Below are 144179 nucleotides of genomic sequence, written 5' to 3' on the forward strand. Positions count from 1 at the left end.
GTGTGCTGCTTGGGATAGTTTTTCCAGCAGGGACTGTGCTACTCTGATTGCCTCTCAATTTTCAATTAATTTTTAAATAATTTTTTTGTATAAATACAGAAAGCAGATACATCTATTGCTGGACTAGAAAGTTGAAAACTTCTAGTTTTCCATTTAGATCCACAAACAATTTATTTCTTGTTTTTTTCTGTATAACTTTTTGTTCTGAGTATTGAATTTTTTAGTTTTTCCTTAACCTCATAAGGAAGTTTTTTTAATATTTATGATGTATTTTCTCAACTGAAAGAGAGAAAATGGATTACTGATCTAAATATAAAGGATTTAATTGTTTTATCCCCCAGAAATAAGCATGAGAAGGAACTCATTTAGAAATATTTTTTCCCAATTGTGAAAAATGCATATTTTATGATGTGGCGTTGCGTGTTTTAAAAGATTGTTGATGTTGGTGATGTTAATTGCTTTCTGTTTGGAAATGGTTTGGTTCTCGGTTCCCCCTATGTGATCCCCTCATGATGGTTCCTTCCAAGTTGTTTTTCACCGACCTTTGCCGCCAGTGGCCTGTCCCTCAGAGTGATTGCTCCTCTGCTCCTCCCCCTTCTGCCCTTATAAGTCTCTTCCCCTCCCTATGGTGCTGCCCACTCCCCCTCCTTGTAATTGTAACCACGCCCCTGTATTTACCAGAAGTATCTGTCATCTGTATCAGTCATCCCTAGCCTGTTATATGATTTGCCTCCAGGGCTTCTCCCCTCCTCTGTACAATCCTCATAGGTTCAGCTGTGTTTTACATTCCTCCCCTGCCCTTAGCTTATTGGTTGTTTTGTATCTCCTTTCTTCACTCCCGCTCCCTTTATCAGTGCCTCCCAAAGCCCTCCTCCTGTGACACTTGTCCCTGGACCCTTCTGGGAACAAAGCTTCCTTGACACCCACACAAGTGTCCACTCTTTCCTTCCTTTACCTTGGGGCTTTGTAGCCTCGCTTTCGCCTGCGCCATCCACGCCGCAGATGGCACCACTACCAGGAGTCCACGAGGAGGACCCCGGAGTGGCCACCTCCGGTCAAGCTCCAGGAGCAGCTAGCCGGCACTGTCCAGCTCCTCTGGCCACAGAGAAGGCTACAATGATAAGTATAGTTTTTAGGCTGTAGCATAATATTAAAATAGAAACTATGTGATGTAAGATACTTTTTGTAACTAGCTCAAGGAATGGATAAGATAATAAAAAAATTCTTTGCTTAGAGATAACAGCAACAAGACACCAAGATCTCAAGAGAAGTATTGCCTCCTTTTCGGGAAAACCCAGACTTTTGGGGGACCAAGACAATTGATTTACAAGATGAGGGGGAGAAGCAGACATTAAACAGAAGCACCCTTAGGTTGAAAGGAATGTTGAATCATGTATGAGATATATGAATATGCAGTAGGCTATTGCTTTTAAGGGTTAATCCTTTGTTAGCAAAACATGCTTTGTGGCAGAGCAAAGCACCCAGATGTCCATAATTCTTTGCTTTTTATTGTCTTTTATTGCTCTAACTTTGATTGTCCAATTTCTTATTGTCCTAATTTTTATTACTATTTTATTACTATTAAACTTCTAAAATTTTAACACAAGTGGTTGGTGTTTTTCACACCCATCTTTTTTCCAGGGTAGCCAGACAATGTCCCTTGTAGCTGAAATGGGGAATTTCCTTCCAAAACTCTCATTCAGATCTCGCAGAACTCTAAGCTGGCCTCTGCCCATCCAAAGGCTGCTATGAGTTTTGGAGCAGCTGTTGGATTCTTTGCAGTTCAGTTCAGGCCCTGCTGAAACCAGTGGTGATACAAGGGCACAAGTTGAGGTCAGGCAGTGATGGGGGGTGAACCAGCCCGGTCTTGTCTTTCACTGTCTACAGATGTGGGTTCTCAGTTGAGTGAACTCAAAGGAGTTCAGAGAAGGCCATTCCAGTTTCTGAAGCACAACGGAAGTCAGTCACATGATTTACTTTGTGGAAGAATGCTGGTCAAGCCTTTCAGGACGAGGTGTGCTATGGGCTTCAGGAATGCCATGGCATCCTTTATATAGCTGGTAAATAAAGCTAGCTAAAGCAAACCAGTTTCCTCTTTCTTGCAGTAGAACCACTCCCAAACTGGGGGCAGCCTGGGTTGTGACCATGATGCACCTAGAGCACTTCAGAGCTCTAGGGCCCCATCTCTGCATGTTCCAGCTGTACGGTGGGTTTGAACAGGCACATTCTGAGCTGTGTCTGTCTGAAAAAAGACTGAGGAATCTGAAACAGACCAATGCTGATAATGCTTTAACCGTGGGATTGTTTGTTGTAAGACTCCATGTCTGGGCGGGCTGTTCAGGTCTAACCTAGCTAGCTATGGACCCCAGCCCACACAGTCTTACATGGATGAAAGCAAAAGACCAGAAGCGCTCTTCTACACGTGGGGATGAATGTCCTCTGTTTATTGACTTGTGAGGCGACAGGTCAGACTCAGGCAACCCCCCAGGTAGAAAAGAGGGCGTTGTCTCATGGCGGGAGACATTTATCCCAGGGGAATGGGGGGCGGAAGAAGAGGACCACAGCCAAGGATACCAGTGAGGAGGGGCGAGGGGAGGGGTAACCCAGGAAGAGACTATGGACACTGACACTTGGTGGGGGGGAAGACCATGTGGTCATAGGATACAAATCATGTGAACAGTGCAAATTACCAAACACACAGTGCAAACAGCAAAATAACTATTTAGTGCAATACAACAGTTTGTAACCTGCTTTGAGCACCAAATGCCTTATTTTGCTTAACAAGCTTATTCATCAGAAAATAAGTTTGTACCCCTCCTTAATGAGATGAATTGTATCTGTGGCAGATATAATTCATCTTACTATGGAAGGGCCCAAATAATTTATAAACAACAAAAAAAGGGAAAATGTTGTTCAAGAGCAGCCTTTGTAAACAGCTCAGTCTTGCCAATTCCTGTGGTACTGGAAGAATTAGTTTCCTTCTGGTTGTCTAGGTAACAAAATCTTTGGGGCCAGTTTTCAGGCAGTATAAATCAGCAGAGCTTTTATGCTGACTTGTTATCAGTTTATATCCTCCTGCAGCTTGTGCAGCACTGTGAGCAGTGCCAGCTCCTTAAAAATGCAGCATGTTTTAGTATTCACCAGGTATCTCAGAAGGCAGGTTCTGGCTATAAAGTCCTGTGTTCTGCACCAATTCTAGTTGTCACATCTTTCCTGCCTCTAGACAGGCCTTGTCAGCTAGACACCCTTCTGGTGGGTATAAAGGATCTCAGTGAACAGAGATGTATGTCTGCTCCATGCCATGAGATGTGTGGTTGCTTTCGCCTCCCAACTCACTGCTCAGGCCCCTTTTATCCTTACTCTGGTGTAGGCAAGGTCAAGGGAGTGACATATCTTTGAGAAATAAGAGTTTTTCCTCTTTTGTGTTGTGGAGTGTGTCCTCCCAATGTCTTACTGTGGAAGGTAATGGGCTTACTGATGTGATTTGGTTTAGAAACTATGAATCTGTTATGCAAATGAGACATGAAAAAAATATGCTTGGGGTTTTGATTTGGGCTTGATTTTTTTCCCCTTAAAACACAGAGCATATTGTTGCCTCAATGACAAGAGGGAGAGAGGGAAGTGGTATGAAATATTCTTGCTGGATGGGTTTTCATCCTCCTTCTTGTAGCTGGTTTGTTCTCTGAGGTACTTAATCTTTCATGGAAGCTGTTAAGCAACAGCAGAAGAGGAGATGCTAAGATGTTCTGTTCTAGGCAGCAGTGGAGTGGCTTTTAGTCTTAGAACTCAGTGCTGTGGTCATTTAGATGACTGCAGAATTTGACAGCCTTGTTTGCAAAAGCTGCATTCTTCCTGTTTGCTCATTATATGGAGAGAAAGTGGGAATCCCTGGGAAAATAGTAATGGATGAAAGGAAGACTCCTGAGCTACCTTGCTGTTATGGCAAAATCCTCTTAGGCCCTGCATGCAGTGTGGGATGAGCTGGGATCAGAGCTCAGGTGGAAAGCCCTGGGGCTGCCCTGGGACCTCATGAGCAGTGCCAGGGAGCAGCAGGGGCAGGGGAGGAGCAGCACAAGGCTGTGATGTGCAAGGATCCTGCCCAGCAAAGCCAGACATCCCTTCCTCAGCTACCCACAAAAGAAATACAGGCAAGCAGTAGTAGCAAGGCTCCAGGAGAGCTTCTGATTTCTTACCCAGCTCCTGAAAATAGTGTTGTGTTTGAGTACAAATGCAAAATCTTGTGCCAGTAAAGACTGCACATTTAAAATAGCTAAAGGTCTGGAAGCACAGAATTGGGATTCCAGTTGCAGTTCTGACTTACAGTCTTGTTGCACATCGCAGAGTTCAATGTTTTCCCTTCCTGTGCAAGTGTATAAATGGATGGTACAGCACATGCCTACTTTGGGATTTCTTTGTTCAGTTCCCAGCAGAAGCCAGAGAAGTGAATTAGAAATAATTTTATTAAAATTAGAATGAATAATGTTGTTTTTTCTATGTCTAAACTTTGGCATATTTGGAGTCCAAGTCTGCAGCTGAGTTTGGCTGTGATTCAACATGAATGAATATGAACCTCTTTTACATTACTTTTTTTTACCATTAAAAAGTACTCCTTATCATTATAAAGAACTCATATAAAAACGCAATTTGAGTTGCTATTTGGGCTCACTTCTGATAAGCTGTCCAAAAAAAAAAAAAAAGACATTGCTCCTGTAAAAACATTTCGTTTTGTTTTTTCTCATTTTTCCATGTCTTTTTCATCACCAGCAACTGAGTTGTTGTTTATCCTTGTCACTGATGTTTCAGAGGGGTTAATCCTATATTTCCTGTTATGTCCTATGATAATAAGAAACTTATGTGAAAGTAAAACACAAAAAGCATTGCTATACACTTATTCTATACATTTTATGTATTTGTGCATATCCATTTTTTGTTGCAGAGACAAGCCTGTTGTTAAACTTCCAAATCAGAATTTCAGTTGAGGGCACTTAGCTGCAGCTGTAGAGGGTTGGTTTTATTCTTGATGGGAAGAGTAAATTTCCTTAAAGGATGCCTTTGCTTTTATCAGAAACTAATTTTGTCACACAATTGCCAAAGTACTGGAATGTCAGAGCAGATGTCAGAAAACAAAAGAGAGTAGACATCATCAGGTGCTTTAAAGCAAAGAAATTTTTCTCTGTCAAAAAAACAAACCACAAAAAATCCCCCAACTCAACATATTGGACAGCATGAATTTTTTAAAAACTGTTTACCTGACAGGAGGCATTATCTTTTTAGATGTCACAATTTCTGCTACTCTTTTTGAAGTAGTTTGCACTGCAGGAAAGCAACACTTAGAAAAGGAACACTTTTGGTCAGAGGGATGTTCTTTGTGAGGTTCTTTAGTTGTTGCTTCAAAGAGTTTGAACTCTGCACCCTTTTATAGTGATATTACAGTGGAAATTTTGCAGATCTACAGCAGAAGATGACCGACCATTTCTGCAACCTGAACTGTTCACAGAAGAGATGTTTGACAGTCTGAAAAACAGTTTAAACTGATTTGTAGTTTGATAGGGGACTTTAAAGGGTATAAGTCTAAATCTCAACTTTTTGCACTTTGAACACTTCTGAAATAGCCTTCCATAAAATTGAACTACTCTAACTTTAAAAAAACACTGTTATAAATAATCAGTGAGAAATCCAAATTAATAATAATAGTGAAAGTTTTATTTTTGTGACTGAAAATACAGTCCTCGATAGCCACTGTCAAAGAGACAGCATTGAGCCCGGGACTGGTGCTGGGTGAACCTAGATCCGACCTCTATCACATCAGAACTCCCTCTGTTCACCAAATGGTGTCTCCAGGGGGGCTGTTTTATACAGTTTTTTCTGCCCGAGGCAGAGGTGCCCCCATTCCTTTTGTCACCCCGCATATGCATGAAGTTTCTTTTCTCTGTAGGGGCTGGAAAATGCTGTTTCTTGGTAGGTGGCGGATGTTGATCATGTTATGGGAAGTCAGGTATGGTTCTGGGAGAAGCCCATCTCCGTACTGGCCACGTTCTTTTGCTTGCTAACAACTCACTCTTTCCTTCTGCCATCAGGAGTTTTGCAACTTCTATGTGGTAATCTGTCTCTGAACTGTCTGTGGTCTTAGGCTGTTTGGATGTTTGTTTCATGTTTAACTTATTTTACAGTTTTCATTGTATACATTTTCACATAAGCATGAATTCCCTTACATCACATATTACCACCACCAACAGTTATTTTTCTTACAGAATGATTTAAACTCAAAAACAAGAAATAAAATGGAAGAAACAAACTAGTGACAGAGAATTTGCATATTTGCATATGGAGAATAGATTTTAAAACTTCAAATGTTTAATTTATGTTTGAATATTAAAAAATAAGAAAAATATTCTGTGGAATGCTGTATTGTATAAAAGCTTACATAATTTGCTCAATTAGATCTTCATAATCACAGCAGATTTGATTGTACATACTTGTCAGGGAAATCCACAAATGCCAGATGTTTATGTCCAAAAAGGAGGCAGAGGAGTCCTGCAACTTTATTCGAATAAAGCCAAAAGAAAGCCAGTGGGGTTTTCTCTCTTCAGATTTCTCTTCAGGGTGTAGCCTCCTGTTATCCTAAACTCCTGACCGCATGTTGCCCCCTTCCTTTCCCCACTGGCCAATGTACTAGGAAGGGACAGCCTTCCCTAAATGTCTACCACATATTCCCCTCTTGAACCTACTGTTTAACCCCAAAGCTCAGAAGTTCAGGCTTGTCTGGGCTCTGTCACCAACATGTTTTATGAAAAATCCTTTCCTTAGGATTTTTCCCCTCCTGAGAAGCTGAGAGGCCTCAGGAACAAATTGTAAACAATTCTTATCTGCTGCTGTGGAATGCAACAGGGGGAATCTGATTGGCCTCATCAGGCTGTTTCCAATTAAGGGCCAATCACAGATCACCTGTCCGGCCGGTCTCGGTCTGAGACAAGACTTTGTTATTCATTCCTTTTCTATTCTTAGCTTAGCCTTCTAGTGAAATCCTTTCTTCTATTCTTTTAGTATAGTTTTAATATATTATCTATCATATAATAATAAATCAAGCCTTCTGAAACACAGAGTCAACTTTCTCGTCTCTTCCCTCATCCTGGAACCCTTGTGGACGACGCCACAGGGCTCTGCAAGGAACCTGCTGCCCCAAGGTAGTAGAGACATTAAGCCCCATTTCAAAGACATTAACACTTTCACCCATCAAATTGTTTGTAAGGACATGAGCTTTCCTCTCATACTGTACCCTCAATCAAAGAAGAGTGTCTCTGTGGAAGAGATGCTTGCTAGTGCAGACAGTCATCTATATGGACTGGACATTGAAAACTTCTCTGTTCCTCAGGATCTGTTTTCAGAGCCAGTGAGGGAAGAAGCTACGCAACAGAGAGGACTGTGCATGGTAATTTACCAGATCAATAAGGCAAAATACAGCTGTTGGAAGGAATGCAGTACAGGGCAAATAGTTACCTGCAGGTTCACAGCCAATTCTGATGCTATTATGTATGCTGTAGAAGTATCTGGCCTTTCAATCTGAGCTAGGACTCCTTTGAATGATCTGTGTAAAGCAGAAGAAAATATTTGGTTTCAAAGAGCAGAAAGAACTATTTTTTGTTTCAAAACACATTCATATTTTATCTATCTCCTACAGAAGAAAAGGGTTTCAATACTGGGAATAGTTTATCATGTTAAGTTAGATTGTTTGGTCTCAAGATAAAGATGAAATTTAGAATGTGTCTTTCTGGCCTGAGGCCCATTACAGGAATGAACAAGGCATTGGTGGATGAGAGGAGAGCAGGACCTTGCCCTTTCAGACCTGTGTGCCCACCTGTACATTTGCTTTTTGGACCTCCCTGAGAGCTGTGTGGATGTGCTGATGGGCTGTACGTGCCTGCTGTGCTCCTGGGATTTCTGCCTGCTTTTGCTGCTCTGGAGCAGCTCATTGACTGTTTGCTAGGAGCACACCATGAAACATTCCTATCCCTGGTGAATGCAGCTCTGAGAGTAATGGGATCTCTCAGAAGGATAACTATGACCTTTAGACTGAGTTTGGCTGGATTTGCAAGTGCAGAGGTGCCCCTGTGTAGCACTGAGATGTGCTCCAGATCAGTCCTGTTCCCTGTCTTTTTCAGCCTAGCACTATGTCAGAGCATTGCAGCTTTGGCTGCAATTATTGAGCCAATTTATTAAAATTTTAAAAAGAGCTGTTGACTGTGGAAGAGCCAGGGAGTGTCTAGAAAACATCTCACGAAGAGCCATTACAGCTCCCACTGTGTGCATAGCGTATGAGCAAGCACTTAACTGCTCTCAGCCAGGCACATGGCTGAGCCTCCAGAGCTGTTCTGCCCTCACTGGAAGAGGGGAGTGTTTTGTAACTCACTCCCTGTGCCTGGCCTTGCCCTGAATTCCACAGATCTGCCCTAACTGTCCATCTGATGATGACCCTGAGCTTTTGCATAATTCTTACAGACCATCTTGCTCTCTACTCCAAGAGGCATTTCCTTAACTTATCCATATCCATGGCAGCAAACAAGACCACAAGCCCTACCAACACACACCACAGGAGGGAGAAGTGACCAGAATTTTTCTAGTGCTTAGGAAAACGTACTCTCCTTTCATTGCAGTGTTCTCAGAAGGCAGAACATTTAATGTTGTCAGTGTAGCAACAACCTGGAGACTCTCTCTACCTATTTTAACAAAGTTTTCTTCCCTCTAGTTCTACCTAGCTGGAGTGGGAAATTACATCAGTGGTAACAGCAGTGGAAGGTTGAAATGGGCAACGTACAACATCATTGTGGAAAAGGACCATGTGATTAATTAGAAATGCAAATGTAATGTTTAGTAGGGGAATGAACACCTCCTAGAAGTGTTGCTGGAAACATTGTGATAAATCAAACTCTCTGACACTATTTTTTGGCATTAGAAAGTAAAGATTGCTTCATTCGCAGCACCATGGTGATAGCTCCCCCTGGATGAACACCCACTTACAAAACTTTTTCATTATTTGTATGTCTTTAGCAAACAAAGAAATCAATGTTCATTGGTTCCAAAGTACATAATTCTCTTAGTTAGTATTCTGTCTTCTCTTGGTTATTGATTTGGCACTTCTTATGATAATTAATACACATCTTCAGCCTTTTTACTATCTTTTTCCCTGATAGAGTTTTCAGTACAAATGCTGAACTGCCTTCTTTGGTCTCTCCTTTATCTCTGGTTTTCGCACCATGTCCTTGTGGTCTATAACTTCTGCATCCCTGGTGTCCAGTTTTCAGCCATACATTTCTCCCTCAGGCTTTGTTCATGAAAGCATATCATGGTTGATTTAACAAAACTTAAAAGTTTCAGTGCTTTTCCCAAACTGTTCTAACCACAGCAGTCTGAAAAAAACTTTGCTACATGCTGGCTAAAGTGGAAGATTACACAGCTTATTATTATAATTAATTAAAACAATTAATTAGAAGAGTTAATTGAAAGAAATTATTAATAAAGTTAATGAGGAAAGTCATATCATTTCCAAAAGAAGCATGTTCTGAGAATGGTTTTTAGGAGTAATGAAATGAGACAAAGGAAACACAAATTTCGGCTGAGCAACTAGAAAATGTGCATAGCTGTGAAATTATACCAATAGATACTCTCCCAGGATGGGAGGTAGAAGAATACATCTCTTGAGTAATTGGAAACTGATGGGTGGAAAAGCCTAGGGAAATGATCCTTCTTGTTAGGCTGGGAGATGTCTTGGACTTTCCCATCTCTCATTTCTGTATGTTGAGTGAAGTGAGCCCAGGATTCCCTTTCTTGGTGCCAGAAGGTCTTGGCTGCCTGCTGTGGTTCTCACACCCACAAAATATCAGGCCCTTGCTTGTGGTGAAGGTACCTTGGTGGCTGCTGTAACTTTTCTCTAAGTATTTAAAAAACTTTTAGGATAGTTATAAATAATCTATGTGTGGGTGCTTACATGGAATATTTAAAGTAAGTTTAGAAGTTGCTCCAAGGACCCAAGATACTGAAGATGATAAGATTTTCCATGCATACTGAGAAGTCTTATCTCACATGGCTGTTTGGGGAATTATTTAGACTTTTCAGCAGTTTTTCTTGTGTGAATTATGACATATCTTACAGGGCAGAGAGATGGAACATTTTTATTTGCAAATCTGTTGAATATGAGATGGGTAACAAGGGATTCTGGTCTCAGTTGCTATCTCAGATGGTGCCTTAAGGCTGTAACCAGGCAGAACATGGTGAATTCTGATGATTTTCAGTGCAGGATGTGTATGTGTGTGTATGTGCAGAGAAAAAGATTTTTAGCATGAGTCAGTCTGAGACTGGTGATTTCAGATCAGAAGGTTTGAGGTGTCCCAAGCAGCATACAATGTCTTTAGTGTCAGGAAACATAGGAAAAAACTTCAGGAGGAAAATGAAAATAGTTTAGGGAGATGGTGACCAAAGTGTCTAGTAATGTGCACTTGCCTCTGTGAAATGTTTGTTATTTCTTACTTCTCCTTTTTTATGCTGAAGGTTAGAATGGCAAATTTGAGGTCTAGAGCAAATCTTGTTTTTCCTATGATTTCTGACCCAGGATAACAGTTCAGACAATTTGAGAAGCAAGAAGGAATAGAGGGCTTTCCAGCAAGCTTGGCTTTTATATTTAGCACCCAAAGAGAAAATGAGTAGTTCCTAAAGTACTGTGTAATGGGTGCAAGGGCCATGGCCTGGGTTCCAGGAGTGAAGTGTTATTCTAGTCCATGGATACTGTTTGACATTCCCATCTGAGGGGCAGGAATGACACTGAAGACAAATTGACAAAACAAATACAAATCCCGCAAGTTCATCTTTTTTTTTTTGAAACAAAGTGTTCACAAACACACTTTGTCTAATGTACTCTGTGCACTTTCTCCTACCTAAATTTGTCATGCATGACTGTAACTTTTCCTGACAAGAGGCAAGATTTCATGCTTGTATTTAGGTACCATTAGCTTGAGCTGTCATTGTCTGGGCAGCTGCATACAAGTGGAGCTGTTTTAATGGCATAGCTGCAGAATGGGGAGAACTGCTATAAACTTGAGCTGTCTGGCTTTGCTGCAGATCCAGCCTGGAGCCGGAACTGCTCAGACATGGCAGTTATATTTCAGTGGAGATATATTATTTATGAATTCCTGGCTGTCACCATATTTAAAAACATGTGAAATCTGTTGGTTTGCAGAAAATACGTCTGGAAGAGGTCAGCCAAGATAGCAAAGTGTGCGAAAATCATGGCAGACATCCACTTAAGGTTTTAAATCAAGCACTTTCCCTGGGTTTCAGACAGATGCTTGATTTTGCTGGATTTGTCATATGATGATCTCTTAATCAAATAGGAATTTGAGGCTCAGTCTTATTAGAACCACATGTGCTGTATTTTTGTTGTTGTTGTTGTTGGTTTTGTGATTTACCATTATTAGGGGAAACAAATACTTCTTATGGGGTGGTGAGGCACTGGAGCAGGTTGCCCAGAGAAGTTGTGGATGTCCCATCCCTGGAAGTGTTCAAGGCCAGATTGGATGGGGCTTTGAGCGACCTGGCCTAGTGGAAAGTGTCCCTGCCCATGGCAGTGGAATGTAACTAGATAGTCCTTAAGGTCCCTTGCAACCCAAACCATTTTATAATTCTGTGAATTGCTGAGGCAATTTGGGTTGCTATGTGCAATGCAGGAATCTTGGATCTCTGTAAATGAGTGGAGGTTGAGAGTTTACTCTGTTGAACAAACAGGCAAATTTGTCTCAGGCTATTAAATTTAAATCACAGTTTATTACATTTCTTAATGTAATAAACTGATCATGCTGTGAACTTTTTGTATGTGGTCATGTACTCACTGGAGGGTTACAATTACTTGGCCAAATACAGGCTCAGATAAAAACAGTCCCAGAGTTCAGAGGTGTTTAGATGAAGGGGATTGATTTGACTCACTGTATTAGCAGAGAAACAGTTGAGTAGTTGTCTGTAGTTTTGGTGAAGGAATCTGGCCCCCAGCTAAATGTAATATTTTGCATGTGTTTATTTTTAACACACTCTGAGGAGCTCTGATGCAATTTTGAAAGTATTTCAGTAAATATTAGTTTTTAATATGGAACATCTGTGCATGATTATGACAAGGCATGTGACAGACTTTATCTCACTCAGTTCTCTTTCACCCCATGCAAAAATGTTGTCCAAGCTGAACTGTGCAGTTCCCCATCAGTTTGTATATGCACAGGAGAGAGGAAATGAGGGAGACCTGGATTCATCCTGTCTGAGTTTAGGCAATACATGGACATGAGGTCTGTCAGCACAATGGAAGGTATAGCATGGGACTGAGGATGGTGAAGAGGGCACAGGGCTGTAAATATTCCAGCTTAAAACTGGAGGATTACTTTTCAGCTCTCCCTGTAAGTCAACAGACTTATTCCTACTATCTTCCATATTACTTTTTAATTAGGATTGGTCCTCACAAACTGAGAAACCACTGGGGCTAACTAGGTACTAGCTAAGCTGAATCCCATTTCATGTGGATAAGACCATAGGGAAAAGTTCAAGATAAATATGCTCAAAACTAGCACTATTGATCCAGCACCTTCCAACAGTACTGCACTTCACTGAAATTAAATGCAAACACAAACCACCCTTAAACAATTAACGACTTCAGCTAGTATATTATCCTCCAAAGTGTTAGCAGCCTGAACTTCAAATGGCCAAGAAATTTAAAGTGTGCGCAATGTGACCCCACCCCTAAAATAGGTCTCAGTGTAAAGGCTATATATTACTTTGACTGATCAGGAATTTATTTACACTTCTTTTTGTTTGTGAGACAGAATTGATTAATAAATTGTCACATTAAGGTTTCCACTTAGCCAATTGCTGGCAACACCTGCCTTTGAACAGGATTATAAATGTTAACTCTGTAATGACATTGAACAGACAGACAAAAAGTACTGTGTGTAAATCAGGCTTTTTATAACTTTCTGTTTATGTAGGATGGACTGGAGGTGAGCGTATTATAGCCAGGCAGATTTTTAAAACCTTTTTCTTTCTCTGAACCAAGTCACATAAAATTAAAGCTATTTAAAAGATGGAATATTGAACATCCCAAAGAAAATTTTTATCAGTATGACACATGCTAGGAATAAAGAACAAATGGTCTCTTAGATGAAGAATATACTAAAGTGAAGGAATAAATAAAAGGAACTGGAGGTTTTGATACATGATTAACAGTAAGACTTACCGGCCTATCTAAAACCTCTTTGGAGAGCTATGTGTGAATCGCGATAAAAGGGAACATCACTTGCTCAGAGAAGTGAGAGATAAATAAAGAAGTAGGGTTTCTCCTTTTTATCAACATATGCTTACTTGCTTTGGAATCCAAAATATTAGTTAGACTCACGGGTATGGAAAGGGAGACAACTTTGTGATGAGGACCTTCTCCAGCTTGGCATACAACCAAGATGAGATAGCTGAATATTTGTGGAGCTTGTTGAAAAATGAGGAGAATTGGTTGAAGCATGAGGTTGGTGGTAAGGAAATTTGAGGGAATATGAGCTATCCAGACATCTGTTGAGAAAGGGATGAAGGGGGAGTATGAGCCATCCATGTAATGAGGAAATAATGGCACTCTTAAAAGAAAAAGGGAATAATCTCTTCTCTAGATGAGTGGGTTTAATTGGCAACAAGAAAGATTTAGGACAGATACTGAATAATCAAGGTAATGGAGCAAACTGAGATGTTGCATGAGAAGGCAGTGGGGCCATTGGAATACAATAAAGACCTACTAGACTTTGTAAAAAAGAATAAAGGTACAGCTGATGCCTCCAAGGGGCAGAATATGGATTATATAATCTTTTGAAGATGTTTTCTACTGCATTTTTTTTTTTGGTCATTCTGTTACTTGTGTAGGAATATGCTATAAAATGAATGCATATTAGCCTGCATCAGCTGTTTTGCAAACAATGCTTTTTCCTTCCTACACTTTGAGGACTCTGCGTGGTCCTTCCTGTTAGGAATGGAAGGACAAAAAACCTCAGCATGTGATAATAACCATCATGCCTGAATATAATTCAAGCAGTGAATTCACACCTGAATCTGCATACAGGTATTTTCAGCCCATCTGCCATGAAGAAATAAAATGTTGATGCATAAATGTAGACAGCTTCAAAGCTCTCATGCCTCCATGAGATACATCTTGAAATCTCTTTACTATGGCCATACTCTGAAGAAAGCAGAAAGCTTATTTCCCCTGCAGGATATTAGAGAAGAAGATAAAAACAGATCTGTAGAATTCCCTGCTTGAGGGGTTAGTAGAGTTAGATGAGAAAATTATTTTGAGTATCATCTTGTCTGTCTCCTTTGATCTAGTTCTTGTATATAACCCTGAGAGCAGTCAGTCTACCCATGTAGAATAAATTTTTTTCATAGGCAGGTTGCATGGGCAGTTTAGGCTTTCAATATGTTTTTTTTTAATATGTTTATCTTTGAAATGTTGGGAGCATTCAGTGATTCAGAATTCCAAACCCAGTAAGAAACTCCAAATTCAGAAATACTGAGTAAGAAATGGAGTAAGCAATTAATTGTTACTGAGTTTAAAATCGTGAAAACATTTAGTTAAACTTCAGTATTAAAATGTTATGAGTGTATGTGGCCAAGGACCACGTTGGAGTGAAAAGTTTATAGCTATCACTTAGTCCAGTGCAAGGTGAGGGAATGTAAAGCCTTGGAGGAACAGCTTTCTAAGTACTTGGTGTAGCAAAATGTTGAAGATATGTATGTGATGAAACACTTAGTTGACTTGAGCTGGTGATTACCATATGCCCTTTTGGATAACTGAGTGATGATCTTTCTCATAACTGTCTAATTTTTTTTTTTTAACTCTTGGTTATTTTAATAATATCTTTGTGGTTTTAGTAGTGTCATGAGCTGATAGGCTTTAAAGCTTCATTTTTTGTAAAACAAAGGGAGTGGGGGAAACCTCCTAAATCTCACCAGAAGATTTCTATCTTAGTGTTGTCGGGAATAACCTTTAAGAATGCAATAGAATACTCTGCAATCAGTCAGTCGTGTGTACTGATAGAAACCATTTATAAAACCATGATCAAATAGAAAAGTCCACATCAATACCAAAGGTCAACAAAAAACTCCTCTTAAAAACATCACATTCATCATAGGATCAATTCAAACTTCATTTTTAATTTCTTGTCTTTACTTAGTGATTTTAACTTTCTCTGATGATGCGGTTGCGTGTGTTTCTGGATTCTCAGGCATTTTGAAGTTGTTCAGGATGAGACTGGGGTGCAGAGACTGGTCTGGACTCTCAGTGGCCTTTGTGGAGGCAGCTGTGTGACCAGGGAAAAGGTGACTGGGTTCAGATCCTTAATCTACTGAGGTTTTATTCTCAGGAGTGATGCTGTGGTCAAAGCTGCTAAGTTTTAAGAGTAGTTTCAGACTGTTACACATAATGTCAATACATGGTCTGGAGTGCAGGGGTGATTGAGTCATAAAAGAAAGAAAAATGTTTCAAATCTTGTTTGTTTCTGGGTTAGTGCCTTTTGGTTGTGCAGAACCGCTGTTTCTTGGACACATCTCCATCTTCTCTACAGGTTTCTGTTGAGCTGTACTCACAGGATGATGTGAATGGGTTTTTCTGTCACGCTGACTTTCTGAGCAAGTCCCATAGTTGTCTGCTCTTTCCCCCTCTTTTTCTTTTATACTCACATGTAGGCAAAAAGTAACATATTTCATAGTGAGATTTCTTCTCTCACAGACCTTCCTCTGCACTCATCTTCTGTCTAAACTGCAGTTTGGTCACCCAGGGAAACAAGGCATTAAGCCGAGCCTTGTTTTTGGGGAGCTTCTAATTTTCCTCTGCAAGCCCTTCAGTTTGTATCCCACTTTGGGTTTGATCCCTCTGCAGGGCGCTGCCTTTTTGTCTATCAGTGGGATTTGTGAGCAGAATTGCTTCTGCTCAGACAGGGTGTGACCAAACACTTTGGGAAGTAGCAATATTAAGAGAATTGTTTTGGTTGTTACCCTGCAAATTCTGTGACTTTTCAGGAGCAAGTCCCTTTATGCCTTTGTTCAGTCTTTCAGTGATGAAAATCCAATGGAAACCAGTAAGACTGTGTAAGGACTGCATAACAACTCCAGTTTCTTCCTTTGTGTCTATTTGTTTTACTGTCATTTTTCTGCACTCTCTGGAGTGCTAAGCAACCTCAGTTCCTGTAGATTTAGCATTTTAAAGATTCTTTTCCCTCCTTCCAGCCTGACCTCATGATCATTTAGAACAAGGGAAAACAGCACCAGAATGAAATATGAAATGCAAAGTCTTTGTATTATAATAGGACAACAAATCATACTGTTTATTTTAGCAAGGCTAAGAATCAGTAGAGTTTTTCTTATAATTATTTAGGTAATTTCTCCTATTTGATGTTTAGAGTGCTGAAATGCTGTATTAGTGCTAGGCACTAATGATAACTCTGCTCTGGTTCCTTGGACCTGGGAAATCATTTGGAGGCTAATTGGTAAGGGTATGGTGATGCTACAATCTCCTAATCCGAAAAGTCACTGCAGGCTCTGCATTTGCAGAAACAAGATGGGAATGTGCATTTTCTTTTTTTTTTTTTTTTTCCAGAGAGGATGACTAACAATGCAGTTTTCTCTTTTAACACTCATTACTAATCCAGAATGATTGTCCCATAGGAAAGAGGGTTTCTTGCCACTTCCCTGCTTCCCTTTCCTTCCTTTACACCAGCAATTATTTGTCTTTCAAGCAACTGGACTACATGGACTCATGAACTTGAGTGGCTCACAAATGCCTTTAAGGTTATGGAACTGTTGGCTTGTTAGGAGCAAAATGTTGGACAGCAACAGCGAGATCTGTAAAATCCTTAATGGCAGGAATGTGTTTTGATACCACTCCCTGGCATCTCAGACTGTACTAAAGCCTGTTTACTATGCCTGAAGGAGGAGACTTACTGCCTTGGACACTCTTTGGGTCTGGCAGTCTGCACTGTGCTACCATTCTCAGGCCCTAATCCCACAAACTGTGTTCCTCATCTCTTTCACTGGCTATTCCCAGGCAACTGAAGTTTGCAGAGATGTTCAGCGCCTAGCAGCCTAGGATGCATAATGTAGGTACGTACACAGTTTGTGGTCATTGAGAGTGGGGCTGTGGCCGAGCCTCGTTCCTAATGGGCCACAGCTGTGAAAAACAGGTAAAAAGCATTGAAAGCAATGAGACATGGAGTACCTAGGTGCACTGACTAATCATCAAAGGGAACAGAGAGCACACTGGTGCAATGCATGAACATGAGGTGAAATAAATAGGGCAGGAGATATTTCTCCTTTTTTAATGCCTTTATTAAAAATCAGCTGAGGGAAGAATAAATGGGTCACACTCATGCCACTGCTGCTTCCAGGACTGACATTGAGGAGGAGGTAAAGTGCAGCTTTGGCTGTGCAGCTTTGGCTATCAGTTGGCAGGCAGAACTGGGGTTTCTGTTCTCATGACAGCACCAGGAGATTCTCCACTTTTTCTGCTTGACATTCAGGGTCCTCACCCCAGCCTATGTGCTCTCAGGTTAGGGTGAGGAGTAAAAACGGTCCCAGCAGACTCCAGACTCCATTACTCACGTCCAGACATCACCCTGATCTCTCAATTCTGTGTTGGCTCATTGTTTTAGGGGTCTTTTTCCTGGGTTTGGTGGGGGGGACCTCTCTTGTTGCATTCTGGGTCTGAGGTTATTTGCATGTCAACTCCAATGTCCTCTCCTTTCACCATCTGGGGGGATGCCATCTTCCTGGCAGCAGGCATGGTGATACTGACAAAAAGGGGAATTCTCAACAATAGGGAGTTAATGACCGACTCTTAACAGGTGATTACAACATGAAGCTAACAAGGAACACTCTTCTGCCAGAACTGGCTCAAGTGGTAAATCTGCAACCTTTAAAAAAATGAGAAACCTTTTTTTACTCATAAGATGAGGAGTATAAAAGGCTGGGCTAAAGAACAAGAAGGGCAGATGCTTGCAGCCTTCTGAAGCGATTTTACTCTGTATGGGCAGATGCCTGAAGCTTTCTGATGTGGTATGGTGTTGCTTCATATGTTTGGGGATGGGTAAAGCTTTCTGAAATTGTGTGGTGATACTTGATACTCTGTGCATTGTGGCCATCTAACTGTGACATGTGCTGAGACAAAAAGAAAAAAAAAAAACAACAAACTGTAAAACTCCAGGGAATTTGAGTTTTGGCAATTAACATGACTTAACTTCTTCCATAATTTCCATGCTAAGCATCAATGTTTGTTTTGTTTCAGTGGGTGTCCCAAATACTTGTCTATATCTTTTTGTTGTTCAGATCAATCTAGTCAGAGCTGAATGTCTTTAAAGTAAGCAAGGAAAAAGGCATATGTGCTTACTTCTATTTCTGTTTTCCTTCGTCAGCAAGTGGATTATGAAAGCCTCATCTATACCAAAGAAGGGGTTGTTTGTATGGATAAGAGAGAGGCTGTAGAGGACAGGGCAGGGTGAAATAATTTTTCAGGAAAAGACACAGATGTGATGAGAGAGGAAGGCTTGCAAGATTCATTCAGTTTTTCTAGAACTGTGCCCACTTATTGCTGGAGAGGTTGTCAAGAGACACTTGCATGTTGTAGCACAGGATTTTGGAGGTTCTGTCTTTTGGAAGGTGTGAATCTGGGGACACTTTCACAGCAGTAACCAGCAGATGTGTTGTGTGACATCAGCTCTGGAAGTAAAGGCTGATAAAGTGCCTATAGAAGCTAGAAATGGACATGACAGCTGGAGCTGCTAGGGACTTAGGTTTGATTATTAAAGAAATTGTATTCACATGCTGCTTGTATGTCATTGAAGATCTGTGTGGATTTTGTTTCCTTGGGAGGTAGCTTGAGAGCCAGGCCTCATAACTGAGGTGTCTGTAAGCAGTACATAAATCTTTAGGATTTATCTGGAGAACTGCAGGCTGAGTGCAGTTCCCTGTGTATGTATGTGTGTATATATATATATATATATATATATATATATATAATGAGTAAAAAAAGGGTTACCCATTTTTTTTAAAGGTTGCAGAGTTGAGCTAGTTGGTGGTAGAGGAGACTTCTTTGTTAACTTCATGTTGTAATCACCTGTTAAGGGTCGGTCGTTAATTCTCTATTGTTGAGAATTCCCCTTTTTGTCAGTACCACCCTACCTGTGGCCAGGTGGATGGCTCTTTTCCGACAGTGAAAGGAGGGGACATTGGAGGACATGCAAATAACCTCGGACCCAGAATGCAACAAGAGAGGACCCCCCACCACACTTACCGAAAGGACCCCCAAAGCAATGTGCCAACCCAAAATTAAGATATCAAAGTGATGTCTAGACTTAAGAAAGAAAGATCAGAGCCTGCAGAGACACTAAGACCCTTTTTTGCCCCTCGCCCTGGCCAGGAGGACATCAGCTAGAGCCAGGACCTTAAATGTCAAACCAAAGTAGTGAACAAGGGGTGTGTCCCTATTGCTCTAGTGAGGACAGGACTTTCAGCTCTGCCTCCTAGTGGACAGAGCTGCGCTTTCCTCCTCCTTTAAGCTCTCCTGGAAGCGGTGGTTGCGTGACTGCAGACCTGGTGGGCCTTCCCACCTGAGCTGATCGCTTTTAATAAAGGCATTAAAAAGAAGATCCTCTGCCCTCTTTATTTCACTTATATATATATTTCCCTATAACCTATATCTTGATCTCTGCTTTTCTTTTTTATTATTTGAATAATTTCAACTTGTGATTCATTTCATGGAAGAATTCCTCACCTCCTACTGACCTGGGGTATTTTGTTCCAACTCCAGACAAGATGTCAGCGAATGCTGATATTTTTGCTTTCAACCCAAAATGATGATGAAACTGAGAACAGGGCTGTCAGCTGAGGACATTTGTATTCCCAGCAGCTGTGGTCAATGAACCAAGCTTGTGCAAACCCAGTGGTTAATCAGTTGGGGGGAATCTGCAGATCTTATTTATTTGAGTCAGCTACCTAAATGATTTGCTAATGGGTAAAAGTTTGCCTGAATCCTTTGGCTGCTGGGTGCAGTAAGCATCTGTTCACATTCTGCCTGCTGTAATTAAAGAGACAGGAATGCACTACTTAAAAAACAGAAGAGATGGCAGTGCATGGCTGGACTGAGGGCAATTTTTTTTCCCCAATGTTGTTAGTGTTGTGTCGTTAGTTCTAGTGTCAAGGCCATTAGCTGTTACTGTCCATGATGTCTAGAGCCATATTTGGGGCTTTTTAGCTCTCCATACTTCTTCCTCAGTTCTTAGTGAACGGAGGACTAATAAACTGGTGGATAATGGTTCTGTCAGCAGTGCTGGAACAGGGCCATCCGAATTGAACCTGAAGGGTAACAGTCATCCCCCAGGAGGGACTGCTCTGAACTGTGAACCATCAGCTTGGGGTACAGGTTAATGAAGTTCAAATTACAGCAATTTGTAGACCTCTGGTGTCTTTAGACTGATCAGTCATGTCATGTTGCCCAAGTGCCTGCTTGTAAACTAAGAATGATAGAATATCCCCAGTCTCAAGGAGAGGAGTTCTATTGTGAGATTTCTGAGATGCTGGGATATTGCAGTCCAGGAACTACAGCTCGACAGATGGAAGCTGCAGGATAAAGTGGCCTCTTCTCTGAGTGTAGGTATAATATGCAGTTATTTGGGTGTTAATGGAAGTTTCTGCTGCTCATAAACTCAGCAGATGGACTATTTATCTGTTGGGGGAAAAACAGTTAAACTGGACACATTGTGTGTTGTCTTATTTGAAAGCTCTAAAAAGACAATTGATTCATAAACTTAAAACCAATGGATAGTTCTGAGTTCCCATGGAAAGCATATATCTTTTCTGAGGTATAAATAGCACAGTGGGTCTTCTAGAGTGTGGTTCTATCTGTTGTCTCCTTTCTAATATGAAACATGCTCATGAAGTCAGATTTTCAGTGTTGGTAAAACACTAAGTTAATAAGAAGATAGTGTTTTTGTAGCTTTGATAGCCTAAGGATATTAGGCAGATAAAGTTTAATTAGGTCCAATTATCCTGCTAGAACAAAATAGATCCTGTAGAAGGTCTAAAGCTTTTCTGGGTTTTCCTGACTGCTATTTGGCCTTATGTAAGCCTTTAAATCTCCCTACTCTGAGCTATTCAGAATAACCATTGTCAGTGCTGAATAAAAGCTTTAATTAGCATCAAAACTTTTTAAAATCCACTTGAGAATATTCTTATGATACTTCTAATCGCTTCTTTCATACTGAGATATGAAAAATCACAATGAATTGGGGCCTGTGGTTGTGTGGTGCCTTTCCAATGCTTTGCCGTGGCTGCACATGGAGCAGCCCTGACAAACACCCAGATGCTGTGACAGCCCCAGACTGGGGCCCGATCCAGTTGTTCTCAGTAGAGAAACCCATCCACAGGCTGCAGTGCCTTTTGGATGAAGGCAATTTGCTTTCTTTTGAACTGACTCCAGAGCATGTGTGGGGAGTTAATTGAGACTAAGGGATGACACATGACCTAATCCAGTTACCATGTGGGTGTCCTGAGAGAGGTGGCTCTTACTTGGAAATGATCTGCAGATTCTACTTTGTCTCAGCATAGCCATAACCTATCTGTCTGTGTCTTAGGCAAAGAAGTAGCCTGAATTGTGAGCACACACAGCTGGCAGATAGCTGGTCTGTATGTGAGTGTCTGAAACTGAACTTTTGAACTTTGAAGAAGCAGCTTGCTGGCTGCAGTTGGTATTACTCAGTTGTAAATTCTGTTAGTATGCAGGGTAAAATGTAGTGGCACATACCAAATCCTACAATTAATAATCAGGCCTGAGAAAGGACTAAGGAGGCTGATCAGATGTTGTGCTTCTGCCTTAGCCTGTGTCCTGGTTTAGACTGGGAGGAACACAGGCTTTGGTGCTGGAAGGAAGAGGAAGCCAGGAAGATGGCTTCCCAAAAAGTGATCTTGAAAAGAAGATTACATGAAAAGGCAGCAGGGGAGATTCTGGCTGGAGCACAGATCCTAGACATGTACGCAGATCCTGGAAATCAGTGAGCTTCATGAAGACAAATGCTTGGGGATGTGCAGGGACCCTGGCCACTCCTGCCTGAGGCTAGTGGCTGCAAGCAGCTGCATAGGAAGAAACAAAAGAACTTTCTGCCTACTATGCTCAGGCTAGCAAGGTTTTTCCTTTGGGGAGGGGGCAGTCAGGTCTTAGTGAACCTGTAAAGCTTGGAGGAGAGCACGTAAACGCATGAGAGATAGGCTGGGTAAAAGCTCTTAAATAAACCCCAGTGTCCACTGCTTGTTCTTGTTTACTGTTGTGCCAAGGACAATCTGCTTTGTTCCATGTGTAGTGGAAAAGAAGTGGTCCCCTCACGGAATGAGGACAGGCACCATTCAGGTTTGGCATTTGTTCTTGTCACTGTAATGTTTTTAAGAAACAAATGTATGCAGTGAATTTTAATGTCTGGGTAATGTGCTTGACAGTTCAAAGGGAACAGCCTCTGTTTTTCAAACAGTTACCATTGTAATTGTGAAAACCTAGCAAAATCCATGGAATTAACTTTAGGATGGTTAACAAGGTGTTAATCAGTATAAATGGTGTTCTTTGCAATGAAAAACTCTTTTCTCAAAATAAGCAGGACAGAGCTCTCAAAGTTTTTGGAGAGACATTCAGTATGACTCACCTGGTAGGAATTTGAAGTGAGAAGCTGGAGAAGAGAGAAAGCAAGAGAATGTGTTGAGGTAGTTTGTTCAAACCCTTTCAGTTTTTAGGGTAGGATTCTAATTTGCGAAATGCTGGGGATCTTTAGAAATGCTGAGATGTACCCCTGTATGTGGGGGAAAAATCCAACTCTTCCTGTACATAGTCAGTCTTCTTAGCAACCTGGAATTCTTTTACTTCACAACTCTTAAATACCATTTTTTTGTATCTAAGCATGGCATTAAGGCTGAAGCCAGAGCCCAGCTCAGCTGTATTGGATCTGATCAGAAGACCAGGATTCATTAAGCCACTTAGGTCAGTGGGAGCACTGGGAACCAGGGAATAACATTGGCAGTTCACTGCTCCCTTGGCTCAGCTTCAGCCTGGTTTGACTTCTCCTTGCCTCTGTCACAATAGAATATTTCTTGCAGGTGGCAGCTTTTGCTGGACTCACCTTTTTCAAGCACAAGCAATTCTTCATCCATAGGTGTGTATTTTGAACAGTAATATGGGCATGTATTCAGGGCTATTGACTGTTGGAATAAAGTTATCAAACACAGCTTTAAGAGCTTCTAATTAGAGTTTAGATGCAGATGAAAATCCCTTTTGGAACCTATGCAAGTTTGGATATTGAAGCGTAACTCACTGCTGGCAACCATCCCTCAGGCTTTGGCCTTTGTTGAAGGTCAGAGTGAAATAGGTTTGCTGGTGCAGAAGATGAATATTGCTTTAAAATGGCTTGCAGCACATTCATTGGAAAATTTCAAAATCTTTATAGATGTGAGCTTGCCATATGTTTTCCACTCTCCCCTCACCACTGAAAAAGGGGGCAGAGATGAAGTTCACTGGATTGCCCACATTTCTGCAGTTGACCAGCAAGAAAACCAGCAAGGTAATCAAAGAGTGTTAGATTTTAATGGGGTGTTTGCTTCACATATAATTTAAGAAATGCAAGCCATTTTTATGGGCTATTTAACAGCATTACTGTTTCGATGGGACCTTCTTCAAATTTCTCCCTCAGACCTCAGTGGTAAAAACTTCATTCCTTGTGCACAAGAAGAAACGGTAGACATTCTTTTTTTGTTTCTTTCCTGTTATCCTGGTCTTTGACTTTCTAGACAAAATAATTAAAGAAGCACTAACCCATCTGGGTTTCAAAGGAATATTTCATTTCCTGCCTCTCTACAAACTGATAGCGAACAGTGAAAATGAAAAGAAAAATAGAAAAATCTCCAAAGTGGGCAAGCAGTTGGATGAAGAACATGCACAAAATGTGACATTTGAAAGAGAAACATCTAGCTGGAGTTTGTTGGGGGAGTACATCAATCATTAGTTTATTTCTGATCTTGTTTATCACTTTCATTAGCAACCTTGGCCTAAAAAATAGATTGTGCTAATGAAGTTTCCTGATGATGCTCCACCGGGACACAAGTCAGAATTCCAGCCCACTTTGTGGTGTAATTTAAAACTCACCTGTCCTTTCTGAATATGTATTTGTATCTGCTTTTAAAAATTTCAATGGGAAAAAAACCAATCCTTGTGTATCTCTTTTTTCTTTCTATCCCTAGACTTATTGAAGGTTTAGTTTGGCCCAACTACTTGAAAAATTTATAATTTTTAAAGTTTTCTGTCAAGCTGGAGTTCATTAATTTCTCCTGCCAAATGAATAATGTAACTTGATGCAAGAGCTCTGAGTGAGGGTTACAGATAATTATTTATTCTCAACATTTTGGCTATGAATCATTTCTACTGTGCAGTCTATCTGCTTATGTAGCGCCACCACCCTTATATTTCTTCGTTTCTGATGTAAATAATTTTCAATGATATAAAATCTAAGAGGGAATATATTTGTGTTGAACACAGGTAACTATGACCAAAAGACATGATAGTGTAGTATATGATGTAGATAATTCATGCTTTGGAGATTGTATAAAAATTATAAAGATCCAACCATGCCTCTGACCCCCATGGGCAGAAGCAGGGCTTTTCATTTCCAAAAGATTTCTGGGACTCGCCCAAATAAAATCATGGCCATTAACGAGTGAATGAGTCTTTCCTGGGTGATCAGTGACCATCTCCCAAGAATGCCCAGAGCATTCACTGAACAACACCTGGGAGTTGATCTCAGCTACAGCTGAAAGGAAGACCATTTTGAGGACCCCAGACAGCCTACGGACTGACTTTTGTATGGGACTGAATCTGTATAGTTCCCGTTATACATATGTAGGAACTTACAGAAATCTTAGGTCATTTCTGCTCCAGGCAGAATAAACTGTATATAAGCTGGCTGCATGGAGCAGTTAGTGTGACATTCTGGGGAGATGCTGACACTATGTCGGTTCGACCCAAGTTCACACAGCGTCAAAGTCTGGGGTTGACATCGTCTTGGCTGTGGCGGTTTTATAATATTCTATTTTTTGGTTGTCGATCTAATAAATTTATAAAAATTTTTTATAAATTTGGCTGCCAATTTGATAATTTATAACAATAGTCTTTAAAATGAGAGTTAGAGAGGCATCTAAGTGGTAATTAGAATCCTTTAAAAATTCATTCAGATTTAGTGAAACATTGCTGATAGTCATTCATAAAAGTAATTGCCCTGTGCACATGAAAAATTTAAATGTGGTAATTTAGTAATGAATCTGAGCTGTCAGAAGGCGTTTTATCGTTAATCAGACATTCCTGAAGGCAGACAGTGACTGAAAAAAATTGTAAAATAACTTTGTGGAGGCAAGGTTATCTAAAATAAGTGTTTTTTCTGGAAGCAAACAAAGAAACCTATGACTTCTAGAAATGTACACTGTAAGTCGATAAGGGCAACCGCTGGAAGCAAAGAAAGAATCGGTTGTGAAGTTACACTGGTTCAGAATAGTAATTTAAAGTAGCAGTCTTTGAGAGGGGGATACTTCTAGATTACTAGATAGTCCCCCAATTATGCAGATGCATTATTCAGCCCCCAGGAAGGGGAAACAAGAACTCTCTATTACAGTTTGCAAATGACTTTGTCAATTTTGAAAGAGAAAGCTCAGTTCTCCTTTCATTTTACTTGGATGAAACTGCTGACTGTACTGCATTTAAATTCTGTTTCCTCCGGAATAAAGGAGAGCGTAGCTGGCTGTGTGTTTTTGCAGGGCACATTGGAGACATTTTGGAAATTTAGTGGGAGCTGCTGATGCATAAGGAATGCAAACCTGTGCCTTTGATTGTGGTAACAGTTCACTCCCACCCTGCAGGTGTTAATGGCCTGAAAATGGAGAAGAGCACCTTTAAAGTCTCTTACAGACGGGTTTCTAAATCACTCTGGGTCGAAGATCTGGTGGTGTTCATCTCAGTTGTGTTACTGCTGTTGTTTTTGATCTTATCTAGGTATTTCTGGCGGATTTCGAGGTTGGGAAGAAAACTTTTCCAAAGATCAGATCTGGTTGGGATTGCTGCACTGTTCAAATATCCATTTGTCAGAAATGATTTGCCAGCTTAACAAAAAGAAACATAATTGTATTCTAGTTCATAGAGTGATTGTTTAACAATGCTGATCTCAGACGCTATTCCAAGTATTGAAATAAATACCGTTAGATGTCAATTTTACTTTATGTTGTTTATGCATCTGGTGTTCCTTTTCCTAATTTCTGCTGTTTACTGAGTTTATTGAATGCTAAATGGGGCTAGCTCAACTTATATTTCTGCTCTGCTTTAATTTATGATTTAAAAGAAAGGAAGTTTTCAAACAAAACAAGAATTTGTGTTTTTTTCAGAACAGAAAATAAAGCGTATTTCTGTGAAAGTATGGATTTTTTAACCACAACCTGGTTCTGTGCTCTTTATTTGCTACAAAGGTTAAATATGGGCTTAGATCAACATGACAGTTTCTTTTTAGTGCTGTGAGAATGAATATAAAATCTTTTGGAAAATTTATACCATAAAAAAAATCATTAGACATAATTAGCAAAATAATATCTCTCATGAGAAATGATATGGTGAAATATATCATTTGGCAAGAAGTAGCTCACTTGAGTGTTAAAACTTTTCAATACTGTCTCCTTTTCCCATAGATCATTTAGAAGACTGATCACCACTTGGAAGGAGCTGTGATATCGAGTCTGTTATTCTGCACTCTGGAATGGGGCCCTGCGCTTTCATCCTGGCTCTCTGGTAAGTCTCCCCACCCCAGGCAAGAAAATGAGGATACTGCTGAAAGAAAGCACCTTGAAGATAATTTCCTTTCATCTACGACTGCAGTGTTTGGCTGTTCCAAGGTTTGCAGAGCTATAAAACATTTGATAATCCCAAGGGTGGGGGAGAAACTGAAGGACATCTCTTGAATTTGATGAAGCACTGAGGAAAAACAACAGTGAAACAAAGATTATTTGTACAGGATGCTTGCCAAACCGAAGCTCAGGTTTTAATTACATCTGTATGCACTCTAGCCATGTTTAATAAAGACTTAAATGCAGTATTATTTAGCTATTTGACTTGTTATCATTTTGCCTTTTTTGTGCAAAACCTGGCTCGTGTTGATATGATCAGCTATGAGTAAGAGGATGATTTGAGGCTAAAAATCACTCAAGGACATTTTCTCATCTAACAGAGCCCTTTTAAATTTGTTGTGGTTCTGTCTGCTTGTAAGGCATTCTCTGATGGTCACAGACTGTTTTGTGTCCTCTGACTGCCATGGTCAGAGAGGAAGACCTGGTATTTAAAGGGAGTAAGGAGTGGGCAGAAGCTCTTTGATGTGTATGGGAATTGAGGGGGTGCTCTTGGTGTGTTTTGTTGTGCTTGGGGTTTGATTTCTGTCCATTTAGGCAGGATGATCAATACTAGCGCTTTACCAATCCAGTTGAACCTCATCAGTCATCTTGTCATTTCAACAGAGACTCTGTGGCAATGTCTGCAGGGGTCCCACGGCTAGGGAAGAGACAAGAATCTTGACTCCATGTTTCAGAAGGCTGATTTATTATTTTATGATATATATTATTTTAAAAGAAAATGATGTATTAAAACTATACTAAAAGAATAGAAGAAAGAATTTCATCAGAAGGCTAGCAAGGAATAGAAAGAAATGATAATAAAGTCTTGTGACTGACCAGAGAGTCTGTGACAACTGGACTGTGATTGATTGGCCATTAATTAAAAACAACCACGAGACCAATCAAAGATGCACCAGTTGCATTCCTCAGCAGCAGATAATTATTGTTTACATTTTGTTTCTGAGGCCTCTCAGCTTCTCAGGAGAAAAGATCCTAACAAAAGGATTTTTTCATAAAATATGTCTGTGACAAGACTCCAAGGAAATCCTGCTGGGCTTGAATTCCTGTCTCTTTTAGATGCTCTTTATCTAGGTCAGGATTGAAGTTCTTGTTCAGAGCACTGTACTTCCCTCTCATTGCTGGTGGATTGACAGTTTTCAGTTTCTAGCCCTCAAATGCTTCAAAACAGTGGTGCCCTTTAGGATTTCTCTAACGTTTGGCAGGAGCCTCTAGTCCTGCTTTCAGTCCCTGTACAGGAAGTTCAATAGGCAAGTTCTTTCCACAGACTTAGGCCTTTCATTTTCACACTCCTTTCTGTCAACATTGCAGTACTTCAATAGGTTTCTCTTTGACCTCATGTCTCCTCTCCACCCCTACAATTCATTTTGGTAGTTTGAAATCCTGTGCCAGCTGGTGCATTGCTGTGCTGAGAATGACTTGTGGTTCCCTTAATGGCAGTCCTCACATCTGTGCTTATTGAACAAACAGCTGCTGCAGGTGTTCAGGTAAGGAGGATGGGATGAGAGACATACATTTTTGTTCTCCCTTGGACACTGGTGGCTAAATAGGAACCAAAGGGAGTTAGAGCCCTGAAAATAATCAACCTTTCCACCAGCAAGTGGAGTCATTGTCTGAATTTGAATGGTCTGCAAATTCCCTTTCTTTTCTGTGTTGGCTGATTGCAGCATGTTTTAGAGTAGAAGGACATTCTACTCTCATTTTAGAGTAGAAGGACATTCTGTCCTATGGCTGTTTGCTCTTCCGTCACTGTCGTCTGGAAAACGGCCAGGGTATTGACAGGGGTGCTGCTTTCCTAAAGTTCACCAAGGTCTGTACCCTGGTTTCTGGGAGCAAATAGTCAATGCTGTTTTCAAACTCAAGTAGGAATTACAGCCTTTATTCTACAATGAGGGCCAAATGAATGCTGTTTAAAAATGGAGCTGCACTGTGTTGCTTTCCTCAGAGAAATACATCTGCTCTGGGTTGGGGTTTTTTTCTGCCATTGGCACGTTTGTTTGTGTTGCACAGGGAAGTGGGTATGTTTTGAAGCTAAATCTTCCCTACCAAGCAGCAGCTCTGGCTCAGCTTTGATGGTTATTTAGAATCTCAGAAGACAATGATCAGCTGCTCCAATTGTGCATTGAAACACACAAGGTGATATGCTAATTGGGCTTTCATTAGTGCCTCGCTGATGTCACCAACAGAGTAGAAAGGGGCTAAGCAGATGAAGTACTTTTCCACTCTTGAGCCAGTACTGATGCAGCTATGTACTATAGCTTCTTTAATTTTATTTTTTTTAATTTGGAGAGTTCTAATTTTCTGTGTAAATGCATCTGTGCACTGTGGCACTCAAATATTGCCCTGGTGTATTACAGTCAGAGCTGAGCTTTATATGAAAAAAAGAACAGAGTCTGTGAAATTCCTTTTTTGTCTTTAGTGTTATTACTGTCTCGGGTACCTTCAATTAAGTTAGACAAGTAAAATTTCATAATTTGACTTATCACTACTGTTCACATATGAGTTCATATTTTCATAGTTAGGCAGTTTGTGTCCTCTGAGAAACACAGATACTGTGGATAATAAACAGCTGGGTGCCATTTAATGAGCAAGTGAGAGGCACAGCCCTGTTTTTCCAGGAGGGTGTCCACCATGTGAGCTCAAGCAGAAATTGTAGCTGAATTTAAACAGAATCTGTTCTTTTTTTTCAGAGCTGCCAGTAGAAACCTTTGCAAAATGAGAAGCTTTTACATAGCAAGCAGCTTTAGCAATAGAATACATGATGGATCTATATTCACCATGTGATCTTTGTGGGGTATGGTACAGCATCAGAGTCCATCAGAAGGGCTGTTCCTATTTTCACCTCCAGGGGTGAAATACTGCGTCTCTTTGTGCCTCTGCTACCCCATCACCTGTACAATAAGGACAGTATGTGTAGCTCCCTTTGTAAAATGATTTGCTATGACAAGTCTAAGATAAGCTAAGTCGACATCTTCAGGAATTGAAAAATTGCATTTTGGTCATGATAGCTACTACAGGTAACTTAATGAGGAGTAGATTTGCATCATAGGAAGCCATTTTTACTCAGCTCTAAATGAAATAAGTTGATATTATTAAATGTAATCAAATACAGTTGCTGTTGAAAGTGGATGCTTGTGAGTTGGAGAAATATTTTTGTCTTGTAATTAACTCAAATGTAATAAAAAATATAAGGACAGAAGGGAACTCTGATGTTGGAAAGGCCATAGCAATACTGTTAGGACTGTTGTTTTTATTTTAAACCAGAAATTGAGAGTGCAGAACTATTTATTGCTTTAACTTCAGCAAAAAAAAAAAAATAGTGACAGCAGGGATCTTGTTAAACTGGGACACATATTTCAGTGACTAGAAACCTATAATCATAATTACAGAGATGTGATCTTAGGCTTTGGTCCATATGTCTGTCTTGAAGCGGGATATTAATGCTGTTGGTTTGCATCCAGCTTGCAGACAAAGATACTTAACTAAATATTTTCTTTTTGCTTCTGTCATTAGCTGAGGTGCATTAATGAAATAGCTGGGGCTGTCTTGCTTAGTTCAATTATTAGACCTGTATTGTTTCTCAAGTGTAAAAAAATCTGACAACAGAGGATGAAAATTATTCTAAAGCCGGTCACTGGGATGAACATAGGAAATCCATCATGAATTTAAATGCAGCCATGTATTATAATCTCCTGCTTTTCTCTGGGCCTTTTTCCTATGTAAATGCTGTATTTTTTTGAAAGGTGCGGGCAAGGGCAAATTCAAGGAGTTGCTGAATTCTTTGTCATGAGCTCCTATTGTAGGTCATTTACTTCTCATCCATCTCTCTGGGGAAGAGCTAGGTAAGGTCTTTATTGAGGAAGCATGCACAGTGGGAGGGCAATTCATAACTCCTTCCACTCTTCCAAACAGAGCCATGTCCCTGGGTAATGAATGCAGGGAGTGAACCCAGTGACTGCTGTGGTTGTGCTCAGCAGTAACAGCAGAGAGTTCTCTTGAAGGTGTTATGTTTTCTCTGATTCTGCCTAGGAGCTGTTCAGGAATTGCTTCGTGATTGCTGTCACTGGGTACTCAGGGTCTCAGGAGAAGTGACTGTTCTTTGGGACTGTAGTTTCCAATTGTCTGGGACCTGTGAAAGTACAGGTCTGTAGCTGAAACATTAATAGAAAGAGATCATAGGAGATTACTCCAGCCAGCAGTGATGTGTTTTAATCTTTATAAATGGAATTATTCCCAGGAGAAGCAAGAATTGCTGTTAATGAGGACGGTCTTCCTTAATAATCTCTTCTTATAAAAATCACTGACAATTAAAGGGGGAATGGCTGTTTGTGAGCCAGAAGCAGCTTGCTTGCCCACCAGATGAAGCTAAGAAATTCTCTCCAGGTTGGCCCGGAGCTAGTGAGTGGTCCAAGATTTCCTACCTGCAGTGTGCTTAATGCCAGGGTTTATTGCCCCCTTTGTAACCCCCTCCCCCCCTGCAGCTCCCTGCTCAGGGGTGAGGGCAGCCATGCCGGGCTCTGCCAGTAGCTGCTGCAGGGACACACAGGCTCTGCTGTGCTTTAGTCCATCAGTGTTTCCATGTCAGTTCATGCTGGTTTTTTTCTTCATAATGCTGGTATTAGCTGTACAATTTGCTGAGGGGATGGGCATGGGAGGTTCACTTAATACAGCAGAGGAGAGGTGCTGTGTCAAGGGTTTTGGAGGTTTATGAGTCCTTGGTGGTCCTTGGAGGTGTGCCATGTCTCCTCTGAGGTGTCAGCAAACCTCACTGGTTGTCTTTGATGGGAGTTAAAGGCCTTCCCCCACCCCAAGATGAGCACCACCTTTTTCTTTCTCAAATGAATGTGCTACCAATGGTTATAGCCAAGGATTAGTAACTGTGGGAGTCCTTGTGTCCTCTTCTGGCTGAGTGCTCCTAAAAGCTGACAGCCAGGTATGAAGTTATGTAAAGAGGAGTTAATTTAAAGTAAGACTAAATAATTGTGGGGAAGGAGGGCAAAGGTAATTACACCAAGTGGCCAGGTATTTAACTTCTTTAGCTCTTTTCTGCTTTAAAATCTACTGGCCATTTGCATAGTTAGTCTCAAGAATTTTATTTTTATTTTTGGTCAGTGGTGTTGTGATTGTTGGTTACATGAGGTGTTTATGACAATGATGCTTTTAAAGATTTTGGTTCTCACATTTGAAGGGTTAAAATGAAGTGAAGAGAAAGGTTTAATTAAAAAATGTCTAATTAAAATTACTTGTCAACATATTTTTGACAAATCTGCTTATTAGTGAAAAAATAATATAAATTACTTAAACTACAGATAAGGAAACATATAACAAGGAAGAAAGCTTATGTACTATTTTATAGGGAATTTCACTGAGCATATCTTCAGTGGAATAATAGGAGGACTTAATTCACTTGAGGTAAATTAAAGCAGTTGTATTAGGTTCTGTCTCCTAAAAATCCTCCTTTAGACTCCTGGAGTAGATGGCTTGTTCAGAGATTATGTTCTAGATTTTTTTTTCTAGAATTTTATTTTCTTCTCTCAATAAAGATATTTGTCTCTAGCAGGATGACCTGAGCATTTTTATGTGCAGTCAGAAAGATGGCTTAATTAGCCATAGCAGAGGCTGAGTGGGATAAATCGCACGGCTGAATGATGCTGTGCGGGTGGAGAAGGTGGAGGCTTCAGGAGCCTGTGGGGTTGTTCACACAGCCACAGTGTGGTGGGAGCTGGGCCAGCAGGAAGTTTCAGGGTAAACAAGAAAGGTCATGTTGTGCTCTCTAGAGCTGGCTGGCAAATCAGCACAAGCCTTCTGTCTGAACAACAAGCTGATATCAGGGACAACCAATTAATGCTTTTGAAGGTTTTTTTATCTCTTTTGATTTCTTTAAAAAAAAAATTAGCAATGATCATGCAGGTGCTACAGCCATCCTTTGCGAGAATGGGTAACAGCTCAGGTTAAAATAGGGGAATAAGATGGGGAAGTTTGAACTGAAAGGAGAATGGCTGACTCACTTAAAATCCATCAAAGGTTGCTTTTTAGTGCTGGTGAAGGATGGATAAGGTTCTAGAGAGAGTCAGCATTTGAAACAACTTTGAAAATGGAAGCAGTGTGGTGGGTGGCACAAGCAGACATCTGCAGTTTTTAGAACAGTGGGATGACAAATTTAAAACAAACCACCTTGCATATGATGAGGTGTGAATACAGCCAAATGTGTTAAACCATGACAACAATCTCAATTTCCTTCCTCATTAGAATAGCAGACAGTGTCAATAAGGAAGTGGCAACTTGTATTTTCTCTGCAGGAGAGCTTCTTGATACTATTTAGAGTAGTTTTTGCTTTCCTAAGCAAAATAAATATACGTAATGAGAGAAGTCTTTTGAGAAGAGAGTCTAAGTGTAGTTATCTGTGAGTTTCTGCAGAATGGGGGGGATGCGGTGTGTTGGATTCCTCAGGAGGGCGTGGTGGGTCTGATGCCTGTCAGTTCATAGAGCAATAATTTTTTTGAGGAACTAGAAAATGTGTACTGCATTTCTAGACCATGAACAGCTGGAAAGACCGCAAGCACTTGGATGAAAGGATTACCAGTTAAAACAAACCTGACAATTAGAAGAATTCATTTGAATTAAATGGGATTCAGTTCAAGGACAGGCACAGAGTCCCACGATGGGGTATAAATTATGTGTGTGATGAGCAGATGAATGAAGAGCTAGGGGAGTCTGTCAAGGAACGACATGGGGTTATGGTGAATGACAAACTGAGCAGCAGCTGAGGACATCGTAGTGGTGCAAGGTAATGTGAACAAGAACAAAACACCAGAAACAACTTTGCTGCTGTGATTGGCGCTGGTACAGCCACAGCATTCCAGAGCCCACATGGAGGTGTGGAGTGCGTGGAGGTCAGAGACCTGGAGAGCACAGGCAGTGAGGAAAGGCTGGAAGAATTAATACATTTAATCTAGAGATAAGACAGCTGCAGAGCTGTGAGTTCTTAAAATAAAATAAAATGGCTGCCTCAGAGAAGTGTGCGGCACACATAGCACAAGAAGTGGTAGGCTTAAACTCCCCTGGAGGAATATTGTATTAGTAGGAAAAGCTTCCTATCAACAGGGCTGCATAAACTACTGACACAGGGCTTTTTTTATGTTCAGGGTAAATAAATTTCTGAGAAAAAAATTATGTGTACCATTGCTATTGGAATGGGGTAGAGAATGAGTAAAACTGCCCTTGATGCTTTTCATGAACTTGTTTTCTTTAGGTATTCCAAAAAGGAGCCACAAGCACCAGTCTGGGCACCATAGGCATGTGAAAATACCCAGTTCTTGTGGTTTTGGTCAAAAAAAGCAGTAGCAACAAGAAAAGGGGAAGCTCCTGCTGTCCCTAAGCTGGTGGGAGACATTCAGCCACCCTGTGAAAATTATTTTAGTAAAGGGGTGATAAGAAAAACAAGAGAACGAGATTTTTCTCCTGCTGATAGTTGGCCTATGCAAGCACCAAGTGATTCTGCCAGTCTTTTGCTGCTCCAGTCATGGTGGTTGCTTGTTTTTTCAAAAGAGGATCTTAAATCCAGGTGCTGCTTTGCAGGATCAGCTCCAAAGTTCTGCAGGGTACTGTGCATGGCATATGACAAAGCAAGCCAAAAACAAATGTCCAACATGCAAGTTGTGATACTTCAAATCAAAACATGCCCCTGTGCTGGATTTCTAGATATTGAAAAGGTAGGATCTTCTGCTTGAAATCACAGAAAATCCCAAACAGACCAAAATTCACTATTGTTTTCGAAAGTACAAGGTATTCAGTAGTTATGTGATAGAGGTCACCTTGATTGTAATTACACGAATCAAAATTAGACTAATCAAATAGTTCCTTATGATCTTTGTAGGTAAGATGCAGTCACAAAGCTCTAACAAATGGAAATAGTAATTTAGCTGATTATAATGGCATATTCTAGTGTGACTATACCTTTTTAGAGATGATACATTATACTTTGCTGCTGTGTTGAAAGAGTCCAAAAAGCTCAGAGAGAGCAGTTGAGAGTGCCAGCCCGGTGTGTTGCTGGACTCTATCTGTAGCTCATTATCCTGCCTGCTTTGGAAAGCAATCTGTCTTTTTTTTCTTTTTTCTTTTGGAAAATGAGGTACAAACAGTACAAATGGAAGTTGAGTATATTTAGTAATTGGAGTAGTCTTAAAATCTTGGATTAAAAATGCTATGGAAGCTATGGAAGCCAGTTTTCTTCCTACTGGTTTGTGGGCAGTATCATTCTATATCACTTTTTCTATATTCTCTGTCTGAAGAGGGAAAAAATGATATGTGGGTATCTCAGGTAGATGGTCTGGTAAAATGGAGGATGATTTCCACTTAAAAGAACTGACTAAAGATGTCTCTAAAGGTGGGACCATCATGTTGGATTAGTCTTTTGTACTTCATAGTGGCTTGCTAGAGAAAACAACCCTTGTGCAGTGTAAGGTAAAGAAAATAATGGTGGACATGTTGTTTTAATCTCTGAGTTTATGAAAACTCATTACTCCAGTGTTAAAAATATTGCCAAGTAGCCCTGTTAAATGTAATCAAATCCCTCTTCTTCTGGTACCAGTCCATTAGTCTAAAGAATTATATTGTTTTTGATGATGATGAGAAAAAGAGTATGGAAGCAGAGGACTGTTTTGTTTTGAAGGATGACTCTGTAATTACAGAGTGAAGCTGTAAGTTACAAAAATCAAGGAGACAAGGGGACATTTCATGTTTGGTTCCCACTAGAACAGTTTGTAGATTGTTAGTATTTCTCTGGCTATGGAGGATGTACTGTAAGAGATGATTTTCTTGCAGTATTTCAGGAAGTTGGCTTCTGGCATGGTAAGTCAATGGGAGTTGTACCATGGACTTTATCAGAGTGCTCTTGTGATCAGGATATGAAAGGTGTACAAGTGATGGGGAAAAGGGCAGCGTGAAAATATGAAAAATTCTATCAAGTTTTACAAACCCCCAAACTGTCATGTTTAGTTTGCTCTGTTATGCCTATATGCACCCACAGTTTTCAGTGCTATTTTGAATGTCCATATGACACAAATGGAACAGTGTCAGGAAACACAGAGCTGTCTTTATAATGTACTATTTGCAAGTACTACTATGTCTCCCTCACAAAGGAATAAGAAGCAGAACTTTCTGTACCTTTCTATGGGTCTTCCTTTTTCTTTAAACTGTGCTAGAGTGAGACAACATCGTTGCTAATTAATTATATGTGTGTTCAAGTGTGGCTTGGAAATCAAGTCCAGTTAAGTAAATGGGACTATTTAAAATTAAATGCAATAAAGGATTAGAAATTTAAATTACAACATGGCAAGAATGTGATGGGGTCTATTCCAAAAGGAATTGTTTAAATGAGGAATTGGTTAGAAGCTGGGACTGGAGAGCCAGATTTGGGTCCTGGCTTTGCTGCACTTTGGCTTTGTGGCAAATCACTTCTGAACTCACCATGGATTTCACCCTTCATTGTGACTTTATGCTCCTTGGTGTAGACAGCAAGTGCCACTGTAAGGGTTTTGGTGTGGGGCCTCTTCTCATCTGAGGTCTCTGAATGCACACATAATTTGGACGATAAATGATGGGAATAATCAATGTGCCTGAAATTCATTCAAGAACTCATCCAACTGAGTGTTTTGGACTATCTGGAAGGATGGCATGCAAAATAATTTTCCAGTGAATGAGACTTTTGTTTACCCTGTACCATCCAACTAAACAGCCAGAAGTTAGTGCTGTCTGAAAGGAAAGGGGCAAAATTGGACTGATTGGTAGTAATGGCTAAAGTAAATGCCACTCCCATTCCAGAATACTGCGAAACTTTGGAGGACAGTGATAAATGAGTCCAATTTCAATGCTTTGTTATTTCTGTTTCCCATCCCTATTCAAGATCTTGAATGTGAATGTCCAACAGATGCAGTCATTTTAATGTAAATATTCTGGCTTGACTGCATGGATAACCTCAATCTGCCTTCACACTGTCACTGCTCATAGTGGATTAAATAATCAGGCCAAGGCCAAGCTATTCCAGCACCAGTAATTAAAGATGATTAGGAAGAGTTTGCTGTAGTTTTAACTACAGGAGGTACATGATTGTGTAGGAACATGATTGTGTTCTCTGGCCAACAAGACACTTTCTTGATTACAAGTATCAAGTAGTCTAAGAAAGAGAAGCATTTCTCATTACAAGGCTTGTAGTAGCTTAATCTCTGTCCATGAATCAGCTGTACTCTCACTCAAATAATTGTCTTTTTCAAATATTAGTTGCTATTAGTCTTGAAACAGTACTTCTTTCTTTATGGATTAATAAATTATTTATGTTACTTTGCAACTCTGCCTTGGTTAGCTTGAAGTTGTCATGCCCGATTTATCAAGAAGAGGCATTGGATAAATCCAGCGATATTATATAGATACATGCCTGACCCAATCCAACATGGCTGGGTAATAATTGATAACTTTTTTCATTTTTTCAGTGTCTTGTGCTTGTTTGGATTCAGTTTTATGACTTGGTATTAACTAGTCAAATTTATGGATAAAGTTAATGAATTTATTTAAATGAGAGTGTGGAAGATTAGCTACTGTAGGGGTTCTCATTGCTCATTATTCTTATGTTTAAAGAAAAAAACCCTTGATAAAGTGAGTTGTTTTGACAGGCTCAGCCTCTGATGCTTTGAAATGTTGATGACCCTGTTGATCCTACATTATTGAGGAAGTATAGTAGCCTACTCTGGATGGATAATTGAAATTTAAAAAGTGATGCTTTTGCATACTTGGGCCATAATGGGTTGCTATTTCACAGAGAGATTAGTGAAAGCACTAATCCAAGCTGCCCAAAACAGACTGAGGCTTTGTAGCAAATCTGTGGCTTGTGAGGTTTCCTGCCTCCCCAGTTTCTGTTTTTGTGGGACCAAACAATAAATGATGTTGTGATCACAGTCTCTTCTGCTGCCACTTGCACCAAAATGTTGTAGTCTTCTAAATGTGGATGAATTTACAGCATGCCCATATTTTCATCTTTCAGGTTAATGGGTGAGGTTTGTATGGATTTATAGATTTATCACAAGCTTAGTGGTATGTTATGAGCTCCTATGTGAAATCTATCCACAGTTTCATATTTAAAAAGTTGTGTTGGCAGCAGTTGGGTTCTTCTATGAATTGTATTGCTGAATGGTTTGCTCCTTAAAAATCTGTCCGTGTTTAGGCATCTAGGTAGGAATTTGAGTCGGCAGTTGGGCACACAATTATGAAAATAAACAGTCAAAATTTAGGAAAATTAAGAAAGGGTCTGCAGTTGCGCACACAATTATGAAAATAGTAAAAATCTAAGAAAATTAAGAAAGGTTAATTATGAAGGAAAAATAATCAAGCTTGAGGTTAAAGAAGGCTCAAGAATATAGGTAAAAATGAGACAGAAATTGCTAAGTAATCCAGGAGTGACTAGTGCTTTTAAAAAGACTAGATTTTAAATCAAGATCTCTGAAATAGAAATGAGGAGCAATGCTTGCAAGTTCTATTCATGTTTTCTGATATTTTTTTCTTCTGTGATAAAAGATGTGTACTATTGATTAAATTGTTTTAATCCCATCTGGGGTTAAAGTGACTACTCCAGTGAAACCCTATTTTATTTTTATCATCTGTGTGGTTGGTTGAGTTGGTTCAGAGCTTATTTCTCCTCCTTGTCCCTGGAGAGCTGTCTATTTTAATATGCTTGTTTTTCCTCCCAAATATGCTCTGGGGTTTTTTCAGCATGGGCACCTTTTTCACAGTGTTGCTTTGATCTCTTGATAAGATCAGTTTCACTGGTTAATCAGGTTGGGGAAAGTCATGATGTAGAGAAATGAAGCAATAGAAAACAGATCTGCCATAAGATTAAGGGCTTGGGAAGCACTGCTGTTTACTGTACTGGTAACCAAAAAGCTTTTTGTTCCCAGATTTAAAGAAGATCAGTGTTACAGCCACACCTGCCTCATAAGATTATTTTTGCCACCATGTGAACTAGAAAAACAGTTTTGTAGGAGTGAAAAGTATTCTTATTATCAGTATTTTTTGTTTTGTTATTGCATATTTATACTTTGACCCAGTTTGCTATCTTATCAGAACAGCTGAATGGCTAGTGCGAGGCAAGAGCATTTAATCTGAAAATATGGCTGAAGATGTTTTTAGCTTTATGAATTGATTGTCAGAAAATCAGTCTGGTCACTGATGTACTCTGGAGTATCAGAAAAGCTCTGTTGGATGTGGCTGTGGCTGAGGGAGGTGGCGCTACTGATGGTGCTTTCAGTTGTTCACACAATTTTTACACCCCAGGTGTGTTCTTGACTACTGCTGAGTGGACAGGTAGCTTAAATGGGAATTGCAAATACCTGACTATTTGAGATTTTGTTCATGGTAAAATCTGGGAAAACATTTCTTCACTGTCTTCATTTTTCATTCTCAGCTTGAGGCACCTCAGTTCTGTGGGCCTCTGAGAGTATGGCTCAAGATTTAATGCATGCCCTTCTCTTGTGCTTCTCCAAACTGTGTTCTTATGTTTTAATTAAATACCTAATCTATAACATTGAAAAATAACTATATCAAAAGAAAATAGCTTCCCTGGGTGTTCTTTCTGCTGCCGCCCAATGTTCTATAAGCTATCACTAGGAGAGCAGTGCCAGAATGATGTATGGATGTAAGAGATCAGCATGATGAGGTGGAGCTGGAAGAAAGAGGGTTGGGTTTTTAACATTGTCTTCCTACATTCTGGTTTCTAGGTTAATTCCTTTGTGAAATTAACCTGGCCAGTATGGTCAGATTTATACTGGGCAATTAGGAGAAAAAAAAATTCAGTTGCTTGAGTTTATTAACATGGTAGGTTTCTGTGTAATTTTTTCCATAGCTATTGAGATGCCTTAGGATCCTTTAGATCCATTCTCAGCACAGGTAAAGGAACTTAGTTTTATGGACTTACATCAATGCACAGCATTTTAAAATAGTAATAGTTTGACTCCTGAAAATGCAGTCCTAAGTGCTTAAGAAAATATGATGACAATTCTCACTGAAAGTCAACAGGATTTAGAATTTCAAAAGGCAAAGTACCTTCTGAAAATGACCCAATACTACTTCCTGTATTCAGGAAGCTGTGGCTTACTTGTCAACCTGGTTTTGCTCTACGAAGATCAGAAGTCATACCAGCCCTCATCTGTTACCAGGTTTCACACAAGAGGATGAAATGTGAACAACCAGTTAAAATTTGATTTTCATTTTAGTGAAGTCTTATTTTAGTCAAAGTGAGAGAGGCCAGTTTGACCATGCATTTTCTCAGATCAGTGGGCCTTTGTCCACCATCAGAAGTTCCCAAGAACCACAGCAACCCTTATATCATGACTATTGTAATAAAATTGTAAGTCATGTAAGTCATAACTAGTGATTACTTGCATGAGGGGATCGAGGGTACCCTCAGTAAGTTCATGGACAGCACCGATTTGGGTGGGAGTGTTAATATGCTTGGAGGGCAGGAAGGCTCTTTAGAAAGAGTTGGATCAATGGGCTTAGGGCAGGGGGGATGAGGTTCAACAAGGCCAAGTACCAGGTCCTACACTTTGGCCACAACCCTGTGCAGAGCTATGGGCTGGGGACAGAATGGCCTGCGGGAGTTGGGCAACAGTGGTTGAACATGAGCTAACATGTGGCCAGTGGCATCCTGGCCTGTGTCAGCAATAGTGTGGTCAGCAGGACCGGGGCAGTGATTGTTCTGCTGTGCTTGTCACTGCTGAGGCCACACCTTGCATGATGTGTCCAGTTCTGGGTCCCTCGCTTCAGAAGGGATATTGAGATACTGAAGAGAGTCCAGAAAAGGGCAACAGAACGGTGAAGGGTCTGAAGCACAGGTCTGTCCTATGAGGAGCAGCTGAGGGAGCTGGGGTTTTTCAGCCCGGAAAACAGGAGACTTAGGGGTGACCTTATCACTCTCTACAACTGCCTGAAAGGAGCTTGTAGCCACGTGGGGGTTCGTCTCTTCTCCCAGGCAGCCAGCTACAGGACAAGAGGACAAAGCCTCAAGCTGCACCATGGGACATAAGAAAGAATTTTTTCACAGAAATGGTTGTTGAGCTCTGGAACAGACTGCCCAGGGAGGTGGTGGAATCACCATCCCTGGATGAGTTAAAGAAATTACTGGATATGGCACTTAGTGCTATGGTCTAGTTGCCATGTGGTGCTCAGTCATAGGCTGGATCCTGTGATCTCAGAGAGCTTTCCCAATGCTAAATTATTCTGTTATTATGACTTTAGGGATGAGCTACAGACCAGTTCTCATTACTTCCTGCAATCCAGTCTCAATTACTTTGGTTGGGATATGGTGGCCGTTTGTTAAAGACAAACTTTCTTTGTGTCTTTATACATCAAAGAGTGTCAAATGGAAGATACAGATTACAGGAGGAGAGTCTGTATGTGCACATACATGGAGAAGATCTTCTGAGCAAATGCTCCTGATGCTGACACTATGGTATGATGTCATGGGCAGAGGACTTCCAATAAGCAAATACCTTAAAATGCTTCTTGTCATTTATAGTGGGATTAATCAGATAAGAGGCTTTTCAAATTGAGGATGCCCTTTTCATGAGCTTTGAACCCAAATCCTGGAGCCTTAACAAATCTCACTGCAAGCAGGAGCAGCTTTGGAACACAAACACATCTCCACAGTACATAAGATTATCTGATTAATTTAAGCTTATGAAACAAAGGTCCTGTTACTGTAAAAACTTATCAACTCATGGTTGATTTTTGAAGGTCACTTTCTGCTATGGCAACAGAGAAACTGCTTGTGAAAGGAAGAATCTTGTTTGAATGAGGAGGCTACACAGAGGCATAAAAAGAGTCATAAAAAGCTGCTCTGGCATTTGCTGAAGGTACCAGCAGTCCCTTTAGAGAACATTCATAATGGACCCTTCTTCCCCATCTGATCTGACTTGTTTCTCTCTCTTGTTATGTTTAGACTTCTTTTTTTTCTGATGAAGTTGTGCTGTTGCTCAAGTTAAGCACAAAAAAACTGGTTAACCTGAAGGAGTTCAAGTATTTCCAAAGCATTTACTATTCCTGATGAAATACATAGGCAATCAGAAACCACAGTGCTTTGTCACATCACATTAGGCTGGATTGCATGGAAGGGAGAGAGATGCCCACTGATGCACTGGGACTGCTGCTGGTAGTATGTGTGGATGGGACTTTCAAACAGGGGTTTTGTTCAGATATATTTCCCAGATTTTTGCATAAGAGGAAAGCAATCGTATCTTGAAAGGTATGGAAAAAAGGAAAATATGCTAGATGATCTGATGCACTCATTGGGTCAGATCACAGACGTAACCCATGAAGAGCTGGGACACAGATGCAGATGAAACAATATTGGGATTCTCTGTTATAGAATAATTTCTCTTTACAGTGATCATATTCATGTCCAGAACTGGTTAAAAACTGAAGGTTATAGCAAAATGATTGCTATATATAATTTAAAAACACATTTTACTTTATATTTGCCATCTGATCTGACTGCTCAGTTAAGGCCAAGTCACACTCTTGCATTGGTTAGGTGGAATTTCATATGTCAAAGCCCAGAGCTAATCCATAACCTCAACCCTGTATTAAAGTTCCCTGCTAAAAGCATCATTCCTCTGATGATTTACATCACCTGATGGCTTCACAGTTTAGTGGCTCTATTTACTGTGTGTTACTCTGTATTAGGTACTGCCAGCCATCTGTAAAGTGCAGTGCAGCTTGTTACCACCTGCTTATGGGCATTACAAAGACTGATGGACCAGATTCTTCTTTACAGAAAAGCTCCTTTTTGTCACTCTGTCTGGTTTAAAGGGACTCTGAGCTGCAATTACTATGATCTATTTCTGCTTTATGGTCCATCTGTACTTCTGCATTGTGTAAGGGATCCCAGCATAAATGAAAATGAGGTCACTGGGAATCTGCTCATGTTCAGCTGCAAGGTGGACAAAAGATCTCTGTAGAATATTAATAGTAATGCACTGGACTACTGTGAACACCAGCCCTTAAATTTGTAATCTATCTTGCTTGCCTTGCAGATGAGGAACTCAGAACCCAAAGGGAATAGGTGTTGTGCCTGCAGTGTGGAGCAGAACCTGAGTCCTGTCACTAGAAACAAGCAGAAATACTTATATAATTGAGGATGAAGATGTACATACAGAATTAAGGATTTTTTTGAGCAGAAAGCACGGGTTTTTTTCCACTGAATTCCCTTCAGAGGGAAGTAAATCTGATCAGGGGACCATCAGAGGACACAGTTGTGATAGGACAACCCTCTTGCTGATTCCCTGGCACTGCAGCCCTTGATGTCCTGGGAATGAGGGGCATTCTGCATGGCTGTTTGCTCTGGAAATGCTGGGGTTCTGAAGCCTGAACTCCCAGACAGCAGGGACTGTAGGTGCTGCCAGAAATTTGCTAACAAACCAAGTTTTTGAATGATGGAATGGAAATTACCTGTTAGCTATAGTTGCATTGGCAAAACATCAATTTCTTCAAAAGATTCATTAATTTGCTGAAATCTGATAAAATGAGAAGTTTCTCAAATTATCCTATTGGTGTTGCTCTCAGCACTCACTTCTTGGATTTAATCACCCAAGAGTCCTCTTCTTTCTGTCTTTCTTCCTTTTGCCTCTTACATGCACTGAGCGGAAATGCTTCAGCAGATAACTGATTTCTTTTTTCCTCCTGTCAGATGGTTCTTTATCTCCTTTATTAGGTTGTTGGAGGAAAATTGCCAAAGTTTAGCACTCACTGATCATTACTCCAGAGTATCCCTCAGCTGCAGGAGACCAAATCCCTGCTGTACTGAGTCAGGAAGGTTGTAAATGAAATGCTGAAATGCTTTGACATAGCATTGGTGTGTCTGGAAATTGTCACATGCCTTGGTAACTGTGATTCTTGGGAGATGACAGCAGTGGTGTAGAAACATTTACAGTTACTTGTGCACCCATATGGAGAATTCCCTGTGATGCTGCTGATGGACCACTGTGTGTCATGTCTGCAGTGCTTCACACAGCGGAGAACAGTCAGGGGACCTGGGAACAGTAGTGTGAGCATTTTTGTTGTTTGTTTACAAGAAGTTGGATGCCTGATCTGAAACATCTCAGGTCGGAGCCAGCTCACCCTGGCTGGGGAGTGCCTCCATACCCACGCTGCCTGTATGCCGCAGTGCTGCTCTGCCCTGCCTGGAGTGCAAGGGACCTGAAAGGGACTGGGGGTGTGGGCACAGAGAAGGGAAAAGGACAGGGCAAACAAGTGGAATGCACACAATAAAGCCCCCCTGTGCCTCATATTTTTGCTTTCACTTTTGCTAGTGGTACAAGTTAAAGCTGCCTATTCACACCACCCCTCTGTCCTCACAATTTTTAACTTAGGGCAGGGCTGGAGAGCAGAGTGTGATCTGGTATTTTTCCTTGTTGCTCTTTGAATGCTCTAATTATTATGTTTATTGTCTCTTAATACACAAAACCAAAGAGAGGCAGGGGATTCTCTGTCTGGAAATGCCTATTTTGAAATAATAACATTCTTCTTCTGCAGTTGCCTGAGGTGCACTCTGTTAAGGGCAGCATAGAATAAAACTTTTCAGGACACTCATTTGGGGATACTTTTGTCTCAGCAGCGCTTGAAGAGGCGAATCAAATGTTTGCAGTGATTGAGAAAGGCAGAGAGAGCAAAATTGAAAATGTCACTATGCCATTGTATATATCTGTTATGAACAAAAAAATGGTTACACATTTTTTTGGTAAAGGTTGTAGAATTACAGGTTTAACCAGTTCTGGCAGAGAGGAATGCTTTTGTTGGCTGCACGTTATAATCACCTGTTAAGTATCGGGTCGTTAACCATCTATGGTTGAGAATTCACTCTATTGTATCAGCATCACCCTGCTTGTGGCCAGGTGGGAGGATGGCATCCCCCCCAAGACGGTAGAGGGGAGGGCACCAGGAGTTGGTATGCAAAATAAGTTTAGAGCCAAGATGCAATGGGGCAAGCCCCCCCATCAAACTCAAGTAATAAACCCCTAAACCGGCGAGCCAATATGGAATTTAGGGATGAAAATAGTGTCTGGACATTAGGAGCAAAGTCCGGAGCCAGCAGAGACTCTGAAAACCTTAATGGCCCCTCACCACAACTTAGGAAGATGTTGGTTAGAGCCAGGACCCGAGACTGCCATCTTAGAATCAGGATCGAGGGGGGTGCCATCTTACAATCGGGATCGAGGGGGGTGTATACCCCCGCCTGCTCTGGTGAGGTCAGACCCCCAGCTCTGTCCCCTGGTGGACAAGTCTGCATTTGCCTCCTCCTCCGAGTCACTCCAGGGAGCTGCAATGGTGGAATCATGGTCCAGTCGGGCCTCCCAAACTTGAGCTGATCACCTTTAATAAAGTCATCAAAAAGGTGAAATATCTCCTGCCCTGTTAATTTCATATCCATGATTCACATACACTTTGATTACAGTGTGCTGTTCTCCTCATTTCTAAAGGGTATATGAAAGGTAGAAAAAGTTCAGAGAAAGGCAGCAGGTATGAAAGTGTTACCATAGATATGGAATGGCTTCTGTGCAATGAGGAACTCAGAACACTGTGTCTTTTCAGCGTGGAAGAGAGAAGAGATGGGTACATAATGTCTGGGTAACTGGCTAGGTTGCCTGGTTCTGCTGGTGATACATAAAACCAGAATCTGCCAGCCCTGGCTGAAGTAGGGAGTTAGTTAATTGATTGATTGATTCCTTCTCTGTACTGAGGTGCCACAGGAAACCCTGAAGTACTGCTTAGGTGCTGTAGCAGCTGGAATCCTTCCTGTGTTTGCAGAACTCCTGTATAAGTGCAAGGCCTCCTGCTGTTACAGCTTGTTCTCTGGCTGCTTGAACAGGGAGGTTGTGGATATGAATTGTAGACACATCTGGAGGCAACATGACCATTTGTTTTTTCCCCTGACAGTTCTTTTTCTTTTTTGGTATTAAATTGTGCTGATAAGTCCCTGCAGGCAATTACACCTGTATATGGCCAGTGTAAGCAAAGTGGAAGGTCACTGAGATGGAACATAAGGTCAGTTGAGACAGAGGTATTTTTTCTGCATTTTACAGAAATGATTGCTTCTGGTTCACAAGGGAGATTGGTTTGTGCAGTAATCAGCAATGAGCTTCTCCTTGCATTCTATTACCAGTCCTTCAGAGCAATGATTTTCTTGCTTATTTCTCTTTTTGTTATTACTATCTGCATTTTTCAGCTTCTGACTTGAAATTTTGGAATCTTCAAAGGTTCCGTGATTGCTTTTGGTGCATGGCCTGCCTCTCAGAAGTGCAGAGACTTAGAAGCTGCTCTTGAGCCCAGTGGGATGTTTTGTTGCCCATCATTTCTGAAATGATATTGCTTCCCAGAAGTTGTGATGCCTTCTGCCACTACAGTATGCCCTGTTTTTTAAAGAGCATTTTTCCCACAGGAAATGTAAGTGGTAGTTACCCACAGTAGTTCTATCTCATGGTGTAGCAGATGACATTTATAGCTTCAGTGGTCTGGTTGAAGGGTGCTGCACTCACATCTACTCACATCAACTCATATCTACTCTCATTTCCCATGTTACAAACCGGGGAAATGTCTTGATTTTCCCTCAGTTTGAATGGTACGTCTGTATTTTGGAGAAAGTATGGGAAAATGGCTCGGTAAAAATAAATGTCACAGGAAAGGATGCGTAATGTACAGGTAGGGTAAATCCAGCTCTCTTACCCCACAGCACTTGGGACAGTTCTAAATGTCACTATCAGGATCCAGGGTCAATGCTATGCTTAGATCCTGCAGGGTCAATGCTATGCTTAGATCCTGCTCCATCCTGCCATGGCCAAATAACAAGGGAAGTATCTCAGAGAATAGTGTCCAACAATACTGAAAGGTACCTGGTCCCAGTGCTGCCCATTTGATCCCTGAGTAGCAGCACAGCTTAGGGGTACCACATGCCTGCCATCAGGCACAAACAGCAGTGTCCTGTTTGTCCCTTATTTTGCTTTTGATAGAGCAGCTGTCTCTTCTCCTGGCTGAAAAAAATAGCTCTTGCCCTGATTGATAAATATGCAGTGAAGCCACCTGAACATTTAGGGGGAATATCTTTTTTGCACTTCCCCACCTAGGTACCTGCTGCTTAGCAGCATCACTGAGCTGCATTCTGTCCTTCCCCTTCCCTGTGCATCTGAAACAGCTCACCCTGGGTAGCTGCAAACTCCTCTCTTTTCAGCATATGAATAAAACACCATGGCCTTATGTCACTGTAAAACCTGCCTGCCTGTGCTTTTTTTAATCCTCTGCTTATTTATTTACTTATCTGTGACATGTGTCACTAATAGAATTTAAATGTTATGTTAAAGACTGATGTTAGGAAGGTTTGGTTTTTTCCCTCCTTATTGACTGGCTTCTGGATATCACAGGGAAATATTACAGCATATATTTTATTATTCAAGATGATGCTGACATAGAAGTTCCCTGATTCATCTTCCACCATTCCTCTCACGCTTAAGAAATTGCCTGCAGCCAATGTGATAAACCTTTAAAGAGTTACTGTTACAATGTATGAGATTATAGAAATACATTCTTATAAACCAGTGATGTTTTTTTGGTTAGATTATGTAACTCATGTTCTCTGTCAGAGTAAATGCGTCTGTGCTCCTCGGCTTTGAAATGCTGAACACTGTAATTCAGGAGAGAGTTTTTAATCACCATTTTATTACCATTGTATCTCAGATGAGATGAATGAATCACAATGAGTTTCTTAGGAAGTGCTTGTTCTTGTCAACAAAGCAAAACATGGTTCATTATGGCAAAGGCTGACTGAACCAAAGGCCTTAATCCCTGTTTGAGAGCAGGATGATGAATCTGGTAAATAGTTGATGTATGTTTTAATGAGGGGGAGTATGGCTAATGTCAGATGGAATCTCCTCTGGTTCCTGAATGCAGGAAGTATATATGTTGTTAATGGTTTGGGTTAGAGTATTTTAGTTTTTGGCTGAAGCTTTGTAAATTTTTGGTGGAAATTTTCTCTCTTGTGCTGTCCAAATTTTATCACCAGGTTCACTTGACTTCTCTTTGCTTGTGCCTAAGTCATGACAAAATTCAGAGAATGAGCTTCTAATCTTATGGAAATCAGTTGTTGCCTGCAGAGATACAGATGTTTCACTTGTATGTATCTCTGTATCTTACACCAAGTAATCACAGGTTTTGTTCAGCTATTTTCTTTAGTTTTCTTGTCCCTGGATTTTTGCTGTTTCTTTGTCATTCTGTTCATTTGGTGAGTCTTAAAAGTAGGTTTATATATTTTATGGCACATCCTGTGTCTTTTCAGGGATGTTCTAGTCCAGCTTTGTCCAAGATAGCAGAAAATTTAGGTAGGAGATCCAGTTTCAAAACCAACCTCAATTAGTAAAAGTACAGGTTATACATGTTCCAATATGCAGGGAGGAAAAATCTTACTGAAACACATAAAGCTGAAAAAAAGTAATGACCTTGTCCAGGTTTGGGTCTGACCCCTCAAGACCTTCAAAAGCATAGTTTGTGTTGTTTTTGACACTGTAAAAAATGCCATATATATACACATACACACACATACATAGATAGAGCTATAGATGATAGATATAGCTATAGATATTGCAAAAGTCAGGTTTTGGCCCTAAATATGTAAAGGTAATTTACCAAAAGGATGGTGTTAACTTCTTTTGGAAATGCAGGCATGAGCCAACACAGGAGGGAAAAAGCAGAGCAGCTGGTGGCTAGGCTGAGGGATCTTGCCTTGCTTTCAAAGTCATTTGGACATGGAAGAAGATTCCCAAATCCCTGTACCAATATTATGGCAGAGGCAATTGAAGCACAGCCCTTTTTGCTGGGTGCAGGCACTGTTCTTTGTGTATGTATCTAGTTGTGGGGTTTATTAATGTTAGACTTTGAAAACACTTGGCCTGGAAATGTGCTTTTGTAAGCTCTGGAGATGTTTAAACTGAGGCCAAGCAAGCAAGTGAAGTGCAATGAGAGTTTTGTTGGACCAGGTCCAATTTGATAAGAAGAATGAGATGACTAAGCATGTGCTAAGCTTTAATACTACTCAGTGCATCATCATTTCAGTTGTGTCAATGTTTCCACTATAAATATCTCTTCTCAGGGGAACTCAGCTGCACATCTTGTTTGGGGCTGGAAAATTCTATTTAGAGAATGCTATTAATTATTTTAAAATACACATTTGCTTTTTAGGTCAAGATTTTGAAGTAGTGATATGCAGTACTTAGCAGGAGACAATTTAGAGGCCTGGTTTTCACGTAGTCACTAATGAGAAAAATAATTCTCCCTCTCTGCCCATCCCATTTTCAGATGCAAGTGCTCTGGTTAAATTTCTCAAGTATTCATAACTGTGTTCTGTTTCTTCTTCCTCTCTTACTTCTTGATGATGACCAGAAGCTCGAGATGGGTTGATGGATTGATTTACTTCTCATTAAGAAATAAAAAGCCTAAGATCAGAATGTGAGTACTCCTTGGAATAATATTTGAACTTTTTGTATAAAATAAATGGCGATCACATTTATGTCCCTTCTGCTGCCATTTGCCACTTCTGCCTGACTGTCCTAAGGCAGTGCCATGTGTTTTGTTAGCTGTGTCCACTTGGCATGAGTTGTGCCAAAGTCTAGGTTCACCCAAGCCTCGTGCAGGTTGGCCAAGGCTTGTGTTGTTCATCCAGAACTGTGTATATGTCCATGTGCTCCCTCACAAATGGATGACTGCCTGCACACAGCACTGCCAGTGCTGAGATTTTGTACCTTCTCACCTCATTGTCTTCCAGACCAAAAGGACAAGCCCAAGAAGAGAGGGGAATTGTGTAAGCACTTGCTTCTGGCAGCACAGCAAGTAGCTGGGCACATGGCAGTGTTGGTAAATACCAGTGTCTGGTCAAACCATTACAGCTGGTTAGGTCACCGTGCTGTATGTAACTGGAGAACCATTTCAGTGGCTGTGGATGAGCAGGAAACCCCCTGGCAGACAGTGGCACTGTGGGATAAGCTACAAAAAACTCAGTGGAACTGATTTTATGACATGCATCACGTATTTTTCCCAAGCAGCACTGAAAGGCTGTAACCCCAAACCATCAGAAACAAACCAGGCAGTGGTTTTTTGTGCGCAGCAGAAGCAGATTAGCAGATGGCATTTTCTGTCCTTAATCTACAAAGCGCATTGAAAATTCAGAAACAGATCTATGTGCCTTTAAAAAGACAATATTTTGCCTGGTAAAGCATCTGTCTCTTTGCTCAAGGACATTTACTTAAAAGAAAGTGCTAGAAGAAGTCATTGGCCAATATTTTCAGGAGCAGCCCTATCCAAAAGTTCACTACACTAGAAAAAGTTCAGAGGTAGCTATTAAAGAAATATTTGTAACTTGGCAGATAAGTCTGTAGGATGCTATTTTGCAGTGAGCTTTTGATCAGAATAGCATTGTGCTTCCTTGCAGATCCCATACTGTGAACTGTGCCCAAGTACTGACAAACCCTGTTGGTTTATTTTTTTTTTTTTTTTATGGCTTTAACAGTCTACTATAAAACTAGCAGTGAGATTTTATCAATTCTTAAAATAAAAATAACACATAGGTCTGCAGTGTGCTTATCTTGTCCCCATTGTGCATTCTGGGAATCTGTCTGTAGCAGCATCCTTTGAGAACTGTGGTCAGGGAGAATTTTGAGGCTACTGAAAGTAAAAGATGGATAGTGTATGACTTGTTTCTTGGGCAGTAGGTGAATTAGACTGATATATTTTCCAAATCTAGAGATTTCCTGTATTTCAAGTTAATAACTAACAGAAAATACAATCTACTGATCATCACGGGCAGCATGTTATGTTAAAAGCACTATGCCAGGGAAGTGCAGGATGTTACTCCTGGGAATGGCAAGGGGCTGATAGGCAAGACCTGTCTCAGCTTAGGAGCCAAGAGGAAGTTTGAGTCAAGACAGTTGAGGGTAATCCCATGCACAAGGACAGAGATGTAAAGTCAGCTCTGGGGAGGTGGGAAACATTGCTATTCTTTGTCATTGGGAACAGGTCAATGTGCTGAGAAGTCCTGAGATCAAAAACTCCTTTCTTCCTTCTTGGTACCGTTGGCTCTCAGTCACACATAATGGTGAAGAACACAATGTAAATTGCTGTTGCAGTTTTTTATGTTGTTAATATGTAGACTAGAATCATTTGTCTCAACCAGCAAAAAAACATTTGAAGCAGAATAATGAAGCTAATGCTATCTACACCCTTATGAGCTTGTCTCTCCTAAATTTGAAATAGCATTTCTCATTTTAACCTGGAGGCCACTTCTTTAGTTATTCCTGAGAATAATTATCTATATTTAGGAGGCAAGTCTCTGAATTTATGAAATAGGAGCTGGTTTTGGGATTGGAATGGCGAGTCTGAGATTTTACTTCAAGGACATTCCAGTCTCAGTTTTTCCAGATGTAACCCAGATGCACTCAGAGTTGGAGAAAATTTATTTTTATCTTTAGTACCAGAGGTTTAGCTAGTCAATGCAGGTTTCAAATTGCTTTATTGTTACAAATGTTCAGCAGGACTTGATGGCTTGAACTCTCCTCATTTTGATTTTGGTGGGTTGTTCTTTAACTCAGCAACATAACAAAAATGGTCAGCTCCTTCATGATTTTTCTTCAGATGACCAGCTTGGGATTAGTCCTATAAAATGTTGTTAAGAGAGTATTCTTATGCTATAAATCATATAAAGAAAAGATGTCTTTGTGGTGCTAGGCCCATGTTTGCATTGAAAATTGTCAACATATTTTATATGCTTTATTGCTTAGATAAATGCATTATTTAAGATTGTAACGTAGTTCTTGTGATTTGAGAGTGCATTTATATAAGTGATGCATGTAGAGCTATAACTCCTGACAGAGACTTTTGCCTAAGCAAGGCATCAGGGGAAGTAATTGCTGGACTGAGCAGTGAGCCAACCATACAAATCAAAATGAAGAACTAGACATGAAGTTCCTTTTATTCTCTTTATCATAAATTTTTTTTTTTACCTTTATCAGAGGTAATACTGTGTGAGATTGATGTCTGAAGCAGTGGAGCAGGTGCTGAAATTCAACAGAGGCAAATTCAGGGTCCTGCACCTGTGGAGGAACAAACCCAGGCATCCCAGCACAAGCTGGGGGCTGACTTGCTTGGGAGCAGCTCTGTGGAGAAGGACCTAGCAGTCCTGGTGGACAAGAACCAGCAGTGCCCAGGTGGCCAAGAAAGACAAAGGTGTCCTGGGGTGCATTAGGAAGAGCATTGCCAGGAGGTCGAGGGAGGTGATTCTGCCTCTGCTCAGCCCAGGTGAGGTACATTTGGAGTGCTGTGTCCAATTCTGGGCTCCTCAGTACAAGAGAGATGTGGAGCTGCTGAAGCAGGTCCAGTGAAGGGCTATGAAGATGATCAAGGGATTGAAGCTTCTTCTTTCTGAGGAAAGGCTGAGGGAGCTGGGCCTGTTCTGCCTCAAAAAAAGATGATGGAGAAGGGACCTCATAAATGTCTGTCAGTATCTGAAGGGAGGGTGCCAAGAGGAAGGATCCAGGGTGTTCTCTAACCAAGCAACAAAACAGGAGGCAAAAGGCAGAAATTGATGCACAGGAAGTTCCACTTGAACATGAGGAAGAGCTTCTTTACTGAGCTGGTGACCATGCTCTGGAACGGTTTGTCCAGAGAGGCTATGGAGTCTCCCTAATTGAAGATATTCAAAATCCTGGACACAATCCTGTGCCATGTGCTCTGGGATGACCCTGCTTGGGCAGGGAAGTTTGGCTAGATGACCCCACTCTGGTCCTTTCCAACCTGACCCCTTCTGTGATTCTGTGTGATTTTTGTGACCCTGACCAAAACAAGACTCTGTACATATAAGGTGGTGTTCCTGTCATTTTGACTTGGCTGCTGAAGTAAATAACTAGCTTCCCTAGAAAGCTGGGAGCTCTGGGGTTGCTTCTGATGGGCTTACAACACTGGAGAGGATTTAGGAAAAGAAAAAGGTGACCCTAAGGAATTGTCTCCAGAGAACAAGGTGGTCACAGTACCCCAAGAAAGGCTAAAATAACCACATATGCAATTATCGAATGATCAAGTCTAAGTAAACTTAATCTAAGAGACAAGTGGGAATGGTGGAGTCCTGATCTTGTCATTCAATAGTAAATACATCACAATGGGTATGCAGAAAAATACCCAAACTGTGGGCAGCAGAGTGAGAGGTGTGGGAAATGAATGTGTTTTACTTCAGATGCAAGGAGAATGCTCCAGGGAGGGTTAGCAGAGAGCACCAGGATCTCTTCCAGTGCTGTGTGGCCCCAGCAGCCCTAATAAACAGTGACAATGGGTTGGTAAGGTGTGATCAAGGACAGAACCACCCTTCAGGATGGAGAAGCAGCAGTGCTACACAGACCACCTCCTGCAAAGACCCTCGTAGAGAACATCCATAGGATTGGAACATCCATAGGATAGGAGGAAAGGCTTTTGGAAAGAGCTTAGAAAATCTCCAATTTGCTAAGTTTTGCAAATTACTGGATCTATTCAGTGTCTTATTTCCCTGCTGTTGAATGAAAGGAAATATGCACATTGTTTTGGTATACTCTTGTGACATGTTTTTGATTGATATAATTTGAATCTTGAAAGATTACAAGACCCCAAATGAATAATTTTGTATCTAATTTCCATAAAAATAAGTAGAAGTCAGACCCTTATTGCTCAGGGTTAATGTGAGAATAATGTGGTCCTTCCACACTATTTACCTAAGTCATGCCTCAGTGCATGTTATGAATAAAAAGAGCTGCCCATTTAAAAAAAAAAAAAAAAAAAAAGGTTGTAGAATTACCAGTTTAACCAGTTCTGGCAGAGGAGGGTTCTTTGTTAGCTTCATATTGTAATCACCTGTTAAAAGTCGGTCGTTAAGTCCCTATTGTTGGGAATTCCCCTCTTTGTTCCACCCTGCCTGCGGCCAGGAGGATGGCGTCCCCCCCCCACCCCACGATGGTGAAAGGAGGGGACCTTGGAGTTGACATGCAAATAACCACAGAGCCAGGATGCAAGGGGGTAAACCCCCCACCAAACTAATCAAAGGAACCCCCAAAACAGTGAGCCAATACGGAATTAAGAGATCAAAGTAGTATCTGGACTTCAGGGGTGGGGTCCAGAGCCTGCACAGATGCTGAGACCTTTTTTTTTGCCTCTCACCATGACCTCAAAAGATGTTGGCTGGACAGCAGACCTCAAATGTCAAACCCGGAAATTGGGAGTAAGGCGTATATACCGACCTGCTCTTGTGAGGAGAGGACCCCCCAGCTCTGCCCCCTAGTGGACAAAGCTGAATTTTCATCCTCCCCCAGGCCACTCCTGGGAGCCACGGTGGTGAGCCCCACCGTGGAGCTGTCGGGCCTCTATCTTGAGCTGATCATTTTTAATAAAGGCATTAAAAGGAGAAAGATCTCCTGCCCTGTTTATTTCAGCGCAGGCAGGGACCATCTCAAAGAACATGTTTGTCAAGGCTACTCTTATGTATTTTTAGTGACCTGAATGTGGTGTGGAGGCTGGAGAACATGCTGCAATAAAAATAAACCTTTATTAATAATAGAAAGGAATTCTGCTAAAACCAAAGAATTCATTAAAGATTAAGCTGGTATTAGTGGAGAGGGTGTGTCTGTGTTTTATGTGTATTATTCATGGAGACCCTCATCCCAGAAGTATACGTAATTATTCCTAACTTTTCTCAGAGTTTTTTTTTTGCTGTCTTATGATGAAATCTCAAGGTCAGGAAGGAGGCATTTTAGTGAAGTTCACACAATTGGCATTGTAAAATTTTATTTTTAAGTGAGGCGGTGCTAGTAGAAAGGGTGATAAATTTTAATTCTGGTGCACTGGCTGTAACTATCTAGGAGCACCTGCACAGCACTGTTGACAGGCTTGCTAATGGATTAAAGAGAACTGAAGTCATGCTAGTGTTATATATGTTATTAAGTAATTCATGCTTAAGGGGAGAATGTATACTATAAAAATTGTAAAATCCAACGAGTCTCTGACCAGGAGCAGCCCAGGGACAGATAACTACTCTGGAATTTCGAAGTCCTGAAGGCAGCAGGAGAATAATGCCTCATTTACTAATGAAAAGATGTGGCCAGCACGGAGATGGGCTTCCTCTGGGGCCATCAGGAAACACCCAAGGGTGATCATCGCTTGGTGGAAATCATCAATCAAGGTAATCGAAGTCTGCCACTTCCCCTGACATGATCAGTGCTTGCCACTACTCAGGAAACAGCAACTGTCCAGTCCTGCACAGTGAAAGAAACATTCATACATATGCGGGGATACGAAAGAAATCGGGGCACCTCTGCCTCAGGCATAAAAAGCTGTATAAAACAGTCCTGCTGGAAATGGCATTCTTGAATAGAGGGAGATCCAATGTGATAGAGGTCAGATCTAGGTTCACCCAGCACCGATCCCGGGTTCAACACTGTCTCTTTGGCTATGGCTTTTTGATGACCGTATTTTGGTCACGAAAATAAAAACTTTTGAATTTATTAATTTGGCTTTCTGATTGATCATTTATAACACTAGCTAAGGAGTGAAGATGTAAGCAGAAAATGTAGTTTTTTTGCCCAGTACATTGGGGAGTGCAGACCCATTACCAAAAATTGTGGAAAAATCTGAACAGTTCATCAGTGTGATCATGTTTCACTCACACATTTTTCAGCTCCAGAACTACAGGGCTTGATCCAGCAGAGAACAAAAGGAGTGTGAGAGCTGATGGCTGCATCAGAGGTGCCCAGGCAGGTGTGTAAAGGTAAACTCAGAGGAAACAGCCATGGATAACAAAAGCAAATAAGATTTCAAGGAAAGAAGTGCAGCTGGAGGTGTGTTAGGAGGTGGGCAGCTTGAGGAAAGTAAAAATGAACTTCAAGTTGTGAGCTTTGAGACAGGGAGTGAGCAACTTCCATGAGCTGTTTCAGCCCAAGTGCTGGGAGCTGCCAGGGGACACATCCAGGACCGAAACTCCAGGGAGCTGCAAGTGTATGTGCTGTGTCTTTCTTAACAACGAAAAAAATGTCCAGGTTTTTTTTGTGGGTTTGCTTTGGTTTATGTTGTGTGTCCTACTCACCTTTTAAAATCTTTTTTCCTCCTGAATTCAGTAATGCATAGAAAGTGATTAAACTCTCTTGCAAAGAAGGACAGAGTAAGAGCCTAAATGAGATGCAAGACTCCAGGCGGCTCTCCAAAATGCAGTTTATTCCATCCAAGATGTTGCAGCAGCCCAGGGTCATGGGTGACAGAGCCTGTGCCTACAGCTGTCAGCTCTAGCTGCAGGCAGGCCTGGAGAGCCTTTGGTTTTGGTTACAATGCATTATATACTTTGCTGAGTATCTTCATACAGTAGAACCAATCTATCCCTTAACTATTGTCCATAGCCTATCATAACGACTCTAATTACCATAATCATGTTACTATTCTCCACTCACTAAAAGTCAGTACATTACAGTTTAAGCTAGAAGATGTTTCTCAGTTTTCTTGCAGTGAAAAATTCGCAGACCTTTTTTCTACTTGCCACATTGGCAGACTTGTTTGCCTGTGCTATCTTCCTGCTTGGTAAAAACATCTTCTTCTTTGGGGTGGGTTTATCCTTTGCTCTAAGTCATAAAAGCCCCTTCTAACTAACATACCCTTTGCCTCCTTGGTTATCCAGTAAGACTGGCTCAGCAATTCTTTTCTTCTAGATCAAAACTTGCTTTCATTTCTATTCCTTCTTCAGATTCTACATTTAAAAATCCTTCTACTAAGCATATGTATCTGTCAAACTTTCATCCTTCCCAACAGCACAGGACTTGGAGATGCAGGATGTTGGTTTGTGGCTATTATAAACTCTTTTCAGGGTGAACTGGGCCAAGTGATTTTTTGGGATGTGTGCCCTGTTTTGCATATGGGGATAGCAACATGACTTAGATTTCTGGAGCAGGTTAAACACTGGTATTTGGGACATACTGTACTAGTGATGAATGAGTTCTTCCCAACAAACTTTAATTCTCTTAGATTTCAACTATCCATTTTTTAATGGCTAAGAAGCTGTCTGAGAAGCATTATGATGCTGATTTGGGTCCTTTGCTGTTCATCAGCGCAGTGTTATAATTAGTCTTTTGCATTTTTCTTGTTTAATTCATCCCTCACTGCATGCATCTTATCATGCACTAGAAGTAAGTTGAAACATTAATTAATTTGAGCCATTTCAAAGAGATGAAGGACTCATTTAACTATCTCTTCCCTTTGAATTCAGAGACCAAGCAGATAGTACCTCCTTGCTACCTTCATGTGAGAGAAGCCCCTGGCAAAATTCTTCACCTCAGGTGAACTTGTAGATGTGTAATTTCTTGACTGGGACCTGCCATTTAGTACCTAAATTCTCCATCTAGAAATGCAGAAGTATTTACTATGTATCCTTAACAGTTTATGGATTAGCATCTCTGTCTCTGGATTCTACTTACGCTCCCTAAACGTGTTTCATACTTTCAGATATGAATACAGTGTTTTTAAAAACTACCATCAACCCCCTACATAGTGTATTTTATTGTAATTTCTTTATTTGGTGCTGAGTATCTTCTTAAAAGTATTTCCATGGACATGCAAAGAGTACCTGCTGTTCCTTGCAAAGTCAGTTTTTAATCCTGATTAATGCATTATGGATAAAATCCCAATCAATGCTTTATGGATAAAATCCTTGTTTCAGTCAAATTCCTTGTTTCCTTAATGAATCCTTGTTTCATTCAGGAAAGCATCCTGCTGCAGATATTGGCCTCTGTGCCAAATACTGGGTTACAAGCAATCAATACAGTATGGGAAAGAGAGGTGTAATATGATTTTTCAAACCAAGGCAAAATTGACACTCTGTAATCTGACATGTTAAGGCAGAAAGCAGGCTGAGTCATCAGGATTTATTGAAAATCTAAAAATGAGGAGGGGAAACTTTGAACAACATTCAAATACATCGCAGAAAATCCAGATACCAATTCTTCTGTCTTCCTGTTTAGATCTGAAGGCACACTCCAGCTCACTTGGCCTTCATCCTGGTCTAAAACAAGTGTACTCACAGCTGGCTATCAAAGCCATGCTGGTCCCAATGTAACCTTTTCTCCTGTTTTTACACAATCAATAAGAGATGCAAGGTAAGAGGCACTGGACACTTTCCCCATTTAATGTTAATTTGGTTGTCCACTTCTGTTTTCATCTGTGGCCAGTTTCTTATGGCTGTTATATTCAACTCAACAAGTGTTGACATTGTTCTCCCATTCTTCAGACAATGCTGTGAATAGATTTATGTAACTGTCTCTCCTGCTTTGTGTCTTAATTTATAGCTTGATGGATGGGTCAGTTTTTGGAATTATGGGACCCGCAGTGATGCTGGTTTTAGTTGCCATTTTTTTCAGGTCTCCCTGACAAAATACAGGTGAGTGTTTTGTAGTCAAAAGGGTTTGGAAATTCTGCTGACTGATTGCTTTTAAACAGTTTGATTATTGCTAAATTCTGTGGGACTCCAGTGAAGTTAAAGGCAATGAAGAGTGTATTGTTATTGGAGTAGCTTTGTGTTTAGCATGAATTGCTTCACACTTGACTGCTTTTCAAATATGGTTGATATACTCCAAATATGGTTGATACTCTGGGAAATTTCTGATTCCTCCTTCTGTGCTGTGGGAAGCGAATAAAGGTGAATCTCATTTGCCTTGTGCCAGTGCTCAGTGCCACCCATGTGCTCGTGGTCTGGAAGAGTTTTGGACCCAAGTGTCAAAACCATCATCTCTGCAGAAATTTACTGGGTCACTGGGAATTTTTCTATGTTCTGATAATTCTCATGGCTTACAGCAGAACTGTTTAGTGAGCCCTGCACTGCAAGAATAAGATGTCCTGTGTGTTTGGGAGTACATAAAATGTTCAGCCAGGGAGTTCCCAGTATGGCAGGCAATGTATAATCCACAATGAAACCATCCTCCCAGCATGTTTTGTTCCTCTTCAGTTATTTCTTACTGTCAAAATGAAATGTGGTGTCCTAATGAGGCTGGAACACTACTGAATGATCTCTCTTGGTTCATACATTACACTCTCATTAATGCAATCTGATGCACCACTTCCATGTGCTGGACAGCTTTGCTAAAGATGGATATTTACAGACTTTTGAATTACTCTTCCTTTGCTACTGCAATAAGATAAAATGCAATTACTTTAGCAGTGCCTGTAGCCTGAAGAAGACATTAAATGTTAACCAAAATAGTTTCTTTGCTGCCTTTAATGCAGATCTGGAATAGTTTTGCCAAGGGAAGGATGCTGTTGTTTTTCTTCAGAGCCGTGGTTTTGCCTAAATAAAAGCACTAGATACAAGATCCTTACATTTGTGTACCAGAGTCAGTTTGAAAGCTAAAGGATGGAACAGATGCCTCTTTTGATGGGAAGAAATAGCAAGTGCCTCATCCTGAACCTGGGTGTTGCTGAACTCTAGGAAAAGCTTGTACATGGACATAGAGTTGAATTTGCAGCTCAACCCTTCTTTATTCTGTACAGAGCTTCCTAACTAACCTGATGGCCAGCTTCTCAAAAATGTTCATAATTTGCTTTTGTACAGGCCTTCATTTGGAACTGTGAATGTGCAATAAAGAGCTTGAATGAGTCATTTGGGAAGTCAAATTTAAGTCCGTTAATCTTATATTCCAAAATTTGCCTCAAATTCTCTGACCTCTTTGTCAGCTGTTCAAATGAATTTTAAGGTCAGGGAGTGGATGTGAGTGAAAGCTCTGGATTCTGAAACACCTATGCAAGCTGTAGAGTTGAATCTGTTCATCAAGAATTCAGAATTTGACTTGCCTTATTTTGCTGGACTTTTTATTAAAAAAAGCTGGTGTAATTTTTCCCTTCACAGTACCCCATATGAGGAGAAACTCAGCTCATAAGTAAGAACAGTGAAATGCCAATGTATTAGTGCAAAACAAAACCTGAAGAGCCCTGTTTGTGCTTTGTGAAAGCAGCAGATGCCTTGCAAGTGTGGATCCCAGTCTTGCACTTCTTTGGCATTCAACACCCTTCACTGTACTCTGGGAAAGATTATACTGCACTTTCAGGTGCAGGAAACCTTTCAGGCTGCCTCTCTGATAGTACCAGTCGAGTGATAAATATTCCACGCTGAAAATATGTAGGTGCTTCTCATTCATCTTGCTTGCAGGAAGCAGATGGGATAGTTAGTGCAGGTTTAGCTTCTCTCCTTCTCATCAGCACCTTATAGTTTTTAACAGCTGCCAAAATAGTGAAAAGCTTGGTCACAACGAGTGAAATAGATAGGGTTGAGAGACTGACAAAGAAGTTTGCTATACAACCATTAAATTAATCAAAATGGCCATAAAACAACACTAGGAACAAGCCCTGCTTCTAACTTACTCATAACCTGACCCATTGGTGTAAATTCTCTGCTTGCAGCTACAGCACATGGCTGGGCAGTTGTGTTGTTTCCATGGGTGCAGTCAGGATGTTCCTTTACTCCACCAAACTGCCTGACAGGGCCTCCAGCTTAACCATGGTAAGGCAGGCTCCAGTACCTGGAGTCTGCTATTCTGTTATCAGGCAGCTGGAGAAGGTTTTATAGGCTAAAAGCTTGCAGTCAGTGAAGGAAATAGCAATTCTGAGCGAAGATAATTTGCTTAATTCCTATTGACTTTGTCACCTTCAGTCCTGATGGCTTTTTAAAATATGCATTGCTTTTTCTCCTATCACTTATTCTGGTGTCTTCCTTTAATTAATGAGAGAGGACAAACAGACTTCCCAGTGGTTGCCTGTTTTCATTTATTGTACTGTACTTGCCAGGACTTGCAGGTGTGCTGCCTTTACCCTAGGCTGAGAGGGAAACTCTCTGTGCAGAAGGGGACTGTGGACTCAGTGGTACCACCACTGCAGAAGGACAGAGCTGGAAACATGTTCAGCATGTGTAGAACCTAATTTAGGAAGTGTACTGACATATTTTTTTAATATGGTCTGGTTTCTTTTCCCAGCATGTTGCTGAGGAGGAATTACCTGAGACACTTCCCTCCTAGAGTCACAGTGTAGTTTCAGGACTGGCATTAAGTGATATCCTTCCCCTCCTTCCCCTCCCTGTACAAGTAATCATCAGTTTATTACTATGGTGCATAATAACTACGCTCTGAAAAATGGCAAAAAATATGCAGAAATACATAATTGCTGGGAAGTACTCAAAAGAAGTTAACAATTGAAACTACAAATCTAACATTAAATTTCTAAGGTTTATTCTTTAAATAAAAATTGTCCTTGTAAACTATTTCCAAATGATGAGTTCTTCATCTATCACATTGAGCACTGAAACTGTTTGAGAGGCTCATAATGTGCAAGGTAGGAAACAACTCCTCTGGAGCAAAGTAATCCTGTAGTACTACTGCAGTCGCCCATCATGGATAGAGGAGAAGTCATCCCATCATCCACTTTTTCAAATGGTCTAGAATAGATGTGTGAGTAGGTTGAAATTCTTCACAACCACCTGCAGAATTTGAGAAATAATTTGTGTTAATGTGCTGATAAGTTTCATCTTTCATCCACCTGACTGACAGCTGATCACAGAAAAAACACAGCAACTTTTCACAGTCCAAGACATGGGTAGTATAATAGATAATTAATAGATAATTATTAATAGATAATTCATGCAATGTAGGTGTATAAAATATTATAAAGATCCAACATCAGCTTCTGACCATCATAAGCCTAAGGCAGAGTTCTTTTCTATTCAAACAGTTCTCGGACATCATCCAGATAAAATCAGGTTGTCTGCTGCTCTGGCCAGGAGCAGTCTATGCAAATATAGCATGAGTCCGTGTGAATGGGACCTTCCTGGGCAATAAGCACCAATTTCCCAGGAATGTCAGACACTCACTAGAGCCTGCATCTGGACAGATTACATCGAAATCAGCGACATCCCTGTTACATGTGAAAGAAAGCTACCCCAGAAAGCTCAAACAAGCCATTTGGACTTTTGGACTAATTTTTTATATATGTTCGAATCTGTATAGTCCCAGTTATACATATGAAGGGACATACAGTAGTCTGCTGTAATTTCTGCCTCAGGCAGAATAAATGGTACATATGCTGGCTGCGGGAAGCAATTAGGGTGAACCACCACAGAGATGCTGACACTCTGTCAGATGATTCCAGGGTTCACCCAGCGCCGACTCCTGAGGTTGACGCTGTGTTAGCTGTGGTGGTTTTTTCTGCAATTCTATTTTTGTTGTTGATCTAATAAATGTTTATAATTTTTTTATAAATTTGGCTACCAATCTGATCATTTACAACAGGTAGCCATGACTGTGAAAAGATCCTTCATGGATGTTGTAAATGATCAGATTGGTAGCCAAATTTATAAAATTTATAATATATCATTCACCTATTGGATTTATTTTGCAGCCTCATGAGAGGTTTTGCCTGAAGCACTGTGTTCAGTGGGTGATAAACTCCCAGCATTTTAATTTGAGCTGGATAAAACACACTTGGTGCCAGACTCAGGATGCTGCTCCTCCTGAGATGTAGTTCCTGCACAAAACTAAAGTTTGTGTGTATTCTCCCTAGTATATAACTAGAAATAATTCTATAGAGGTGTTTCCCTTCGTCACACCGTTTTTGTATCTAAGTTTCTGTGTGCTAGCTAGTGTGGCAGGGACAAGAATGTGCTGAGAAAATATCTCAGCATGGTAAACTTTGCATGTTGAGGTTTATTTAACAGCTGTGATTGCCTTATACTGTGAGTCATGGACATGATGAGTGAAAGGAGATGCCCTTTGAGAAGGAGTATATGAAGTATAAGACTTGGAATATAATATCCTTTCTCTTGTAGTGTCAAAGTGATCCACCTTTCAAAGGAGGGATTTGCTTGGGTACAGTCAGAACCTAGAGTTCATAGGCCAGTTCAGAGAATGGATTTTCTCTCTGTTTCACTCCTGTATTTGTGTGGACAGCACTGGGTGTCCAGCACAAGGCACACTTGCTGCCTACTCAGAGCATTTCTAATACAGATACTTCTTTTGAACTTCAGTATTTTCACTCTGGAAGACTCCTGGGGCCAGGATGTTGAAATCACTGACTGAACTAAAAAGTGTATACTTTTATAGAATTACATGCCTGAAAAAAACTCTGTGAAATCCACTTGGCAGATCACGCATCCAAGATTGCAGCTTCTTGTTTTTTGTCAACATTTCCCAAAGTGTGGTGGTGCTAGAAGTACTTGGAGCATGAACCTAAAACCATGCAGCCTAAACCAACTTGAATGATGGTGGCCATGAACAGCAGAGCTCATCTGATGCACGGTAGGTAGAGGAGTAGGTAAAACACACAGGCAGCACTCCTGAGAATCCTGAATTTCCCTGGATTTTATTTTGAAGTCAGGCTATGGGCACATCTGTGAAAAGACTGATAAAAATGCAAGATATAAAGTAGATACTGAAACTTTCTGCAGTGCATCTTATAAATGAGCTTGAAAGAGACATCCAATTTGTCTCAAGCAAGAATTCCCAGTGTCCTTGCTCAGTGTGACTCCAGCATGGCCACATTAACTTGATGGAGTGTTCTGGATCCCTGTGGCATTCTCACGCCTGCTCACGTGTTATTGTCTTCTATAAAAAGGGAGAAAAGAGGAGTGTTTCAAGGATGGCTTTTAAACCTCTCAGAGGATTTAGTGCTAAAGATGTGCTAAACTTCAGAGAGGTGGTATTTCAGCACTGGTCTAAACTGCTCTGAGACCACAGTGTTTCTGACAAGGGTGGCTTTGGTCTTTGTAAAACATCATTGGGGGTCCCTAGATCTTTTTTGGGTTGGAAGGGAAGACTCTGCTGGAAGGGAAGACTCCTATTGTGGGTAGATGTGGTGCTGTATTTTGACAGTTCTGCCTTTCCTCGGTCCCTTTATTTGGAGATATATTTCAGTTGTTTCCCTGACAATCAGGTTCTTAGTGATGCCTAACCATACAAATGAAAAGAGTGGTGTGGAAACAGAAACAGAGACCTGAAAAGAAGGGCATTCTAATCTTTGATCAAAATCTAAGTACTCTAGTCCCTCTTTTCTGCAGCAGCCTTTGCTAGTGAAGATTATCCGGCATCTAGAGGATCTCTGCTAGGGCAGAAGAGATCAAAAACCCCCAAAATATCGGAGAACAAATCTATCAATAGTCTTCTTAGAGGAGGGGAACAAAATCAGAGTGTCCTTTTGAATCCAACTAGACTTTTCACCTAAACAGAAAAACCTTGTCCGCATAAATAAGCTGCAGGGAGTTAGTTAAAATCTGCTAAGATAAAATATAAACCGCATCTCACTCTCCTCAAAAAGCCTTGTTATGTTCATTCCCATTAACTTTCTCCTCAGGGTATTTTGTATGTCTGCAGAACATATTATAGTCATTTGGTTCTGAATGGTTTTGCAGGACTGTCACTGAATTTAAGTCAGAAAATGTCTAAAACTGTGAATAACATTTCAAAAATTATAACAAGACTGTTTAAGTAATATATAAGTCAGCAGATAGAAATGTCTCACTAATTCCCTGTCAGACCAGGCACAGTCAGAGCTTGAGGGAGAAAGGTAAGACATATTTTATTTGATGTATTCTGATAAAGCCATATCCAAGTGAAGCTCTGCCAACATTTTCACTTTAATGTTGCCTTGCAGAACCATTCTGAAAGTTGCCTCACTGCTGTTCAGTCGTTACTTTCTTTCCAATAGCAGCCCTTTCACACTCAAGGAGAGAGTTGGAAAACTGGCACTGACTCTGCTTTACGCAGCTTCCTCACAGGTATAGGCTTTATTCATATCCCTGAGGAAGCAGAATGGGTGATTCTTCTACCAAGGAAGTTCTGGCGGGTGAGGTAAAACTTCTTCATGGACACCTGCAGTGGGAGAGTTAAAAGGCTTTGTGCTTATTGACTCAGATGGTTTTCATATATAAGTAGAAATCCTTGCATTTTGAAGTCTGATTCTCTTGCAAAGCTGAACATTTTATCCATGAATTTCCTACTGGAATGGTGAGCTCCTGTTTCTCAGAAAAATGAGCTGCTGGATTCATTATGATCAGCTCTGTACAAAATGGTTTGCCAGACATTTCAAGCATGAGGTAAAGTCCCTCCTGGGCCTGTGCTGCAGCCCTCACAGTGGGGGAAGATGAGCTTTTGAAAACAATTCAATTTTTATTCATTAGCATGTATAAAAATAAGACATTTGATCCATCCCAAAGCCAACAGCCTGCATGTACTGGGTCACCCAGCAGGAGTACAGGACAAAAGGGCAGAGATGCAAGACAGAAGAGTCACACAACTTCAGAGCAAGGGTCACCTGCCCCAGGATCCTCTGCCAACAGCACCCACTGGTTGAAGGACAGGCAAATGTAAGATTTTCTGCCGACTTTTTAATTTTTTCATATCCTTTTTCTCTTCAGTACATATCTCAAAGTGTCTGGTGTTTTCTTGGACCCCTTAAAATTATTTGGAACAATAGTATTCCAAGTATGGCAAGGCTTTCCACATGCTGACCACCTGTTGCATTAAGAACCATCTCCTTTACCTCACCTTGAGCCTGGCCTCCTTCTTTAATTTTACGGCCTTACATTCTGTATTAGAAGAGATGGTGGGTAATTGATGCCTGTCTGTTTGATCCTGGCCACTTTTGATTAGTAGATCAATGTCCTACTTCTAGTAAAATAACCCCTTACCAAATCATAGTGAGCACAGGAAAATCCTTCCACATGTGGAAGCTGTTCTGTAGCTGAGGTCATCGTAGTTGCCTTTTTCTGAATGTTTTTGGTTGTAGTCCAGCCTTCCTCAGATGAGGGAACAAGAACTACAGGCTATATTGAAGATGTGGAAGAGACATAGATTCATACAATAATGTAATTAGATATTCTGTGTTCCTTTGTGGTTGATAATATGTATTTTATTTTCTTCTGCTTTATTTCTTCTATTTTGACTCCTGTTGAGTTGATGCTTGAATGAAACTAAAATTAGAATATGCTAATGATAATTGTCAGCTTTTGGTCCATAGTTACCTATGTTACCATAGTTACCTAAGTTTTTTTCTCATGCGCATGATTACCAAAATTGTCATTCTTTCTCATATTGCCCTATCACTAAATCTTGCATGGCTCCTTAGCAATTCTACCTAGTCTGCCTTCATTCTTACTGTCTTGAATAATTTTTTATCAGCAGAAAAATTTCTCACCTTTTGCCATTTGTTTATGAGTGAATTGAATCTCAGCACAGTTCCCTGAGGAAATCAGCTGATAATCTTGCTCCACTGGGAATGCCTACCCTTTTTTTTTTTTTTTTTTTGTCTTTTAAGCAGTTATTTTTCTTTGAAAGGACTTTTCTTTTACTCCATAGCCACGCAACATTTGCATAGCTATGATTAAAAAGAGAAAAATCAGAATAAATCACCATCAGCAGCAAAATTTCTGCAGATCAAAAAAACTCCAAGCTGAGCCCAAACAATAAATGCAGTCATACAGCAGTTGTAATCAGTGTTCTCCCAAGAGAATAATTGAAATTCGCACAGCCTGATCTCAAGATGTGATTTTTCATCCAGTACTCCACACAGGGCATCCACAGGGCCATGGAATAAACTGCCAGGCATCTATAAAGGGGCACTGCTACCCAGCTGCAGAGAAGAAAAATATGTGGAGGTTGTTGAGCAGTTTTGAGAGGGTGGGAGTTTGTATAGTTTGTGGTTTCTGTTTTCTCTTTTGTTTTTTTTCAGTGGGTTTTTTAGGGGTTTTTGTTGGGAGGGGATTGTTGTGTATTTTTAATTTCCCAAAACCATCTCTCTGCTTCAGATCTCTTAGTACCAACCTAAAGGAAAATGCTGAAGTCTGATCCTGATTCTGAAACACAGAAATTCTGCTGCCTTCGCTTTTTATAGCTCAGGGGGTATTTCTTAATTGCCTTCTGTCTCTTTCAGCAGCCTGTCCCCTTGCTGTCCTCTTGGTACATCCGGTTTTCTCTATCTGTCCTAGCAACCATTTTTTCCATACTGATCAGGGCGACTTATTAATCCAGATGTTTCAGTCATCTATACAGTGTCACCCACAGAGTTTTTATTAATTTAATAAAAAGTTTAGTAATTTAATTTGGCATTCAGTCTGACTATAAGCCTTAGAATCTAGTAGGCAGCTAAGATCTAGTGGGGTTTCTATAATGAGGGAGATAAAAGCTGGACAGACTTCCAGTTTTGTCAACCATTAAAGCTTGTGTCCTAATGTTCAGGAAAAAATGGTTTGTGTTGAATTCCTGCAAAGTGTTTGAATAGCTGCAAATCCTGCAGAAATAATCAAGCAGAAGGATGCTTAAGACAATGTAAAATAAGGAGCTGTGCTAAATATGCTGGTGTTGTAACAAAAGCCAGAAGCAGAGTGGGGTGGGGGGGGGGTGAACTGGAGTAGTGGCCACAGTCTGCAGTGGAGGGCTGGGGAGGGCCTGGAGGAGCTTTTTACACTCATGATGTGTGCAGTATATAGTAGAGATAATTCATGCTGTGTATGTATATAAAATTTTGTGAGATCCAACTTACGTCTTTGACCACCCTGGCTGGGAGCAGAGTCTTATTTCTATTCAATTAGTTCCTGGACATCGTTCAGATAATATCAAGTCTGTTAACGTAAGAATGAAACCTTCCCAGGCCATGAGCACCGATTTCCCAGGAATGCCTGAGCCGTTCATGAGAACTTGCACCTGGGGAGATTGCATCTACCAGGTCAAGCACTGGCACCACTCCTGTTACACATGAAAGAAGACTATTGGCTATTTCAGAGAAGTCCAGACAGCCATCCGGACTTCTGGACTGGCTTTTGTATACTTCTGCATCTGTATGGTCCTAGTTCTACATGTGAAGGGACACAGAAGAACCTTCCATCATTTCTGCCTCAGGCAGAATAAACGGGATCTAAGCCGCATGAAGCGGTTGGGGTGAACCTCTGAGGAGACGCTGGCACTCTGTCAGTCGAATCCAGGTTCACCCGGCACTGACTTCCGGGGTTGACGCTGCCTTGGCTGTGGTGGTTTTTTTTCCAAAATTCTATTTTTGTTCTTGATCTAATAAAACTTCGTTAAATTTTTTTATAAATTTGGCTGCCAATTTGATCATTTATAACAATGTGGGAGAAGAGTGTGATTCCTGTGCACAGACCTTTAGAGTAACTGTGCCTAGACCATACATTGCTTGCAGTTTGTTGGTTGCCCAAGTAAATGTGGAGATTTGAGCCTGATAAGGTTTGTTTTCCAACCTTAAGCAGATGGTAGACCAAGGCTGTTCCCTCCCTGTTTAACTGCTTCCTAGTAAAACTCAGTCTGGCTCATATTTAGCAGAGCTGTGCCAAGTTCTTGCAGGTTTCCTGCTCAGGAGTTGAGGTGGGTGGAGCAGAAGGTGGATGTGTGTCTTGATTTTAGTTGGAATAGTAAGACAAGGATGTGGCAGAGCTGGAAGTGGCAGCCGGGCTGCCTCACCTACGGTCAGGCTGGCTGTGGGCACCAAGCTCTCCCCAGTCAGGCAAAGCCCTGTAAATCTGCAACCAGCTGGATTTTGCTGGTAGGACAGACTTCTGCCCTGCTCAGTCCCTATCCTGATCTCCACCCTCAGGCTAAAAACATGAGCACCAGGCAGAATTTCTTGTCCAGATGGAGCTACAAATAATAGCTGTGTCAGTCCACAGGCTCTTTTAGCTGTTTATTTTTCTGGGGGAAGCACTGGAGTCTCAAAAGTGTTGACTCTTCCAAGAGGAAGTACTGGGCATGCCCGTATGAATAAGTGATCTGTAATTGTTTGCCAGTGCTTCTACTGGCTTCAAGCGTATTTTTGCAGGTGCCACATCTGGGGAAAAAAGTGGCCACGAATGAGACCCTAAATCATGCTAACTATTGCAGACAGCATATCTGTATGAAGTATTTAAAGATTAAAAAAAAAATCCCGTATTCTGAATTTACAAAACATCGTTTCCTCCATCTGCACTCAGTGCTTATAATTTTTTTACACAACCACTTCATTCCTTCTCTGCTAATAGCTCCCTTTGAATGCTGAATTGCCTCATTAGGGTCTTTTATCCCATGAATGAAATTCTTCCTCTGACTCAGATAGGCAGTCCTTTATTTTTACCATTGATTTTTTTTGTTAAATATATCAGTCTGGTTCTAAGCAATCAATAAAGCGGTGTGGGAAGACTTCTGATATTTGAAATTGGGTGGAGTAGATAGACCCTTCTGTTATAATGCCTTTATTTCATGAAACCTGGTGTTTAGAGGAAGCTCTTTGCCCTGTTCTAAGTGTATGGCTATGCTGTTTGCTTTCATGCAAAGACTCCTTCCTTTCTCTGCAAGATGCAATGGCAATTCCAATCCCCTGATTCTGACTGCAATATTATCTTAGCAGAGTCACCTTTAATGAAGGGGGTCACACTTGTGTCAAGCAACTGGATGAGTTGGCAAAGAGTTGGACTGATTTGCTGAATGTCACTCAGTGGAGAAGTTAGGAAGAAAGCTCTGCCTCATACTTCGATGTGCTGGAGCTTCTGAGCTATTAATGGGAGCTAAATAACCCCTGTTATGATGATATTGTCAGTTGTAAATTCATCTCCCTAATTGATCTGTTGAGCAGACTTCATGTTTCTAAATATGGGTTTAAGTCGCTTCCTTCTTCCTCACTGTTCAACAGTTTAAGTAATTGAATACAGCTGTTTTATTGCTCCCTTAATGAGCATGTAGAAACCATGGATGAATTTCTTAGTGTATCATGTTCCTATTAAGTGCAATATCTTTCAGGACCTGAAAGTCTGGATTTGATGATGAAATAGTTGTACTGTTTTGGATAATCTCCTAAGAAAGGTGGGCCAGAAGACTCTTCGATTTACTGCTCATGGCTTTAAGGAGAGGTGAAGGAAGTCAGATAATGGGTACATCAGAAAACTTGCAAGGAAAGTTCAGGCCATCTTCAGTCCAATGTCTTATAGAAGAGCAGTTTGTTCCAGCATTAGTTTCTGAATGTGTTTCTGATGTGTTTTATGATGCTACATAAGTTCCTTAACCATCTATGCTAAAGCTGACAGAAAAGTTGTAAGATGCCCAGTCGTTAACTAGAGTTTCAAGCAGATCTTGTCTGTACTATGACTAAAGAAATATACATCAGTCTTTGTTGTGATGTTACTCAAGGACTACATCTGCCTGACTGAAGTACCTGTTACCATGCAGCTTGGAGGAACAATTAGCAGCCTTAGATCTGATGGGCCACCCAACGGGGCCATAAGGCTGCAGTCAGGGGGCTGGTGCAGCTCCTTGGAGTGGCATTCCCTGTCCTTAGTAAAATGCCCTTCCACAAGAGCATTTTGCTTTTCCAGACCTAGGATTGATGCTTCACATATGAGTCAACAGCTGTTGAACTGAACTTAAAGCACTCCAGGCTGTGCCAGCAAGCTGGCAGTAACAACATCATATCTCACAGGCAATGGAACCAAAACAGCAGTGGGTTGGAGGCCTGGCAAAAGGGGTAAGTTGCTGCAGCCCAAAATCAGAGGCCCAAAGTTAATATGTGCAGAAGTGGTTTTTTGCTGAGAACACTGTAAGAACATACAAGTACATATGGCCTCAGGATGCTGGTCATGTGAAACACCCTATAATTAAAGTCAAGTGGATTCTTATGGCTGTCATCAAGCACAAAAGAAAACCTTGGAGCTGGCTTCCCAGCTGACATAAAACAAATCTGGATGGGGTTATTGAAAAAAATGTGCATTGGACTCAGGGAATCAAATGCTGTCACTCAAATTCTGTCTTGTGGATGGCTGTGTGGAAGCCAAACTGCTTCCTGCTTGCAGGCTTTGAGTAATGACATCACTTTGCTGGGAATGGGGCAACAACACTGGAGTCAATTGAGCTACACCAGTTAACATCTGATGGGGATCAGGAAGGTGGTGATTGGTGTATTTACTGCTGCCTGGCAGGCATGAGAAGGGACATTTGTGCTAATTACAAAATGTAAATCATATTTGCAAAGTATGATTTCCATGACTGTTCGACATAACTTTCGCCTGTGTACCAAAGCATGGTGGGCAGTGCCAAGGGAGTGCTGCAGAGGCAGAGCTGGGAGGTTGATGTAACATTGTGTGGGGAATGGAGGGCACAGAGGGAAGAGGAAAGGAATAGGAGCTGCTTTTCAAGGCAAGCAGTGAAGACTAACCTAAAGGAGAGTAAATACAGAGCAACAGGTGAAAAAAATGATGGTAAAGAAACAGATGAATCTGAGATTAGGTCAAGTTGGTTGGAGCTTTGAGCAACCTGTGTTGCTTGTAGTGGAAGGTGTTCCTGCCCATGGTAGGAGGTTTTTAATTAGATGATTTTTAAGGTGTCTTCCAACCCAAACCATGCTATGATTCTGTGATGAGACTGGTTTGATGCTCAGGACTTTGCCATAATCACTAATTCTGTTATTGTACCTTCCTGCCATAAACATGTCTTGTCTCAATGTGTACTGGGGTGGAGACAGAAGGGGATGAATTGGCTTCCTGAACTTGTCCATGGATTCTTCTATGTTAACTTGCTTTTACAGTGAAGAAAAGGCCTTCAAAAGCAGGTGGCCCCAGCATGGTTGTTTGGATATCCTCTGAGGAGACAGAAGTTCAGCCCTGGCATCAACATATCTCATGCAGAAAGGTTATTTCTAAGCTTGTCAATCAGTCCTATACATGAGAGGACTTTTTCTTGCAGCTATGTCTAGGGTGCTTCAGAGAGGCCAGAAATGTAAGATGATCCAGTGAAGAAAGTATTTAAAGGCTTAAGACTCACTAGTTTTAGAAGTTAGTGAGCTGCTTGGCATGGATAGGTAGTGAGCAAACATCTATTTTGCCTTTTTATAACCTTTGTCGTCCCTAAGCTGTGTTTATGTGACTGTCTTCTTGCATGCTTTGCATTAGCCTGAAGGCTGAGTTACTGTGCAGTGCCTCTGGTATTCCCCAAAATTCAGGATCTTTGGGAAACCTTCCCTGTAACCCTGGCTCCAGCTTGATGTGGCCAAGCAAAAACAGGGAAGCTTGTAAAAGGAACCTGACTTCAGCAGAGAATCCCTCTGGACAAAAAGAACTGCCTGTGAGCAAGTTTAAGTGTGAAGGTATTTCAGTGTGGTTACAAACATGCAGAATGGATCTGGTCCATTTTAGTTATACTGAAAAAAATGGTTGTGGCTTAAAATGCTCTGACACTGAGGTTTAATATGTAGAAATGTGGTTTGCTAAAGCCATCCCCTCTCATGGTGGCCTGCTGAGTTGTGAGGCAATTGCAGTTACCTACACAATGTATAAATAAACTTGCTCCTCTGACTGTAAACCATGACTCTTGGAGACTGAACATTTCTGCAAGCTGTGAAAATAGCTTGGTCAGTTAGGGATCTTTTTTCAGTTTGTTTTCATGAACAGCAGTTGATATAAGGAAATAGTACTGGCTTGAATTTTAGAAAATCTAGATTTGGTAGGAAAGTTTGGAAAGATTGTTCTGTCTGCTGTGCTTAAGTCTGGGATCACTAAACAGAAGAATTCCCTCCTTCCAGGTATCGTAATGCTGCCCTTGTAAACAGCATTGTAGCAGGATGACCCTGCTCCTTCTGGAGGTCTGCAGAGCAGGATTTATTGTCCCCTCTCTGTTTGCTGCAGCAGCACTTAAAGTCTTTAGAGCTTATGTCAGCTTTGTGTTCATGTTGTGCCCCTTGAATCCCGAGTGAACATTTAGATGGTTCATACTAACAAAAAGGTTGCTTCAATGAGAAAACAACAAAGTCACCATTGCATAAATACATAGATCCCTTCTCTTATGTTTCATGTTGGCCTTTGTCTTGCACTCATCACTGTGGTTTCTGAGTGCCTGGCAGCAGGACATTAAATTGCGTGGGAGTAACATATCAGGTGATCAGTGGCTTGGCTTCCTCTTCTTCCTCAAGCATATGAAAAGGAGCACTTAGAATTTGCTATGTAAACATAGAGTTGTATGTTTATCTTCGAGAAGCAGTTTTGGTTTTGCATTTGGCAGAGAAAGTGGTGACATTTGCAGTTGTGTGGGTCATTTCTTATGAACTCTGGTGTGAAACTTGTCCCTGGTAAATGAAGCTGACAAAAACCCTAGCTGGTTTTAGCCTTCTGTATATCTTATTGGTTCCCCCTTTTGGAGGACTTGAACAGGGAGACAAAGCCTCCCCCATGTCTCCCCATCCCCCTTCTTATTGTCCCCTGTGTATATATTGAAGGGAAATGCTATTAAAAATAATCTCCAGAAAACTTTCCACACCTTTACTTCTTCCTGCAAGCTTGCCCACGGAGCGGGATGGAGCCAATTCAGCTTTCACCGAGTCCTTGCTCAGAAAGGTGTGCCTGCCAAGGAAGGACCCCACAGGATTTGACTATTGTGGAGTAGATGCATTACTAAGAAAAAAGGGACAGGTTTTACGGGAGTGAGGCTGTATCTTAACTACTGCTCAGTCACCTGGGAAGTCTGTAAAGCTTTCTGAAAGTACCAGGCTCCTCCCAAAGCACCACTTGGTCTAGTGTATTTTCAGATTCAAAGCTGAGTCTATAAAACTTATCCCTGTACAAAGACCACCCAACACTAACGGTGTGCAGAGAAATTTCTGTTTATAGATTAGTACAAGGATCAGATAGCTTTGCTATGGTTAAGGTTATCCACCCAGAGCAAGCATGCTTTTTTTCTAAGCATGGGACACATGAGTAATTTCTATTACCCAGACCTCTAGACAGAACATAAAATAGATGGCATGAAATAGCATTAAAGATATTAAGATGGGAGGAAATTAAGTGTTTTCTGTCTTGCATTCTTGAGCTATAGAGTAATGGATTTCTAGTGCAAGCTCAGCTGCTAATGCACACATCAGAAGTGAGGGCAAGCAGTAGAAACCTCAGACTTTGTCCTGTAAGATGCAGAAAACCTAGTCAAGCAAAAAGCAACACAGAAGTGCCTTTGCAACATAAATTTGGTGATTAATTTCCTAGCAGGGAATTGGCTTTTATCTACTTTTAGAAAATGTTAGTAAATTGGATTTAACTTAATCTGCTTAGAATTTATGACTCTGACAGTATCTGGCATATTGCAAGATTTTCTCTCTTTGTTTGAGAATGACCCATAAGACCCTAAATCTGTATTCTTCCTCTTTCATATTAAAAAAAAGTAAATTCCTGTTCAACTTCTGCATTCTGTGCTATCATTCATCTCTGTTCAGACTCTGTGGAATGGCTAGGGGATTAAGAATAACAGACCTCACACCTACCTAAATCAGAAAGAAATTAAGTTTCTCTCCTTTTTTTGAAAGGCATAAATTCTGAACATTGGATTCCCTCAGAGTTGGGATTAGATTAGTTGAAGGAGTGCCTCTCCTCATTAGAGATTTCTTGTAAATATACTGTTTCCCTTGAATGCTTAGGAACACTTGCATTTGGATTCCTTTTTTAGGACTTTCTCCACTTAGTAATTAACACATTATCCTTATATAACACTTGTGACTGAAAGCATAATGCAAGGGTATAAAAATGGGCAGCCTGACCTGTTTAAAGGAGGCCTGATGGACCTGCTCCCTGAAATTCCTTAGTGCAGAGAAGGTTTAAAGTTATGTGTCAAATATAATACTCTTGGTCTGTTGCACTCAGTGACTATAGCCAGTTTTTTAACTATTATAGAATTTAAGGCTAAGTATTTTTAGCATTTTTCATAGATGGTTTTCTTAAACTTCTCATTCAGATGTTTTGTGATCATAAAGAAAGATGGAATGAGTTTCTGTCTGACTAGTGAATAAAAATTCTCCTATGATCATGCATATGTATGAGCTTAGGGCCAGTGCATTATTTCCAGTAACTAAAGGTTGCCTGACTTTCATGATTACTCTGGAAGTCAGAACAACTTCACATTTGTTGGCTGAGGAAAATGAATATTTGATCCATTTGAGTTGGATTCAGTCTTGACATGTGATTTATCATTATCATTGCCCATTTTTTTTTACAGTTGCTAAATTTGTGAAGTCTTACCAGTAACATAAATTAAAAGCTTCAAGTAATGTCTCAAATGCATAGTTATTATTTTACATCTACAGGAAATGCAAATTAATAGAGGTGGAAAATCCTATTACTTGACTTACCCTCAGTAACAAAGTAACTTTCCTTTCTTTTACTAGATGGATGTAAGCCCAGTCCATAATCCAGCTTCTTGAAATACTCAGTAATTTTGTTTCCTTTATTTTGCTCTCTGAAAGTACACCCATTTATGTAGTTCATGATGTGTGTAAAGGTACTGGGAAAGATTTGAGACTGAGTAATCCATGTCAGCTCTGATTTCTGCATCAGGAAATTAGCTGGGGCAGAGCTGGCATTGAAACATGTGGCATGTCTGTATTATCTGAAGTGGAGCATTCTTGGTTGTTCCTATCTTGAAAACAAAAAAAGAAAGGACAGGCTTCTGAAAGGGCAACTGTTTTTTCAGTATTTTCTTCTGGACATCCCAATATCTCTATGTGTGTTGGCAGCAGAAGAGTCTGAATGTCCCTTTTGGAGACCTCTGGCAGAATTCTGTTTTCATTGGAGGTGACTGAGCCCTGGACCAGCATGAGGTCTTGGTCTCCTTGGCTGTCTGTGATTGAAGCATTGTGAGCTATAAGCCTCTAGAAGGTCAAGGAGGCAACTCTGCTCTTCCCTACACACTCCTCAGGTCAAGGAGTGCAGATGCCAGCACTGCTGCAGCTGGGTGTGATTCCTGAGGGAGGTGCAGCTAGCAGGGAGCACAATATCAGGACAGCACAAAAGGGAGGACAGGTAGAAAGATGACTGTGACATATGCCTTTTCCTGGTGGAGTAGGGGAAGTTGTTCTGAGTGAAGAAGAAATGAACTTAGCCAGCACTCTCTGATGGCAGGTGACCAGTCTGTAGCAGCTGGTTTCCAGCCTGGTAGTTCCACAAACCAGCTCTCAGGAGATACATACCATGATGTGGAGTCAAACCTTTCCCTGGTGTATCTAAAGCTGTCGAGGCAATGTGGGTTCAGGACTAAACAAGGGACAGAGATCAGGGAATTCCAGGTGAGTTCATCTTGTGCCCCTACTTGCCTGTGCTAAGGGTCCCTCCCGTTCTCATTTATCCTCAGGTGACCAGAAGGTTCTGGTCTACGCTTTTTCTGACAAATCCATTTACTGCTAGGAACAAGAAAGAAACCATTTATTGCACAGTAAAGAGAAACTTGGCCCTCTATACACAAAACTATTTTACTATGCCTCAAAAGGTAATCAGACTTGTGTTTTAAAGGAGGAGACTGGTGGAAGGGGTTTCTCTCCACAGCAGTCTCTACCAGGCAAGTACTATCTGCAGTCTTTTCCACTTCCAGCCCCTTCTACTGCTTTGCATAATGGATGACATTGTCAGGAACAGGTTCCTGATGTTGTATAGTACTAAGGAAGAGACTGTCTTCTCCTGTACTTAACCTTGGTGATTTTAACCCAGCCATTAGTCCTCACAAATGATATTATTTTCCTTTTGGCATGAAGCAAGAAGGCCTTTTGAAAACCACAGCATCCATTCAAGGATGGACATATTCATCACTTGAGCCTGGGGCTCAGCTGTGAACAAAAGAAGAACTTCAGAAGCCAAAATATATTTGGGCAAATCTTTTTGTGTAATGGTTTCCTCAGAACTCCGAGCTGTAGTGAAACATTTCATTAAAATGCTCTGGGAATGCACAAGAAAGCTCTGGACTGTAATGCTTGCCTAGGGAGTTTTGTTTGAATCTTCAGCCTAGATTGTCCTTAAAGCCTACTGTACTCTATGAAAGGTAGCAGAGTACCTCAAGGGAGAGTCACAGGCAATTCAGATTCATGCTAGTGAGTTCCTGTACCTCCTGTCTGGAGCATTCCAGCAGCCACAAACTGAACTAGATAATCCCCTCATTACTCCATCTCCTCTTCAGCATGCATGCTGCAGCCAGCAGGCACTACTTGCCCTTGTGTTGGTTATAGTGGCATTTCTGGTACGTGTCCTCAGAAGCAGAGAATGTGTCTTGATGATTTTGTTAAGAAAAAGGATGCACTGATGTAATTCTTACTGCTATTTCAATTTAGCTAGAGCCCTCTCTTACCAGCCTTTCCAACTGCCAGTTATACCAGTAACACCCGTCTGTCTAACAGTCTGTCCATCAATCTTCCCTCCTCTGTGGCACCCATCTTCTCTGACACTCCAGAAAGATACAGGGACTTGTTTTATCTCATGCTTTCATCAGGGCAGCAACATTTTATCCTCAACTTCCCTTGGACTTTGTTCATTGCAGATACCTGGTGCAGCACGGACAGGAGGAAACAGTCACAAAGCCGGAGCTCAGATTCAAGAGTAGGTCTTGCAAGTTCCAGCTTTTAGTCTGGCAGCACAAAGAAATGTGGTGGTTCAGTTTTCTGTGACTATATTAACTTGTTTATTAGTAGCCAGCTCTGGGCAAAGCATTTAGTGTAAATTGATTAAATAATGGTATTCTGTTTCCTGGTTATCTTGGCCACATGATAGGCTGGCTATTTTCAAGTGACTTGTTCTTTCCCTTAACAAGCAGAATAATTCAAATTAATTGCTTCCAGAAACAAGAGGAACTGTAGTGTCCCCAGTTATTCATGCTGCTCTTCCATCTGAGCATTGCTGCAGTGGGCATGCAGTTGTTCTAAACACAGGATATGTTTTCTTTTAGGACCATTTTATCCTTGGCAACTCGTCATTCACCTGGAACTATATCTCTGTTCCACTTTCCATTATTTCACTAGTCATAATGTCTTTTCTAGATCCCTAATTGTTCTTCATGGGTTATAAAGCCAGCATAATTTGCTACATTGAAAAACACTGATACTGGTTTATGTGCTTTCAGTTATGCAGTGTGCATTTCATTTTAGGCCCAGTGTCGGGATAGAAATCTGTCCAACCTGAGCATGTCCCGTGCACAGGACCTCTGCTGCTTTTCTCTTACTCCTGCTATGGAGATAAATATGTTTGCTTTAAGAAATGTTTCTGAAGCTTTGTTTTTTCTTGACACTCTGCCCTCCACAGACACTTCCTTGCCTTGTGGCATGCTGGGGCTAATTTCATGGCTTGTTCTGTGGTTGTGGAATATCTGCTGTTTCCCAGGATGTCTGTAAAACAAGCTGACAAACCATCCTGGTGCTTAGCACACCCCACAGTTTGCTTCTGTGGTTTGACAAGTAGCAAAAGCTACTTTAGTAGCATTTGAAACCCATTAGTGTGCACCTCCCTCTGATCAGCCCGATTTGTGCTGTGTCTTTGTACCCCATAATCAACATTAAGTACAAATTTAATTCCATATTTTTGTGAATTTACTGCTCTGACTTGGAAATGGTGCTGCAAATCCTGCTTGTGTGGCCGCTCTTCTTTGCTGTTTCATGTAACCCACTTCCTACCTGCCACCTGATCATTCCAATTTAGAGGTGACAGTGGCATCATGGGGTTAAAGGAATCTTGCAATGCATGTCAGGTTTAAAATCCATGTAAAACAACAAAAAAATGTTATTTCCTGTCCTGACATGCTACTTACTGCCTAATTGTCATGGTTTGGAATGGGAGGAAATTCAGGGAAGTGATGCAAAGCCTTTTGTGTAACTGACAGTCTGTTGAACCACTGAGAAGCTGGACACACTTCTGTGAAATATGAAATAAGTAGGGGAGGAGATCTTTCTCCTTTTTAATTACCTTTATTAAAAGTCAGTTTGGGTGGGAGGAATGGAAAAGTTGCAGTCACAGTGCTGCTGCTTCCAGGAGCAGCACGGAGGAGGAGGAAAAGTGCAGCTTTATCCACTGGTTAACAGGCAGAGCTGGGGGTTTTATCCACAAAAGAGCAGCAGAAAATTCCCAACCTTTACACTTTATATTCAGGGCCCTCACCCTAGCCTACATGCTCTCAGGTCAGGCTGAGGGGCAAAAAAAGGGTCTCGGCATCTCTGCAGGCTCTGGACTTTGTTTCTTACATCTAGACATCACCTCGATCTCCTAATTCTGTGTTGGCTCTTCTTTGGGGGTCCTTTCGGTAAGTGTGGTGGGGGGTCCTCTCTCGTTGCATCCTGGCTCCGAGGTTATTTGCATGTCCTCCAATGTCCCCTCCTTTCACTGTCGGAGAAGAGCCATCCACCTGGTTGGCAGTTAGGGTGGTACTGACAAAAAGGGGAATTCTCAACAATAGAGAATTAACGACCGACTCTTAACAGGTGATTACAAAATGAAGTTAAGAACTCTCCTCAGCCAGAACTGGCTCAACTTGTAATTCCACAACCTTTTAAAAAATGGGTAATCCATTTTTTATTTATGACAAAACACACATGTTAAAGACGAAAAACCCCAGGAACTTTCTCTTTCCATTTGATGAGGCGGTGGTAGGCCCCATTACTGGCCCCCGGTCTCAGCCAGGCCAGGCTGGGCGGTTCTGCCGTGGGCTGGGCCCCTTCCCTCCTCCCCGGGCCGTCTGCTGCCCGCCCCCCATCGGCTCCGGTCTGTCCCGGATGAGCCCCAGCAGCTACTGGGCAGGAAGGCGGGGGGGCGGGGGGGGGGGGTGCTCCTGAGCCCTGGCCGGAGGAGGGCTGTCCGCAGCTGTGAAGATCTTATAATCAAATCCCCTGCCCCCAGCGCGGCTGAGACCGGAGAGCCCTGCAGCCCGTGCCAAAAACCTAAGACCAGCCGTGAGGCCGATCCTGACACAGCCCAGCCGCAGCTCTCGCCGCAAGTTACCGGTGGGTCAGGTAGGCCCTAGGCGGGATGTTAATCCTTTCAGTGCTTCAGTCCTCCCTTGAGTGAGGGAAAGGACAGGATGCAGGCATGTTAAAGAACAGCATGAAGACATCAACGTCAGTGAAGAAGAAGTTAAGTCCCAGATGTGAGGGAAGAACTTGTTTTAGAGCTGAAATCTTCTTTGTAGTATATGTTATAACGTAATTCATTCTTGAGAGGAGAATGTATAAAATAAAAATTGTAAAATCCAAGGAGCCTCTGACCACGAGCAGCCCAGAGACAGATAACTACACTGGAATTACGAAACTCCTGGTGGCAGCAGGAGAAAAATGCTTTGTCTAACTAATAAAAGATGTGGCTGGCACGGAGATGGGCTTCCTCTGGAGCCATCAGGGAACACCCAAGGGTGATCATTGCTTGGTGGATACCATCAATCAAGATAATCGAAGTCTGCCAAGTAACATACATCTGAATACCGACTTCCCCTGACATGATCAGCGCTTGCCACTACTCAGGAAACAGCAATTGTCCAGTCCTGCACAGTGAAAGAAGCCTTCATACATATGCGGGGATACAAAAGAAATCGGTGCCATAGAGGTCGGATCTAGGTTCACTCAGCCCCGATTCCGGGCTCCATGCTGTCTCTGACTGTGGTTTTTGAGTACCGTATTTTGGTTGTGAAAATAAAATCTTTTCACATTTATTAATTTGGCTTTCTGACTGATCATTTATAACAAGCCAACATAGCCCATCGACAAGCTGTAGGAGGGCTTGTGGCAATAGGAAAGATTTGACAATAGCAAAATTCCCAGGGCGGCTGTTATTTGTGACAAACTTTAGAGAACCATTAGAAAACTGGTTTTTTTTCCTCTTGTAGAGAAGTCTCCATAACCTTAACAAGAAGGACTGCTCTCCCTCAGTAAACTGAAGCAAGACATTTTTAGAGGTGGTAAACTGACTAGAAATCTTAAGTTTAGTTTTTTTACACTGTCAGTGGGAAAGAAAGGGGTGTGGGGGGAGGGGAAGTGTTCAGAAGGGTTTGTTTTGATTCTTACTACGTTTTTTCCTTCTAGTTACTTTTAATAAAATTTTCTTTATACCCTCTTTAAAGTTTTGAGCTGGCTTTGCCTTTCTCCTAATCCTATGTCACAGCAAGAAGTGAGTGTGTTAGTGATTAGCCAACACCAAACCCACCACATTCTTTAGTGCATTAGCCAAGAAAATCTCAAAATTGAAGAAATCTTAAATTAGCAAACCAAAACCACTACACTAATACAAATTTTTATGGGCCATGAGCATTTGCTAAATTTTAGTCTCTGTGAAATATAACAAGTCTGTTCAGTGTGACTTTGGAAAATATGCTCATATCCTGCTTCTTTCCTGGCAACTTTCCTCCTTCTCCACGATGTAGTGCTTATCTCCCAGGGGAAATTGATAGCAGAAAAAGAAAAACCTTTTTTTTTTTTTTTTTTTTTTTTTTTTGAAAGCACCATTTCCTTCTCCTTTCAGGTTCTTGAAAAATGGCATTCCATAGACCTGGTCCACTTACAAACACATTACTGTTTTTGGGCCAAAATCTGTTGTGTTAAATGCAGTAAAGCTCTCTAAGGCAGACTTTTCCCAGTAGTTGTGCTCCTTTAAGTCACAGTGCCTGGATCCAGCCCTTTGAGGAAGTTGGTGACTCCTGCCATAGTGATCTCTGCCTTGTAGATCTGAGTGCATCCTGAACAGCCCAGAAATGAATTGGAAGCTGTGGACATGAGACCCCTGGAAATCCTGTTTCTGCTTTTTTTTCCCTTTTAAAGTGTGTCTGGGCTAGGAAATAAAAATGTTTCTCAGCTGTCAGGGGCTGCTGCCTCATGTTTCTGTCTATGAATACTGTGCTGGTCTCTCACTGAATCTTTGCTAATGAATGAGGTGCTGTTCATGTGACCATCTGGGCCTTGGTTTAAGCCACATGCTAAGCTCTGTGTTTTACCTGTGTACTGAGGCAGGGGGAAGGTTCATGTGCACACTTTTAAGTTGATGTCTCTGTTATTACCAGCTGTCTCCCATTTCTTGCATCAGAATAGGAAGAGGCATGAATTATTTAATGGAAATTACTTGCCTGAGATTATTGATGTTATGACCCCTTGGAGAGGGAAAGCTGAATAGTAATGGCTGATAAATGGAAACTGTTTTTCATTCTCCCCTGTCATTTTCTCCCTTTTCCATTTTCCACTAATGCATACAGACAGTTTTCTGAATCATTCATTGTTACCTGTGTTGACATCTAGAGGCTCTACCTAAGTTCCTGTACTTCTTGTTCCCAGGTACACATGGGGAGCCTAAGGACTGAACAGGACATAGACAAAGATGGGATAGTCCCAGAAAAAAGGGATCACTATTATGGTTTTATAAATAAAACACTGCAAGAGGGGAGGCATTTTATGATGGCTTATTCTAGTTAGTTGCTGCTGTGGTCAATCATTTATCTACTTGTCTGATGGCAATTGGAAAATATGGTATGTACAGTAAGCGAAGAATTATGCTTCAGAAGCCATGGAGGTATCAGAGAAAAAACAGAGGGTATATATGAGCTTTTCTCATATAATTTTCCAAAGGCTGTAATACAATTCCCAGTTCTAGCTCCAGACTCCAGAAACATGATGTTTCTGGCAAAAGGTCAGTTTTCTGTTTACAATGAAGTGCTCATCTCTAGTAATGGGGCTGCTCTGAGGTTGCAAACTGCAGGATCTCTCATCTCAAATTCCAAGGAGGGAGGGATCAGGCATTCTGCTTGTGATGCTCTCTTAGCCTGACAATAGAATCAAAATAATACCAGCTTTTGAACTACTTTTGTTCCCATTCTCCTTGGTTTTAGTTATATTTCCTTCTAGACTTGAAAGGTGTTTAATTTGGAATGCTGGCAGATATCCTTGGGAAATTTCAGAGGTATCTAAAATATGCTTAAATCTCTTTCTTATTCCTTTTGTTTGTGAGGGCTAGGGATGCTATCCAGGCTGGAAGTATTTTGAAATATTCCAAGTCTGAGATGAAACAGTTCTGATGCTTTTTTGAGATTTTTCTGGGCCAAACCACTATAAGATGAAAAAAGGATCCTATAGGAAGAGTTTTGTATTTTTCCTAGCATTTCAGTGCTCCTCCTCCAGTACCACACAGCACCTAGAAATTCAAATTTTCCTTAAAAATGGAAGATGGAACAAAGATAATGACCTCATGTAGGATTTCACTACCGTGTGGATGAAATCTAAAGCAAAGATGAGCAGTATAGTGTGGTGCTGATTCCAAAGGCTTCTGATTTTTCAAAGGTTTTCTCCTGCGTGTTTGTCCTGATTACACAGCTTAGAATTTCAGCTGGATGTCCAAATTCTGTGCTTCTAACCACCAAACTGCATGTGTGTAAGGGCTGGAGAGTGAGTTACAGACAAGCAAAGGAATCTCTGTGTGGATTTCTTCATTCTATTACCTATGCTTACAAGAAACCAGTGCTCCCCAGACATCCTGTTGGCTTCAAATGCCAGTGGGAGCCCAGACATCAGCAGCTCTTCATGCTATGCAATGCATTCCCTAACAGCCTTAAAAAATCCCGCAAGAGCAGTGCTGATGGTTTGCTTCACCCCCCAAAAGCCCAGGATTCACCTCCAGAGGGTGCTGCAAACTTGCTGTGGTCACCAGCCCATGGTGTGCAGGAGGGAGCTGCTCAATAGGCATTTCACTGCAGTTAGGGGCTATCAAAATATGTAAGTAATATTTTGACTGTCACTCGGATTGCAATACATGTTTTAGGTATAGCCTGTATGCACTTTGAAGTAAAAAAATCCAGGTGGCAGCTGTCTTTTGTTAACATGAGATTATTGTGCATATAGCGTGAATGTGATCTGCATCTATAAATAGCAAAGGAACAGATACAAGTCAGTCATGAAAAGAAAAAACCCTTTAATACAATTTTTGGGGCATCTTGCTTCACTGCTAATTTCCAGCTGAATAGATGCTGTGCAAGCAAATATTCATACAGTGAAAATATACAGAACCAGATTTCTAAGGTGTGCTTACAACACTGTGGCAACCCTTTTCCTGACGTTACTGAGAGACACTCCTTCCCTACCCTAAGTAGTGTCCAGAGCAGGCAGAAGCATAAGATGGGGAATCGAGGCATGGAGAAGAAGAGAATTTTGAGTGCCAGAGAAGGTGGATAAGCTTATAGTATTAGAAAAGTGCTGCTTCTTAGTGTCACTTGTAAGGCCATGTTGGAAGCATGTGGCAGAGCTACTAATTTTACAGAAGGACAAGTTTTAGAATGACACTAATGTCATGAGTGTTGCTGTGTCCTCTTGGCCTGTCCAGATTAAAATGGCTGCAGGAGAGCACAGCAGGTGTGAGGCATGATGTCAACTGCTGCCCTGCTGCTGGCCATGTTCCTCAGCACTTTCATGGCAGAAATCCTTCTGCCTTCATGACCCCTTGGTGTTGCTCTCATCCTGCTCAGGATGAACTGAGAGGCTTTGCCAGTACAGTGCTGAATCCCTGTCTCTGCACTGGAATTGCCTCACTTTGCATACTGGATTTTGCCTTCCTGGCTGCCAGCTGCCTGTGGCTGTTGGTGGCAGAATTGGCAGGAAGGGTGTCAGGAAGGAAGGATGTGCCTCCCCCTCCATGTGAACAGCTCGCGGGGGTCCCAGAGCTGGCCTGGCACACTGCATGCTGGCGGTGCTGTGCTGCAGCTGTGTTAGCTGTAGATGGATCACTGCACTCCTGTGGGTATATCCCCTCCAGTGTGCTGGTGCTGCCCTGGGCAGCTCCTGCACCTTCTGGACAGACGTGGTGAGGCTGAGCTTGTGAGACAGCTCTGAGGAAGTCCAGTGCCAGGACCTAAAAGATGTTTTAGCCACAAATAGCTCAGGTGTACTGAGTGGGAATGGGCAATTTGCTCCAGGTTGTTTTGGTGTGGGAAGAACAAGCAGTGCTCAGAGAAGCTTCCTGCTTGGGCAGAGCACTGCTTTTCCCCAGTCCCAAATCCAAGGCAGGCTTGAGCAGAGCAGCTAAAGCAGTAGGAGAGTGCATTGCAGCTAGCCAGGGTAAGTGGTGGAGAAGCAGCCAGGAGGTCTTGGACAGCAGGTCACTGGGATGGTCATGCACAGCTTTTTCATTAGCTGGAATTAAAGTCCTGTGGAAAATGGATGCTTCAGTAGTTGCTTTTGGTCTAATGGCTTGACCAAAAGTGGATACAGAAATTTATCATTAATTTATTACATGTTTCATTCTCAAAGTCAGAGCATTTCATTTCAGCTTGATTTGACCACATCTGCTGGATCAATCGTAGTGCCTCAAGCTTCCCTGCTAATTTGTGGCTGGATTAATCCCCATGGTACACAGCAATGGTTTGGTGGGGATGACATCCTGTAGTATCATCTCAGATTAAATCCAAACAGAGAATGTAGGGGAAAGGAAGAGGTAAAGGAAAAAAAAATGGAAGAACACAAGACATCACTTTTCTGAGACAGCATTGTGTCTGACTCAGACAGAGATTAATAAAAACTTGTCCTAAAAAGAAGTGTTCTCAAATAGGTCAGCTGAAGTGTTTCAGTTCAGTCAACAAGACGTGAAACAAAAGCTTTCATTTTGGTTTTCTAATCAAATTAATAATAATAATAAAAAAAAGACAACAGCATTTTTGTTCAGAAGGCATTGGAAGAAAATATCCAACCAGCCTTTCTGGTAGCACAGAAGGAAAGTTTCTTTCTCTGAGCTGGTGGCAAATTTTCCTACATAATTCTGGTCTTGCAGGTAAGATTTCTCTTTTGCTTTCCTAATTAAATTGGGCTTCTTTAGTGAAACCAGTGGTTTTGAGGGAGACAGATACAATGAGATCTTGAGATGTTTTTAGTAATCCAGAGTACCCTCCCCTGCCATCTGCACTCCATCCTTTTTTTTTTTTCCCAGCTGAAAATGCACATTTTTCCCCCACATCTGCAACAACCCTACTTTTAACATTCTGGTCCAGTTTTTTGTCTCTAGCCTTGAGATTGTCCTTTGAATTAGGGGTCCCATCTGTTGTTATCCTGAGCAGCACAGAAATAGAAAATCCTGCAGGCAAATGGAGTGTTGCTTTGTAGGACCAGACTGAGCTCTACATCCAATTTAATGCTTAGTTTAAATTCTGTTGAATATGCACCTTAGATCTTTTTTTTTTCAGGGGCAATTTGCCTAGTAAATGGAAATTTATATTTGACAATTTCCTATTTTCCTTAAAAATAAAACACCTTCGTAATAAGTAAGCTGGGGAATGGATGGGGGAGCAGGTTTACTAAGAGGCAGGGATGGCTCTATCAGTGCATCTTTTTCTTCTGGTGTGTGACATTTTGTACTTTTAGATGCAGAACTGGAATCCCAAGGAGGCTGTATTTGTGAGCAGAGTTGTGTCCAGCCAAGCACTGAGCTACCCTGTCTTATAAAACCCATCTGCAAATGTTTGGCCTCCAGCCAATTTCAAAGCTCCTTTGAATAAATGTTTGTGTATGAAGTATTGTGTAAACAGTTCCTGGGCACAGCAAATGGGAATGGCATATCTTGGTGCCTATTTGATGGCATATTTCATGAGGAAAACTCACTTGTAAAGCAATAATACACCCATTACATGAGACATGTGACTTGGGAGTCAGGCAGGAATTCTTTAATATTCCAATTCAAATCCAGATCTGAAATTTATTTATTTCCCATCCTTGGTAACAGCAGAAGAGTGGTTTTCTTTGGCTACTGACACATCTTTGGGTTTTTTACTACACTCTAATGGGATGTTTTCACTATCACCGTGCAGTGATGTCCATTGCTAAATGGATGTGGGCTGGAAAACGCAGCTGGCCAGACTGGGATTCTGAAGGACAGTGCTTTAGAAGAAATGTTTTTGCTTTCCCTTTTGTCTGCCCAAGCTTGTCTCCTGTTAAGAAGGCCTACTTCTTTCATATTCCAGGTACCAAAACCTTCATCCCTTATCTTACAGCGCAGCACTACCACCACTGAGTAGGACAATAAGCTGATTTTCAAACTGAATAGCACTTACAAAAGGTGGGTCTGGACAGTAAAGTCTAATTCTTGATCCAAATTCTCCATAGCAAGAGGTGTTCAAACCCTGGGCTTAGGTATATGCTGTTGTAATAGACCAGAGCTGCAAAGTTCAGTTCAGGAGTTTCAGTGAATTACAGGGATTATCCATGAAATAGTGGTTACTGCATCTACTGCTGAATTCAAATCGAGTCATTCTTGAGGAAAGCAACAGACAGCTTATTACTCACTCTGTTTCTTTTGAATTGGAATAAAACTTATCAAACTTCAAAAATGAAGCTGTGAAAACCAGCTACATTTTATGTAGGCTTCACATCCTTTAAAAATTCACAAGAAAGCAAAGGGCAGAGATTTTATCACCGGAATCAGAATCAGATTGATTTTCTGGATTTGGCTTTGGCTCAGATCTGAATGTGATTTTAGATGCAAAGTCCCCAAAGTCTGCAAATCTGAATCTCTGTCACCCTTAGATGCTACCAGCGTGGAGTAGACTGTATTATCTCAATAGTATGAAAAAGGTGAAAAAAACTTACTTTACTATTTTCTTTACTGTTCACTCTGAACTCAGGTTTCATAAAATGCTGGTAACTCTGTGAGGAATGTGGTGTACAAATAGTATCAGTGACTATTTGTTGGGCTTTCCTCCTATGTTCCCACTCTCCCTTATTGGGCTATAAACAATGGAGAATGTGAATCCCAAAGAAGTCTGAAGGCCATCCCTTGAAAACACATGCACCAACACTGAGTTTTATATAATCCTCTTTTATACATAGGTTAAAGCTAGGGCTACCACTCTTTTAAAAGAAGTGCACTCTCCTTAGGAAAAAGAAAAATTATTCCAGCCTCTTCCAGACAACTATTTCCAGGCCACATAGCAGGAGTGAATGATGTGGAATATTTCAGCAGCAGCCCTGAGTAGAAAGGTTGCATAACCAGGCACTGTCCTGGGTCAAATCTCAATGGATATTACTAAGAAGACCGGACAATTTTACTCCCAACTAATGTAGGTAATGTGGATTTGGGGTTGGTTACTCATGCAGTCCATTTCATTTTGGCATCCTGCTTATTGCAAGTGGCTGCACATGCACCTGTACTCCAGTAATTACCCTGTTTGTAATGATAAGGTGATGACTAGAACAGCTTACATCAAGTGAGGATATATGAATTTAGCTGACTCTGCCACTGAATGTGAACACAGAGAAATCATTAATTGTGATATATCTTGTTCTCCTGCATTTAATTTGTCATCGTTTGAGCCTGGCGCAATGCCAGTGCCCCCACGAGATCACCTCCTTCCCTGGCACCCACTGTGAGATGTGATCAGAGACAGAGCAGAGCAGGCTCCAACTTGAGGTTTAAGGGAAAAAAACTTTATTAACCTAAAACTACAAAGGAAAACACTAAGGAAAAAACACACAAAATACATAGAACCCAAGATGAAAACCTTCCAAATTTCTTCCTCCTCCCCCCCACCTAGATTTCCAATTCCATTACCACCAAATCCACCCTTTAGATAATCAGTTCTCAATTCCTCGAGAAGAGAGAAGTCCCTCTTGCACCACAGACTTCCCCAGGAAACAGTCGAAACTTCTCGTGTTTCCATGTCACATGTGGTACCGCCCGGAGAACATTTTGCCATCGTGACTTCTTCCTTCCATGTCCAGTGCTCTCACCACTGCACATGGATCAGGGCTGCTTCTAGAGTTTTTCCCTTTAAGGATACTTTGTCCAGTTCCAAAAAGGAGCACAGTCCCTCTCCTTTTGGGACACCTGTCCCCCCCAAATTTCAGCCCCTGTGGCCGAGGGGTCTCTTGAACAGAGATCATCTTCCTCTTCCTCTTCTTCGAAGACGGAGGGCACCACCACCACCCTCCTCACCCGTCGTCTCTGTTCACACTCCTCCACATCACTGCACTCTCCTGGCTCTGAGCCATCGCCTCCCCCTAGAACGCAGTCTCTGTGTCACAGGAACACAAGGGGGTTCTGCTGTGGCTATACAGGAAAGTCTAGCCAAAGGCCACTCCATCATCTCCTCCCACCTAGGATTCTTCTCAACATCCTCTCAATCTCATCAACTTCAGGAGGAATCAGCATTTGCAAGGTTTCCATCCTCCCCAGAAGGGTTAAAAGTCCCAGGCTCTGCCGGTTTGCTTCATGAACTCCCACGCCTGGCTGCCCTGCTGGACACCCCCCCCTTCTCCTTCACGCCGGCCGCTATCACCGGCACCGGCTCTGTCTCTCTCCCTCTCTCCGGGGGGGGGAATGGAGGATGGCTGCCCGAAGCCCTTGCAATGTTCTCCTCCACCCTTGGGCCCAGGCCTGGCCTACCTCCGGCCACATGGCTCCCCTCTCCCCCCCTGCCCAGCTCGGCCGGGCAGGGGGGAGGTCTACTCACTCTCAAGTGGGACTCCAAGAGGAAGTTCCCCTGGGAGATCACAGCTTTTAACCCCTGTGTTCTCAGAGGCGTATCCTGCCCTCAGTGGACAAACCAGGTGCCAATATTAAATCTGAACACTGATTGGCTTGCCCACACCATCACAAAAACTTCATTTCCTTTCAAACCACGACATAATGATAAGGTGATGACTAGAACAGCTTACATCAAGTGAGGATATATGAATTTAGCTGACTCTGCCACTGAATGTGAACACAGAGAAATCATTAATTGTGATATATCTTGTTCTCCTGCATTTAATTTAGAATTTGTGACCCCAATCTTTATAAACCTCTTGGTCAGCTTTTCTAATTTCTGCGGTGGATGGTCAATCCAAACATTGTTACAATCAGGAGGGTTTGTGTTACAGGGTCTTGGGAGTTCAAGGGAAAAGAATTAGTTTCAGTTACATGATTGAGTCTGATAATTATCATCCAGCTGTGGCAACCTCCAGTTTAGGAGCATAATCTGCAGAAAGATTCTCCTTGCCAGGTTTCCAACATGCTTTGTTTGGTATTGTGATTGTGAACACCAAAATAAGCAAACCAACAATTTTATGTTCTGATCTCTCTGTTTCCAGGTGGTTTTAGAAGAATCTGGGGTATGGTCAAAATTCACATCTGCACCCACATTTTAGTTTCTTCTCGCTTTGCTGCTCAGTGGTAGATGAAGTGATGCTTTGCAGCCAACTGCAGTGAGTTGATCCAGATCTGTATCCAAAATCTGTATTTGGAGCTCTAAAAGCCAATGGTGTGTGACTGGTACTAGCTTTAGTGGACCCATCAGTAATTAACCTAAGATGCTAAATGACTAAGCCAAGTGGGACAGAGACATTGAGCGCAGCTTTGCCTCATTCTTCATCTTTTATTGAAGTGCTCAGAATGTCTTGCCAGGTGCCTGGTTTATTATAAATAAAATGGCCCTGTTCTGTGGAGCTTTGAGAATGCCTGGGAAAGGATAGGAAGAAATATATGTGTATTTTTAAATACAACTCAACTAGGCTCCCTGAGGAAGTCTGGCAAAGGGAGGTTTCCAGGGATGTTTGAAACTGGGAAGTGCTCCTGCGCTGAGGTTGAGTTCAGACATGAGATTAGGAGCAAGGCATGGACTCATGAAACTATTCTGAGGGTCTCTTAGTGAAAAGGCGAGCAAATACAGCTGTGAGAACTTTTGGGGGTTGAGAACAACAATTTAGAAAGAATCCTGTATTATTTTGAGCTGTAGCCTCAAAATCAGTGTCTTTGATGCTCAGGGGTTCTAACCATCCTTTTTTCTAGGCAATCCAATCCTGCTTGCTTGTGTGATGCCTTTTCTGTTGTACAGCTTAATGTATGTCTTATAGATGAAGATACTTGAATAGGTGGGATGAAAAATTTTCAATTTGTACAGTTGGTGAAATGAACAGACACGTGGAAAGTGAGTTCTGCTTTTTATCTTGTACACATGGAGTTGGACAAAAGTGGCTTCTTCAATCAGCAGTACCTTATCTTTCACCTCTGCCTCCAGCTGACATCCTCCATCACTGAGCTGCTCTCCTCTTTGATCGGATTTTTTTGTTTCCAAACAGCTTTCTCTTTCATCAAGAAAGGCTGGCTTCTCCTGTGGGAAGAGCATCAGTAAGCACACTAGACAAAAATGGAAGAGATAACAGTATGAATTTATCTTCTGAACAAGTTCCTGTTCCAGAAAACTGAGCAAATTCTCTTTCTCTCATTTCTATAATAACCATTTCATAGAAACAAGGCTATGAACAAAGAAATTTTAATAGCTTTAGGGTGTTGCACTATACAGTCACTCTTCAAGGTGGAAGGATTTAGATGATAAGGATCCCAGCTAGTCCTGGCATTTCTAGCAGGAGCAGTAATAGTTAAATAACATATTTTAATGTATTTTACCCAGCATGTTGCTATGGTATGATCAGATTTTCTGTTAGGACTGGTGTGGCAGACACGAGTCCAGCTACAGCCCTATGGAGAAATACTTAGAGATAAGAATATGCTGAGTCATAGGAATTGAACCAGAAGTCTTCACTCTGGTCTTCCAGGCCTGTTTATCTTTCTATGACCTCATAGGCTAGTTTCCCTAACCCTTACAATTGGTCAGTTTCCAAGCCCCCCTAACCCTATAAAAGGGGCTGTCTTGACCCATTTTGTTAGAAGAGCTGCATTCGGACCCTTCGCGAATCCCTCAGAATAAACCATTGTGGAACACTCTCTTGCCTGCCTTCTCTCTCTCCTCGTCTGCTCTTCTGAAAGCTGCGTTCAGCCAAAGCCCCTTGGCAAGCTAGAGCTGAAACCATAAAAGAGCTGATATCACTAAGAGCTGACAATCACTGAGCTTGCTAAGGTGGCCATGGCTGGGCAGTTGTTAGGGCTCGGGCACCCAGCCCCCGGAGGGCTGAGATATCCAGACTTAATACTACTTGCCTGGGGTGCTCTGACCCTATGGGAATCAGCTAACCAGCTAAGAAGCTAGCCCATGTGGCTTTTTTACGGACTGGTACAAAGCAGAATGAAGTCTGTGGCACTCTTTCAAATAAATGTAAAAAGTCTTCTTCCAGGGAATACAACTCCTTTCATGGTCTCTTCTGACCAATAGGGTGGTTGCTGAATCCTAGGTAGTCTTTATAAAGCTTCATACCCCTCCAATTATTTTATAATGTCAATGTTTTATTTTAAGTAAAACATTGACATTATAAAATTTACATGATACAATAACTCATAATATTTAGAAACTCTAGTAGGAATTACATAATATTTTTTTATGCAATATTTAAAAGCTATGATATTTTGGCTGGTTTGCTGCCATTGTTGCTGGAAAGTTCCTTCTCCAGAGCCTTCCTGGACCACATCCTAGTTGTGGCTATTTTCATAGCAAAGCTGTGCAGACATCTCATTGTGGATCTTATCTTTGTTGTCATCAATGGGTGTATTGTGAACACTTCCCTTATATTGTGGGCTCCCTTGCTTCATCACATAGATGCTTGTGAAGTTGGTTATCCCGTGGATATGAGCCAAGATTTAATACCTGGCTCGAAAGTCATGACTCCTGCTTATAGACAGTATCCTTCCTTGCTTTTTGCTTTTACTTATTGCATTTTTTAGTACATGTATTATAGTGGAAGGGGTTATCATGACAGCTGGGGATAAAAGTGTCCTTGGCATACAATCCTATCATTTGTCCTTATCATGTGGCAAAAATATGGCTGGTTAATATGTGTTTCATGTTTTGTAAGGAACATGCCAATATTCCATAGAAATGTTCTGACTGGGGATGGCTGAGGTTGATTGCCTCTTATTCCCCTGCTGTATTCCTTCCTTTATCATCATGTGATGGGAGCTGTGAAAACCTGGGAAGCAGCACACTTTTCTTGTCTCTTGTCTCATTTGGTAAACACAGAGACTGGGATAGGGAGTTTTACTTGTTATATGTTCTGGCAGGGGGTAAGGCTTAACAGGCTTTTTTTAGCCTCCAGAAATTATGATTGTCTGATTATTTCCATGTTTCCTCTATCAATTAAAGGATGACACTTCAGAGTACGACTCAAACAAATCCAAGTCTTTGCAGGGAACACTCTGTAACTGTCTTTCTGCCTGAGCCCCAAATGTTGTGTTTTCATTATTTAGGCTCCTACTGACTGTGGGAAATCAGTAGCCATTTCCTGGTAGCTGTCCGTGTTATCACTTCATGCCAGGTAATACAGTAGTAGCTCATATAGTAGGCTCAGATTTTATGCATGAAAGTAACAGTTCCTCCATGTTCAATTTTTCATCATTGTCCCTGAAATTAGAAGTTGAGTTTTGAATACACCACAGTATGCAATACAATCCTTGTTCACTGCAGCAAAAGCTGATGAACAAGTGTGGAGTTGGAAGAGGAGAAAGCAGTGGCTTCCAGTAAGAATGAACCACTGGATTCAAAAGCAGTGGTACATGGGCAGGAAAGAGTGCCAGGCACAGGAATTATGTGTGTTATCACTGAGTTTTCCTCTTTGCCACTGCTGATTAAATCCCCAGCTGGACATCAAGATGGTGAGAAGCTGTGTTCCGTTCTAAGGTTTTCAGACTGTAGTGCTCTTCCTAGGAAATCTATGCTTTATTTCACTTGCTGCACAGCTGTGGAGGTCTAATGTCAGAAGTAATCATTGACCAGCCAGGTTTCAAAAATCCCACTGTCATTTCTTGCAGTATGTTGAATAATTTCCTTTGGGAAATAAGACTTACTTAGGGTGTCAACATTTGTCCCTCAAAAATGCTGGTTCCTTTGGAAATTTTGACTTTAGTGATGTGACCAGGGCCCTGCTCTGCTCTCCTTTCTCTGGGGAAATGGGACTGTGTGGTCTCACTCTGAGCAACTTGTCTGCATCTAGCACTGCAGCCATCTATACCCAAATAAAGCAAGCACATAAAGGAAAAAGCAGAGGATGCTGTTTTTCTGAAATTTTAACAATCTTTTGTTATCAGTCTGTGATGAGTGCTGTGGTAATTGGTGACAGCAGCTGAGGAAATGCAGGTTATTACAGGAGGTGAATGTCCCTATCAGTCATCTTGAGTCCAACGTTCTTGTCTTCAAATCAGAGCATGGGGTCATTTAAAGCAACACAGTATTATTGCATTGATGGAACAGGCAGTCTGCTAAGTTCTTGTGTACCAGATGGTAAATGTAGCTTGAGCTGGCAAATTGTTGCTCTTCTTCCTGCCGTGCAAAAGCTTTTTATCTAAAAGCTTAATAAAAACAGAACAGAAAACTAAGGAGAAATTCCTTTAATCAAGCGTGAAAGATTTCAAAGAAAATAATAACAAGAAAAAAAGCAGACAATGGTACAAGAAGAGATTCTGCTTCACTGCTTTCTGATTTATTCCTCTTGCATGAGAGCTCTGAGGGACAAAGCCTGCTGATTTAACTCTACAGAGATCCCTAATGACCTCAATAGGAATTTATTTAGAAAATAAGGTACCACCAAGCATAAGTCTGTCCAGCTTTACCACAGTGGCTTCCTCTACAAATATTTCTGAAGTTCAGCAATTTTACTAAAATGATGGGGAAGGATGAGAGTTTAAAAAGAGTAGGATTAATAAGCAAAAGCTGATGACAGGACCAGTCACGTTGATGATTGGTCTATAATGTGCGACCCTTAAAATTTTCGAGTTGCCTCCAGATACAAATTTTGTCATTCTGGACTAGGCAGGTCCTTGGCAGTACACTTTAGAAGCGAGTCCTGTTCTGGTGGGGGATTCACCAGAGGGAAAGATAAATCTTTCCATCTCTAATTTCAAAAAGCTAGGAATACTCCTGGGGCCTTAAAAAGAAATTTAGAAAAAAAATTATAGTGCCTCTCCAGAGCATATAATGTGCCTTGAAATGCAATCATAAAAATGTAAATCCCAAAAGCAAACAACATACTTTGGTGGAAATCTAGGAGATTCATGTTGCCTGGTCTTTACTCTGCAAACAAATAAATGCAACTTGTCCTGTAATTTTCATCATGGTATATAGATGTGTGTGAGTTTATATGCTCTCAAAGATGAAGGCTCTAATTTCTGTGAGTCTAGCATTACTTTTCAATGGTATCGCTCATGGCGGACATCTGTAATGCATTTAGACATTGTGGACATTGTGGGGAGTGCTTTATTCTGTGAACAATACCAGGGCAGCCTCTCACTTGGTCATGTTCAGATATAAATGTGGAATCTAAAGTTCTTTGATTTGCTTTTTTTTTTTTTTTCCCCAGGACCAAGTCTTCCCAACATATTTCTTCATGCATGAGTAGGAATTTAAGTAAATGAAGTAGTAATTCATAGTAATTTGGAACCAAAGGATTCTGTGAGGGAAGGTGAGAACATCCATTAAACTGCCCTCTGCCTCTTCTTTCCATGGCACATCAATACCCTGTTCCCAGCCCCATGGATTTGTGCCTGAGACCACAGCAATCCTTATATACAGGGAGTCAGGTCAGAAGCCCTCTAACCTCCACATCTGTTCTCTGGCAATGATGCTAAGGCAGATGCCTCAGGAAGAGTAAAGAAAAGGGCAAGCATCTAATGATGCTTCTTCTACTCTCTAATGGTTTGCAGGTCAGGAATTTCCTGAGCCAGAAAATTATCCATAACTTTGGAAAATGGGCTGTGTGCCCTAGACAAGTGGTTTGTCATGTGATTGTCCCATTCATTGAGCTGGCACCAATTTGAGCATTTTGATCAATGTAGATTCTTGCCTCAAACTAGAGTGCTTATTTGAGTCCTGATTATTATCGTTGTTGTGAGTTTTCCTGTTTGTGGCCATCTCATTTAATGATGAGTGCTGCAGATGGCATATCAATTTTAAACTAAGTATGAACTGGTTGTGTAACCTCATCTGCCTTGGGATTTGTATTGGAGAGAAAAAAAGAGAAAGACTTTCCTTGCAAGTACTCAGCAGACAATCAATGCTCAGTGAATGAAGGCATGGATGTCATTTTACATCAGCTATACTTGCTTACATTCCTTGTGGCTGGAGGCAGAATTTAAGAAGCCATTGAATATAGCTGATAGAAAGAGGTAATAAAACAGCACAGAAGGAACAAAGAAATGCAAACTAAACAGCCTCATGCTAAAATGAGGTCTTCTTAAATCTGTGTTTTTAGGGAAAATAAATTACCCTCCTGTATTGTATTTTCTGCTGCAAAGACGGGGAAAAAAATGAGAGCTGTGTAGTCACAGTTTAATACACGAAAATCAAAGGGAAGTTTATGCTGTGAGATTCACATCTCAGGATGTGATTTACCACTGTATTTTCCCTGCTGTCTAGCTTCTTTGATAGCAGAGGGAACTTTGATAGATAGAGAAAACATTTTTTAAAAGCAGCTATGCAGCTCCTGACTTCCTTTGTAAAGACTGCTTGTTTGCTGCTCTGAGTGCAGTTTTCTTGCTGGTGCTCAATGGCAGCATTTGTATTGAAGTCTTTTTACCATCCGCAAATGAATGGAGGATTTCCATCATTCTGAAAAATGACAGCTTGATTTTATGCCATGCCCTTATCACATTGTGGCTTCATTGCTTGGTGTGGGGACTAAACCAGCAAGGTCTGGTGGAGAGCGGTGCAGACCTCAGTGACCCAGCAACTCCTGCAATTGCACTTCAGTTGTCTGGCTTTCCATCAGCTCTTGAACAGGATCATGTTGTAACCCTGGAGCTGGCTTGGGCCTAAACTACAAAACTGCCGGCTGGGAGGAAGACAGTTCTTGGAGCTGCTTCACTGGTGATACACTTGAGATGTGTTCTCAGCTGGGAATGCTCTTCTGAATTTTGTCAAGAAGGTGGGCTGTGGTTCTGGGAAACTCCCCATGAACCATTGGGCATTTTCTTCTGTCTGGGTGTGATGAATTCTTTTGACCTTTGATTTCTTTCTATAACATAACCCCAGAACAACGTGTACTTTCAAAAAATCCTCACAGGATTTCAATAAAAATATTTGCCACTTGCAGCAAGAGAGTGAGGGTTACTTTAACACTGTGGGTTTAGTGTCATCTGAGGATCTGTAGGGTAGCACCGGGCCACTAGCTGTCCCTGCAGAGTGATGGACCCCTCTCATGGATCTTGTGCTATGTTTTCTGGATCTGTGGGGAAGTCTCAGATACTCCAGGATGGCCCAATGCTGCTGAGTTGAGGGAGGCAAGTGAAAACAGCCCTGTGCTGTTTTATATCCACCTGTGCTAAGATGGGACATGAATGTGATGGAAGACGGGCAGATCCAGCAGTAGTGATTGTGGCATGGGCACCAACATGCCGCAGGGAGGCACAAAACACCCCCTGCCCAATTCTGTGGCCCACTCACTCTAAGCCTGCGGACCCCTGGCAGAGGGCGGCCATCAGGCCACACCTAAATATGACACCAGGGAAAGTTTTATTCCTTTAAATAAGAACTGAACTGAAGAAGAAGTGTAAAGTCATTATGACTTAGATCACAGTCATTCTTGAATATCCTCTGGCAGGCTTTTGCTGTTTTGGCAGCACAAAGCTGCTGCAGCTAAGCACAAGCAGCTGTAGAGGGTTGCAAACACTTTTATGTTTGGGGAAGAAGCAGAGTGCTGGTGAAGCAGCTTCAGTCAGTGATGTCTATTGATTTTCACCAGTGCAAAGTGGGTGTAAAACACCTCCCAATCGATCCTGTTCTATCTTGCTGTGCAGAGGGGTAACACCCCAGGGAGGCTGGGAGTTTAATGGAGTTGCTTTAATGAAGCTCCTAACAAATGCAGTAAGTTGGCTCTCGCCTTTAGGCTGACCCCAGTTTTTCACAAGACATGTGCTGTGGAGGATGGTGGACCCCATACCTGAGGTGGCCTCTGACTGAGACTATACTTTATGAAAGCATTTCTGACTGCATGACAAACCCAGGCCCCTAAAACCCAACCACCAAATGCTGCCTGTGTAGAAGGAGGCATTATAGCATGGGCTGTTTTGTTTCTATGTAGAGAGCACAATGTTGGTGGAAGCTGATTTCTCATCCCAGGAACTAATTTAGCATCCCCTTCCCCATGTCATTGAAGACAATAAATTACACATTAATCAAAAACTTGTACATTATTTCTACTACAGTAGGCAGAATATTTAATCAATTCTGTTTTTCAGCATCTTCCTTGCATCCTCTTTATCAGTTATATTGTTTCATATTAAGTGAGTTATTGGTTTACCAGGTAAGGCATTTATGCTCAGTGTGAAAATGAGCAATACACAGGTACCCTCCTGAATATTATTTCCCTGTCAACAGAGCAGTTTGCCTAAGCTGAAGATTTAACTAAAGGAAAGAAACAAAGATGATGTGAGGAAGTATACTGTCTGGAAGGTGTAATTTCCTGAATATTCTGGCCATTCTTCACTCATCAGCTTTCAGTCAGCCAAACATGCATTTGGAGTCCCTGTGGAAAGATATGCCAGACAGAAGGAATGTGGAAAGGGGTAGAGAATTTTGAGCAGGGACCACAGCCTAACTGTGACACAAGTCTCTGCTGCAATAAGATTATTTATAGACAGGAGTATATCTTCATCTGGAGATCTTACGATACCTTGAATATCCTGTAGCAGGCTGATGTAAGGATGCTACAGGTCATGGAACTGAGGGCTCACCTGGAAGCCACTAGAGGAAGTTAGACAAAGCAAGCACTTGAAGGCCATATTTCTGCTGCTCAAGTGAATTGTCTAGACTTTGTGCTGTTCTTTGCTCAAAAGAGTAAGGAGAAAATTATGAGTATGGAGAAAATTAAAGTGATGTTCTGGATTGCCAAGTAAATTGTATTCTATTTGCCATCTGTATTACAGTTGTGTTCAGTTAAGTGGGCAGTTTTCCTTATCTCTTCCACAGCCACTCCTCCCTCTGAGGAGACATCTGCTGATAATAGGCTACTGAATGTCACTGCATGACTGATAAGAACTATAGCATTCCATTGTGAGATGCTCCATCCAGAGGGAAGAGCCAAGCATTCATACCCAGATATAGCTTGAGATTCTGGAACACCAGCACTGCTTTCTCCACTGGATTTTCCCAGAAGAACAGCTGCTTCTTCCACTGGATCCTTCTTCAGAGGAAGACTTCACCTTTCTACAGGATCACTGCTCCAACAGAACCACACCTGACACTCCAGGAGGACTGCAGCAACAATTCCAATTGGACTGCTACCAACACCCTGACCAACAGGGTGTCAGGTTGTATTCTGACTCTGTCAGTGCTGTTTTAGTTTGCTGCATTGTTTATTTTATCTTTTTATTTTCTGCTCTAATAAAGAACTGCTCCCATATTTTTTTGCCTGAAAGCCCCTTAATTTAAAATTCATAGCAATTCAGAGGGAGGGGGTTCACATTTTCCATTTCAAAGGAGGCTCTTGCCTTCCTTAGCAGACACCTGTCTTTTGAAACCAAGATAAGTGAGTATGGAGAAAATTAAAGTTTGGACCAGAGGCCATTGTCATCAAAGCTGGTCTGTACACTCATGTAGAAAGTTTATATAACAATAAACATTGCGATGAAAACAGTGAAGGCAGAAGGTTCTCGTCAGTCTCTTGTGGAAGAGATGGCTTCTGCAAAGTCCTGGCAATCTGAGGAAAAAGAGATGTTTTGATTCTCCACCAGGAGGCTGTGAAATTTTGGTCTGGCTGTCATTTGTCTGTGTTCACCTTAGCTGTTGTTGTACGTCATATGATAGTGATGTTCTTGGGGCTTCCATATGGCCACAGCCCATTTAATAGGAGGCTCTGAAATCATTCAATTATAGTTGATGGAAAACCTAAACTATTAGGAATGTTGAAATGTTTAGTGTGGATCTGAAACTGTAGAAATCTTTGTCCAGCATGTTGGATTCATGCACATTCTAGGTCCTGGTGTTATTTTCTGTATTTCCTATTATTGGCATTCACATTTAATATAATCATACAGTTTCAAAGCTTTAATAAATTGAGATGAAAACAAATAAACAGAAAGAAGAGCTGTTCACTGTCTGTCTTGGATCACTGGCAGGTAGAAGGTGCAACAGGACATGATAAATCACCTGTGTTATGACTGGTAGCAAGTGGTCACCAAGGCAAGATATGGCCCTGCTGTTCACAGCTGGACAATGTAGTCTTGCAATGTGAACAATTCAGGTTATTCCTGGATAGTGTATTGGCTTTACAGCATTCATCTTAACCAAGTTAGGCAAAAATGCAGATTTTTTTTCATATTGCTTTTCTTACTGCTGGTCTGATTTTTGCTTTCAACTTGAGACACCCATTTTTATCTATCACTGAGATTTTTTTTCATAGCAGAGTCCAGGCAACTTTAGTATTTTTGTTCTAAGAGAAAGAGCAGAGAGATTTGAGACCTGTAACAGGAAATCATAGGGCTTTGGGTTTTTTCCTTTCCTTTGATATGAATTCCTATATATTTATGTTATTGTATAGGTTTCTGCAGAGTTAGTCTTAGTAAGCAGTGTCTCCCAGGAGGTGTGTTGTGGTATTTTCTGGGGTCACCCGTGGCAGGAAGGAATGCTGAATCTGACTCCATGTTCTTAGAAGGCTAATTTATTATTTTATTATATGATATGATATTAAGAATGCTATACTAAAACTATACTAAAGAATAGAGAAAGGATGCAGACAGAAGGCTAAAAGATAGTAATGAAAACTTGTGACTCTCTCTTCCAGAGTCCTGACAGCCTGACCATGATTGGTCATTAAGTCAAAACAATTCACATGTTGGAAAAACAATCTCCAACCACATTCCAAAGCAGCAAAACACAGGAGAAGCAAACGAAATAATATTGTTTTCCTTTTTCTCTGAAGCGTCTCAGCTTACCTGGAGAAGAATCCTGGGCAAGGGGATTTTCCCAGAAAATATGATGGTGTCAGTCTGAGGTGTGCTGTGAGCCCTGGGAGGGGGGAATGGATGGAAGGAAGGGAAGGAAGGGAGGGAGGGAGGGAGGGAGGGAGGGAGGAAGGAAGGAAGGAAGGAAGGAAGGAAGGAAGGAAGGAAGGAAGGAAGGAAGGAAGGAAGGAAGGAAGGAAGGAAGGAAGGAAGGAAGGAAGGAAGGAAGGAAGGAAGGAAGGAAGGAAGGAAGGAAGAGCCCATGGTAGCAGTGCCTTGCTCTCACAGCCTGTTAGTGCCCATTGGGCAATGTGTGAGTCAGAGGGACTTTGGAGATGCATTGGCTTATGTCCATCAGTTTGAATCCACTTGAAGATTCTGTGCCACAATTACCCTCTTCTTCCTGGCTGCTTATATGGCACACCTTCTTTTTATATTAAATTGCAGATTCTTGAGGGAGGCAAGTCCTTTTTTTGGCTTGGTGTATTCTGCCTAGTACCGCTGGGGTTGTTTCATGGGGATTTTGTCTGCTACTGCAATCTAATGATTAAATAACAATGAAAGGAATCTCTGGGGCTAATGCTCTGCTGAAGAAATCTGGATTTTCACTTGGAATTATACTGCTTCATGTGTAAACCTGGGTTTGGCCCAGCTTGGGTAATACTGTTTCATGATGAGAAAACTACTCTGCAACAAGCTCTAAGGAGTATTGATCACTCCCAGAAATTTGAAGAAAAACATCAAAATTAGAAAAAAACATAAAGAATTTTTTTCCCCCAGTACTAAGTGCAAAATGCTGAGTAAACAGGATAGAAGAGCTCTGGAAACATAATTCCAAAAGTGTGGTGTCCAGGTCTGTCCATATTATTATCTGATGCAAACAGCTCTGGGTCTGGAAACTGCATCTACAGAAAATACTTGCTTTTTTTTTCTGCCTGACATGCTAAGCAGACAATGGTTGGGTTGTCTGTCTTCCACAGCAATGAGGCAGAAAGGTGGATTTCACCGAGTTTCACAGCTGCAGTGCTGAACACTGCTCCCTAATGTGAGCACATGACTTGTCCTGCCCCTCCAGAGCTGGAAAGCTTAGGTACATCTTGTGGAGTGCAGGGCTTTTTGCCTTTGCCTGTGAGACAATGCTTTGCAGCCTTTATTGCTACAACTTTTGTCTCCTTGGTCAGAAGCAAGTTATAATTTACTTCAGTTAGCTCCATGTGTAAATCCATTGTTTTGTTATTTTTAAATGGGAGATAATACCCACTATTTGGCTAAATGTTGTCTTTTTCCCCTGCTGCTTTTTTTCCTCCCTCTCTTGTGGGTTAAGAAAACTGAAAAAACCTGAAAACAACTCAATTCCAATTCCCTGTTCTAAATAGGCAAGGTCCTAAGCATGTTTGTGTGTTGCTCTCCCAATTGTCTCAGTAAGAACACACCATCTACCAGACCTATGCAGGACTGCACTGCACTGGCAAAGTCTCTAGTGTTAGTCATGGAAAAAGGTAGCAGCTGCCTACTGGTTTGATATCTGTTTTTAATGATAGCTGAACAGCAGCCCAGTAAGAGGAGAGGGATAGCAAGGAAACCTTCCTAAAGATGTTATTCAGGAAATGCCAGACTGTACCACTCAAATTTTACACAAGTACGCTATTTCCAAGGCAGGCACCACAAAACCTGCAGAACAGAAGGGCCACTTTGTTAAAAAGGCTGCATTTTTAAATAGGAAAACTGACACAGGAAAACTGACCTGAAATGGAGACAAAAGTTCATTCATATGGTAGCCACCCTCAGGAAGAGTGGCTTTGCTTTTCTCTGAGAAGATGATATGTTCCCACTGAGCAAGAGTCAAGGCTCAGTTACGTGTAAACTCCTCAAAGCCCGTGGCAGTCTTTGGACTGTATCTAATTTATTGGTCACTCTCTCTTTAGCAGCCAAGTGGAGGAAGATGTCAGACATTGCCCAGTTTCACAGTTAATGGGATGAACTTGTTTCCAAAGTAAATATTGGACAGCTTCTAGCTCCTGGTATTTTTCCATCTCTCCTTATCTCTCCCTTGATCACTACAATAGTAAATCAGTTGTGGGGGAAGCTGTGAACTCCTTCTCTTCAACATGCTGTGCTCTGGACCGCTCACGTGGAGTCCTGGGGCTTGCATGAGATCCTGGTGCTTTGTGTGGATGAAGTCTCTTCTGGTCCTAGATGCTTGCAGCACTGATCTACATTGACTGTGTTGTATAAACACTCGTTGAGTTGCTTGGCATACATGATGTTAGGAAGTGACTTAATGGAATCTGGGGATTGTTTTCCAAGCTCTGCTGCACTGTGAGTTTGAAGAGTCACTTCCTTCCACCTTTTTCTTCTCGGAGTTTTCAGTGGCACCATTAACACATCCGTGTTAGCTGCAATAGTCGTAATAATTCTAGTTCTGGTGTTTGCGGAGTGGTTCTATTAATTTCCTTATTTCCTTATCTCAACACTTGTGATGGAGTATTGATTAAACATTTTTCCAGAATTTGGACATAAAATGTGCAGCTGAAATGAGGTCTGCAGATAGCCATGACTTTTGGTCCTGAAGTAGTGGTCCACGTTTTCTGTGTTGGTCTCTGAAGGCTTGGCTCTCTTTTAAAATATTATCAGCTTCAGTGGAGGCAAAGAACAACATAACAGAGGATTTCACACTGGCTATTTTATGTTTTTTTTCATGACAAAATTGTGCTAGAGGTAAAGTGTGCACCAGACACCTCAGATCATGTATAGCGTTGGGGTTAAGCAAAAAATTTATGTGAGCAGCAGCACACAGCCCTTGCCTTCACTTGTCCTGCTTGGACAAGTAAAGCAAGGCACTCCATTAAATGAAATAAGATTATGATATTTGCCAGCTTCTTACTTCTCAAAGCAGTCAAGAAAAAGCACACCAGCAACTGTTGCTCTGAATGAATAATGTGATCTGAATTCTGTGATTTTATTAAATGGTGAAGTGACTTTGTGATTTGTTCTGCTTCACTGAAATGAAACAATACATGTTCATTCCAGTCTTTTGTATTTTGATGGTATATTTTTTAATACTCTGAGCTGAGATAAATTTCCTTTGATTCCACAGAACAGATGATAAGAGAGAGAGCAAAAAAATTCTAAGCCTTGTAGTAAAAATACTCAGGTGAATTAAACAAGAAATCAGGCTTAAAGCAGCCTAAATCAAATTACCTCTTGTTTCAGAAATTACCTCTTAGTAATTAATCAGAGGACTTGGCTCTGCAATGGCTCCTGTTTCTCATGAACACCTATTTGTGTTTTTCAGCCCTAATAAGTTACTTTTTACTTGCTGGTGCTGCAATTTCATTGGAGTTTTGCAGGTGAGCTCATTTTGTGAGGCAGGTACATACTGTCTTCAGTTCAGTGATGATTAAGCCAAGGCACAATGTTGCTGAAGGACACACAGAGGGTGAGCCAGGACAAAGCCACTAAGCAAACTCAGGACTCTGTGCCCTGCCTGACCTGTGACAGCCCGACAAGCAAGTGAGGTAATTCGCACGGGATCCTGAGTATGACTTGTACAGCAAGTCGGTAGGTTTGTGTAATTTAAAAAAGATTTAGCAATAGATTTGGGTATAGTATGAGCACAATGTTGGATTTTAACCCATTTCTTGATACCAGCTAAGTTTGAGATTCAAAAGCAGCATCCAGAGGGACAGGATGTATTTTTATTTGTCTTAAAAAGAGCAGCCAGCATGACATCATCCCCTTCAATTAGGCAGGCAATGATCTCTGCAGTGGAGGGGGAGGGAACACAGTGCCCCCAAATCTATTGCTGTAGAGCTGGCTGAGTGGATGTGACTAACAGAAGTGATCAAAAGGGAAAGATCTTCAGTTGGGAAGAGATAGTGATGTTGCAAAGGGGAAGAGTTTTTGGTTTCTCAGGGAAGAAAGAAGGGAGAGCTGCAGGAGTCATGAGAAACCAAAGCATGAAATACTCACAGGAAACAAATGGTGGGTAGATTTAACAACCATTTTAGCCGGGTCAGAGAAGAATAAAAGAACATATTGAGTTCACTTGCAGAGATGAAATTCACACAGTGTTCATTTGGCTGGCAGAATGGAAAATGGCAGCAATCCTGGGAGTTAAAGAACAACCCTTGGGCTGCAGACACATGATTGCTTGCCAATGAAGAATACATTGAATTAGGGGCAGCAGAACAGAAGTAGCTCAACTTTGGTGTCATGTTTTGCCTTGGCCTTTATTCTGTCTGTTATAGTTGCTTTTGGAAATATCTAAAACTTGCAGTAAGAATGTGTTAGTTCCCTCCTCATTTCCGAGGCACACTTTTGAGGGACCTGCCGTTCCTCTGCTGCATGAAATCATCTTGAAGGATAGTAACAAGATACATGGAGAGGTTGAGACCCATTCACTAATTATTTCTGAAGCTACTGAAATCCCTCCCAAGCAAGAAACTGTTTCACTTCAAAGCAAATTATCCAAGATTTGCTCATTCTTGCTGCTGAGCATTCGTGAAGCAGCTGCCATCATGGTTTCTATTTACGGTAGGAAATACTCTGATATCACAGAGCCTATGCAAGAATAGAGCCCTGTCTTAATGCCTGCTGTGTGTTTTCATTCTTAGCTGTATATATTGCAGGAGACATAGATTTGAGACCCTTTCTGTGGGGTGAGCACCAGATTATCATAGCCCCCTTCACCTGGGGGCTCAGAGAACATAATCAGAAATCAGTATATCTTAGCTTCTCATTGTAGATGATTGTTGCACAACCATGAACTGACCCTGGTTCCATCCTTGTGGAAAGTATATGAACCAGGGTAGATGTTTGAATCTTGCTGGACTTCAGCTTCTGTGTCTTTAAGGAGGGCAACTACCCCAGATTTAAATTAATTGAAGCCTCTGTTCTGGATCTATTGGAACTCCATTCAGAATGAACTGGTGCGATACTGCGGAGACTGCCCAAAGACTTCCAAAGGCAGGAGGAGAAGAGGCGTGAAGAATAATGGGGCAATATGCATTTAAAGGGCCTTTTGGATCCAGTTACAGATGTTAAGGTACAGGCTTAAAGATCCTCAGTTACTTTAGCCAGGTAGCTGAAATATCTCAGGTTATTAAGGCTGTGTTTTGCTGTTATACCTGAGACAGAGAATAAAGGCACTGAGAAAGTCGCTGTAGACAAACAATCATCATTCAGAGTTCGGAGAAGATGTGGCTTGACAATCATTAGTCTCACTTGCTGGCACATCTGTGTGACATTGAATTATTGCATGTGGGGAGTGTGAGCTGCGTTCAGTCCAATTCTCACCAACTTCCCAAATTCAGGTGCAACAAATAAGTGTATCTAGCATTTCCAGCCAGGCCTAGGGCTTTGTTGCCAGTAACCTCTCACTTCACTTGACCTCTAAAAGAGGACTTGTTTCACTGAGTCAGGTGGTGTGGCTTTTTTTTGTAATAGGCAACCATAACAAAAGGGCTACATTATTTTCAACTCAGATTATAGACTCCTTGTTGTGTAGTGTAGCACTATAGCAAAGTCAGTGAAGGCTTTTGTTGCTAATAATGATAAGAACTAAAGTTTATATCTGACTTTAATTAAAGAGCATGCTAAGGTCAGTAGTGGGGGCACAATCAAAGGCTTTGGGGGATCTGGCATATCCTACTGAAATTTTTTAGCTTCTGCTAACCTTAATTGATTTGCACACAGGACAACAGATTGTCTGGGATGTTCTGAGGTGCCATATTGTCAAGCCCTGGACATTGCGCTAGGAATGTTTCTTCTTGTTTGCACATCTTTCACCATGAAAGACCAAGCTGTGTAGAAAAAACCCAGCCAAGTTCAAGCTGTGATCTCTACTGCCAGGCTAATGCCCAGCAGTCCTATTAATTATGTCAGTTCTGGCTAGGGATAAAAGGGCTAAACAAATGAACTTTAAAAAAAGGCATAAGGAGGGTGTAATTGTACAGGAGGGAGTAATTGTACAACCATGTCTTTAGTTCAGAGCTATTCAGCTCCCTGACATTAGTTCTGTGTTAGTAGGTATGGTTTTTTTTCCATGTAAAACTGTTTCTGGTAGCTGAACTGAGGCAAGATATTTTAAAAAGTGTTTTAACAGCTTTTCCTCACAAGAAGCAGGGTTCCATGACAAGCACAATTTACCTAGGCCTGGCAATTTTTTTCCATGTCACCTTGGAACAATTGTCTCAATTACCATCCCTTTCTTTGCAGTGATCTTGCCCTCTAAGTGTCCTTATCTGTTACATGAGAGCATGTAACACCCAAACGTGATGCTGAGGAACTTAGCAGTGTTTTATGGCCACCATATTTCCCATAAGCAATTCTGCTGGTGACAGGAGAGTCTTTGACAGCACTTTGTTGAATGGATTTTTTTCAAAGTGATGAAGGGGTCTTTCAAAGATTACAAACTTCACTTCCAATGTTGGGAACTGTCAAAAAAAGCCAAAGAGCTCTTTTTGGTCTGGGAATATCATCATAAGTCTTGTAGGTCTTTGGTTAGATGCATTCTGTAATATTTCAGCACTATCAGCCCATGCCAAGTTCAAATGAAAATTCCTAGCCAAACCCCTTGGTAGATGTAGCATCAGGTAAGAATCAGATGTTTCAGGTTAGATTGTTTGTTAGGCCTACAGCAAAGGTCTTCAAAGCTCAGGATGAGTTACAGCATCATGTTCTCTATTACTTTATCCATCCACCAAATTGAAAGGATTTTATAAAAGGTAACTACTGCCATCCCAATTAAAAATGAAGAAGTAGAGGCATAAGGAAACTTGCCAAGGGTAACAAAACTGGGAAGAGCTGGAAACAAGGTCTGCAATCCAGGAACTGGGTGTTATTCAATATCCTGGGGCCACATCACCTCCAAGCAGCTCAGGGGTGAAACTCTAACTTCTCTGAAGCTTTGAGGATTTGACAGTTGACTTCAGTGAAGCAAAAATACAACCCCATAGGATTATTCTGCCTTTATTCAAATTATCCAAACGATTTGAGACAGTCAGTCTCTGTGGTCTCTTTAAATGTCCCAGAGGCTTTCGTCTTTCCTCTGTCCTGGGGCATATTTTCTTCAGAAAATAAGCCCAGGCTGGGACAGACTGGTGCACTCAACCTCTGCTGTGGTGTAGCCTGCATGCTGTACCTGCTCCAAAAACTAGACAGGAACTCATTAACTCCACTACATACATTGCATAAAAGCCCTTTACTAAATAATCTTACATAAACATGTATAATTTTAAATACATTGATTGCTTCAATTGTCTTCTTGTATTTTTTCTTAAGATGAAACAAGAAGTTGGAGTGATATTAAGGAAAGTTTTCATTGCTTTATTGTGTTGATCAATGAATATTACAGCAGTTATGAATGCCAAGAAAACAAATACACAACCATAAGTGGGAATGCATATAAGCTTCTATTAACTAGAGCTCTAAAGATCAGAGCAGCCTGTATTTCTTGGACCACACTCTGCACACTTTATTCCTTTAGGATTATAAAGAATTAAAGATCTGAAAGCAGCTATCTACTCATTTGTTTATTCAGTGCAGGAATATGTTTGTATTAGGCCCCCATCCAAAAACAACTTGTTCTATTAAAAGGGAATGGGTCACAGCAGGACACTTAGAAATGGATTTCTTCAGTAGCAGACTGCAAACACCCATTATTTCCAATTCCTTTCTAAATTAATGAGTTTTTTTACTCTCTGTATGTATTACTTAAAAGAAATAAAACACAGGCAAAAGAAGTCTTAAATATGTGAAAAGATCACACATATGAACAAATAAACTTTCATTAAATTTAAGGGTTAGGTCCTTAAGTATCTAAAGTAGGAAGAATTGTTGGATAAAGTGATAATTCCAAGTGAGCACAGAAACTAAATGTCTTGGTCTGAAAAGACAGGCATCTTCTAAGGAAGACAGGAGCCTCCCCTGAAATGGAAAATGTAAACCCCCTCACTCCAAATTGTTTTAATTTTGAATTTAAGGGGGGCTTTCAGGCAAAGATATGGGAACAGGAATAACAGTTCTTTATTAGGAAATAAAAAATAAAATAAACAATGCAAAACAACACTGACAGTCAAAATATGACCTGACACCCTGTTGGTTAGGGTGTTGGTAGCAGTCCAGTTGAAATGGTGGCTGCAGTCCTCCTGCAGTGACAGATGTGGTTTTGTTGAAGCAGTGATCCTGTAGAAGGGTGTAGTCTTCCTCTGAAGATTCAGTGGTGGTGTAGATGGGCCTGGTCTTCCTCTGGGAATCCAGTGGAAAAGGCAGCTGCTCCTCTGGGAATCCAGTGAAAAAGACCATCCTGGTATCCCAAAAATCTCAGATTATATTCAGTTAGGAGTGCTTGACTCCTCCTCCTGGGCAGAGCATCTCCCAATGGGATGATGTAATTTTTATCAGTCATGCAGTGGCACTCAGTGGCCCATTAATAGAAGATATTTCCTGTAGGGAGGATTGGTTTGTGGAAGAGATAAGAAAACTGCCCAAGTAACAAAAGATAACTGCCCCACCTCTAACAGACCGTAAATAGAATACAGATATTACCTTGCAATCAAGGACACTTAACAAGCTGTCTCCCATATTTAAAGAGCATTGAGAAAGCAAATTGCTCAAATAAGACAAAAGTAGTGGTTTGGACTACCATGGGACAAAGGGAGGAATGTTCTTCCCAAGATTGTATGGAGCTGGAAGCCACCACCCTCATTCATCTTGAATTGCAACTTGGTCTTAAATCAGTGCCTTTGAGCCCAGTAGAACTGTTTGTGGAGTCCAGAACTTCATGGTGGAGTGGGAGAAAGTTCTCAGCAGGCCCATCCCTGAAGGACATTAGAAATCTGGTTTTTGTCACTGGTTCAGTTTAACACAGCCATGAGTCTGTGGAAAGGAAACAGGAACTGGGATTAAGCTTAAATTCTTCAATGTGCAAACTTGCCAGGGTTTTACTCATGTTGCTTTTTATTTCTTCCAAGTTAAAGCTAGAACATGGATGGTTTGCATGAGCTGAGTGGTGGCCAGTGCTGTGTAAAGTCATGCAAAATTGATTGCAGACTTTGAGTGTTTGGGGATTGGGAATGGCAATGGCACGGGATCTGGATTTTGCTGTCTCTCCTTGAGAGTTTTCTCTTTAAAGGTCAATTTGGCAAATGTATAGAATGTGCTGTTAGAGGTTTTTGATCCTGCAGAATTGAAAATAGGTGTGCTAACCTGGAAAGCAATAGACAGACTTTCAAGAAGATGTTTAAATCAAGCAGTTTTTTTTTTTTTTTGTTTTTTTTTTTTTTTTAGCAGGGGTCTACTGTGTGGTATTGCCCATATTGGTCAAAAAATTCTCAGAGGAGGTGTCAGTCTCTATTAAATTCTCTGCATAAAGGGAGTGATGGAAGCAGAAACAAAAAGAGAAGCCTATTAGGAAAGTTTCACATTTAAATCCTGTTATAACTGCTGCTAGAAGGTTGTGTCAGATCTGATTTCCATATTCAACACTGGCTTGCTTAAACAGAGTGAAGTCTTCAGTTCCTCAAGTATAATACACGTTCCTTTGCTCTCAAATTCTTATTTGTTCTTTGCAAAAGATGTGGAATTCTTACATGAATAAGAGATAAGTGAGACCATATGTGGTATAATAGGTTGTATTCCTATTATGTTGCTCTTGGCACCTCTCATATCCTTTGAGTAAGTATAAAACTGTGTCTCTTTCTTCCCCTCCTCATAAAAGCAGTTCTGCATTTGCCATTGGGCCAACAAAAAAATCCAGTTATGATCCTATCCTCAGGAGTGTGATGTACCTCTTAAAAAGTCATTAATTTTAACATAGCTCACTAGGGTATTCAGGGAGAGAGAGATGACACAGCTTTTTGCTTGTTGGAAAGTCTAAAATGCATTTGGGAAAGAAATGAATGCATAAAGCCAAATCTGTTTATATTTTTAACAACTGGCAATTTGAAGGAGTGTTAAGCTAGTGGGGTGGTTTTGGAGATCTTCATCTGAGATGATGTTGAGGCTTCCAGTGTAACTGGTGAAAAATCAGTACATCTAGGAACAAAATAACAGTAATACAAATAATAAAGACAAAGTCACATGGGATCAGAGACATGAAACTGATGCACTGCATTGCAAGCAAAACTTTAAAGACACTTGTGTGTAACCAGAACTGGGAGTGGACTTGGATGGCAATGATTGAAAAATAACATGGGATGTTTTTTGTCTTTCTCAATGAATCAAACATGGTATCTTCTAATGGAACTGGAAACAACAGAAATAATCAAGCTCTAGGATGTAGAGGGCTATTTTAAGGATTAATCCACAACCAATGAAAAGTTTGGTGGTCCTCAGAAGACCTTACTAAATTATGTTTGTTCTCCACTGATATTTTTTACTTGGAAAGGGGAGGTGATGCAGGATAGGAAGGGGTGCGTAGGGGGAGAGGGAAATCTGGTTTCCATTGGAAAGGTTTTTAAATGGAAATTTCCAACCACTTCTATAGTTAACAAGGAAATAGAACATTTTGTTGAAAAGATTTCATTGGGAAACAATTTCCATTTTTCAACAAAAAGCTTTCCAGCCCAATTTTTCCAAGCAGCTCTAGTTGTCTCATATAGAGGCTGCTTGGAAGCCAATGGCACACATGGAAAAGAGCACAACTCTGCTGGCCTTGAGAGCGTCCTGGGATGGGGGAGTTTGGCCAAATGTGGGGCAGGAGGGGATTAGGTGATTCTGGGAGCAATTCGGATTGCACTCATCAGAGGGCAGTGGTGCTTGCACACAGTGACCCTCTCTGTTCTCTGTCAAAGGGTTTCACAATTTATTATACGTGGCAGAGGGATCGTTTCATGCACTGGTGAAGTGCAGTCTGTGGGTTGGAAAATAGCAATGGCTGGACCTCAAAAAAGGCTTAGATTCATTTTGGGATTCCATAGAAAAGTCATCATTTGCTAACAGTTACCAGCCTATTTGTATCTGAGACACCACATTTTCCATTTATACTCAGAGCAGGAAGTAACTGTGGTCTTTTCATATATCACAGCATAGTACTTTTTCTAGCAAAGTCACTTTTCAATTATGACCGCTTATGTCACTTTTTAATTATGACCGCTATATTTTCCATTGTTTGTGTTAAAGCTCTGTTTACAGCTTAATGCACTTGCATTGTTCTGTGTTAATCATTTATCCATACGGAAAAATGTGTAAAATACACTTTTTCAAACACTTAGGAAAATATTCATATTGATCATATACAGAGGGACTAAAGAAAAATCCCCCTTCATAGTCTTCCTGCATCCTTGACTACATATATTCCATCTTCTAGGCCTGCTGATACGTATTTCTTTCACAATTATCCTCATGGTTCTGATGAGATCAGACCAAGATAAAACCAGCTGATAGCTGTTCCCTTCCTTGCAGGTCAGCTCACTCCTTGTAGAGCGAAGAGCCTGTCTGTGCTGTGAAGGGTTTTTGTGGTCTGCTCCTTCTACAGCTGGAGCCCTGACTGCAGCCAGCAGAGCTGAGGTTCAGGCATTGCAGCAGAGCAGTGCTGCAGACCACTGCTGCCAGCTGAGTCACTGCACCAGCACTGCAGAAGTGCCCTCACAGGGCACAGATCTGCCCATTTGATCTCTTATATGGGATTTATGTCAAAGCCTTGTGTACAGCAACAAGCCAGGGCCACGTGTTTGACCTCAGGCATCTGTCTTTCGGCCTAATTTGTTAGCACTTTTAGAAGCACCATGAATAGGAGGATCAGGGAGGATTTAGTTATAGCTTTCATTTTTGCTTGCTGCAAATGCTGTGATGCATCAGCTCAGCTGAGGCAAAGGAACCCACTGACAACTCACAGGTGTCTCTGTTCCTCTTGTATTCCAGTATTTAAAGGGTGGCTATAAATGATATGGAGACTCACTTTTCATAGGGGGTCACATAGAAAAGATGAGGGGTAATGGGTACAAGTTACTCCTGGAGAGGTTCTACTTAGACACATGAGGAAAATTTTTCACAGTGAGAACAATCAGCCTTTAGAAAAACCTCCCCAGGGAAGTGGTGGATTCCCCGAAGTCAGATACTTGTAAGATTCAGCTGGACAGGGTGCTGGACCATCTTTTCAAGATCATCTTGCTTTTGCCTGGAAAGGTTGCACCAGATGGTCATTGAGGTCCCCCCCAGCCTGGTACTCTGTGATTTGACAGAATTTAACTGTGCTGCCTTTCCTGTAAATTAATTAAGGGAGGATTTTAGCAGTCCTCTGGCAAGGAAGGAGAGAGAGCTTATTCCCCACCTAGGGATGGAGGGGTCTTAAAGCTGGGGCTATGTTCTGTCCATGGGACTGCTACACTGACATGGTTTCTAGGGGAGAGTAGTTCATAGAGAAGCTCGAACTCTCCCTGCCTGGAGGGACAGCCTTTCTCCTGTGGGAGCAAACACAACCAGTGATTGCTCCTTTGCACAGACACAGGGGGGCTTTAAACCAGTGGAGAAGCAATCCCAAGAAAACCACCGGTATGGCAGTCTGTTTTGGGCTGTCCTGGGATGCTTGGTCAGTCACTTTATGTGCAAGAAGATGAGTTGGTGTGGCAGGTCACCTTGGCTGAACAGGGAACCCCCAACTCACTTTGGTGAACAAAACAGCACTAGGAAGAGTTGGAAAAGCAGACAGGACATCGAGCGGAAATGTAGAAGCACATAAAAATATCTCCTGGGATTGCTGGGATGAAAACAAACAGGCCCAGCCTTGTCTGGAGTTAGAACTGGTGAAGGGTGTGAGGGGCAATGAGTGTGTACTGGTAGCAGGAGAGCTATTGCTATTGCTCACCAGCTATTGCTGGTGATACTGTGATGAGGGACCCTGAAAAGACCAGGCAATTCAGCAGTTCCCCTGTCCCAGCCTTTCTAGCAAAGTCTGCTCTCAGGCCTCCCAGGTCTCTTCATCGCAGCTCCAGCATAGTGCCCAGCGCTCCTGAGATGAAGAGAAGCCACATTTGAGCTCTTCATGGGCTCAGTGTATCTCAGCCCCCAATGGTGGACAGTTCTGACAAGGGGACGAACAACACACAGATTGTGTTTGGTGACAGCCTTGTCTGGTGAAAGGAAAACTCCTTTTATTCTCCCAAAAAGCAGGTCAAGTTTGTCCCATTCTTCAGAGAGTAACAGATTTATCTCTGGCTGATGGCTGGATAATCACAATCCAGCAGCTGTTGCTCACTAGGCAGGTTTACAAGAACTACTCTCCCTTCTAGGCAAATACAGAAGACCCAAATTCCACCTGGCTTGGTATTTTGCAGTCACATGGAAATCAGCAGGAAGCTTGTATGGATCACATGAGAGGCAGGCAGGACTCTGCCCTGGGGCTCATGCAAATGCAGGGTTGGTCTTTTGAAATTACAGAAGTTGCATCTATTTCATGGATCCTTCTATTTGAAGGATCTGGCCTGTTATATTTATTTTGCAGATGGCTTCTTTGACCTGCTGCTGTTTCTATTTTTTTAATGAGGCTCTCAACCAACATTTATCTATTAAATCAGATCATTAAAAAAAATTACATTTCCTTCCTGAAGTCCATAGTGGTTTTTCTGTCTAAGAAAAGTGGGACATACCACTATCATTTCCCATGTGCATGATCACAGAACAGTATCAGCAGAGAGCAGGGTCATTTTTATAAAATGAGCATTGCTCTCTGCCGTCCTCAACTTGATAAATAAACAATGGTCTTCCATAACCAGAACACAAACTAGTCTACTCCTCAAACCAAATATTTTAAACAGAAAGAAATATCTGACTGAGTTTTCAGGTTTGTTTCTTTTTTCTTCTTCAGTTCTCAGGAGGGTTTTTTTGAGTTTTTCCAAATTATCCATTATTTGTTTGTCTCTAATTGTATTTGGAGCCCAAATTTAGGTTACATGGAGTGCTTATCTGCATGAGCTCAGAAGTAAGGCATCAGCTTTTCCAGTGGATGACTCTGGGAAATCTTGGGAGGACTTTAAGGCCATGCAGCACATTTGTGAGCTGACTGCATTCAGAAACAGCACTCGATGCTGAAGGAACTACAAGGCAAAGGCTCATGCCCGTGTTGTAAATGTTTTTAACGCTTAGGATATGTGTCCTAGCTTGCTTCACAACAGCAAGGCTGTGAACAAATTGATTTTTGGGGGTGTTCTAAGAGATCGTGTTTGTGAGAAATAGTTACAGAAGCCAAAAGTGTAACAGGGAATACTTTAGCAGCCTAACTAGTTATATTCCATTTCTTCAGACTGATTCTAGGCTCTGAGCCATTTGCTCATGTAGAGTTTATAATTTTTCTTACCTGCAACACCGATTCACTGAAAGTTGATCCTACCAAGCACTGAATACATTCAAATTCCATCACACTGCCTTTGCTATGAGCAATGAGTCTTCAGTACTGTCCTGGCTCCGGCTCTAACATGTTCTGTAATGAGAATGCTGGATCTAAACGGGTTTTAAATGAACTTTGGGCATCACTGTGGCTTGAAGATCCACCCTGTGGGACTGCTGAGGCTAAGGGTGGCATGGGGTTGGGCTGCAGTGGTGGGAGTCCTGTTACTGTGCTATTCTGAGAGCTGTGCTTTGCAAAAAATCTGGGGAATAAATTCTGAGGCTTTCCTATGATAAACCTAAGAGTCAGTGGATTTATCCCAAGTGTTGTGAGCACTAAAACTGAAGGCAGCTTTCAGAGCAATCTGACAAATTTAAGCTCAAAATTTCCTGAAGCTCTCATGTTTAAGAGTGAGCAAACCAATTCTTGCTGAGGCAAAGCATTGCTGGAGTGATTGGCTTTTGCACACCTTGTGGAGGTTTTGCACACCTTACCTGATGTGTAGGGCACACTTTATATGTCACTGCAGTCCCCTCCTTCCCACCAAGAGGTCGTTGTGATGTGAATGCTGGTGATGCTCAGCAGGCTGAATTGCCAATACCCTGTTGTGAATCTTCTGTTTGTACTGCTGCAAGCACAGAAAAAAGTGTCCTGGACCTTCCTGGCTCTGGTGCTCCAATGCTTGCAGCAAACTTCACAAATGACAGCATCTTAGCATTACCCACCAAGTGGATGAGCTCCCTGCTGGTGGCTGTTTGTTCTGTTGAGCCAAGACCAACAAGTGCAGACACTGAACCAGGACAAAGCATCCTGAAAAAGGAGGCACATCCCACAATCCTACTTTTCTTAAGGTCACTCTTCCATGTGGCTCTATTTGTGAGGGGAGAGGCAGTGCCTCTGTGATTTAACACTTTCACATTTCCCCTTGGTGTGTTTTCAAGAGACAAATCAATAGAGGATTTGCTGAGGTGTGAGGAGGCTGCAAAATTCTACAGCCATGAGCATAATAAATAGGAGTGGCAGAAGCGCAGGTGAATTGTGCAGGTTATGCCAGACAAGCAGTGATAAAACTTTTATAGTCCCTTCCCATATATTGTGCCTGTCCCATCTTTGCCTGGCTTTATTTGGTTTGGGGCTTTTTTCTTGAAAATAATTTGTTGCTATGGAAACAACTGCATCCATTAAACTAGGTGGAGCTTAATGACACCTACTAAGGCTAAGATCAGTTCATCATTTAATTTTAATGATGTGCTGTAACATTTGCTGCAGCTTTGTAATTTTATTGTGGTTTCTTCCATCCCTCCCATGCCCCTTCTGTTTTTCCCACCTCCCCATTGTCTCCAGAGACATGGATGTAAAGAGCTCTTTTGGGCAGGGGCTCTCTGCATTTATACTGTCTTTTAAACAGTCTCAGATATGCTGTTGAATTAATCCCATACAATATCAATTTGGTTGTAAGGAAGATTTGTTTGGTCAGAGAGAGGCACAAAAAGTGAAATGATGTCTGTGTAGTCATGCAGTTGAGTAGTAGTAGAGAGGGATTTATACTAAGACAGATACAAATAGCTAGATTCTATAGCTAGATCTCTATCTCTATTCAGCCTTCCTCACACCCCTTCAGCTCTTAGAACACTCCAGGTTTTCTAGTTGTGGTGAAGAGCAATTTACCTTATGGTTACTTCTGTTTCTTTTTGGTGTAAAACACTTCTGGTACTAATTCTAGAGGATCTTTTAAAAGATAAATTGAGAGTGAACTCAAGGTTAAATTGCAGTTTTTAAGCTGCCATGTGATTTGGAACTGAATTTCTCAGTACAACAGCAGCCAGGGTGAATGTGGATTTTGGAAGGGCAGATCTGTTCCTTTTGGGTATTATACTGGACTCAATTTCTTGTTTGCCAAAGATAAGTCTGAAATGATTGAAAACATCGAGTCTCACTCTTTAAACATTCTATACTTGGAAACAGAGGGCTGGGGAATAGGGATTACTTTAAAAGGAGTGAGCTGTCATTGACCACAGAAAGACAATATGTATTTATCAAATGCCTATACTCTAGCGGGATAAAATTATATAGAAATAATTTTTTCTCATTTTTAGAGGTAGTCATTTGGGAGGTGGAACATAATGATGGTTAAATAACATTCAGCAAAAACAAATCTGTGGCCTCCCAAATGATTTTATGACAGGTGAATAGTTGCATTGAAGCCAAGAGTAATTTTAATTGTGTGTAAAGAAATGCATGTAGGTATTTTTAGTGAGTTTGTTAGCTTTGATTTCAAGTAGAAATTCATCATGCCCAAGACATGGCATCTTCCTTGGGATTTTCTAACTAAGTGTTGCAACTTAGAGGAATGGTTTAGAGGCATGTAAAATGGCTACTGATTTGGGACCCGTTTATAATCTTGCTGTTTCTATCACGTGTCTCGCCATGCATCCATGGACCCCTTCTCCATCCTCAGACAGAGCACAAGCTCAGTGAGCATCAGGCCAAGTGACTGGCATTTGTGAAGCATCTTGTGTCCCAGCATGTGCTTTTCCCTGGCCAGCATTACTGGTGGTGTGGCTGGGATGGCAGGGGCAGCCAGGTGGGCCAGCACAGCTGGCTCTCATGAGTGCGAGGTGGCAAGTAGAAAAAAATATCGGTTAATGCACCAACACCAACCTCAAGATGAAGAGCTGTGGAATATTTTCCTGCCCACACAGTGCTGTGTGTCATCCAGACCCTGTTCCCCTGCCAAGTTAATCACTCTATGTACAGCTTGTAAGTAGTTTGAAATTGTGAATGATATGTTTCTGAATACTGTGAATGTTTTCATGGGTATATCTTTAAAATTTTCCACAGATGGTTCAGTGGTTAGTCTGTGATTAATCAAATATTTGAATTATTTCCTAAGGAGCAAATCAGAGTATTGTTGTGAAAAATATGTCCTAACTTTCTCATGTTTCTTCATTGTTCCTTTCAATGGACAGAGTCAATTTTGTTATCACAGGGAACAAAGAGATTCCAAAGCTGATGACACAAATGTTTATGCTTGTAATTTGTTGCCTTTGGGTAATTGGGATTTATTTCCTTGGGCAGTTGCTGGATCTAATGTTAAGCATTCATCAAAATACCTGGAGATGAATAAGCAACACTGAGAGCGGTTGCTTGAGGCAGAGCAGCTCATGGGGGAACTCAGTGGCAGGCCTGGGGGGTATCCCACACTCTCTGGGCAGCAAGCATGGACACCCTCAGTCGTCCCTTGCCAGGAAGCATTTGAGAGCTCTGGATAATGCACCAGTGCCCCAGTGCCAAACACAGCTCCTCTCACCAGCCCCTTTGCAGACATTGCATCAGTGCTATAGCCTTGACATGCTGACGTACCAGACAAGCTGAATGCCTGCATTTCAGCACTCTCTTATCTGTCACCTCTCCCAGGGAGAGCTTTTCCTGTCAGCTCCAGCTCTGCCCTCCTGGTGGGACATGGCTGCCAAGTAGAGGTGTGATAGGGAAGACCTGGGATGTTAAATTTGCCTGACCCTGGTTTTCTGGGATAGGGGCCAAAGTTGTCTTTCCGTGCCTAAAGGCCCAAGCAGAGCTATACCAATGCTGTTCCTCTTCAGCCTGTCCCACTCCTGCTCCCTCAGACACTTGGAGTGCAGTAGAACTGTGCATTAATGGGGGAAATGGTGGCACTGGGAATCCCTCTGTTGCTCTCCACACTGTTTCTCAGTCAGGCTGGGAAGGTGGGGACCAAGCTCTGGAAAAGAGATGTCCCCTGCCATGCAGGGGCTTGTGAGGTCAGGAGCAGGCACGGGGCTGTGGCTCACCTCCAGGTGCCCAGTGCGACCTGTGGTCTCCCTGGGGAATGTTTGCCATCTGGAAAAGGGTACCACTTCTTTTATTTTTTTAAAGGCTGTTTTCACTAACTTGCTATTTTAAACAGCCCTACTTGCAGTCCCTTGTTTAAAGGTGTGGGTTAGGCACTGTCACTTCTCCTGGTGTGAGCAGACAGCAATCCCCAGCCATCAGCTGGCTTTGCTGGGGAGTCGCAGTTGATGGATAACCTGTGAGCTACAGGCTGAGGGATGAGAGGAACCAAAGGAATTTCTTCTTTATTTATTTAAAAATAAAAAATGGAGACACAAAGCTAAATAACCATGTTTCTCAAGTCTCATTTAAACATGAGCTGCTTATCCAAAGCATTGTTGCCTGTACACAGATCCTGGGTCTCCTCTTTTAATAATATCTTACTTGTCAGGGTAACAGCTAAGCTGTCTGCTGCAAGAAAAAGAACAGGATAAAAGACCTCAACTTCTCAGAACCATTTAAGTTTTTCCTTTATGAAATACGTCAATAAATATAGCTAGTTCAGCTAGCACCCTGCTGGTGTTATGTCTGAGAGCTGTGGCAGGCTTTCAAACAAAGCCAGCAAAATCTATACTTAGAAGCAACCCTCAGATTTTCATGCAAAGCACAGAAATGAAATGGGAGTGATAACAAAAGGGGGAGGCTGGTGACTTGCCTACGTGTGTCTGCCAACCCAGCTGCCGTGTCAGACTTTGCTGTGAAGACCCTTTGAATCGTGATTTCTGGGAATGCAGCTGTGTCTGTGCTTCCCTGTGCACTACCACGGGTGTGTACCCTCATATGTCTGACCTTTTCAAAAGTGTGTTGACATGTTCAGAAATAAACTTTGTGATGTAAAGATAACATATTGGGTTGGGAATAAACAAATCAGCCCTAAGAGAGCAGGTCCTTTAAAAGCCATGGGGAGCTCTTGCTGGGGTCTGGATGAGTGCTCAGTTCTGGCAGCTGAAGCTGGCATCCTGCTTCTCTTGTGTGTGCAGGACTTTTCTGGTGCTTATCCCTGCAGGACTGAAGCACCCTGTGTGTGTCCATCAGCTTATCCTCACCTCAACTCTGATGGGTGCGTAAGGGGAGAGTGAGAGAGGGGAAATGAGTTCCCCTTCCACTCCTCTCACCTCAGAGAGATTGAGTGTGTACCCAGCTGTGAGGCTGCTGCTGCAGCTGGGAGACCACCCTCTCCTGAGCCTTGCCATGGGGCTTCACCCCAGAACCACCTTCCTCACTAAGTCTTGTCAACCTGTGTGGTTTTTAAAGCCTCACATGTTCCTGATTTCTTCTTCACTGTCCCTGTCCAAAGAAAATGTAGCCCAATGCCTTTTCTGAAAGGGTGGCAGCTTTTTGCAGGCACTCTCTTTCTTTTCCTCAGGCTGGTGTGGTGAGGAGAGATAAGCTTCTCTGTCAGTTCACCAAGGGCCAGGGCAAATAAAAATCTTTCACTGTAAAATGGAGTTTGTTATTTCCTTAGACTGCCTGAGTGAAGGCCTCATGCTCTCTGCAGGTGCCTGTGGGGAAGGACTCCAGGTGTGAGCATGCTGTCCTCCACATCACCATGGGCCACATGTCAGCAGTGGCTGGTGGCACATCTGGGCTAACCTGGAAAACACTACTCCCTCATGTATCTTCTGTACTTCCACCCTGGTTTCATCAGGGAGGGGAGGAGGTTGCCAGGGGATTAGAGTGCTGGACAGGTGCTTAGTGGTTAAATTCCTGCTTTGCCACTGACTTCTGGTGTTACTTTGGCCAAATGTACAAAACATGGCCTGGCAGCCCTTTTAATCACACAAGTTGGTTTTAGTCCTTGTAACATCTTAAGATGTAAATGGGAGTGGCTCTATTCAGTGTTTCTGAAGATCAGCAGTTTTTATTTTGCTCAAGAGAGAAATATCTAAATCCCTCTTGAGGGAGGGTTGTTTAAACTTTTGCTGTATTTGGTTGTTAAGGGATGGATGCTTATGTTGGGCTTTTTATAATTAAGATTCTTTCTAACTTGCTTGCCTGTGGTGAAAGAATTTAACTAAGAAGTTATCATTTAACTTCTGTAAAATTAAAAATCTCTATGGTCATGCCTTGATCATTTTGTGCAACTACAGAAATGGGTAATTCCTGTCATGGACATATATATCTGTTTAGTCATTTACTGAAAACCTTTCATTTTTTCTATCAGGCAAATGGGAAGCCACTGCTCTGAGCCAACAGTTGTGTAGATTTCTCCATGGGACAGCAACTTTTTTTTTGTTTCTCTTTTAATTCATTGAAGAAAGAGTTTGTCAAGAAAAGCCCTAAATGAAACACTTAAGCAATATTTAACTAAGTTTTTTTCTCCTAATTGTCTTAATATTTTCCCTGCTTTTGGAGTAGATGTAATCTGATCCTGACAGCTATTTTGAGAGATATTTTCAGTGCTCTTTGATCAAGAGCAAGAAAATAGAAAAGTGTCAGAGAAACACATGAAGATTAGGAGAAACTTGCTATCCCACTTCAAGAATTGCCATTGACTGCAAAACAGCTGATGAACATTTTCTAATGTAAGCTCCAGTATTATAGCTTTGTAGGGGATTTATTCCAAACAGTGACTTTTTCAGTAATTTTCTGACTTAGCTCATTAAAGGCTAAGCCAGGAATGCCACACTTGGCTCACTGCTTTACCATTTTCTGCTGTCTTAGCTAACTGTTCTTTCTGTTGCTCATTGATCACTGAGTCAGAGAATGATTCAAGTGTTGTTTGAACAACAGTGTTTGAGGATTGTTTATCAGTGACTCCACTTCTGCAAGAGGCACATGCTTCAATATGTACTTTACATTTTTTGCCTCTGATGATCTGGAGGCCTAGTGGTATTACAGGTCTGCTGGCTCACCTCGCCTCTATGTGACTCGTTCCTTATGGATCCCACTCTTACCTGAACTCTCCCAGTGAACTGCATTAGCAGAGGGTTAATTTTGCTGGGTCTGGGAGCAATGTGCTTACCTTTGTTTAAATGTAGATCAGACAAGCTTTCAGAAGCTGTAATTGAGAGGAGTCCCACCTCCTTGCAGAGAGGAGGAGTACAGGATAGGGTGGAACATCAGTGGAGAAGGCAGGCAATGGCAGAGGATGAGGCAGAGTCGATTTGGTTGTCCTCGTTCTGTCATGAAATGTCTCTGTGAGACATCAGCCTTGGTGTAGCAGCTCACAGTCACTTTTCTCGTCTGCTGGGGCTTTTGCCAGCTGCTGGTTTAGCTGAGCCAGGGCCCCAAGGTGTTGATTTCTCTCTCAGGAGGGCAAAGGGCTGTGTTCACCTTTTCAGGAAAGGGCATGGCCAGAGGTATTTTCTGTGCAGTCACTAGAAAGCCACACCATCAATCAGGCTTTACTTTGTGGGGTCTACAAAAGAGGAGTGTGGTGTGTGTGTACAGCTCTCCTCACTCTCCTATGCAGGGGTTGGGTTATGCCAGTCCATGTAACCCAATAGTCACCCCGTGGGGAAGCAGTATCAGTGTCATGTGCCATAGGAGAATGATCTGACCTTTCTTGTTTATATGGTTAGTGTGGCCAGGAGGCTTCTTTGTCAGTCTGATAGTTCCAGCTGACAGCTCTTAGTTTGCCTTGTGAGCTCCAAAGCTCTTGCCAGGGCTTTGAAGTTAACAAAGAGTTATTTGGAGTTGCAGGGTTTTATTTCATAGAGAGCCCCTGTACATGGCTCAAATGAAAATGTTCTCCTGAGTCAGAACTCACACATTAGGCAGTGCTGGAACAGCATACAGTAAATTCAAGTCAATTTGCCTCTTTCCAAGACCCAAACATCATGAAGATAAGGTCGTCTTGATAGTTAAGGACAGACTTTAAGATTTTGCTGTTGTTAAAATCAGCAGCTCAGAAGCTCAGAAGTTTGCGTTTTAGTAGAACATGCTGGTAAAGAGCCTTTGTGGGGGACCACCCCTCTGATTCAGCTGAGACTGTAGGGCCTCTTTAACACTGGCAAAACATGTGGGTGATATCTAGTGTTCTCTGAAGAGAGGCTCAGTTGTCACAGGTTTTCCCACACTGCCCCAACATCTGATCTCCATGGCTCGCTACAGGAGGTGAGCGACTAAAAGAAAGGTCCTTAAGAAGGATATGCTCAGTCTTGTTCTATTTGGTTCACAAATGTGGGTGCCTACCCAGCAGATCTTTCTAGTTCCCAGGATGCTAACATGATACTTGTATAAAATATCTAAGGAAAAACCTAATCTTGATTAATGTTATGCAAGCAAATTTTTTATGAGACAGAACAATATAATTAATCTATCAAAGCAGATTTTCTTCTTACGATTACAGAGACATCTCAAAGCCCTTAACTGCCTTAAAGTGCCCTAACTTTAAGGTGTCTGTGTGCTGGCTGTTAGATGCCTGCACACTGTCAGAGACTCTTCCCTAAAACTGATAGGAGTAACAAAGAGGAGGGAGAATCCCTACTGTACAGGATAAAAATGAAGTGATTCACTCCAAGTCACAGATGAGGTCTGGTAAACCTGGGAACAAAACTCTTTTCAAATCTCAGGCTCTTCCTTGCAAGTACTCCCTTGCTTTATTATGCTTTATCTCATCCATACAATAAAATCATGCTGACTGTGTGCTAAGGAAGCCCTTTCATGCTCTTGGGTGCTGCTGGCCAAATGAAATGTGAATGTATCTGAACAATAATTGCAGCTGATTAATTATGGCAGCAGAGTACCTGACATCACATCTGTTACTCTGATGCTGTGCTTAGCCTCAGTCAGGGGCAGACCATGCTGGTATAAAAGTGCTTACTGGGATTGCCTGAATGTGCATCTGTGCTTCTCACACAGCAGAGCAAAAGGCAGGCATCTCTGCAATAACCAAACCCACAATCTCATGAGCTGTTCTAGGTCAGGCTGGCTCTAAACCTGAGCAAATCCCTTTCTTTTGCAAGTGTCCTGCCAGGGGAGATTAGGTAGGACTGGGCTGCTGAAAAGGTGGGAGGAAGAGGTATTTTTTGTGTGAACACAGGCCATTGAAGCCATTTGGCTGGGGGGCATCAAATGAACAACCTTTCAATGGCACAGTCCTTGTGTCCTTTCTGTCTCCTCAACACTTGGCTGCTCAAAATAGTCCAGGACCTTACAGGAAATGGTTCTCCATCTCATACCAATATTTTGCATTATAATTCTCATTTCACTCTGGACTTAACCTGAGACTTTTTGTGTTCTATTCCCCATACAGCAAGCAGGAGGCCATCCATAACAAACCTATCAAGCAGTGGCGCTGGCAGCTGCTGGAGGTGGAGAAGACCAAGGCTGCAATCTATGCCCTCAGGAGTCCAAACTGAACATCTGACCTGAGTTTCTCTGGACCAGATATGTGTTAATTTGCTAGTCTCTGGGTTGATCTGGGAAGAAACAATTTTTGGTTTTGGCCTTCTTTACGTGTCAGAATGCAACTCAGTCCAGTCCTGGATGGTATTCTCTATTCTCAGGAAGTTTTCTTACAATGGCCTTCACTTAAAAAGGCCTTACGTAACTTTGTAAGGGAGGAGTATTAACACTGAATTACTGCTGAATAAAAGTTTAATTAACAAGTGTGAGAAGTGAGTCAGGCTTTCTTTATGAAACCTTTTTTGATACAATTAGATAAAGAGAAGGTAGGAAGCACTCAGTGTTAAAGACTTCTTTATCTTTGGAAGCTCTCAGGGTCTTCCTCCCAGGCTTGGACTGCTGGCACAAAACTCAGCAATTTTAATTGATGCATGCAGATAGTATTGCAAGAAACAGAAAGGTGTGGGATGATGTATAGCTACTATCAACATTCATGGGGAGTGGCTGGGACACTTCTGCCTTTGCAAGCCTTCCCTGAGGAGTGCCAGCAGACTGTGTGTTCTCTCTGGCAAGCACCAGGTGTTGCTGAAAATCTAAGTTACACCCAGCAGCAGAAGTCAGCAAAGAGGGCAGGTGAGGGGGATGAAGGCTGTAAAGGCTAAGGGGAAGTTTGAGAAGCTGCTCACATTTAAGGTTAAGCTTTCAAAGTTTGGCCCTCAGCTAAAGGACTCTGTGGAAACAGTCCCTTTTTAAAAAGAGCTGCACATCCATTGAAAGCAGTGACTGATGATTTTGAAGAGCATCTTGAGCCCGAATCTTTCATTCAGACCACACTTTCTGTCTAGCTAAGGAAAATAAATTGCATGTTCTTATTTATCTTTCTTCCTCAAACACTCAGATATTTGAAAGCTGCAAATGTAGAAGCAGCAGAAGGAAATATTTTCTTCCACAAAATACATTATTCCCTTGTGAAACACAGGAATCCAACAGGGTTCAGGGAAGGGAGGGAATTTTTTTGTTGGGCCTTAGAGGAATTATGCAGCCCAGCTGTAAAGGAAAGCCGTGAGTTTGATGACTGTGTTTCGGAGTATTTGAACATCACATGCTGCTGGGGAACAAGATGGTTCATGTATATTTTAGATATTTTATTTATTCTTTTGTTTGTAACAATTGGGTATGAATATAACATCACAAATGAAGAACAGAGCCCAGAGAGAAACTTGTGCAGCAGGCATGTGCTCCTGTTTTTTTCCCTTTGGACAGGAGCAAACAGGGCCATGGGATTACAAAAGAGGGGTTCTACATGCTCTCATCTGTGTGAGGATGTGAGTATGGCTAAATTTCTGTTCATGTACCCCACAGATAGCGTTTAAATGCCATTAAGTCCCTATGTCATATTAAATGCAATACCAGATGAAGGCTGCTGAAAATGATCTCCACAGTGTCAGAACTAAAAGTTTCATAATCTCTGAGTGAAATGCCACTTTTTCATACTCCAAAACTATGTTCGGGGTGGGGGGGGGATGTCTACTGTATGCCTCAAATTGTACTATTTCTATTTTCCCTAGAGACAGTGAATGTCTTTTGTAAGGGCTAGTGGTTTTCTCTCTGTGGTATCTTTCATCTTTAGGAACCTCTGCTAGCTCACTGTCATGGCTCATTATTCCAATTAATCACTGATGACAATAATACTCACCAAAAAAGTTAATACGTATTTATTCCAACAAGGCTGAGCCAACACTCTCATTGTGCTTCTAAGTGACTCCAGGAGAGTTGGCGTGTCAGATTATTGCTTCACTACCCATGTTAGTGGGGTGTAAGTGTAGTAGTACAGCTGTTAAAAGGAAGTTGCTCAGTAATTCCATGTAAAAAGACTTGAGTCAATTCTCAGAAATGTTTAATCTGTCAGTCAGACGTGGGGATGACGTAAGCTTCCTCACCTGATCACCCACAGCATCTCAACCTCAGCCAGGTGGGGCTGATTTAAGGAGAATCTGTACACTTTATTACATATTAATTTTAATGTCTCTGTTGGGCCTCCTTGAGGACTGGCTTGGTCCTTGTGTCATGCCTTAAGTAATTCACAAACTTGTAAGTATGTATATATTTATGTGAGTGTGTGTGTGTGTGTGTGTGTGTGTGTATATATATATATGTATATATATATGTATATGTATATGTATAAAATCTGTATTTTTTATTCTCATGTTCCTGAGCACACTAATGAGCCTGACACTAGCAGACAAACCCACATTTCTTATGTGAAAAGGCTGAAAATTATTTTACCTAATTCACCCATTTGTCTTTGCATGAATGTAGCATCTCTGGAGTATGTGCACTATCTCTGGCAGTGTGTCTGCCTGGTAGAAAATCAGCCTACAAAACCCAGCACAAGAGAATGTGCAAAGGATTTTCCACCCCAGAACATGAGGAAATTTCCCTTCTCTTCTCAAAGGCTGTGTTCAATACAGATCTTGTCTCAGGAAGTCATCTGGTGTAGTAGACTGTCTAATATTCAATTTGTTTACTTATTTTTTGGTGCCCAGTCAGAGTCCAGGACTTAATGAGCTCATTAGTTGCCTCACTGTGTTAAAGGTGCATGTAGAAGAAATGTCATATGGGTTATACAGATGTAACAGAGAGCAGACAAGGCTCTGTATTTTTTAGAAAAGTCCCTGAGTTAACTTTGGAGGTGTCATTCCCACAAGTCTGAGGAGTTTCCTATCTCTCACTGCATTTACTATGGTGGCTATGAAAGCAGAAAACATTTAGTTTAACAAAATGACCCATTTTGTGCTGCTTGCAACAGGTTTTCCTGGATAGGAGGGGTTTCTGCATCTATGCAAATCACAAGGAAGCTCAAGCAGGAGAAAAAGTTGTGTCATTCCACTCTTGAGTTTCCAAGGATCTCCAGAGTAAAGCATTCCCCTGCAAAAACCCTGAGAGATCACTGAAAATTGTGCTTATGTCTCCTCATGGTAAGTGCTTGCTGTCTGTATTTCGATGCTTACCTCTGCCACAGTTGTCCTTCTGTTGTCATTCCCCTCAGGTGGACAAGCTTAATTAGGGTGGAGTATGGGACAATAAGTGGTTTGACTCTTGGTGCTGATAAGAGCTGTATTTTGTGCTGACAACAGCTGTTTGGTGCAGTAGGGTATGAGCTGCTAAATTTCTAAGCTCTCTATATCAGGGATGCTTAGAGATCTCTTTGTAGCTGGATTGGAAATCAGGAAGTAGGTATCTTAAATCTAGAGGGACTCCCAAACAAAATGCAGAGGCCTCCATTCCAGGTGAAGGTGTCAGCCTACCCCCTTTTTATAATTCCCTGATTTTCCAGGTTAATGGCCACTGGTAGCCCAGGGTGGTTTTCAATGGTTACTGCTGAGTTCAGATGTGGCAATGCTGCTTTTCTGACATAGTTCATTGTTTTCCCTTTCCCATTGCCCTAATGACCATTTGTAAGGACTTTCTGCCCTACTTCCTTGCAGCCTGAAGGTGAACTTAGTGCATGTCTGGCAGCTGCCAATGTGGCAACAGAAATGAAGGTTTAAAACCAGTGCATTGTGCATTTGTAGGCCCTCTGTGGCTCATTCCCTGTACTGTCAAATTAATTGATATCATTGCTACTTCAGCTTAACACGAACATAGGCTTTGACCTGTGTGACCTTAATGTCCTTGCAAACATTAACAAAACACAATTGCCTGCTCTCAGATGAAATAAAAAATCTTTATGGATGTAAGGTATGGATGTAAGGTAAAAATCTTTATGGATGTTTCTTCGGCTTTTGAGTATGGAGGTTCAAAAAGTACAACCATCAGAGATTTTTCTATTCCCTCTGATTTAAACTGGAATGTTCTAGATACTCTAGTAATGAGTAACAGCGTAAGTTCTGAAGTCAGACAGATAATTGCTCTTTCAGACAAAGAAGCCATGGACTTTTATTTATGTCTGTAAACTTACCTCTTCCATGCTGAGACTTTCAGGGTGTCTAAAAGACATCCAGTCTACTGATATCTCCATAGGGTGGTAGACAATAGTTTCCAGGCAGTGCCTGCACCATAGATAGGTGCCTACAGAGCTGATTCAGCTTTGTTTTATGTAGGGTTGGGGATCAGTCTTGATGTGGTCTGTTCCACCAGGACCCTGCAAGTTGCTTCACCCATCTGAGGAATACATTTCTGATTGTTCAGATTATCCTGTCTCCTGATATGGTACCAAACACCTGAAATATATAAATATTGAAGGATACTGTAGTGATGGAAATTTGGGCTCATACCAAGAGAGAGTGTGTTTCAAAGCTGAGTGCACTCAACAATGCTCAAGTCCTTTCAGTGCTCCATGTGCTTTGTCCTCGGGACCATCAGCAGCACTTGCGCCAGTGTGGTATAACTGTTGCAGAGCCTCCTTACGCTTGAGCTCAACTTCCTAGAAAGTTACTATTCAGGAAGGAAAGCTTTGTGGAGTTCCTGCAGCGACAAGGGCTGAAAGTGACAAGATGAGAATTTGCAATTGAAACACAGCAGAAAAGTGTTAAAATTGACACCTAATGCACAGTTTTGGTTCCAAAATTGGAACCCAGTTCAACATTGTACACTTCCCCCCACCCTTCCTCTCTAGCCCTAATGTCTAAGCTTGTTTGGGTTTATTTTGATTTTTGGTTATTTGCTTTTTTTATTTGAGGGGTAGGGAAAAACACAGAGGTATAGTAATTTCCCCTCTGAAAATCCCTCTTTAAATTAAAATTTTTTAAAGTTTATGTGGGGAAAATTGTAGTGACATAAACTGCAAGCTGGAAAATAAGAAAATGGGCAAAGGAGAAAATCTTTGTTAGGTATTATGCCTGAAAATGCACTGCACTGTGAAACTTTCTTATGATTGTCCCAGACAGCCAAAAGCCAGGGTAGCACATGCACCTTCATTTAGTCAGCTGTGTCATAATTTGGAATTTCTTTAGAAGGAAACTCTGAACACTCTAGGAAAGCTTTAAAGCAACTTGTATTAAAGATGTTTTCAATAATTAGATCATTTGATGTCTGTAAGCAAGGCTTTGTGACATAGGTTGTGAAAATTCATTAGAACTTTCAATGATTAAGTAGTCTTTTTTATGTCTCGAGAATGACATTTCTTTCCCATCAATATGAATACAGGGAAGAAAATATTTTCTGGCTGAACGTCACACATGGGTTTTAGGGTTTCTTTCAATAGGTTTCTTTCAAAGAGATTTTGAGGGTCTCATAACTGGCTTTTGTCCTTACTGCCTTCACTCATGTGGGTGCAAACATGGTGTTACTACATAGAAGGGAGTGTGAATGTTGCCATGCATCTGCTAATCTCATTACTGTCTGTATATGATCTTGTGCTTGGTTTGTTGATGCCACTGTGAGAATGAGGTTTTCCATTTTTTCTGAAGAGACAAGTAAACATACTTATTTAATTTTCACGTGAAAATGATGAATATTCATCATTTCACATTTCATGGGAAAATGGTGACTATTTGAATATTCATCAAAATATTTTATTTTTGATGCTTCTATATTTCTCCAAGAAATTACACAAAAAGCCATCATAAAAAAGAAAAGGAAAATGTTACGTTTGGCCTGTCCTGGAAATCTGTAGACTGATACTTTTTTCAAAATGAAATGGTAATTGGAGCTGACACATTTCACTTCCAATGAAATAGCATTTCCTGATACTGCACTGGAAGGCTCTAACCAGTGCTAATTAGGAGGCTCATTTTGCATGCATGGGCAGGACACAGGCTTCGCTGGATGAAATCATTGACCTGTGTTTTACTAGGAGTCAGACATGATCAGTGATCCTTCCTGGTTTTAAAGTCTATGAAAGATGATGAAAATATGTCTTTCTTTTGAATCAGTGATATTTTTTAAAAAGAATTCAGGCTTTGCAAATTGTTTTCAGTCTTTACACAGAAATTAACATTTTATAGTTGCTTTCTGCTCTCTGTCTGTGTTGAGAATCATTAGTCTCTGGGAGGCAGGTGGAGGAGGCCTCTTTAAATGAGATATAAACTACTCTGGCTCCCTTGCAAGGAGGTGAAGATGTTAAAAAGCATGATAGGTGTGGTAGTCATGTGTACCTCTGGAAAGGGCAGGGGCAAGGAGTAAGAGAAAGCTGCCCTGCTGGGCACTGGATTGCTGTAATCTCTGCAGAATCTGGCCAAGTGTTACAGCTGCTAGGCAGGAGATTTTCTCTTGCATCCTACACTGACCATCTGAAGGCTTCTGGTGATAATTGCAGTGGAAACGATTAGGTTTTTCCTTTAAGATCCTGCACAAAACTAGCTTATGTTTGTGAGATGGTGATGGAAAGAATTTCTAGTGCTGTTTCTCTGCAGTGACTTGCCATTTAGAGAGCACAGTGTGGGCTCTGGTTGGGATTTTATCATGGGCGCAAAAATTGCTGCAGGCTGTGCAGAGGAAGACAGTTCAGTGCTGTGGCCTTAAGTGGGGAGGAGCTCTGTGCTCCTCAGCTTTTCTCACAGTAATTCCAATAAGGAGGAGGAAAGCGTTTTTCACAATTTCACTAAAAGGTGGCTAAACTGACTAAACTCCAGATCCATGAAGATTCAGAGCACCAAGCTCCCACCAAAACTGGATAGGCTAGTCAGACATCTATAGTACTGTGAGGAGGTCAGTAATAAGCAATATGCTAAGAGCAGGACACTGATCTAACATACCCTTATCCTTACTTTAGCCTTCTCACTGGCCACAATGGAAAATGCCTCTCCCAAACAATCCCTGGACTGTAAAACTGCTTGAACATCTGAATGGGGTTGAACATATGTATCAATGACTCATCTACTGATCTGTTCCGGAGGAAGCAGGAGCTTTCCAGCACTCTCCATTGGTCGATTGTTTGCCTGACAGGGTCACCACTCTATGGTGGGAATAGTGTATAAGGAGAAAAGTAGGGTAGATAATTTCAACAACCCGTGTTTCCATTTTATTGGGAAATTTGGCCTTCATGCTTCTTTTGGCATCTAGCACCACTTTTTCTTTTCATGCTTTAACTTGAGGCTAAATTTTCAGCACAATCCAGCTGAAGGGAAACAGTTGTTGACTGAAGTCCTCTGGAAAGCACTCCCTTGATCTCAAATCTCACCATTCTTGGCATGAGCTCCTGCAGACAACAGGTGACTCAGTTTGGTCTGGAAAGCACAGCTGTATCCTCCACTGTCTCATCAAATACTATAGGTAATTCAAAGAGCAATTTCAGCTTTGCCTCCTCTCCTGCTAATTGAAGTGAAGCTCCATGCTTTCCCTCTGCAAGAGAGCCAAACCAATCTGGAATACACATTGGGTCCAGATTATCTTTTTACTCTTTGGTTTACAGTAACACACAACCAGCAAATGAGCAAGGCCTCCCTACCAAGAGATTAATTGTGTGAGTGATGGCCACTTTAAAGAGATACTTACATTAATGAATAGATTAAAATATCTCCACTGAACAAGACTCCTCTTGGGTGATTGTTGTAATGCTCAACAGATTTGCAGTTTAGAAGCACTAAGGAATTTCAGAAACCCACCTGAAACACTAAGGAATTAGTGAAGAAGGCTTGAGGTGGGTTTTTTTGTATCCCCAATTGACCACCCTGCTAGCAATGTCTAACAGTGGAGGCAAAAAGGACAAGCTTTTATGTATCCTGATTTATAACAGTATTTTACAAAGTGGCTTACTGAAATTGTAAACAATGTGTTCACACAGTAAGAGGGAGGAAATGCCAATATATTAAAATCAATGGACCAAACTGGATGCTATCCTGAGAGTACTTTTGGCCAGAGGGTGGAAGTGACCTGTGTTTGGCTGAACAGGAATTGATTCTCCTCCCTTGCTATTTTTGCCAGCACAAATGTGCAGCACATTTGACGTCAGTGCACAGGGAATGGGCACGAGAACAAGGGCAATTGGGCCTCTAAGGTTCTTGTTTGATCATCACTTGAGGCAAGGGGAAACTGCACTTACGAGGTGCTTCACCTCCTAAAACAGGCCTGCCGCAGAAACTCCATGTGTAGTCTCAGGCTCCCATGACATCACATTCCTGAAAGGAGAGAGGAAAGAGTGAGGAAACTCGGCTCAGGCACATTTTGAATAAAAGTCACCATTGCAGATGAGCTGAGTTTACCCCCCAAAAGTTCCTCTTTTCATTACATTTTTCAGTTGGAAGAGTCAGATTGAGTATTGGCTTTCTGCCTTGACCATGTGAATTCTCAGGGGTGGAGAAAATGTTACTAAGCTAGTAAATATCCAAGAACTGGAAGAAAATAGGTTGAGTTGTCAAAATCTTTTTAATATCTTCTGAAAAATATTTCCTCTAGGAACATTTCCCCATTTGGAACAGGTGCCTATAAATTTTTTATTAAAACCCTGCAGAGGTGACATCTGCAAAACTTTCTTAAATCTGGCTGATCAGCTGCATCCCCAAATCCCCACAAGTAGCACATCTTGTTGTGACTCTGCTGCTATGGTCACTGAGCCCATGTTCCATGCCAGCTGTGCTCTGGCTGCTCCTGCTCTTTGATGGTGTCTGGTGTGCTATCACTCTTCAGAACACCTGAAGGTGTAGGTTTGAAGTCAAAGTTTAAACCCATCTGCCAGGCATGAATGAAAACCAGCTCAGGAGTTGTATTCCTCTGCTGTTTCCCATAGCTGTGTGGACATCACTGCTGTTGTTGCTGAGGGAAGCTGGAGGACAGCCTTTTCCGTGTCCCTGGCACTGAGCTGCTGTGCGAGGTCCCAGCTTGTGGAACATGTGCTGGTTGCTCTCATGGCAGGCTTTGCAGACGCTTTGCACTGAGGCTGGGAGCTGGAGTCCAAATAGCAGCTGGTTTGTAGTGTGGGTGTCCCACCTCAGAAGCAAAAGGAAATGAGGTCTACCCCTGCCTACCAAGCCCTTTCTGGATATATGACCTTCCACTCAAAGCAAGTCTCAGCACATGTGAAACCTTCACATTGTTTGTTCAACTGTGTGTGTTTCTGAAGACTAAAATCAGGAGATCTTTTCCCATCTTGGGAAAGAGATGCTCCCAATCTGGATGTTGTGAAATGCTGCTTGAAAAATTCATGGGTTTGAGAGCTCAGTTGCAGGGATTCTCAGCTGTCTGTCTCAGTTGCACTTTCACAGGCAGAGTTACAGCACTGACCCTGCTGATTCACCAGACAAATCCTCAGGTCTGGTTCCTTTCCCTGAGCACTTCCTTTTCCCCTCCTTTTTAGCTTGAAATAATTAAAAATAAAAATTGCTAGATTCTGCTTTGTTACAGTCCTCTGAGAAACTTGTACTAGGGACATAGAAGATTCATCAGTACCTTTAGAGAAGGGCCCTTGCAAGTGGCTGGCCTCTGGTGCATGGTGACAATGCAAATAAATAACAGCACTCAGATGGAAAATTCCAGAGATGAACTTAAATGTTTCCTGAAATTCCTTTCAAAGTGAAACAGCAACTGTACCTCAGTGGAGAGCCTGCAGTGAGGGGATCCATCATGCTTAAAGGAGAGCAAAGGGAACATCTGTGAGTGCTTAATTCAAATGCTTAGGGTCCAGAAAACTTGGTGACTGAGATTGTATTTCATATGATCTGGAAGTGTACCAAAGAGTAATGAAACTATAGAGGAAGCAAAAGATATGCTATGTGGATACTTACCCTTTATGGCACCTGAATTTCCTGGGTAGCTCAACTCATCATGAAATGTGAGCATCAGAAATGAGATACACTCACATATGATTTCTGGATTACACTGTTATTGCCAAATGTTATGTGGATGCTGCAGATGAGAAAAACCTTCTTCCCATACACAGAAATACTCGTTATGATTGAAATGCAGTTTTTTTTTTCAAAATATGATTAAAAATCGACCAGAGGTTTTTTTTTTCCTCATTTTTGTGTCCATCTGGGGATTGCCACCTACATCCTTGCATTTTCATTATGTGAGGAAATAATAGTTTTCATATGTTGAGAGAAGGAAAATTACCTCATAGGCCATTTCTGACACATGTGGCAGATCATACCTTCTCCCTTGGTGACAGAGTGAGTAATTCTGGAGTAAACTTCAAGTTTTGTAATGGAATGAACAGGGAATAATTTTATGAAGCAGCCTGAAAATGAGCTCAAAAAAAAAAAAAAAAAAAAAAAAAAGGAGTTCAGCTGTTTGCATCATGGCTTTTTTTTCTTTTCCATGGCTGTTCCAGCAAATTCAGCTGGCAGCACCCAGCTGTGCTCCCTGACCAGTGCTTTACATCAGCCCTGCTCCTGCTGGAGCCTTGTGATTAAGCCCTGCCCTTAAGTCTGTGCTCACCCCATGAAACTTCTAAAATTGCAGCCAAACAATGGGGGAACTGAACCAATCCTGTATGAGCTCTGCCGCAAACTTTCAGAAGTGCTTAAACACTTGTGGTTTCAGTTCACTTATTTTACTGCCTTTTTTTTTTTTTTAATAGCTACATTGAAAAAAAAGTCACAAAAATATTGGTGAGAGGAAGCCACTCATAAAAGTTATTGGCACTGATTTCAGCCTTTGTGTCCACAGTCCCAGATTTTACACAAATGGGACAGGTATTTGCAGGAAGATCTTTGTGGCCATGTTTTCAAGCTCCTGCTTGAAGCCCATGGGCATGGTTAAGTGTTCCAAAACACCTCAGATCCTTTACATCTTCACAGTGAAGTTTGTAAAGGATTTGGAGCCTGCTCTGCAAGCTTTTTAGAAAGCTCTAGAAAATAAATTTTGGTGCCTAGGTCTCAGCTGCTCTTTATTTCCTAGACTTGCTTGGGTTGCAGAATCCTCTGGAAATCTTTAGCCACAAAGATGTCCAGTGTACAGATTCCCAGCCTATCTGCCTGATCTCTACTGGCACATATGACATGAAGTTCATCAAATAAAAACCGAAAATCCAGAGACTATCACAAAGCTTTGCATATTGCAGGCAAAATATTTTGATCAGTGGAATCTAATGCTTCTTAACATGAAGCAGACTAGGTGCTACTGTCTGTTTTGCTTTTGCTGGTTGATCTTGAGCAAATTACTTCTGTGTAACCAGGTCTCCTCTTTCATTTCCTCCTCCTGTAAGAGAGGGATGCTGGGCGTTCTTTGTAGTGAGGTATTTAGACATCATAGGATTCAAAGTCTTAAGAAAGTTTCTGGAGAAGAAAGGGTGAAGAGCAGATTAAGTAATGCTCAGATATGTGCATTTTCTAAGTGTTTTGGGTATTTTGTTTAGAAAAAAATTTTGTAAGTATTCAAGGAAAGAAAATTCCTCTGGAGTCTTAAAATAAAACACTGGGATTTTTTTGTTGGAAGTGTCTTGGTTTGCAATATTCTTTAGTGTAATTCAGATATTAAAAATTCTTTTCAATGGCTGTAATGAAAACCTGTTTGATCTTAAATACGATTCTCTTAAACTTCTTCAACATTTTTAAAAGACAGACTTCTTCTACTTGGAGGGTGAAATCCCATTTTGTCAAATGTTTCATAAACTAAGAAATCTGTTATCGCTGTGGCTGTGTCCATAAACTTACTAGAAATATATGCTTGGTGTACAGAAACAGTTGTTCACTGCACAAATTGGCCATTTAATTGGACTGTATAAAGCATGTATAAAACTGAAATAAGACACCCTGTCCTCTGGATTCCTCATAAGATTGATCTGTGCAATTTACATTTTAAGAAGTGAGGTGAACCAGAGATAGTGGGTGCAATTGCTTCTCATTTCAAAGATGATGCTTTGTTGTCAAAAATTAATGGCTGGGAATCTCTCATCACCTCTGTTTGCAGAGCTGGGTTGGACTTTTCAGTCCAGGACTGAGCCCTGGACACAGTTGTTTCGGTGAACCCTGAAATTCCCAATATGCTTTTATTTTCTGCAGAGTGACGCTGTTATGATTTATATTAAAAAAAATCAGCTCTTAGTGTTTGTTTTGCTTGGCTTGCAGACAAAGGACTCCAACCCCATTTTTTAATAGAGAAAGGTTAGGTGGGAGGCTTTAAGCTGTGCTTTCTGAGTGGAAAACTTTGCAGCTAAATTGAGAATAATATTTTTCTGTCTAAACTGACTTTTATACTGATACAACCTCTGTCACTTTGGTCTCTTTTAAACTGTGTTTAATTTCTGCAGGTTTACAGTTCTCCTTTACCACTTGCAAGGGAGACAAAAGCCCTAAAACGCTGTTCCTCTTTAAAATAAAATGGTACTGTGCTTTGGCCTGGCTTCCAGCACCACCTGTTCTGCTACCATGTCTCCATGCTGCCCTTTCAGCATGGTCTCATCTGGGCATGCTGCATCCACCTGTTCTGGGTTTCCTGAGGGCACTCGGCACATTTCTTCTCCTTGGCACCTCTGCCATGTTTTTCTTGGCCCATTCCTTGCTTTTGGCAGAACTGGGACATTCAGCTGCTTGTCTGAGGGGAGTTGCAGGAATAAATGAATTTGTGATGCCTGACAGGGAAGATACTTTCTGTGGTTTTGAGGAATGGATATTTTGAAAATAATGTAGTTCATAAAAAATAATGGAATTAGCAATAACATAGTTGAGAGAATTCAAACGAAGACTAGTAATAAGTCCTGAAGCAGATTTAAAGAAAAAAAAATCTCTTTCTCCCTTGTCTGAGCTCTTGGTAATGACAAATACCAAGTATTTCTCACTATAGAGTGGCAGTGTGGCTCTAACTGTTCTGCATTATTAACTTCACACAGACCATGGGAGGCTATCCCTCACTCTGTAACAAGGTAACCTTACCAGTGGGCTGGGTTTTTTTCCTTGTTTGTTTTTCAGTAGCGATGCTGTTCAAAGAAGACCTGATCATCTAGGGCTTGCAATTTCTTTCAGCGCTGAAATTGGTCCAGAAGCTTGGCACCACTTTTGCTATTCTTCCACAGTAGGAAGGGCAATTAATTAAAATAAAAACTTTCTACAAAACACTCCATCACAGAAAATGGTTCCGGAAAAACTAAAGTGGGTGTCTACCATCTTCCATCAGGGCTGCAGGCTCCCAGCCCACCAACTTCCCAGGCAGAGGCACCCAGCTCCAGAGCCCTTGGCTGTGGAGCAGCAGGTCACAGATGACTCCAAGGCTAGGATTTATCCTTTGCTGGAAATTTCAAAATGCTGGGCTTTTCTGTTTAGTGGCTGTTTTAAACCAAAGTGAAAGCATATTTGAAGAACACATGAAACACATAGAATTACCACAAAACTCTGGAAAATGCAGGGTAGAGATTGTGCTATCACCAAGGTTAGTTTCTGCCTATGTGACCCAGGGTCATAATTATCATTCTGTATCTGCTCGTGTGTGTGTGTGTGTGTGTGTGTGTGTGTGTGTGTGTGTGTGTGTGTGTGTGTGTGTGTGTGTGTGTGTGTTTGTGTGTGTTTGTGTGTGTGTGTGTGTGTGTGTGTGTGTGTGTGTGTGTGTGTGTGTGTTCAGGTCAAATAGTCTGAAATAGGGCATGTCCTGTCACCCCACTCCGAGTGGTGTGCTTTCAGCAGCAAATCGGAGGTAGATGAGGTGGATGTGGCATGAGGAATGCTGGGAATGCCTGCGGGCTGCAGGCTTTCTGGGGGTGTTTTGGGGTTCACTGTAAGGAAAAAAGATCATTGCTGATGTCACATCATCCATCTTGCTGTTGGGGAAGCAGCCTTTGCAGTGAATAATCTCCTGGAAAATGCCCAGGAATTGTCTTTGAGCAGTCCTTCCAAAGCCAGCAGTCAGTTGAATGATGTGGAAGATGAGGGTCTCTTCCAGCTCTGATTCAGCAGTACTGCAATACCCTCCTTACTGATAGTCCTCAGCCCCACGCAGTGTTTCACCACAGCCCTGAGCCAGAGCTCTTTCCCAGCTGAGCTGGCAGTATCAAGTCCCTTTGGAGCACTGGTGCAATAGGGAAGCAAATCCCCCACTCTTTGCTGTGTTTGTTTGGTTAACAGAGCAGTTTTCCCTGTGCAAACTAGAGTCTTACAGGAAGAAACCCCAGCGGAAGCTCTGCTCTGTGATTTCTGGCATGAATTTCCCCAGCCTCTGAAATCCAGGCCTTTGAAAGCAAGTTGTGTGAGCTGAAGTTGTCTGTGTTTCATGGTAAATCACATCCTATTATTCTGAGTTTAGAATCCACTGTGCTTTGTTACTCACACCAAAAGCGTGATGCTTTAAGAATGAACAGAGGGAAGGGATGATGGCAATAATGAGGGCTTAGCTGTAGAAAGTGTTTCCTGTTTTATCTCATAGAAATGATTGGGGAATCCCAAGAAGCAAAAGGCATTCCTGCCCCAGCCCAGATTAATATCACAGGATTCAAGTGACCCCCTTCCTTTAGATTTGTTTGGAAATCCCTCTATCCATAAGAGTAACTGTTCTTGTGGTTGTTTAACAGCTTTATAAACTCCATAAAGCACCACTGAAATAATTAGTGTAGATCACTACCAGGAAAAAACACTTAATCAATTTGTCTATATTTGGAAGCTTCCAAGCAGCCTTTTCCTTCTTATTTTTCCAGCACAACTCTTGTGAAACCTGCTTTAGACCCTCTGAATTTTAGGCCAGAATCAGAAAGGACTGTATAAAGAACTGCTTCCATTCAAATTGTCTCAGGAGGCAGTTTGCCTTTGTAAGGTTAATCTGACGTGGGCAGCTTCAGCAGGCTAAAATGTTTCATAAAAGGATATTAATCAACCTATCTCCATTTTTGAGATTAGAAACCAATTTATCCCATCCTTCTTCACTGTACAGCTTAATTCCTTATCTGTTATATCTGGACAGCTCTTATTTGCATCAGCATAAATCAAGAATGATTCACATTAAGCTAATGTAGCTTCAATTACATGACAGTGGTTCAAAGCAGGGAGAGTGAGATGTATTGGGATTCACATAATGTTTTGAAATCACCTTAAGTTTGATTTCTTAAGGTTATCTATATGCATCTCCTTTTGTATAAGAGATATTCCACCTTCTGGAGTTAATTTATGCCTCCCTTTTCAATGTGATTCTCTTAGCTATTAATCAAAACATTTGAACTGTTCATGTAAACACTTCAACAAGGCTAAATCTTTCCCCACTTTGTTTTTTCCTAACTGGCTCCCTTGGAACAGTGCACATATTCTGTGGATCACCTGTCTGAGCACTAATGTGTAGATACATTTCCATACCTTCTGTTAATATATATGGGAAATTGTTTTTCTTGTTCTGGCCATATGAAAAAAATTAGAATTCGTGGTTTGCAGTGCTGTTACCAAGTCCTGTCCCACTGCAGACTTCAGTTTGCCTGCCTATGCTTTGTCCATTTTTCTCCTCATAGCTTCTATGGAGTGCAGTATTTGGGGCATGCGTGCTTGGTCCTGAGGGAACTTGGGTGTGTACCTTTCCCAGTCTTCCCTTTTTCTTTCCCGTGACTTCTCGTGGACCTATGGTCAGCTGAAGTAAAACCAACCATCTGGATGGCTGCAATCTTCCCTGATTGCCAATGATGACTCTCTTGTACCAGCCCCATTCCTGCTGAGGAGTATCTTTTCCCTCCACAGAGGAATGAGGAGGCCAGGAGGGATGGGTAGCCTTGCATCCCATTAGCCAAGATCACATAGAAAGCCTCTGGAGATATTTACATGTCATGACTGGACAAAGTTGTGGGTGGCCTGCTTCAGTTGTTGGGCTGGGCTAGAGACCACAAAAATTCCCCTCCAACTGACATTTCTATGAATTTATGACATAATTTGTTGGATAACCAAACAGAAAGTTAACCAAAGTAGCAAATAAATAAATAAAAAGTATAGAAGTGGTGCAGTGTAAAGTAAAAAAGAACCATACAGCGAAAAAAAATGAGATGAGGGTATGTCCAGATGTTTTGCAATAAATTCTAATGACAAATTTAAGCATAAAAGAAAATTACCAAAGACAGGCCTTTGAGCATCTTAAGGGAAATAAGTTATTTATTGAAGTTATTGTTGAAGTTAATGGGACTCTACAGCAAGAAGATTGCAGCAGCATCTGTCGAAAGCTGCAGTGACAGATGTGGTAATGAAATAATAGCAGAGAGATGAAGGAGAAACAGAAATGTGTTACAGCTGGGGCAGATGGAGGATGAAATGGGTAAAACATAATGAAAGGTTGCAAAGCTTATTTTTTTCCAGCCGTTGTCCAAAGGTGATGTCTCACCTTCAAAGACCTGTATCTTTGAAGACAAATGCTTTTGGCCAAGGAGTCCTTGACACATTTCCATACAAGTGACATAGAGGGAGATGCCCATTGCTGGGCCCCTGCACATACTCAGGAGATCAACTCCAGGGAGGTGCCATCCTGCTCTGCATCAGAGAGTGGTGACCATAAGGGCAGGCTGGCTGTGCTGCCAGAGTCTAACACCATGTGGGGCAATGCCTGTGGTCACTGGTTGTCTTCCAAGGGCAGAAAGCACTTTTCCTGAGAGCTATGGTCAGGAAGTGTAGAGCAAATGTTTTGGGTAGGGGAGGGAGCAACAGTTTCGGGTAGGGGAGGAAGGAAGCATGGCTCTTCCTCTTCCACTTGAGGGTAGAGGGTGGAGTAATTCAGATGCATTCTTGATTTTATTTTGGACTCTAAGAAAGCCAAGTTTCTCTTCTCTTCCTCTTCTATTTATTTACTAATTTTTGGTTGCTACACAGGAACCCCAGGGAGGGCAGGCTTCTTTTAGCTCAACCCTGGTAGCTGTTGAGTGAAAATTATGTAAATCCTGAGAACATTGTCTGTGTGACAGAAGCTGTTCAACAATGATCTTCCTCTGGTATGACAAGGATTCATTAAATGTAACTGCTTTTGTTCCAAGAAGGGCGAAACAACAGGTGGAGCTGCTTCAAAAAGCAGCTGGAATGTGGCAGCCGATATTACCCAAGCCTAATTTGCTCCAATAATGAGAGGCACAGTGATACAAACCAACATGGCATTTACAGTCATGGCATGATAAATGTTCCCCTGTGCTTAACAGTGGATCACATAGTTTTTATTCCTGTACATGTACATTAAAATAATTTTATACGAGCCTTCGCTTTGCCTCATCCTAGTAATGGCCAGGAAGCCTTTGTAATTTGGTCAAGTGCACAAGTGAAGCAGCTGTCAGACAAAGCCCCTGGGGTGGCTGTCCTTTGCTCAGCTGCCCACTGTGATGAAGTGATTTGGTGTAGCTATGGACACAGCGTGGCAGAACAGGAGCCGTGTGCCCCACAGGGAGCATGGAACTTTGTGGTTTCTTTCAGTGGTGAGATGATCTCCTCCTGGCCAGCTGGCAAGTGTAGGAAACCATGTGAGATTCATGTCCTGCAATGGCCATGGGCAGGTGCATTTCTTCCAGGAGGTGGCCTTGATTATTTCATTGGAAGAAGAGCAAAATGAACGTTATGCAAAAGCCCGGTGTCCAGGAGAGGGGGGAAATACCCGAGTAGCTGTCCTGTAATGTGACCTCCAAAGCAAATGCTTGGAGCTGGCAGTATGTGCCATCTGTGACCAAAGAGACTTACAACTTTCCTGAGATTATTTTGATGAAGAGCTTGTGTCTAGCTAATTGTTCTGTGATGAAACACTCAGAAAAGTAAATGGTTTTAAAGTTGACACAGACTTTGGAAGGAAAAGGCATTTGGCCTTCATGGAGGAGCAAGAAATAATCTAGGGATGCTGATTATACCATTATGACTTAAAATAAGTCAGTTTAATTCAGTCTGGCTGAGTTCTTAAGGCATACATTACATACTGACTTTGGTGAAAATTACCTCTTCTGGTGAAGGTACAAGGGGACACGCTGTTTCAGAGCCCCAAAATGTTGGCATTTGCATTTGTTCTGCTTGAGCTTAAAGTGGCAAGTGCCTTTGCAGGGGAGAAGGACAGTACAACATGAATAGAACCCCCACAACAGGTATTGTGTGCAGCACTGCCTGGGGAGTGCTGTAACAGCTGGCTGAAGAAGAGGATCTCAGTCTCCTGCAGTTAAAAAAGCACTGCTTAAAAATAATTAATTCCCATGTCTGGAGCTAAAGTAGCTGATTTTTCAGACTAATACACAAACTCTTCCAGTGCCAGTGGGCCCATTTACCCCAATATTTATTGCATCTAAACTTTCAGGACACTCTGATCACAACCACAAATGGAATAGAAGGGCAATAAGTCTGTGGTATACTCAGAGCTGGGGAAAAAGCAAGCAAGCACAAAATATTTGTGGCTTGACACACCAAAGGACAGTCTTTGCTTTGGGATATTCAAGTTGAACATATTGATTTCTGAAGCAATTAATACATGGTTCTTCATGATCCATTTACTCTTCCTACCAATATACATTCAGGCAATGACAGTCCAAAATCAGAACTGCTCTGGCTTTTTCTGTAGTGAAGATTTTAGAGAGAATAAAAATTATCATACCAATTTCAGACAGCATAGCTGAATTAATAAGCACCATATAAAAAGTGAATTTATCACTTTTAGAATGGGAGCTGAAATGAAAGGAAAATGTGTTGAGCCAAAGTGTAAAGGTGAGATATGGCCAATGAGCACAACTGGTATATGAAGCTAATTGTCCCACAATTGAACAGACCTGAGTAAAAATATCAATTAGAAGAATTTTATCCTTGAAACATGAAATTTTCTTCAGCTTGGCCCAGGCTTGGAACCTCAAGAAAGCAGGCCAATGAAAGATATAAAGTATAAGTTTGGGGTGACATATAATTGGAATTATGGAATCAGTCTTCTATAATAATATTGAAAAATGTATTTTATGTAACTTAACAGTCATATTGTACTCTATTGACCAGGCCTTATTGAAAATTCACTGAAGTAAACTGCATCCTTTGTCTTAATGGGAGATCTTAAATGTTTTGTGTAGAATTATTTGAAGTTTATATGGTGAGAAGAACAAAAAAAAGAAATATTTAGGTGTTAGTTCTGTTAAAGAATGTCTCTGTTTTCATGTTTCTCTAGCATACTGTGGTGCAAATAAAATTGCAGATGTCATTTAGACAGAAAAGGAGATCTGACATCTCTGAACAGCTCTGTACCCAGAAAACAACTTGTACAACCAATAGGTTGCACTCTTTGAAACTATATTTATAGGCACTTTCCCCTGTGGCATGGGAGAAAGCAGACTGTTGAAGGCACAAGGTCATCCTCCTCCTGTTTCTTGTGTACATGGGCAGTCATCTTCCAGCACAGAGATTTGAAGATTCAGCTGGGTCATGCCCTCCAAACAGACTGGGATTCAGGCTCCTTTCAGTTTTCAGCTTTGTTTTTCACTTAGGCAGTTGTTACTCCAATGGAGGAAGATAAACAGGAGCAAATCCCCTTATTTTTCATGGCTTTTTTTCCTTTCACCAGCTATAGGCTGTGAGTAACCAAGTATATGAATAAAGAAAAGGAAGGGAGAGGGGTTAGGGAAGGAGGAGAAATAGCACAGTGAGTCACCCTGTCCACTATCTGTCTGAAGATTTATATGCTCCCTTCTTAAATATAGAAATGATTTCATTCAATTAACTCTTGCAATCTAAACTCTGGGTATGAAGGGGGCTCCTGGATGCTGATTCACAATGATGGTTCTCTAAAGGAAAACTGGAGCAATCATGTATAATCTCTGCAATAAATCTTGACTAAAGCAGAAGATGTGTATTTAGAAATGCTTTTATTCAGTACCTGTCACTTCTGTGTCCATTAAGCTGTCAGAAACACTAATGACAACTGATGGATGTTCTTCCATGGAGATTGTCTTGTGGGCTCCAGATCCTACTCAAGTGCTGGGTTTTAAAGGATAACAAGACTTTCCTTTAACCTGTGGAAGCTTTTTACCACCCACATAATCCAATGGGGGTTTGATATTCCATGCTTGGAGGCTTATCCATGCCAACTGCTCTTGGTAGGTTGCCTTACTCATATTGCTTATGATTTCAAATCATGTCTCACTCACCTGGGCAGAGGGGCAACAACCCCATCTTGAAATCAGATAGAGACACAACCCAAAGGTATTGACCACCAGGTTTTTGTGTGGACCTGTGGGATTAGTTCATCTCAGTGAGCTGGTAAGCAAAAGCACGTACTTGTTGG

The 144179-nt window shown here is 41.4% G+C and overlaps 1 long non-coding RNA gene across 1 annotated transcript; it reads left to right on the plus strand.

Moving 5' to 3' along the window:
* Positions 1 to 18045: 18045 nt before the first annotated feature.
* On the plus strand, positions 18046 to 99105 carry LOC127059383 (uncharacterized). Its single transcript, XR_007777117.1, has 3 exons — positions 18046 to 18111; positions 26806 to 26905; positions 98700 to 99105. It is a non-coding gene; the product is annotated as an uncharacterized LOC127059383 (long non-coding RNA).
* The last annotated feature ends 45074 nt before the right edge of the window (positions 99106 to 144179 follow it).

This window comes from Serinus canaria, chromosome 3, assembly GCF_022539315.1.
Source record: "Serinus canaria isolate serCan28SL12 chromosome 3, serCan2020, whole genome shotgun sequence".
Classification (NCBI taxonomy): Eukaryota; Metazoa; Chordata; class Aves; order Passeriformes; family Fringillidae; genus Serinus; species Serinus canaria.